General features: G+C 38.5%; 6 protein-coding genes and 1 long non-coding RNA gene across 7 annotated transcripts; 4 read left to right on the top strand and 3 right to left on the bottom strand.

Moving 5' to 3' along the window:
* Nucleotides 1–6,699: 6,699 nt before the first annotated feature.
* Nucleotides 6,700–12,338, top strand: gng7 (guanine nucleotide binding protein (G protein), gamma 7). Its single transcript, NM_001017133.2, is given in 3 exon segments — nucleotides 6,700–6,713; nucleotides 9,359–9,479; nucleotides 10,947–12,338. Coding segments are annotated over 2 exon segments (207 nt in total). The 5' UTR covers nucleotides 6,700–6,713; nucleotides 9,359–9,398; the 3' UTR covers nucleotides 11,073–12,338.
* Nucleotides 12,339–19,608: 7,270 nt separating this feature from the next.
* gadd45b (growth arrest and DNA damage inducible beta) lies at nucleotides 19,609–21,934 on the bottom strand. The gene is made up of 4 exons (XM_002941117.5): nucleotides 21,659–21,934; nucleotides 21,113–21,214; nucleotides 20,692–20,908; nucleotides 19,609–20,141 (listed from the first exon to the last, which is right to left on the bottom strand). Exons 1-4 carry the CDS (start codon nucleotides 21,817–21,819, stop codon nucleotides 20,028–20,030), a joined length of 594 nt encoding a protein of 197 aa, XP_002941163.2. The 5' UTR covers nucleotides 21,820–21,934; the 3' UTR covers nucleotides 19,609–20,027.
* Nucleotides 21,935–38,566: 16,632 nt separating this feature from the next.
* gak (cyclin G associated kinase) lies at nucleotides 38,567–78,275 on the bottom strand. The gene is given in 28 exon segments (NM_001016350.3): nucleotides 38,567–38,776; nucleotides 40,153–40,329; nucleotides 41,412–41,560; nucleotides 42,143–42,358; nucleotides 43,105–43,224; nucleotides 43,632–43,769; nucleotides 44,734–44,895; nucleotides 45,472–45,993; nucleotides 48,241–48,378; nucleotides 48,603–48,796; nucleotides 49,591–49,670; nucleotides 51,136–51,253; nucleotides 52,480–52,674; nucleotides 53,083–53,216; nucleotides 54,686–54,808; nucleotides 55,346–55,494; nucleotides 55,573–55,622; nucleotides 56,558–56,681; nucleotides 58,171–58,261; nucleotides 61,551–61,663; nucleotides 63,492–63,627; nucleotides 66,209–66,298; nucleotides 66,749–66,874; nucleotides 67,617–67,759; nucleotides 69,379–69,493; nucleotides 69,816–69,875; nucleotides 74,100–74,161; nucleotides 78,030–78,275. Coding segments are annotated over 28 exon segments (3,969 nt in total). The 5' UTR covers nucleotides 78,172–78,275; the 3' UTR covers nucleotides 38,567–38,674.
* On the top strand, nucleotides 63,235–64,499 carry LOC108648369. Its single transcript, XR_001925188.2, has 3 exons — nucleotides 63,235–63,372; nucleotides 64,166–64,229; nucleotides 64,406–64,499. It is a non-coding gene; the product is annotated as an uncharacterized LOC108648369 (long non-coding RNA).
* A 2,724-nt stretch (nucleotides 78,276–80,999) lies between the features above and the next one.
* On the bottom strand, nucleotides 81,000–93,983 carry cwf19l1 (CWF19 like cell cycle control factor 1). Its single transcript, XM_002941123.5, has 14 exons — nucleotides 93,793–93,983; nucleotides 92,191–92,275; nucleotides 91,907–91,991; nucleotides 90,817–90,918; nucleotides 89,964–90,178; nucleotides 89,376–89,494; nucleotides 87,669–87,753; nucleotides 86,540–86,683; nucleotides 86,298–86,409; nucleotides 85,142–85,221; nucleotides 82,732–82,941; nucleotides 82,081–82,200; nucleotides 81,854–81,951; nucleotides 81,000–81,761 (listed from the first exon to the last, which is right to left on the bottom strand). The coding sequence occupies exons 1-14, from the start codon at nucleotides 93,813–93,815 to the stop codon at nucleotides 81,617–81,619; spliced, it is 1,623 nt and encodes a 540-aa protein (XP_002941169.3). The 5' UTR covers nucleotides 93,816–93,983; the 3' UTR covers nucleotides 81,000–81,616.
* Nucleotides 93,984–94,030: 47 nt separating this feature from the next.
* On the top strand, nucleotides 94,031–99,801 carry atp5me (ATP synthase membrane subunit e). Its single transcript, NM_001016415.2, has 4 exons — nucleotides 94,031–94,172; nucleotides 96,048–96,102; nucleotides 96,525–96,623; nucleotides 99,667–99,801. Exons 1-4 carry the CDS (start codon nucleotides 94,137–94,139, stop codon nucleotides 99,690–99,692), a joined length of 216 nt encoding a protein of 71 aa, NP_001016415.1. The 5' UTR covers nucleotides 94,031–94,136; the 3' UTR covers nucleotides 99,693–99,801.
* Nucleotides 99,802–107,499: 7,698 nt separating this feature from the next.
* Nucleotides 107,500–136,410, top strand: pigg (phosphatidylinositol glycan anchor biosynthesis class G). The gene is made up of 13 exons (XM_002941118.5): nucleotides 107,500–107,765; nucleotides 109,969–110,174; nucleotides 111,013–111,222; nucleotides 112,313–112,501; nucleotides 113,848–113,989; nucleotides 115,529–115,741; nucleotides 120,228–120,445; nucleotides 121,161–121,442; nucleotides 121,711–122,159; nucleotides 122,770–122,961; nucleotides 125,860–126,169; nucleotides 133,315–133,478; nucleotides 134,846–136,410. The coding sequence occupies exons 1-13, from the start codon at nucleotides 107,612–107,614 to the stop codon at nucleotides 135,069–135,071; spliced, it is 2,955 nt and encodes a 984-aa protein (XP_002941164.2). The 5' UTR covers nucleotides 107,500–107,611; the 3' UTR covers nucleotides 135,072–136,410.
* Nucleotides 136,411–144,179: the final 7,769 nt, after the last annotated feature.

Genomic DNA, 144,179 nt, shown 5'->3' with positions numbered 1-144,179 from the left:
GATCACTTATCCGAAAAACCCCAGGTTCAGAGCATTCTGGATAACAGGTACTTGTATATTATAGTTATTTAGTAATTTATTTGGTTATACAATGGCTAGATAGAGATATGGGGGCTTAGGCAGTAGGAAACTATTTGCAGATTTTACTACCTCTTTATATGTACATCTCCTCTCGAAGGAATTTTAAGTTTCACCTAGACAAATGTTGGCTCTTGCATTAAAGTTTATTTGCTTGCAACCAAAGTATGCAGTGATCAGAATGGCCCATGAATGCATAACTAGCATGTCTTTACCTAAATGCATTACCTTGCAATATCAGCATTGAACATTATTTGCCAGTTAATTGCCCACTCCCCACAAATTAATTTAAATCATCCTGTGGAAATATTCTGCATGAAACATATTGTTGTTTAGTATCATCAGCAAACTCATACAGTACTTGGCTACAAAAGCAAGTACAAATATTATATTCCCGGCCAATATTTCTATTATTGTAACCTTCTGTGTGGTACTGTATCAAATGCTTTAGCATTATAATTAGATTCCAATCTAATTACAATCTAACTATATTAGAATCTAACTATAATTAGATTCCATCCACTGACATCTCAGAGGTTCCTATTCATCTCCTCAAAGAAGACACCTAAATCTCCTAGTAACCTGTCACACTACCTCTTGTGGAAAGGTTCTCACTTTACCTCATGGCGGGAGTGTCCCGTGTCAAATTATAGACCTATAATTATCAGGCTGGCTGGGAATGGAATTTTTTTTAAATTATGATAACATATTATAAATTTGCCAATCTCTTGGCACCATGCCAGATAGTGGGGACGTATATTTGTAGGTAGGGGGCATTTGCAGTGGCATAACTACCCATAATGTTCAACAAATCACTGGCCATCTGTGACACACAAAAAAACAATCAGACCTATTTATGAAACTTTTTTCATTTTTCATATTTATACTGGGAAACATGTGCCATATTCCAGTGATATCTTTGTTTTCCATCTTAAATCCAACTGAAATCTCACTAGATCTTAATAATAACAATTACATCATAAATCTTGCTACATTCAATTAACTCTCCCACTATGTCTGACAAGCTCCATGCATTTGCAAGAAAACAGTGGCAGTTACAACTTTTTGCTCCATTGTTTACATTGGAGAGTTACAAATATAGTTACTAGATTTAATTCTAAGAGTGGGATCTCCTAAGCAGCTAAGGTATCATGCCCCCCCATTCCTTTTTTCATCTCAGAGGGTGCCTGACTGCAGTACCCCCTGTATTGCCTCTGATGACAAACCTTAGTAGATATTATTATGGAGAATTGCTTTCTCTTGCAATTGCCATTTGTCTCAATGAAGGAGTATTTTTATCTGCTTTTGTCGCCAATCATCAAAAGCATTTACTTACATAAAAGTTGCTCTGACAAATATAGTTTTTTCTCTAAAACATTTTTTTTTATTCTGATTTCTTCTTTTAAGTAAAAATACATTGCATAAACTTTGCTGCCTACATCTGGGCCTGGTTTCCAGATATCAAGAATCATTCAGTAAGATTGTGCAGTTGTGCAGGCCATGCTGGTAACTTGGGCTGGGTCTTTCTGAATCGACTGGGTCATTGGTTAACTATGATTTATTTCCGTTTTGACAGAGGTTGAAAGACCAAAATGGAACCATCTGTAGTGATTACAAAAATATTCATATAATTACAATTAAGTATCTGGGTGTGGTGTCAGTGGCTCACTTTTCACATGGCTCGTCCTAGTCACATATTTTGTCCTATGCAGAGTGGATAAAGGTAAGGCCCCATAAGGTGGATTGTTAGCCTGTGTTGGCTAGTGCAGGCTGATAATCTACCAGTACCCCTGAAAAATCTTCTAATTGTGCCTGCAACCGGAAGCATTGGATCTGCCCAAGTGCAGGCACACTCAGCCGATATCCACCAACTAACATGAGACTTTGCGGTTGTTGGCAGATAACGACTGAGCCTGTGCTTATACTCAGGCTGACAATCCCTCTCGTGGGGCCTTACCCTAATTCTTATGTGCACCATCACAGTGTTTATCCTTATTAGCAGCTTGCCCCAAACCTCTTTTCTCAATTATTTATTATCATTATACATACCTTTAAATACAGATTTTTTTATTTTCAGTATGTATCCTATAACAGTTTGCCACAGGTATTATATATTTCATTCTGATTGTGCCATAGATATATATTATTCAATACATGGCAATGATTTCAATGATTTCAATGCACCATAATCATTTTACTTACAATAAAGGATTGGGCTGTGCTGATATTCTGATTTTGCTATGCTAATGGAAGATTGAATTACTAAATTACTCAGTAGGCTACAATATGTGTTATCACATAAACTTTAGAGCTAAATTAATTAGCATTATTTTCTGTGGAACGCTGTCACCTCATTGCCATTTTAAAGACCTTTAAATCACATTTTTTTTGTTAGGGCCTTATAAATAGTGCTTTGCAAATTTTAGTTTCAAGTCTCTAGTCATCGTCAAATTTGCCGAGTAGGGAACAACTTTACAATGCTTTCTCTATCTTCCCCCTTTTCTCTGACACAGTGGGGGGATTCTCTTCTTGTGCACAAACTCATGTGACAATGATGTCATAAAAACACCCTTTTCAGTACAGGAAATCACAGACGTTTGAATCTATTTTCTGCTTATGGCTATAACGTGAGCAACTGCTATCAGCAGACAAACACACTGTAATGCCTTGATCTCAGAAGGTCAGTCTTTTGTTTCAGTTTATTTCTAGATGACCTATATACTTTACTGGGGGCAACAGAACCTATTTTTATATGTCTTGTGGGTGCTAGTTTTAAGCAGTTCTAATTAAAAGGACTATTTTGTCTTGGCTGTTTGAATAATTGATTCATAGGAATTAGTTAGCATCCATGACATAAGTATGTTTTCTCTATGCTGAGCTGAGATATTTATGGAGGTGCCAGTTCTTAAGTTTTTTAACTGGTTTTTAATATTTTTTCATTTCAGTATAACAATTATAATGCAGGTAAGTGCGCTGTAAAGCAGTGATGTCTAACATCGTATGTAGTGGGCTAATTATTTCTTATATAGAATGTATGAGGGCCAGATTACATTAAAATGATGATTTCATACAGTGAAATCTATGGACCCTTCTATAAACTGGAGCAGACTGGAGCAATTAAAGGAGAAGGAAAGGCTAAGTCACTTTGGGGTGCCCAAATGTTAGGCACCCCCAAGTGACTTTAACCGCTTGCCTTTTACCCTGGGCTGGTGCCCCTGTTAGGAGAGAACCACACCAGCCCGGGGTAGCTGCGAGCGTTTCCTTCTTCCTTGTTCGCGCGCTTGAACATGAGCAGAAGAGTGAAAAGCCGAACGTTAACAACAAATTCGGGTTTTCACTCTACTGCGCATGCGCCGGCCTCTTGATTTTGCTGCCAGATGAAAGTGCTCACTGCAGGTACCCTGGGCTGGTGAGGTTTTCTCCTAACAGGGGCACCAGCCTGGGGTAAAAGGTAAGAGATTAAAGTCACATGGGGGTGCCTAACATTTTGGCCACATCCAGCCTGTATCCAGTTGGACAGCCCTGCCGTAAATGAGTGTAAAGGTATGGGGCCTGTTATCCAGAATGCTTGGGACCTAAGGTTTTCCAGATAAGGGATCTTCTCAGCTCTTCTAGTGTAGAGAGCACAATAGTGCTCTCTGCCCCCCTTTGGTAACCACTCCAACATGGGAAAGGAAAGCATGGAGGCGGCAGTGGCCCCAGAAATGCTGTTAGAAAAGGAAGTGGCCTATTTTGAACCTGACACACTGGGAAACTTCCTATACGCTTACATCATACGCAGGCTTTGCCCTTAATATTTTCTTATTGGACCAATCATTGGTTGCTTGTGCACTCTAACCAGTTGCATAAACTGACAGGTCATTGGTTAATTTCTTCCTTGCAACAGCATAGGCAAACAGACTCAGCATATCACTAATCTAACATACATACAGGCACAGGAAGCAGTGTCAGACTGACAGGAGACACAGCCAATAGGAGTTAAGTCTGCTGCCAGTACTATATGTGACATCATATAAGGAAGTAAAAAAGCAACTGTAGTGTTTATGGGGGTCACTGACACCCCCCCCCCCTCAGCAAAAGGTCTGTGCAGAAGTGAAGGATAAGCAGAGGGATGATTCTGAGGTTTCAGCTGCAGATTGTTGTTAACTATGTATATGGCAAAGATTGTCCTATTAATGTGAACTGTTAGATTTTTAAATGTTGTACAACAAAGTTAATAGGATTGTTTTGCCTCCAATACGTATTAATTTATCACAGAGAAAAAGGAAATCATTTTAATAATTGTTATTATTTGATTAAAATGGAGTCTACAAGAGATGGCCATCTTTTAATTCAGAGCTTTCTGGATAATGGGTTTCCAAATAACATATCCCATACCTGTATAAAGTCCAGATTCAAATATAAGTTAATTTAGAAAGCTGTGCACATTTTAACTAGGCCACTGTGTTACAAATGTGACCTTGTACATTAATTTATACAAGTGTGGATTACCTTTTAACCTAAATATTTCCATACAGTTTTAGAAATCTTGCTGGGAGCAAGTGGCAAACCTGCAATGAAGGCTAAAGGGATGATCTGTGACTCAGCCTCCTAATGTCATGGCATCTGGGTCAAATCCATTTGGGAATGTAAATAAAATTAGGAAAGCTAAGGAAACACCTTCCTTCTTTCACATGCACAGTTTATAAAGACTGAAGTCTCAGTAAAAACCAGTGCATCATACAGAAATCAGTACAGGTATGGGACCCGTTATCCAGAATGCTCAGGACCTGGGGTTTTCCAGATAATGGGTCTTTCTGTAATTCGGATCTCCTACCTTAAGTCTGCTAATAAAATTATTTAAACAGTAATTAAACCCAATAGGATTGTTTTTGCTCCAATAAGGATTCATTATATCTTAGTTGGGATCAAGTACAAGGTACTGTTTTATTATTAGAGAGAAAAAGGAAACCGTTTTTTAAAATGTGAATTGTTTGATTAAAATGGAGCCTATGGCAGATGGCCTTTCTGTAATTTGGAACTTTCTGGATAATGGGTTTCCAGATAAGGGATCCCATACCTGTATCTGTATTTATGCTGGGCCACTTCCAAGGACCCTTGCCTACTGTAGAGCTGCATCTTTAGCGATGTGGCCGTTTATGCAGGTCACCAGCCGGCTGCAAGAAGCTTTCTACAAAACCCATTATGGCAGCTGATAGGGAAGGATTTACCCCCCTTCTACTCCCAAATTGGTGCAGTTGCACAAACTACATTGCATGTGTACCAGTCATCAGGTGGTGTAATTGGACTTTACTGTTCCCGACAACAGATTTAATTTAGGGCCCCAAAATATTCTAAAGTTGACCTATTCTACCAGGATTTATTAAAACTGTTTATTCACTAGGACCTCACTGGGCCCTCTACACTCCTGCGCCCCTCTGCAAACACAGGGTCTGCTTCCTCTGTAGTTACATTTGAATGTCTCAGCCACTGTGCTTTCAAATTGGGTCAGACTGGGTTCGTGGGAAAAAAAAACCCGGGTGGGATCTGGGAGTGGGGGATCAGTTTGCAGCAGCTAAAAAAGTAGGTAGGTTGAGGGGTGGGGGCACACCTGAACTGGCAATCTGTGAATTCTGGCAATTGCAAGGGGGTTGCTGCATGATGCCATAGACAAGGGGTCCTCAAACTATGGCCCCCCCAAGGTCATTTACCAGGCCCTCGGCCCCAGTGCATCACATCGCCGTGCAGCGTCCTTAGCATCGGCTGGTATGACACAGTGATATGATGGGCTGGGGCCAAGGACTACAGTGAGGCAGGTAGCCAGTGAGGACGCAGCATGGGCGGGCCGTAGTTTGCCCCCCAATAGTCTGAGGGACCAAGAACTTGCCAACCCTGTTTAAAAAGTTTGAGGACCCCTGCTATAGACAGTCATTATTTTGTGGGCTGCTACTGGTTTGAACCTCTGTGTACCTGAAACGCCAGGGCCTATTTTGAATCCCAGCCCAGAGCTGGTTAGTGGTCTCCAATGCTGAGCCCCAAACACCCCAGTTTGACAATGCTGAAAGCATTCATTCTGCTTTCTAAGGATTATTTTACATATGTGTCGCACAGCATTTTTACCAGAATTATTACTATCCTTGGTTAGAAACAGAACCCTGCTAATGTGCATCCCTATTTTAAATAACCTTCCTTATACAAAACCGTAAACTCACGTTCTAAAGCAGATCTGTTCTGAATTTTTATCAATTACTCCCAAGTCCAAGCCCATAGGGCTGCACTGACTTATGTGACATTTTTTTTATTAAAATCACGTGGACCGGTGAATGTATGACCCTCTGCATGAAAGAGTTGGACAACACAAGTCTATTTGAAGAAAATCGCCCTCGGATAACTGAAAGTGTCCCGTATGCATAGAGCACATTCCTGACACGAAGGTCAGCACCTCAACCCGCCTCCCACTCAACCCACACCCTTTCGCTCGCAACCCTCCGCCATCTTTATAGGCTGGAGCTGACCTAATGACGTCGTCGTAGGGGGAGGGACCGGATTATGACGTTTACCAGAGGGTAGGGGCCCTGCCTGATTTCTGCCCAACTACCCACCCGAACGCCGACGTGTGGCCCGGTTTTTTCCACCGGAACTCGACCGGCCTGCAGGTAAACCTGGGTTCTGCAGGTTTCGGCCCGAGCAGTGCACCATTAGTGTATTTTAGCAAATGTTTCCTGATATACGTGTACACCGTGATTTAAAAAAGCCTGGCATAACCAGCTTATCGAACTGTATTCTTGGCTGAAATATTGATGCTTTGTTAAAACCTTGTATTGACACCCTTCGGTGGTGCCCCACCATTATAGCAAGGGAGGTTGGCTGTTCCTGCTGACTGAGACACCATTGCTGGGAATGGCATTGATTCCCTTTTAGGCATCGGTGTTGCTTTGAGCAGCAAATTGCACATAAACGCAGTATGTGCAGTGACACTTCGGTACCAATATGTCTCTTCTGCTGTGCATGTATATTTGCTTTGTAATAACTGAACGTGTGGCCCATTTGTATTAAAGTGGGAGTCTAAGCCTAGTGATATTAGCTCACCTTTATAATTACATCCCAAGCACATTATAGGCTTCACGTGTAATACAAGGCATTAGGCTGTTTATTTAGTAAGCGAGTTCCACCCAGATATTTGGGGAATGTGATGTTAGTGCATATTTAGCTTGCTACTTCCTGACATTATATGCAATAAAAGGTGAAAGAGAAAGGGCAAGAGGCTGGCACTAGAGACAACATTTTCATTCTACCTGGTGATTTACTCATTGGCCTTAATAACTCTGCACCCTGAGTAGGTTTTGGCAAGTCAATTCATTTTGTAATTCTGTGTTTACATTAACTCTCTGGGAAGGTGGAGCAGTGGCGGAAATCAAGCTGGTTTAGATTCCATAGGAAATATTTGTAACTTCCCAGCTCCCTGTGTTTTACAAAACAATACACCCCTGCCCACGCGCTGCTATAGGGAATGTTGTTTTTGTGTTGTCAGTATCTTTGAATTCTTATAGATTATGGATTTCAACCTATTAACTCTTTGCTTTTATTGACATAACGCCAAAGCTGTTCATCACCACCTAAGGACCATGGGGTGTTTGTGTGCACACTTAAGTGTCACAGATTTTCTAGTCCAGTTAGTGGTGTGCGGGTTGACCCAAAACCCACAGGCCTATGCCTAGGTTTGCCTGATATTTTACCAATCTGTTCAGTAAAAATGATGCAGTGTTACTAAAAGAGAACTGAAAATATAGGAAGGCTGGTATTGTTTTCAGAAAAGGTGGTAACCCTAGCTCAGACGGGCTTGGGTTAAAATTTGGGCACCCACTGCAGGTTTGGGTGTGGGTTAGACTGGGGAGGTACACTCCTCCTTGGCTTCAAGAGATTCTAGCAACATTCTCACTCTTGGATCCAGAGGCATGCACAGAAGTAGCAAGGAAATTGGGTATGGGTTGCTTGTGGGTCCTACAGTAGTTACCTGGATTGGATACAGGTAAAGGGTTGGGTAAAGGTTGAGTTTTTCCTCACTGGCACATCCCTGATTTCAGACTATTCACTGAGTTGAGGTGGCTATACCACCTATAAGACCAATAAATGCTGCTGCTTTCTGAAATTGGCCAGATATCAGGTAAGTTAGACACTACAGCATTGGCACATTGTTTCTGTCCTGTCCTGGAAAGCCTGTTGTGCTTGTTTGGGGGGACCTCACAAAATAAGGAAATTTTATTTAGTGCTAAATTTTCCTTTACTTTTTATGCTAAAGTTCTTCCTTGCAGATCCTGCAGAAAAATATAATAGGGATGCACCAAATCCAGGATTCGGTTCAGGATTTGGCCTTTTTGGCAGGATTCGGGCAAATCCATAGTCCTGGCCAAAAAAAATCCAAATCCTAAAAATCACGGTAGTTGTAACCCTTCTAAAACCTAATTAGCATATGCTAATAAGGATTCTGCTGAATACAAAAAAGTGGATTTGGTGCATCCCTATTTAATATGGCTTTTCTGTGTTAAATTACAAGAAAACACTGATGCACTGGGATATGCCAAAATGTCAAATCCAATCACTTGTCAAGTTTTCCTCAGGCCCAGGGAGAAAAAAAAAACAAACACCCATAGCCAGTTACCCTATTCCCAGGTGTCATTGGCTTGGGCACATGCAGTACAGTAACATTTTCTGATTTTACTGTTATGCACTTGCACAAGTGTAATTCCTTGCTGGGGACATCTGAGAAAGATAAGAAAAATGTGCTGTTTGGTTTTTTCTTCTCCTGGACTGATGCAGTCTTAGGGCTGTGACACACAGGGAGATTTGCCGAAGTCGGCGAAGTTTCCTCTCAAGGCGACTTCGGCAAATCATGGAGCCACGTATGCCATCCCACTGATTTACATTTTAGCTAGTGGGATGGCATTGCGGGGAGATTAGTCGCCCGCGACAAGGGAGATTTGTCGTGGCGCGACCAATCTCTCCGTGTGTTACAGCCCTTAAAAGGAGCACTGGTGTATAAACTTAGCAACTCTATTTACTGATGGGGTGAGGGTGATGTCTACCATTTTCGCAACCCCAGTGAATCCACTTTTCCATCTCCTTTAAGCTGAATAGGCCTTGCAATTTTTGAACTTCACCACTGTATGGTGGGTGCAGATCTATCCTGGACCAAAATAACCAGAGTTTAAAAAAAAAAAAAAAAATATTGCCGTGGAAGTAAAAACACGCAATTTAAATGTTTTATTTAACTATGTGTAATTTTAATTTTTTACTTTCACAGGCATTTCTCACATTTGTGGCTAAAGAACTGATGGCAAATCATGTCAACCTCTAATAACATAGCACAGGCTCGGAAGCTGGTGGAGCAGCTGAGACTTGAGGCTGGAATAGAGAGAATTAAGGTACTACATGTAGTCGGTTTTGGGGTAATGTAGTTACATTTTGTTGGCATGGGTTACTGGACAAGGGAGAGTTTACCAATGAGAAGTTTGTCTACACTGTTCTAAGTGTACAACACCAGAAAATGTTAGCAGTGGTTTGCTTAATGGGCATGTCAACCCCAAAAATAATTTTTTGCCTAATAAAAGAAAACATAATTCTAAGCAACTTTCCAATATCAATTTATTAAAAATTATTAGTGCTTTAGACGTTATTTGTAAATGTAATTGCTGTAGAAAGCAGCATTTGCGGAACTCCTGGTTGTTACTTTTTAAACAATGTTGCAAGTTCCAGTCTCCTCCAGCAAGACAGATCTATCAGTCTTTTGCCTTGGGTTACATTGTTTCAAGAGTCTGATCCACCAGGGCAGAGAAAGGACAGACAAACACTGCTTTTAGAGGGGAAGGAAAGGCTAAGTCACTTGGGGGTACACTCCTTTACGGCAGGGCTGTCCAACTGGATACAGGCTGGATGTGGCCAAAATGTTAGGCACCCCCAAGTGACTTAGATCGCTTACCTTGTACCCTGGGCTGGTGCCCCTGTTAGGAGAAAAAAGCACCAGCCCAGGGTACCTGTAGGAAGCGCTTCCTCCTTCCTTTCTCTTCTGCCGGCGAAATCCGTCGGCCGGCGCATGCGCAGTAGAGTGAAAAGCCGACTTTGTTGTTTAATTTCGGCTTTTCACTCTACTGCGCATGCGCGCGCAAGCGAAAAGGAAGGAGGAAGCGCTCGCTGCTACCCCGGGCTGGTGCTGTTCTCTCCTAACAGGGGCACCAGCCCGGGGTAAAAGGTAAGCGATCTAAGTCACTTGGGGTTGCCTAACATTTTGGCACCCCCAAGTGACTTAGCCTTTCCTTCTCCTTTAACAGCAGTTATATATACAAATAACTAAAAAAAAAAAAACATTGCAAATGTGTAATGAATGTATATTGCAAAGTTGCTTAGAATTAAGTTTTATTAGACAAAAAATTAATTTTGGGGTTGACCACATTGTTCCCTGATTACTTCTGTAAAAGTGTATGAGCTATAAGTAATGTCTATGGGGAAAAGACACATTATTTTATCATTTATGATCCATGTGTTTTACATCAAGTTCATAGTTACTTATGTAGGCTTACCACATTGTATGCAGTTCCAGCTGCCATAGTTTCTCCGGTGGGATGGTAGTTCGGGGAGATTAGTCGCCCGTGACAAGGGAGATTTGTCGCGGGCGACTAATCTCCCCGTGTGCCAGAGCCCTAAATGCCTCTGAAACTGAGAAGGGCTTTTTTTTGAGCATGACTTAAATAGCCCAATTTATATGATGGGATGTAAATGTTTAAATATGAGTAAATAAATCATAATTCATGGTTTCAACTATCAACGGTCATTTCAGGAAACATTTATTCTCACATATTAAATATTGATGTATTCCTTTGCTTTTGGTCCCTTAGGTCTCCAAAGCTGCTGCAGACCTTATGAACTACTGTGAGCAACATGCCAAAAATGACCCTCTGCTGGTTGGAGTGCCAACTTCAGAGAATCCATTTAAAGATAAAAAGCCATGCTCCATCTTATAAATGTCAGTTTCTGGACACCTCTGTGGTTCTCAGACCAGCTATAGATGTGTGATGCAAATATTTGGATCAAATCCAGTTTTATTAGTAACCTGCAGTTAACTCAGATTGCTTAATGTTTTTGCAAAGTGCAAAACAAAAGAAAGAAGAATTGCATATACAAGGACCAGACCCTTAAAAAGATTTCGAAAAGGGTTCCATTGTGTTGTGGTCATTAAGATGGCAAATGAAGTAACTGGTGTGTTAGCGTGTTAGTTTCTTTTCTGTTTTTTTTTTTGTTTTTTTTTTAATTTCTCTTGTATGTGTGACCAAGGAAAGCTGGCAGTAATGTGTTTTACAAGGGTTTACAGCCCATAAATAGGTCAATTATCTTTTGTACTAATTTAATTACAATAATAACAAAATTATGATCCTTGTATGAGCACTCTCAAATCATGTGCAGGCATTGTCATAATTATTTCATCTTCAAGCAAAAAAGTGAAGAAATGTTCAAAGGGGGCAACCTTAAATTCAATGTGTATTGCTGTATGAGAGTGTGATTTATATTCTTCTTAATGAAATCACCTTATGTATTTACATTTAAAGCATCACTGATTATAGCCTTTTTGTAGTTGTTGTAACACTTAGAATTTATTCATAGTGTGCCAAGAATTTGCTGTAGCTGCATACAGCAGAGTGTTTATGATTGTGTGACGGTCTGGAACTTAGTCTTCCCTGTACTGCTCTTTAAGTATCGGGTATATCGACAGTGCATTGGAAAATCTCCACATTGTACATAAATATGGTACTCTAGGGTGACTTGCCAGGTTCTAATGTGCGAAATGCATGGGAATATTTCCTTAGTTCGATGTTTAGATATACAAATGAGATAAATGGTACATGTTAATTCTGCTGTAGGTGCTAGTGGTATGTTTTTTGTTTTTTTTTTTGTGTAGAGGTGAGTGGGAGAGGCAAAATTTGTTTTGAATACCAAGAATATTTGTTGTTCTTTTTAGTTAAAAAGGGGGCTTAGGATTCCCCTAAATACTACTGCTGCCGTTGGGTGTTATGGGCCAAACTATGTTTATCTCTAGGGATTTTGCTGGAGCAAGAAGAAAGGAAGATATATGCCACAGTCAGTTGACCTGGTGGATTATTTTCTGTCTTGGTTTATAATGTTTTGTCCAAGCTGCTGTTAACTATACATAAATGGAAAAATCCCTGTTGTTTAATGGAGCTTTTCATCATATATACCAATGAAATTAATAAATCAAACAATCAGTGTTCCAACTTGAGTTCATGATGCCATCTTGCTACAATTCGCATGGTGTGGTAGCAATATTGCTTAGCTTGCTTAAGAGGCACTCACTGGAGTTTTCACTTTACTTCTTTTAAAACTTCATAGGAAGGTAGTGTACAAAGAGATGGTTGTTTTTTTCCAGACCCCATTTAAGCTGTAAATAGTGTTTATAAAACACAGACTTGATTGTATTTACCTTTACTCTAAATCTGCACATAGCAGGGTAAATTAGGGAAGTGTTTGGTTGGTGAGGAAGGACTCCACATGGCATATTCCTCTGTTACCTTGGTGCTATTGAGACTAGTAGGCATACCTACTAGTAAGGAATGTCATTCCTGCTTTTATACAACCCTCTGTTACATTTTGATGAAACAGCCTAATGCTTATAAAATTTACGTTCTGTAGAGCTGCATATGTTTAACACATGGATTGCCAGCTTCTGCAGATCTACCACTTCCAAATGCCTGCTAACAGTGGTGGCTGTTATTTAGCAGTCCTTGTGGAATCAGAATGACATATCTATGCTAGAATTTATGAGTTTCTGGGAAATGTGATTGGCAAAATGTAGTAAGATATTCCGTTTTCAATGTACAATTTTACATTCATATACATTTTATGCAAGTTTTTAAGAAAGACTTTTAATTGTTCATTGTAGTATTAAAAACGTTCATGCTGTATACAAAGAGGATTATAATACATAAAGCTTATTTGGTTGAGGCTTAGGAGATATTACGCACCTTCTTTAATCAAGCAGCGGGCTGTGCTCCAACCAGTTGTGGCACTAAGGGGTATGATTTTGTTACCCTAACCTTTTGTGCCCCTTAGTGCTCTAACACTTGTGGCAAGGGAATTTGTACAAGATCCCTATAAATTTAATAAAATTAACTTGCATAACATGGGGAGATTGGCAGCTGCTGCTGTCTAGAAATAGCTTTTTATTTTTACTACATGGGCATACATGCCTTTTTATAAGGGGATCATCACCCAAAAACTGTTTTTACGTAATTAAAGATAAAGTTTTTCTAGGCAACTTTACATCAAGTAGTTTTACAGTTGTATGTAATTGTAATTAATACTGAAAGCAGTATCTGACTGGCTGGTTATATTCTCTGCATTGATGGTTCCGACTTCTGAAACAATGTAGTAAAAACAAGTGATGATAACTGGCTATATTGTTTTGAGTCAGAACCAGAGAACAGAAAGGGATAAACAAATACTGTTTTAACTTACAATAACTATTACAAGTAACTGGGATTACCCAGAATTAAAAAGTGTTTCATTATGCAAAAACACAGTTTTAGATGGAGATCCATTTTACTTCTTTTTCAAGCCTGCTACAATTAGCAGCTGCTAAGCTCTTTGTGGGTTGAAGGTTTCTGTATATTGTAAACCTTATTTAATGACCCCCAACTTGATGCACATTTACACCGGGTGTGGTGGATTGCCGGCCAATCACATTTCTGCTTTCACTGTTCAGCCTGCAGCTGGTCAACCATAGCTAATCTTTGATATGTTGCTGCCCAGGTGCAAACTAAAAGTATGCTAAAAGATTTGATTGCTCTGCAATAAAGTAATTGTACTATAAATTGTTTTTAAATATTAACCCCCTGCCCCCATTCAAAGCAATAAACTTTAAGTTATATTCATTTTTGCAATTTTATATCTTACAGCCTCTTCTCAATAACACTGAGATTTGTACGGAAAACATAGTGGCTAGGCCCTAGTGCACCTGTAGCAGCAGTAGTGGTTCCCTTTATTTGTTGGTTGAAACTGTTTGGTAATGGTAACTTTGCAAGGTGTGTTCCATGTGGAAGCCTCGGCACAGCCAGTGCCTTGCTTGAACCCATTAGTGTATGAACATGAAAGTTTTATTCAGTTCTCAAAGACATATGGGGGCAGTATGTATTCTTGCCTCAGGGGTTGCATTGATCAGTAGTGTCATGTTAGGTTGATCAGTTATACCAAGGTTGCTCCCGGCATCCTACAATGGCCCGAGGTTTAGTAGCTCATCAAAAACTGGCAAGTTCTTTTTCTGAATTCATTTAGTGAGTTCCATTGCATATACTTGCCCAGCACAAAACTTTTTTTTTTTTAAACAGGGTTCTTTGCAAATCACTACAGTGCTTTTAAATAATTGGTTCACTTTAACAGGGATAAATGATAAAATGAGCTGTATTTAGTGTATTCACTAGATTTTATCTGCAAATAGGCTTGCTGAATAATAAATCCATCAATGCATTCTATTATGTTTTTGTTATACAAGCTGTGTATTTTTTTGTTTTTAAAGGAAAAGAAAAAATCATTTGAGCTGCTTTCCCCCTGAATAACTGATATTTTCCTGCCTAGATGTATTCTCCATGTCATGCTGAATTTATGTACAATACACTGTCAGATATTTGTATATTGTTTCTTACAGAGTTATCTGTGGGATTTTAATGTTAATTATTATTCTTTGCATTTCTCAGTGTGCCAAACACTTTTGCACAGTGATAAAATATTTTGTGGTATTGCTGTTACAATGTTGACTTAAGAATATAATAAACCTATCCACCATTTTACTTACCCAGTTGGTGAAATCTCCATGTACATTTAGTACTCATCTGTTACTCATTTGTTACTTTTCTTTAATCATAGGAAGATCTAGTTAGATGTAAGTTAAAGGGATTCTCTTGTGATTTTTATGGTGTACTTTTTATTTCTAAATTACATTGTTTACATAGTGAATAATTTACTATTCCATTTAAAATGTTATTCTTGAACCAACAAATGTATTTTTTTTAGTTGTAATCTTGGTGTGTAGGCAGCCATCTCAGTGCATTGTGCTTTAGTCTGAGCTTTCAGAGGGAGCCAGCACTACACATTAGAACTGCTTTCAGGTAACCTATTGTTTTTCCTACTCCCATGTAACTGGAAGAGTCGTGAGCTGGACTTGGATTTCTTCTGCTACTCTGATATCTACTGGGAGCTGCTATCTTGCTACCTTCCTATTGTTCTGCTGATCGGCTGCTGGGAGGGGGTGGTATCACTCATACATGCAGCTCAGCAATAAAGAACACAAGTCACATGGCTGTGGCACCCTGGGAAATGAAGAATATGGCTAGCCCCATGCAAAATATCAAATATTCTTTTCCTTTAGAGGTCTATTAATCACAGAATATGCATGACATTTTGGGAAGTCTTGGCTGGAGGGGTGGGTAGGGGAGCACAGTGGTGCTGTGGTTTGAGTAGTCAGGGTTGAAAGAGGAAAGAATATTAAGAATATTTAAGGAAGCATATTTAATATGTAGCTTTTTCTTCCTGTTTTGCAGAGGGGGAAGTTTTCATGGCCTCCTAGTAGAAGTCCATTATAAAGCAATCCAAAACATTTTTTTTCAGCCATTTGTGTGTATGTGTATCTGCTCCAATATACACTGAAGCAAGACCGAGTGATATCAGTGGTTTCTGGAAGTACAATCTACTGCCTATATTGTATATGTTCTTTATATAGTCTACTGTATGATGTACTAGCAAAGTTCTAACATACAGTTGACTTACTGTGTGTTGCAAAATACACTTTCTTCACACAACACTCAATTCACTGGCTAAATAGGTAGTACAGGTATAGGACCCATTATCCAGAATGCTCGGGACCAAGGGTATTCTGGATAAGGGGTCTTTCCGTAATTTGGAACTCCATACCTTAAGTCTACTAAAAAAAATCAATAAAACATTATTGGTTCTGCCCCCAATAAGGATTATTTATATCTTAGTTGGGATCAATTACAAGGTACTGTTCTATTTCTACAGAGAAAAAGGAAATCAGTTTTAAAATTCTGAATTATTTGTTTAAAATGGAGTCTATGGGAGATAGGCTTTCCGTAATTCAAAGCTTTCTGGATAACGGGTTTCTAGATAAGGGATCCCATACCTGTACAGATATGGAACCCGTTATCCAGAATACTTGGGCCCTGGGGTATTTTCCGGATAAGAGATCTTTCTGTAATTTAGATCTCCTACCTTAAGTCTGCTAATAATATTATTTAAACAGTAATTAAACCCAATAGGGTTTCCGCATAAGGGGTCCGATACCTGTAAATTGGGTGCTACATGCCTCCACAGTTCAGCAAAATGTGCTCCAGTTACTTACACAGCAACCAAGGCAAGCACTACAATTTACATTTAGGGGTGTTGCGCCTTATTTTTAATGAAGTTACAGATATGGGGCCAAATATCCAAAATACTTGGTACCTGTGATTTTCCGGGTAAGGGATCTTTCCATAATTTGGATTGCCGTACCTTAAAGGGTTGTTCACCTTCAAATTAATTTTTTTGTATTATGTATGAGTGCTATTTTTTTTATTTGTTTTTAATTTATTTCGCTTTTTGTGCAGCAGCTCTTCGGTTTGGAGTTTTACCAGCTATTTGGTTGCTAGGTAACAATGACAATAAAACGGTAGCCTTGCGGAGCAGTAGTTTTTGGCTGTGGGGGTCATTCACCCCCATTTGAAAGCTGTACAGTCAAAAAAGGAAGACAAATAATTCAAAAACTATGAAAAATAAAAAACGAAGACCAAAAATTGCTAAGAAAAGGCCATTCTACGATATACTAAACGTTAACCTGAAGGTGAATCGCCTTTTTATGATTTTTAAAAAATAATTTAAACCCAATAGGCTTGTTCTGCCTCCAATAAGGATTAATTATATTTTAGTAGAATGTACTGTTTTATTATTACAGAAAAAAGGAAATTGTTTTTAAAGTTAGAATTTGTGTATAATGGAATCTAAGGGGGATGGGCTTCCAGTAATTAAGAACTCTATGGATAACAGGTTTCTGGTTAACGGATCCAATACCTGTAGTAACATTTTACAAAATGTACATATAGTGCAGAAGTGCATGACATGTTAAGGGGGCTACTGCCTTCCTTTCTCAGGTGTAATGCAGACTGAACTGCTCATGTACACAGGGGAATGGGAGGAAATGATTGTATAGCAGAATTCAGTGATGACTATTAGTAACTTATGTAGGGCTGCAGGTAGTATTTACAAATACACATACTTTACCTTTCAAACCAATTTTCATATTTTAGTGAATAACAAAACTGGCTGAAATTTTTATGGGATTGTTAAACTCAAACAAAAAAAAAATTTAATCTGCTATCTGTACACAGGGCAGGATTGATTTGGCCCATTTGACCAGTCAGATTTGCTGTAGGTCTGCTACATTAAGCCCCAGGTCTTAGCGGGTTTTACACAAGTCAAGGCCAATTTATTTTCTCTGCTCAAGATCAAGCATGTGCCAACTCTAATTAACACTTCAACCTATTAGAATAGAAATGCCGGCAAATTCCATTCATAAATAACATCTCTGCCAAGACAAAAGGTGAATGTAACAAGTGCCTTGCTACACAATTACAGATTCTAAACATACATGTGCGGACACGTTTCTCACTACTGCCTGCACGAGACTCTGAACGGGAGTGGTTTTTGTTTGATGCAATTTCATTCCTTTGTGATTTATATTATGTTATTAAAAAAATTCCTTAATACACCTGCGCATCAATGAGATATGTATGGAATGTAGAGCTGGATGCTCAGTGTCTGCCAAGTACTTAATTATTATGTGCATCTATTTTACATACAGCTCTACTGAGCTGTAGAGAAATACACTTGCTATTGCTAGCTTTAGGTTTATTTCTAAGATGATTTTTTTTAGAGGAAACAAAACCTAATTACAGGGCTGTCTTGGTGAGCCAATCAGTGGCAGGCTGAGCTGGCTAGGTGCCCTAGGCTACCCTGCTGGCAACCTCGGGTGGAACCATGGGCCCACAATAGGTGTAGGCGAAAGAAGAGGTAGTGTCTAGTGCCCCCAACATAGTGCCCTAGGCATGTGCCTTTTCTGCCTACCCCTAGTTCCCGTGTAAAACAAGAGTACTCACTGGAGTACTGCTTAGGTTTTTTTGCACAGTAAAGCCAAGCAAATATTTATAATTTTAATATGTGCTACACTGTAAGCAGCTATCGTATTTGGTTCGGCAGAAACACTTTTGTGTTCACTTTTATGGGAAGTTACATGATCCATAAAAAGGAAGAGGCTTATTAACTAAATTAAGAGCAGGAAAAATATCGGTAGTTAGTACCACTAGTTATGGGCAGATTTATCAAAATGTGAATTTAGAGCTTAAAACTCACCCATGTTCTATTCATTCCTATGGGATTTTTAGAAGCGTTCACCCATTGATAAATACGCTTCTTAAAATCCCATAGGAATAAATTAAATGTGAGTTTTTATGTATTAAGGTCTAAACTCACATTTTGGTAAGTCTGCCCTTTAGTATGATGGGAGAAGGAAAGCCTGAGCACGTAGCATATTTATCATGTGTTTAGAAAAACAGTAGCAGTTTTATATCGGTTCCCTGGAAATTGCCTCTGTCATACAATGATCTGCTTGTTCCACCCACTCAGCTTCTGCCACACTGACGTTGACTGCTGCGCCACCCATTTACTCACTTTTATAAAACAAGCTAAAATGCATGTATTTTGGTCTCTGTTTATGCAAGTGTGTGTGTGTGTGAGAGAGAGAAAACCTATGACTTATCTCTAACTAACAAGCCTAAATACAATGAAATAATATTCCTGTGCAGAATTCCCTGTGTCAGTATGTTTTCCTAAACATTTATTTCTACATTTATAGCTGGTGTGTTGGTACCATACACCTTACACCAGCATTACTTGTTGCCTATTAGAGCACAATTGTCCTAGAGAATAATGTAACCTGGATATGAAAAATCTATATGCTGCCAACATTGATGTCTGCATTTAAAGGTTCAAGACATTTATAATTAGACTTGTTATTCTTAATGAAATATAATCTGCAAGTAAATCTTTTTTTCTATTCACTTCTGCATGGCTATACAGGGTAGGTTTAAATTTCTAGTCAGGAAAGATCTGCATTGGTCTGCTAATATTGTCATCACCCATTGGGTCTGCATAGGCCTGTTTTTTACTCGATCATAGGGTCAGCCTGACTTTGTGCCCCTACCTAGGTGGCCAAATTGTGTAAAAATCTGCTTGTTTGCCGACTTCACCAATTGAATGGAATGTTACATGTATGACCAGTTCAGTTCAGGTAAAAGATAACTGATTGTGCCATAAAAAACTTGGCAGAAATACTGTTTTCTTTTTACCAAGAAGGAAGCAGATACATGAGTAGGAAAACAGAAGTTCTCCATGCAAGCACAAGAAATAACTAGAACTTTTTCAAATTAAAAGACCAAAATACACTGCTACATAACACTATTTATTGTTTTGTAGCACAAATACAATCTATGGCACTATAACGACAGTATCTTTTTAATAGTACCATTCCTCAAAAGAGGGATCCATGCTCCCCTTCCCAAAGCTATTTAATCTCCAGTCCATATAAAATAAATGTAATTATTAAATGCACAGCAGATGAAATATAGTCCAGAACACAGTTCCATTGATATGTATAGATAAGTTGCAGAACCAGCTGCTCTTCCATTCTATGTCTTAAAAAAAAATAAAAACTTTACTTGTGTTAATGTACAAAAAAAGCCACGTTTTTATAATTGAGTTCATTAGGTAAAAAGTGATAATAATCCATGCAGCAGCCAATTTTCATTAAAACTGGACAGTGTTCATATGACGACATGGATCCAACTTCCTGGTCACCATTCCAGTCATCGTTCTGTCAAAGAAATGAAGGGCACCCACTGACTCCTGCTTCTATATTCTGCACAGTAGTTGGAGATTTGATGCCAGCTTGAGCATTTCCATGAATCTGTCATTGAATCCTAACAAAAAAAGAACAGAAAAGATTATGGATATTTTAAAAATATTTTGTCAACATTCCAGTAATCTTTAACAAAGATTGAGGAAAAAGAATCTGACAATGGTTCATGTAGTTTTCTGGTAACCGTATTTGGCAGGGATATGACCTTACCACCAGTGCAAGTGGCAGACAGATTGACAGCAATTACATTTCCAAATCATTTTTAAAAACACTGAATTTACTTTTCTATAAAAAAAGTTGGTACTTTGCTTAAAATGATTACTTCTTTTTTTTTGGGTGTACATTTCCTTTAAAGCTTGGGCCTGTTTTTCAGAACATTCAGTCCTATCCATTACAAATACAGAGTAAATTAGGTTGAAAGAATGGCCTCCATATCGCTCTCTTAACGGGAAGGCAAATATAAAAACCTCATGGCCCACCACAAAATGGCAATCAGATGGAGCAATTACCAATGAAAAAGAATAATTAAGCATCCATTAGCACTCGAGTTTATGTTTATATCAATAACAGTTCCCCTTTAAAAAAAAGTAAGAAAAGTAGAAGAACCTTACCAAAACTAGAATGCAGTGGAGGTCACTAGGCTCAGAATTTCCTTCTAAATGCCCATCAGTGATTTCTGAGAGACGCTGCAGACCAGACACTTGCACTATATTAATGTCATTATCACAGCAGAAGGCTTTTATCAAGGTGAAGTGGATTTTTAAAGCAATGCTGTCTTCATGTTCAGGGTCTGCTGCAAGCAGGCACAGTACCACCCTGTCTGGATCTCTGTTTAAAAATAAAATGTGTCACCTGTTAGAAAAAGTATGGGGGTTACTGATTCACTTCTTTAACCTGGTCCATCACTCCTATAATACAAAGATACCTTTCTTCACCCCACTAGATATGTTACACATGACTGCATTTTAGCTTCCCACTCACTGGCCCTCTAACCCTGCTGGCATATCAATAAATGAATATAATAAAACGTACACATTCATCAGCTTTGCAGATTCATAAACCCCGACTGTCAGTGAATCACGCTTCTGGGCAGCCACCAACACCTCCTCCAGAGCCCGGCTCACTGGCTGCATCCTGTAGGGAGAGGGAATGCAGACACATGACATCTTGCTACTCACATTATTATATGTATAAAGAACAAAATAACATGCTGCATGAAATGCCTGCCTGTGTGTAACAGAAATACTAACAGGTAGACTATTAGGATGGAGGCTGAACTATACAAACAGCCAACCACCAATATCATCAGTAAATATGTATATGTACAGAATAAAGGTGACAACCATACTGTATTTACAACACAAAAATAAAGTAAGTAAGAATATGCAAGCACAGTCTGTCAGTCAGTCAGTCTATCTATCTATCTATCTATCTATCATCTATCATCTATCTATCTATCATCTATCTATCATCTATCTATCTATCATCTATCTGTATGTATCAGAAAAGTGGAAATATGTGGCAGAAAGTAGTAAGTGTGCAGGACGGCAGTAAATCTCCCACTAAAACAACACTTACTTTCCCTTGTGGTTGTCACAGGATGTGATTTCCTCTAAAGTCATACTGTTGCAGCAAGTCTTGCACTGTGAGTGAAATAATCTTCCAGAATCGCAGTAATCCCGCATTTCCAAAGCTCCTGCTGGTCCCACAGCCCGGCCAGTTCTCACTGCCTCCCACATGCCTCTCCTTGTTCATATTTGTAAGGGGGCGGGACTAAACGTCTCAAGCGCCTTCTGTTGGCTAAGAGGCGTGGCTTTTGTGCGGAAGAATCCTGCACCAATGAGCAAGCTTTGCGTGACTGTGTTGGCATGAGCCGGTACAGTGTGCATTAGCTATTGTATACTGTAATATGTGCTTATGGTGGCCTGGGCATATCATATGCTCTGTCGGGAAGTTTCATTGTTGGGGGGTGGGGTTGTCAATTGATTACTTAATGTTGTGCGAGAGAAAAGAAGCTAGTAGTTTCAGATTATAGCTCTAATATTTGGATCCGTTTAGTCACACTTCCCGGCCAGCCCAGGTCCGCCTACACTGCGCGTCAGTGGGATTACACAGCAGCACCGCCCACGATGTCCATCGATAACTATAGATGGTATGAAAGGGGAATTGCCTAGTAAAGTGCTTTCATGTTCAGACTGCGAAAGCATAGTTCCCCATTGAATCTGGGTTTGTAATAGAATTACATAAGCATGGATTTAGCATTGTTTGGCTGACACAAATATTATTATGTATTACTTATATAGCCTCCACATATTTGGCAGTGCTTTACAAACACTGCACAACAGGCCTGGACTGGCAATCTGCCCGTTCAGGCAAATGCCCAATGGGACCTCAGGGGCCCACCAGAAAACCTTAGATTAGATTAGACCCACTCTCCTGACTATTTTTCCTCCTTTCCTCTCCCAACCTGTTTATTTTCCTAGTATCTTTTATTTACATGCTAGCATCTATTCTTCCAAATACTTCTCCTTTCTTGCCATTCAGAAATCAGAAGGGCCCACCGGAAGTTTTTCTGGTATCCTGGTGGGCCAGTCCAACACTGAACGCTTTGTTTTATGTTAAAGTGTGTAGGGTGTGAAAATCTGATTAGACACAGGCACAGCGCCGCACTTCCCTTACCTTTACCTGTGGGGCCACAGGGGCCATTCCCCTCTTGATAATTTCCTGCTTCTGTGAACTCCCCTAACTCTTTGCTACACTTTTCTGTAAATCGCAGGGCTGCCTCATCCCTCCTTCTCCATCCGAAATGAAGCTCTCTGAATAATTACGTCTCTTGCTCCGCTCTCAGAAATACCTCTCTCCCTTCTCAAAGTACCATCTGCCTCATCCTTCCCTAATGTAATCCATGGACCCCCCTTCCTTTTGCCCGGGCTAAAACAAGCTTTGGAGTAATAAATGCCCTAATTACCTTCATTTTAAATTTTTTTATTTTTTTTACAACATAGGACCTCACAATTTAAAGGAACAGTAACACCAAAAATTTCAAGTGTATAAAAGAAATTCCAATATAATGTACTGTTGCCCTGCACTGGTACAACTGGTGTGTTTGCCTCTGAAACACTACTATGGTTTATATAACGAATGCAGCTGTGTAGCCATGGGGGCAGCCATTCAAAGGAGAAAAGGCACAGGCACTTAGCAGATAACAGATAAAACACTATTGTATTCTACAGAGCTTACCCGTTATCTGCTATGTAACCTGTGCCTTTTCTCCTTTTTTCCAGCTTGAATGGCTGCCCCCGGGGCTACAGCAGCTTATTATATATAACCTATAGTAGAGTTACTGTAGCAAACACACAACTTTTACCAGTGCAGGGCAACAGTACATTATATTTCATTTACTTTAAAACTCTTTATTTTTTTGGTGTTACTGTTCCTTTAAATAGTTATGATGATCTCCTTGCCCCTGATCACTTACCTGGCCCAGAATATGATCTCTGTAGTAAATTCTCAGACAATGGCCCTCTCTTGTTATTATTCCTATTTGGCCAAATGAAAAATGTGGATTTTTCAAGGTGACCAGCACCCATCTCAGGAGCCATGATGTCAGATCTGAGAGTATGTGTTCAAAACCCTATCAGAAGTATCAAATTTATAAACAAGGACTACACTGCATGGAGGGACAGAAACGGCCAGTATTCTGTCAGTATTAACAGTTATGCCATTTCTATAATAAATGTGGAGGAGACCCCAAATGAAATTGCAAACTCACAGATTTTGAGACGGTGCGTTCTTGCCTCACTCCCCCAAAACACCTGGTATAAGATATTTTTTGTGACTGCCTAATTATTCAACCATTTCAGGATGGAGTACTCCAACATTGTTCCCATGTAGCCTGAGGCAGGGACCTCTCTGACTGCCTACATATTGTTCTTCTAAATGCCTAAGGAAGATAGGAATAATTTTAAAAACTTTAACCGCCCTCATCTCCTTAACCCTTTCCCTGCCACCCACGTAGGTACTACGTTGTTTTAAAAAAGGCAGTTTCCTGCCAACACCGTAGTACCTACGTTTTCCCTCCCTGTGCCATTCTCTCTGCATCGGCGGCAAAAGCCGCCGGTGCAGAGAGATAGAAGTGCCCCAAACCCCTTCGGCAATGAGCCGAGGGGGTTGGGGGGGATGGTCCTGCGATGCGATTGACGCAGGACCATCCTACAAGCAGCAGATGCGATCGCATCGCATCTGCTGCTTGTACTGCTTCCTGCTTCCCCCCTGAGCCGCCTCCTACCTACTTCCTTCAGACGGCTGCAGCATGGAGGAGCTGGGAAACGATCTGATCTTCAGGACAGGTAAGTGTGACTTTATTTTTGTTTATACACACTTTTACACACACTTACATACATTTATACACATTTATACACACATACAACACAATTTAGCACAGGTTTTTTTTTTTTTTAATTTTTTTTTTTCCCCCACTTTGCACACTTATGTACACTCATATACACTCATATACACTCATATACACACTGTCACACAACTTTTACATGTGCACATGTATACACAAACTCCCAAAAACTTTTTAAAAATGTTTTTATTTTTTTTTCATTTTACTTCTTTTTTTTTTTTTATTTCCCCCAAAAACTGTTTATTTTGACAGCGTGACTATTGGATCAGATATTCTGACCACTAATTATGCTGTTGTGTGACTTATTTTGTTGTTTCATTGATTTGCACATTTTTATCCCTATATTAGTATTCCTGATCTGTTTTTAGCATAGCTTTGCCATGTGTAACTTTGGTGTACAAAAATAACTTTACCTATTTTGAATTCATCAGAATGTGTACTTTCCAAAAATATATGGTTTTCTGGGGGTCCCTGTGTAGTTTGGGGGTCTTACTGCATATAATAGGCCGTCAGGGGGCTCTGTGTGCAAAAGCTGAGCTGGCAGGCGAGAAATCCTTATGCGCTATTTTCATTTTGGGGTCAGTACATACCGCAGACTTTGGTATATCTATGCATATTGGGCATCAATCTGTTCAGTAGGCCTCTGGTGTTCCTATTTGGGGTGAGTTGCCTTTGTACGCAAGAAATTGTGTGAGATAAATGCGGCAAACTGCAACATTTTCATGCGATTTTCTCAATAGTCATAAAAACCACTAACTTTAGGAAAGCTTTGCAGATGGGTACTTTGGTGTAGAAAGGACTCTTTACCCTTGTTGGATTTATCAGAATGTGTACTTTCCAAAAATATATGGTTTTCTGGGGGTCCCTGTGTAGTTTGGGGGTCTTACTGCATGTAATAGGCTGTCAGGGGGCTCTGTGTGCAAAAGCTGAGCTGGCAGGCGAGAAATCCTTATGCGCTATTTTCATTTTAGGGTCAGTACATACCGCAGACTTTGGTATATCTATGCATATTGGGCATCAATCTGTTCAGTAGGCCTCTGGTGTTCCTATTTGGGGTGAGCTGCCTTTGTACGCAAGAAATTGTGTGAGATAAATGCGGCAAACTGCAACATTTTTATGCGATTTTCTCAAATGTCATAAAAACCACTAACTTTTGGAAAGCTTTGCAGATGGGTACTTTGGTGTAGAAAGTACTCTTTACCCTTGTTGGATTTGTCAGAATGTGTACTTTCCAAAAATATATGGTTTTCTGGGGGTCCCTGTGTAGTTTGGGGGTCTTACTGCATATAATAGGCCGTCAGGGGGCTCTGTGTGCAAAAGCTGAGCTGGCAGGCGAGAAATCCTTATGCGCTATTTTCATTTTGGGGTCAGTACATACTGCAGACTTTGGTATATCTATGCATATTGGGCATCAATCTGTTCAGTAGGCCTCTGGTGTTCCTATTTGGGGTGAGCTGCCTTTGTACGCAAGAAATTGTGTGAGATAAATGCGGCAAACTGCAACATTTTTATGCGATTTTCTCAAATGTCATAAAAACTACTAACTTTAGGAAAGCTTTGCAGATTGGTACTTTGCTGTAGAAAGGACTCTTTACCCTTGTTGGATTTGTCAGAATGTGTACTTTCCAAAAATATATGGTTTTCTGGGGGTCCCTGTGTAGTTTGGGGGTCTTACTGCATATAATAGGCTGTCAGGGGGCTCTGTGTGCAAAAGCTGAGCTGGCAGGCGAGAAATCCTTATGCGCTATTTTCATTTTGGGGTCAGTACATACCGCAGACTTTGGTATATCTATGCATATTGGGCATCAAACTGTTCAGTAGGCCTCTGGTGTTCCTATTTGGGGTGATTTGCCATTGTATGCAAGAAATTGTGTGAGATAAATGCGGCAAACTGCAATATTTTTATGTGATTTTCTGAAATGTCATAAAAACCGCTAGATTTAGGAAAGCTTTGCAGATTGGTACTTTGCTGTAGAAAGGACTCTTTACCCTTGTTGGATTTGTCAGAATGTGTACTTTCCAAAAATATATGGTTTTCTGGGGGTCCCTTTGTAGTTTGGGGGTCTTACTGCATATAATAGGCTGTCAGGGGGCTCTGTGTGCAAAAGCTGAGCTGGCAGGCGAGAAATCCTTATGCGCTATTTTCATTTTGGGGTCAGTACATACCGCAGACTTTGGTATATCTATGCATATTGGGCATCAAACTGTTCAGTAGGCCTCTGGTGTTCCTATTTGGGGTGATTTGCCATTGTATGCAAGAAATTGTGTGAGATAAATGCGGCAAACTGCAATATTTTTATGTGATTTTCTGAAATGTCATAAAAACCGCTAGCTTTAGGAAAGCTTTGCAGATTGGTACTTTGCTGTAGAAAGGACTCTTTACCCTTGTTGGATTTGTCAGAATGTGTACTTTCCAAAAATATATGGTTTTCTGGGGGCCCCTGTGTAGTTTGGGGGTCTTACTGCATATAATAGGCTGTCAGGGGGCTCTGTGTGCAAAAGCTGAGCTGGCAGGCGAGAAATCCTTAGGCGCTATTTTCATTTTGGGGTCAGTACATACCGCAGACTTTGGTATATCTATGCATATTGGGCATCAAACTGTTCAGTAGGCCTCTGGTGTTCCTATTTGAGGTGATTTGCCATTGTATGCAAGAAATTGTGTGAGATAAATGCGGCAAACTGCAATATTTTTATGTGATTTTCTGAAATGTCATAAAAACCGCTAGCTTTAGAAAAGCTTTGCAGATTGGTACTTTGGTGTAGAAAGGACTCTTTACCCTTGTTGGAATTGTCAGAATGTGTACTTTCCAAAAATATAGGGATTTTAGGGGTCACCCTACATTTCTGCAGCTTCTACCCCTCATAAAACTGCCATGTGTTTATGAATTAGGTAAAGATAAGCCATGAAATTAGTGTGCACAAGGTATATTTGGGGGTCTCTAAGTGCCATGTGCTTTGATAAACCTATGTACAGTGGGCATCAAACTGTTCAGTAGACCTCTGGGGTTCATATTTAGGGTGTTTTATCTTGGTACCTAATGACCTGTAGAAAATAAGATGCTGTATAGTGGAAGTTTTGAGGTGATTTTTGGAGATTCCATAAAAATCATCAAACTTAGGAAAGCTTTATGGCTTGGTACTTTGGAGTAGAAAGACATGGGTACCCATTTTAGATTCGGGGGGATGTGTACTTTCCAGAAATATATGACTTTCTGGGGTGAATGTACTTTTTACTAGCATTATCCCACATATAATGATGTAAATGTGTTGATTTTGCAGGAGCTGAAATGACAGAAATGATAGATCATAGGGGGGTATGTTCTCATTGGGGCCCCTACATGCCACATACTTAGGTAAACCTATACATATTGGGCATCAAACTGTTCAGTGGGCCCCTGGCGTTCATATTTAGGGTGTTTTATCTTGGTACCTAATGCTATGTGGGAGATAAGATTCTGGAAACTGGAAGCTTTGTGTGGATTTTTGGAAATGTTATCAAAATTGCCAACTTTAGGAAAGCTTTGCGGCTTGGTACTTTGGAGTAGAAAGACATGGGTACCCATTTTAGATTCGGGGGAATGTGTACTTTCCAAAAATATATGGCTTTCTGGGGTGAATGTACTTTTTACTAGCTTTATCCCACATGTAATGATGTAAATGTTGATTTTGCAGAAGCTGAAATGACAGAAATGACAGTACATATGGGGGTATAATCACATTGGGGCCCCTACATGCCACATACTTAGGTAAACCTATACATATTGGGCATCAAACTGTTCAGTAGACCTCTGGTGTTCATATTTAGGGTGTTTTGTCTTGGTACCTAATGACCTGTAGAAAATAAGATGCTGCATAGTGGAAGCTTTGAGTGGATTTTTGGAAATGTTATCAAAATTGCCAACTTTAGGAAAGCTTTGCGGCTTGGTACTTTGGAGTAGAAAGACATGGGTACCCATTTTAGATTCGGGGGAATGTGTACTTTCCAAAAATATATGGCTTTCTGGGGTGAATGTACTTTTTACTAGCTTTATCCCACATGTAATGATGTAAATGTTGATTTTGCAGAAGCTGAAATGACAGAAATGACAGTACATATGGGTATATGTTCACATTGGGGCCCCTACATGCCACATACTTAGGTAAACCTATACATATTGGGCATCAAACTGTTCAGTAGACCTCTGGGGTTCATATTTAGGGTGTTTTGTCTTGGTACCTAATGACCTGTAGAAAATAAGATGCTGCATAGTGGAAGTTTTGAGGTGATTTTTGGAAATGCCATAAAAATCGTCAAACTTAGGAAAGCTTTATGGCTTGGTACTTTGGAGTAGAAAGACATGGGTACCCATTTTAGATTCGGGGGAATGAGTACTTTCCAAAAATATATGACTTTCTGGGGTGAATGTACTTTTTACTAGCTTTATCCCACATGTAATGATGTAAATGTTGATTTTGCAGAAGCTGAAATGACAGAAATGACAGTACATATGGGTATATGTTCACATTGGGGCCCCTACATGCCACATACTTAGGTAAACCTATACATATTGGGCATCAAACTGTTCAGTAGACCTCTGGGGTTCATATTTAGGGTGTTTTGTCTTGGTACCTAATGACCTGTAGAAAATAAGATGCTGCATAGTGGAAGTTTTGAGGTGATTTTTGGAAATGCCATAAAAATCGTCAAACTTAGGAAAGCTTTATGGCTTGGTACTGTGGAGTAGAAAGACATGGGTACCCATTTTAGATTCGGGGGAATGTGTACTTTCCAAAAATATATGACTTTCTGGGGTGAATGTACTTTTTACTAGCTTTATCCCACATGTAATGATGTAAATGTTGATTTTGCAGAAGCTGAAATGACAGAAATGACAGTACATATGGGTATATGTTCACATTGGGGCCCCTACATGCCACATACTTAGGTAAACCTATACATATTGGGCATCAAACTGTTCAGTAGACCTCTGGGGTTCATATTTAGGGTGTTTTGTCTTGGTACCTAATGACCTGTAGAAAATAAGATGCTGCATAGTGGAAGTTTTGAGGTGATTTTTGGAAATGCCATAAAAATCGTCAAACTTAGGAAAGCTTTATGGCTTGGTACTTTGGAGTAGAAAGACATGGGTACCCATTTTAGATTCGGGGGAATGTGTACTTTCCAAAAATATATGACTTTCTGGGGTGAATGTACTTTTTACTAGCTTTATCCCACATGTAATGATGTAAATGTTGATTTTGCAGAAGCTGAAATGACAGAAATGACAGTACATATGGGTATATGTTCACATTGGGGCCCCTATATGCCACATACTTAGGTAAACCTATACATATTGGGCATCAAACTGTTCAGTAGACCTCTGGGGTTCATATTTAGGGTGTTTTGTCTTGGTACCTAATGACCTGTAGAAAATAAGATGCTGCATAGTGGAAGCTTTGAGTGGATTTTTGGAAATGTTATCAAAATTGCCAACTTTAGGAAAGCTTTGCGGCTTGGTACTTTGGAGTAGAAAGACATGGGTACCCATTTTAGATTCGGGGGAATATGTACTTTCCAAAAATATATGACTTTCTGGGGTGAATGTACTTTTTACTAGCATTATCCCACATAAATGATGTAAATTTATTGATTTTGCAGAAGCTGAAATGATAGATCATATGGGGGTATGTTCTCATTTGGGCCCCTACATGCCACATACTTAGGTAAACCTATACATATTGGGCATCAAACTGTTAAGTGGGCCCCTGGCGTTCATATTTAGGGTGTTTTATCTTGGTACCTAATGCTATGTGGGAGATAAGATGCTGGAAACTGGAAGCTTTGAGTGGATTTTTGGAAATGTTATCAAAATTGCCAACTTTAGGAAAGCTTTGCGGCTTGGTACTGTGGAGTAGAAAGACATGGGTACCCATTTTAGATTCGGGGGAATGTGTACTTTCCAAAAATATATGGCTTTCTGGGGTGAATGTACTTTTTACTAGCATTATCCCACATGTAATGATGTAAATGTTGATTTTGCAGAAGCTGAAATGACAAAAATGACAGTACATATGGGGGTATGTTCACATTGGGGCCCCTACATGCCACATACTTAGCTAAACCTATACATATTGGGCATCAAACTGTTCAGTGGACCCCTGGCATTCATATTTAGGGTGTTTTATTTGGTTACTTTATGACCTTTAGGAGTTAAGATACTATAGACTGGAAGCTTTGAAGCGATTTTAAAAAAATTTCACAAATTTTGATAAAAACCAATAACTTTAGGAAAGCATTGCGACTTGATAGTTTGGAGTAGACAGACAGTTGTGCCTATTCTGGATTCCCCAGAATCTCTTCTTTCTAAAAATGTAAAATTTTCTGGGATAAACTTTCTGTTAGCGGAATTTTTGGCCTTAAAATCTAAAGTATGCAGCTTTCTGGAGCAGTGCTTTGGAAATTTGGTAGGTTACTGCTGGGAGTTTGTGACCTATACAAGTGAGAAATCTCCATAAAACTATATATATTTGGTATTGGCACGTTCAGGAGACATGGGACTTTCCAAATCAGGTGTATTTTCATGCATAAAATAATTTTTGTTTCTGGTATGTGTGTTTATATTATGGAAAATATAATTTTTTTTCATTTTTTAGACATTTAGAAGCCTATATCTTGTTACAAAATTGGAATTACACAAAAATTCTACCATATTTTAAAAGCTTAGGTTGTCCTGAAAAAAACAATATATTGTTTTCCTGGGTAAACTAAAAGTCCCCCCAAGGAAAGGCCCCTAAAGTGAAACAGTGCAAAATGTTCAAAAACTGTCTGGCAGTAGAAGTTCCGCTTTGTTCAAAATGGCTGGCAGTGAAAGGGTTAAAGCAGCCAAATTGTTGATACCTAAACACTAGAAATGACTGGCTGTACCGACTTATTAAAAATGGGTTAATAAAACAGAAGAATGAAGGTGTTTCTAAGAGCGTTCAGCTCATACAGATAAACAAATCAGGGATGATACATCACAAAGGTTGACCTGGATTTTAGTTAAGGAGGAAAATAAATATAAACAAGCTATGGCTTGAGATTTCGGCTATAGGCATTCCACCATAAGATATGTGCGCCCTTTCCCCTTCTTTACCCCCCTCCCCAAATTTGAGACAATGTTAAGATCTGTACAACTAGTGGAAATGTGGATTAATCTGTTTTCTGGTTATTATACAGTTGATGTCCATTCCTCTGTTCTTGTATGAATTCCTGGCCTACTCTGCCTCTATGTTTCTTTTTTTTTGTGTATTCTCTTGTTAAAAACCTAATAAAAACATTAAAAAGTATCGAAGTATCCATCTGCCTCCCTCTCCTAGCATAGCAATTTGGGTTTTCTGTGATGATATGTAACTATAACTATCACATTGCAGAGTCTATTTTAAGAATTTAGATGTGTAACCCTGCAGCCCATTCCTCCCTGAGGTCTCCCATGACAAATCCCTTACAATGAGTAAGAACCACTTGTTTAGTTTGTTCACTTCTCACAACGCTCAGACTGGAGAAAATAAGGCGAAGGATAATTCGTGAGGGTTTAGTCAACTAGGAGAGAAAAGGATAAATTGGTTAATACTTTGTGATCTACTAGTAGATTTCAAAGCAGTAATTCAAAGTTGTGGCCGACAGGTCTTCATGGTCTCACCATGTGATATGATAATTAGGACAATGGCCCAGCAATTACACTCACCAAAAGGATTATCAGGAACACCTGTTCAATTTCTCATTAATGCAATTATCAACCAATCACATGGCAGTTGCTTCAATGCATTTAGGGGTGCAGTCCTGGTCAAGACAATCTCCTGAACTCCAAACTGAATGTCAGAATGGGAAAGAAAGTCGATTTAAGCAATTTTGAGCGTGGCATGGTTGTTGGTGCCAGACGGGCCGGTCTGAGTATTTCACAATCTGCTCAGTTACTGGGATCTTCACGCACAACCATTTCTAGGGTTTACAAAGAATGGTGTGAAAAGGGAAAAACATCCAGTATGCGGCAGTCCTGTGGGCGAAAATGCCTTGTTGATGCTAGAGGTCAGAGAAAAATGGGCCAACTGATTCAAGCTGATAGAAGAGCAACTTTGACTGAAATAACCACTCGTTACAACCGAGGTATGCAGCAAAGCATTTGTGAAGCCACAACACGCACAACCTTGAGGCGGATGGGCTACAACAGCAGAAGACCCCACCGGGTACCACTCATCTCCACTACAAATAGGAAAAAGATGCTACAATTTGCACGAGCTCACAAAAATTGGACAGTTGAAGACTGGAAAAATGTTGCCTGGTCTGATGAGTCTCGATTTCTGTTGAGACATTCAAATGGCATGAGTCAGAATTTGGCGTAAACAGAATGAGAACATGGATCCATCATGCCTTGTTACCACTGTGCAGGCTGGTGGTGGTGGTGTAATGGTGTGGGGGATGTTTTCTTGGCACACTTTAGGCCCCTTAGTGCCAATTGGGCATCGTTTAAATGCCATGGCCTACCTGAGCATTGTTTCTGACCATGTCCATCCCTTTATGACCACCATGTACCCATCCTCTGATGGCTACTTCCAGCAGGATAATGCACCATGTCACAAAGCTCGAATCATTTCAAATTGGTTTCTTAACCATGACAATGAGTTCACTGTACTAAAATGGCCCCCACAGTCACCAGATCTCAACCCAATAGAGCATCTTTGGGATGTGGTGGAACGCGAGCTTTGTGCCCTGGATGTGCATCCCACAAATCTCCATCAACTGCAAGATGCTATCCTATCAATATGGGCCAACATTTCTAAAGAATGCTTTCAGCACCTTGTTGAATCAATGCCACATAGAATTAAGGCAGTTCTGAAGGCGAAAGGGGGTCAAACACCGTATTAGTATGGTGTTCCTAATAATCCTTTTGGTGTGTGTAGATTAACATTATTAGGCACTACTTAGGTGACCAAATTAAAGGAGAGCAAAAGGCCAATTCACTGGGGGTGCCAATTTGTCAAACAACCCCCATTGGTCTTGGTTACTTTGTATGGAAGCGGTGCTATATTTAGCTTATTTTTAATGGATTCCTTGTATCTTGGGTTGCACAGGTGCATGTGCCTGATACAGTAAAATTTCCAACTTTTCTGTCAACAACCTATTCCCTTGCATGCAGTACTGACTGCTTTTGGCAGGACAGAATATAGGAGGGGCTGAGGGTTGGCAGCAAATGGGCACCCCGTGAACACTCCTTCAAAATGAGCAAGTAGTATAGGACAAGGAATGCTAGATGTTTCTGTACTTAATGTCTGCTTAGGCATGTGTTAAGTACAGCACAGTTTGCACCTAGAGAATGACCATTATTTCACTTAGATTTTAATTTGTTGGTCAGGATCATAATTGGGTTCCTATGCTGTAGAGCAACGAAGCTAGCCATTAGTTGTACAAGAGCTGAATAATGTCATTTTGCATTCATTTTAATATTTTACAACTAGTCAGTTTCTTTAGTGCAGGAAAAAATATTGACCTTACATCAAACTATGGTCCTAACTATGGCCAATGGTTTTTTATAACTGAAGAATCAAAATATCTATGTAATGTATACGCACCTCTGAGATCCAGGTAAATACTAAAATTGCAGGTTTAATTTAGATGACTGCTTATTGTGGGCACAGACATCCTGGGTCAGATATATCTAATCTACAGCCTTCCAGATGTTGCTAAACTACAACCCACAGATCCTACTTACACTCAAACTGTAGTTCCCACTCAAAACAAGCCCTATCATTTCTACACATTTCAGGAACAAGAACACACAGCTGCCACAGACCAAAGAAAAAGTCATATATCTATAGCATCTTATGGCAGCCCTTATATAATATGAGGACTTGGCTGAAAGCTGATGCTTTGCAACATCTGTTCCTGCCTTGAGTAGCTTATGGTTTTCAGGGCGAAATAGTAAAGGGCAATACACCATCTAGAGGTAATTGTATATAATTACATGTGAGAGATTATATTACCATTACATAGTAATATATGCAATTGGGCGGAATAAAGTGCATCTGCACAATCATAAGCAATTATTACTTCCTCAATTTTTAATAAAATAATTTTTTTCCACTTTGCCTGGTGCCCACCATTTTAAATTTCTTTCCTGATGACACTAATAATAAACATTATTGCAGAATATAAATGAAAACTTCACCCATGATTTATGAATAAGTTGAGATTTCCTTAGTTGTATTACCTGTCTGTCTTCATAATGTACTCAATTATCTAGAAACCAGTATTCTCTCATTTGCTATTTAGAAACACTTTGCATGGCATTACAACTTTTATGGAGTCGAAATAAATCTAAAGTAAAACAGCAACTCTTATCCACCTACTCTACCCCTATTAAGAAATATTTTTCTCTTAAATATTTGATTTATACTTTCAACTAATTCTTAAGCAGCTTCCATATAGCCAGTGGTAGACTACAGGTCCGGACTGAGATTTTAAATAGGCCCTGGCATTTCAGGTACACAGAGGCCCAAACAGTCCCCCACTAGTCCACCATATAGTGACTGTGTCTATGGCATCTTACATCAGCCCCTCTGGCATTTGCCAAAATTCACAGATTACCTTGTAGACTCTTTAGCATGAAGTGAACTAATTTAGACTGGTGGCAAGGCAATCATTTACCCTTGTATTTGAATCCTAATTAAAACTATTACTGTCACAGCTTGATCCATATATGGATGCCTTTGCTCCATCAACTGCATTTTTCAATCCATTTTCACAATTAACAAGACAATGCCAACTTTAGTTGCAGAGTGATTATGTGTGTAGCAGACCAAATTCTTTAAAGCAGGGCTGTCCAACAGGTGGCCTTTGTGTAAGATTTAAATTGTATGAGTATATAGATTAACTGGCCCCTTGCATGGTTCACACCTCAGATTCAGACTGTAAACCCCTGTATTGTTTAAACATGTAATCCCCTGTACTGTTCACACCTCAGACTCAGACTGTAATCACCCACATCGTTCACCTGTTCACACCTGCAGCATTGAGCAGGCAGAATATGGCACACTGACAGGGTAGGGCAGGCAGAGTATGGCGCACACACAGGCAGCATAGGGCAGGCATAGTATAGCACACATAGGAAGGGGAGGACAGGGAGAGTATGGCACACACAGGCAGCATAGGGCAGGCCGAGTATAGCATACACACACAGGCAGGGTAGGGCAGGCAGAGTATGGCACACACAAGCAGTACTCTGCCTGCCCTATGCTGCCTGTGTGTGCCATAGTCTGCCTTCCCTATGCCCCCATGTAACTGGATGAGCCACGACTTGGATTTTATTGCTATTCTCATATCTACCACTTTTAGCAATACAGGTGTCAGAGAACTGCTATCTTGCTACCTTCCTACTGTTCTGCTGATCGGCTGCTGGGGGGGGGGGGGAAAGGGAGGGGGTGATATCACTCAAACTTGAAGCTCAGCAGTAAAGTGTGATTGAAGTTTACCAGAGCACAGGTCACATGGCTGTGGCACCTTGGGAAATGAAAAATATGGCCAGCCCCATGTGAAATTAAAAAAATATGTTTGTTTTTGAAAAATGGATTTCAATGCAGGATTCTGCTCTAGAATCGCTAATGCATCTTAAAAAACAAACAGTTTTCCCACATTCCTTTAAATTGACAAACCAGTTAATAGGCCTGTGTCATTCAGGGAGCAAGTATATGGCAAATACAGCTAATTTAGCAGTTTAGTCTGATTTTGGAGTGCTCCTCTCTGCACTCTACATAGTAAAGTCTTATTTAAAGGTCAGGTTCCCCCCATAGTATGTCCCCAAAGAATCTTAAAATCACATATATAGATGTATCTCACTGCTATACTAAGCTTGCTGCTTAGAAAATATACACAACAAAGATATAGAAGAAAAGTGTTTAATTATGTACATAATGCATAATGCAATGAAAAGGATTGTATACATAACTGAAAAATGTACATCTACAATCAATTATAGAAACAAAAGTATCAAGTAAATCAGTACTCAATGATATTTTACCAGTTCCAAACCAGCGCAACAAGATGTAAAACCCCAGTTTGCTGAAAGACAGAGAAAGTTCACCTGTAAAGTACTATTTAGTAATGTTTGGGGGCGGGAATCTAAGGAAGCTGGCATCAATTCTTCATTTATTATTATGGGATAGAACAATTAGTTTGGTGGCAGAAGCACAAAAGAAAGGAAACAACAATGCAGACATTTCAACCTCTGCTTGTTGCCATTGTAAATGCCAAGTTAGAAAGAGACAAAATAGTTAATGTACACAAACACAAAAACACAAGTACATATAGTGCAACATACTAATAGTCAATTTTTAGGTGAAACTCCTCTTCGACTACAGCCGCTGGTTATGACAGAACCTATTTTAATAGATATGCCCCGTTCACAGCTAACAATGCCCAAGTTGGTTTTCATACATCACTTCAAACATAATATTGCACGCAATGATGCATTTACTTTAAGTTAATGGAAGAAATGATCTCTGATTTCTATACTTTCTGGGGTGTGTACAATATAAAGAATATACAGCAATTCTTTTGTACGTCAGGAGTGCAAGCAAAAGTTGTCCCTAAGCCTTCAGGCAGAAAAACATCACATTTGTTTAAAATAGATTACAACATAATAATATAAGGAATCTTCTACATATAAATTTGTAAACAGATTTATTTTTTTTTAAAAAACCCTTTCAAATAAGAGCAAACTGACTTGAAACCATAGCCTTAAAATAAAACTTTGCATTATGGGCATTTTCTTTTAGTACAGGGATATTAGTGTTTAAGTTTCCAATTTTAATGGTATACCATGCTGACAGAATGGATTGCAGCCCTAGGTTGCTGTAAGATACATCTATTTGTAAGACATCTGTCTCACCGATCCATCTATCTGTCTCACCGATCCTCTTTCCTTTCAGTATCTGAGGGCATGTGTTAAGCGCAGCACAGAATAAGTGTGCTTTGTCTTGCCCATTTGGAAGATTTGCAAGCTACCATCTATGATGTGGGGTCAAAGGGTAATGTAACAATTAACATTAGCTCAATCAACTAAGCAGATATATAAACTTTCTATGTGATGTATGTGTTTTTTGTGACTTTTCAGTCTGACTAGAATGCAAATGTATAGGGAAAAGTGTGCTGATTACTTGGGAAAACTGATGGGCTGTAATGAATTATGGGACTATTGGTCCCAGCATCAGTCTAACAGCGAATGTCCCACCTATCTTCCCTTTAAATCTCTTACTGACAGCTCTAAATCTGCCATGACTTTATGCAAAGCAAACATCCAACACTACTTGCTTCCTGATTCTTTCGGTAGCTGGCTGGTAGAAGGCTTTGCCATAAGGTTGTAAATAGGCCAAAGGGGCAAAAAACAAAACAATTAAAAAAAAAAAAAATCAGCTTTAGCAGCTTTAAATCTTCCAGATTTTATTCAAAGTTGCTGGTCAGTTGAGAGATTCTGGAGGAAAGGCAAGGCAAATTCTGTTTGGCAAACATGCCTAGGCTGATTTGGAACTGCAAGTCCACAAATAAGTACGGTAAATAGGGCTTGGGGTGGCACTGAATGTTTTGGCCTGCTAGTGAGGAATACATTTCTCTCAGAGAAATTATTCATACAAAAGCAAAAAAAAAAAATAATAATAAAATAGGGTGTAAATTTATCATTAAGACAGAGTGCCTTTTATTTCCAAAGAACTGCATTACATTGCCATATATACATATTCCTGTTTACATCCCTCATAGTATTTTCTAGGGTGCACCACAGAGCTGCAAACATAGACTGTCTTAATATTTTTCTTTGCTTTACATGGCAGATCAGATTTCATAAGGACAGAATACCTATGTTTCAAAAGTTCTGTATCAGAACAAATAAGCAGCTATTTTGTGCTTGTAAGCATAGCTCCTGAGAAGTAACATGCACTACGCAGTTTGCTGGAAGGGAATTTAACATTCAGCTTGGTAGAGAATGCCTTAAACACATGGTCTGGAATGCAGTGATCAGTAAATCTATGTCAGTTGCTGTTGAAGAAAAAGAATTTCCAAAATAGTTTTGTTTTTTTTTGCTTTACGCAACAGGTTTAGGTTGGAGGTGTACTTATATGATGATAGACTAACAGTCAGTTACACCAAAGAAGACGCAAATCTTATATGTGCCATGTTTCTAAAAAAGGGATCTTGATCCTTGATTTTCAAATTCTGACCAGGCATCATTTAGTTCCATGAAGATCATTTTGGCATATTGTTCATAGGGCTGCCCAGTAGCCTAAAGGGGAAACAAAAAGTAACTGGTTTGGAATTTTTTTTTTGCATCAGCATTTTATTATACAGGTAATTCCATCAATCATAATGGCATACAGCCAGAAATATGCTTTATTATATTTTTTTTATTACAGTGCTAATATTCCCTATGGGAAACAAAAGCAAACACTATAAATATGTATATATTAACAATGACATAAAATTGGTTTAACAACTATAAAGTTGTATTGGTATGATAAAAAATTAAGACCAAGCATCAAACAAACTATGTGCTAAGTGATGTATGGCGCTCACTATAAAGAGCAATCAATGTAAAGATGTACCGATACTTGCACGGATTTGTAAATATTACTATCTTAACTAGGCAAGATACTGTCCTGTATGATAAGGGGAAGACTCTCATGGGGGAAGACTATCCCAGAAAACACAAGAGCACCTTCTCCCAGACTATCTTCATAGGAAGAACCCAGAAAGGTAAATTGCTTGTGGATAATGTTGATTCTCTGATCTACTGGTCACCAGCTATAGATGTACTAGTAGATTATAAATCTGCCTTATGAATGACACTAGATTGGCAGAACTTTCACACAATTTGAGCAGAGTTTGGTTGCCTTCTTTTAACACAAACCACAACGAATAAAGTTACTGGTATTAATACATGTAATACAGTAGCATGCAGGGATTCATATGATAGCTATGTTGGAGCCAGAAATTATTTTTTTTTTTTTCTTCAGATGTGTAAACATACTGGAAGTGAGTTTTCAACCACCTAAAAGACAGATTTGCCTTAAAACAAAAATCAGAGGTTTTAACCTAACCCTCACTCTATGGGCAACTATGGATCCAGAACCAATGGTTTATTAGCACACATCATTAAAAACTATAGAGCCATACATTCAAGGTATTAAAGGAACAGTAACACCAAAAAATGAAAGTGTATAAAAGTAACTAAAATATAATGTGCTGCTGCCCTGCACTGGTAAAAGTTGTGTGTTTACTTCAGAAAGTCTACTATAATTTATATAAATAAGCTGCTATGTAGCCATGGGGGCAGCCATTCAAAGGAGAAAAGTCACAGGCACATAGCAGATAACAGATAAAACACTATTGTATTCTACAGAACGTATCTGTTATCTGCTATGTAACCTGTGCCTTTTCTCCTTTTTTCCAGCTTGAATGGCTGCCCCTGTGGCTACACAGCAGCTTATTATATAAATTATAGTAGTGTTACTGTAGCAAACACACCAGTTTTACCAGTGCAGGGCAACAGTGCATTATATTTTTATTACTTTAAAGCTCTTTAATTTTTTAGTGTTACTGTTCCTTTAAACCTAAAATGTAAGCAACAATCTTTACAGCTCTTGTAAACATAACTCTTACCTTGTCTGGATGGACCACAAGCACTGCTTTCCGGTAATATTTCTTTACTTGATCAGGAGTGACTAATTCAGCCATGTTGACAGGTTTCCATTTAGATTCCCCTTCCCATAAAACAGTGTGAAGTGTGGATATCAGTGCCCTTATATTTCTTTCTTTGCCTTCAATCCAATCTAAAATCTATAGAAAAAAAATCTGTAAGTAACAGATAAAGGCAAGCTATAATACAATATTGAGATATATAGAATTAAAGGGGTCCATTAAGTATGTGGTAAAATGTACTGTACATTAACGTTTAATCACAAGAGAAAAGACAAAATTACTACTTTGTATTAGGAGCTGGTAGAAGCAAACTTAGCACCATTTGTATACTATAATCATCTCCTACATATGTGCTGCAAGGCAGCAAACAAGAAATGGATTGTGCCTTCTTACCACTCTCTCGACAGTTGTGCTGAACACCTTTTTGGATTTCCTCTTTGGAGGTATTGTAATGAAAAGCACAAAGGCTGCTACGGGTCTAGTAACATATAGCAACCTATCAGCAGATAGTAGTACTGGTCAGCTGTTTAAAAACAATTATCTGATTAAATGCTATGGGTCACTAGACATGGGCAAACATGGGTATTGTAATACCGTGTTCATGAGGTCTGAAATGCCAGCAAGAGGAAAAGATGAGCAAGTCTCTGCTTATGTCTTGATAACAAGCAGGCGTAACTTAGGTGGGTCAGTTTCCTACTAAGATGCATACAGACCTGTTACAAGTTACTATTAAACTTTTTATTATTATTAACATTTATTTATAAAGCAGCAACATATTCCAAAGCGCCAACATATTCAGCAGCGCTGTAATCACTATAATGCCTTCTTTATACAGCTGATTCTCCCTTTGTTAGTAGAACCCCCTGAAATTTTGTTCCTGTCAGTGGAATCCCTGGCTTAATAAATTCACCAGTGCAGCAAGGTTTCTGATACAGGTACTAAATACCTCTTATAAAATATTGATCCAGGGTCTGGTGCAATTATTCTTTTAAAATCATGAAAGCATGTTTACTCCTTCTGAGGAAAACTAAAAACAGTTTCATTTTTTTTTTTTTAACCTTCTTGTTATACAGCTACAACTTAGGTGGATTTACTTAGGTAACAATGTTTTTCAAATGTAACTACTTCGTAACTAAAAACTTAGAAATAACTGTACTGGCATGAGCAGGCAACATTTTAACTTATGGCATTATGTAGACAGTTATGTATCACATTCTTACCTTTAATTTCAGAGGATCTGTGTCCTTTGTCAGCTCGTGTCTTCTCATTTCTGCAATGGTTTTTGGCCCTCCCCTATCTGTTTTTGCTGAAAACCCATGATTGGATAACAAATCCCCAAAATCACTTTCAGAAACTTTTGGCTTTAGTCCTTAATTGAAACAAAAAAGAAAAAACAAATGAAAACTCCAAAATGCATGTTTTATGCCACACTTAAAGGTGTTTGCATAAAGGCACATATTTTTATTAGCATATAGCTTTTAATTGAAGATCAGCTAAAGCCACACAAATGATTAGACTTTAAGTGACTGCCCAGGGCTACAAAATTTCACCTGTTCACCTACTCAGAGTTCATCAAAATCTAATACAAATAATTTTAACAAAATAATTTCTAAAGAAAACAAAATTAGTTTCTTCTCAAGCACCAACTGGTCACATCAACTTTACCAGAAAACACAAAAAGCAATGCCAGCGGTGATGGACAGGGAGTGGGCAAGATCCATGGGTACCTCTCTTAACAGGACTAAAGAGGGTGTACTGTACAAGAGTCCATTCATTAACTGGCCATAAATGGGAAAAGGGCTAATAAACCTAGGCCCTTGCCAAACCAAGTACAGGCATGCGACCCCTTCTCTGGAAACTTCTTATCCAAAAAGCCGTAAAATTACAGAAAGGCCTTCTTCCAATCTGCACAAAAAAATAGAAAATAGAGATCGTAGCTAAGAATATTTACCAAAACCTGGAGCTCTGATACCTCTTTCTTCTCTCCCTCCGATCACACTAAAGTTTGCAGTGTAGTTAGGTTTTGACTGTGTAGCAGGCTTAGCCTGTGATTGCCATGGATTACCACCAGTCTGTGGTTTAGCTGGTTGTTTTACAGACTGCCATGAATTACTGACTTTCTGTGCAGATTTTTCAGTGGATTGAGAAGGGAATTGTGTTGAGGAGCCTAAAATTAATAAAAACATTGTGAATATATGCAGAGAAGCATATAAAATGTAAGCCAAGAAATGGAACTTCACTGTAAGTGGCATAGTGAAAAATGTAATTCTAATCAACTTTCCAATATGCATTAAATAATTTCAGTCATTTTACAATTATTTTTGAATGTAACCATTGCTAAAAGTAGTCTGTTCGACTGTTTGCACTCCTGGTTCTGACCACTGAAACAATACGGCAAGACATCTGATTAAAAGATCCTACATGAGACCCGACTCCTGCTACACTGTTTCAGGAGTCACAACGTTGACACACATTGCATTCAACTGCAATTACTTAAAAATATTTGAAATCAATGTGTATTGAACAGCTGCTTTGCTTAGAATTAGGGGATGCGCTGAATCCATTATTTTAGGATCTGGCCGAACCCCAAATCCTAAAATTTCTGTCCAAATACCAAACCGAATCCGAATGTGCATATAAAAATTAGGATAAGCAAGGGTTAAAGAAAACCACGTGCTTTTTGTGTGGTGAACATTTTCAACTGTTTTTAAGTGACAAAAAGTCACGTGATTTTAAGGATTCGGATTCAGTTTGGCCAGAGGCATGGATTCTCCCGAATCCTGCTGAAAAAGGCAGAATCTTGGCTAAATCCAGAACCAAATCCTAGATTCGGTGAACCCCTATTTAGAATTCCATTTTCTTTGCCAAATCATTTTTGTTGGTATAGGACCCCTTTAAAATTGTCATATTTACCTTGCAGGGATGAACTGAGATTATCAAGATCAGCAAAAGGGTCAAAACCTGAAGACTTTGTCTGGCTGAAAGATGAACTTGAAGATGTACTTAAGTGACTGGTAGAAGAATATGCAGGACCTAACAAATTAAAACAGATTTTTTTTTAACAAGCAAAACTTTATCTTATAGTTAGGGTTGTTTTATTTACTGGCTGCCACCATATGCTGATCTGCAAGTGTTATGGAAGCTGTAGATCAGTCTGATTTTTTTCTGTCCTGCTGCCCAGCTTTTCCTCCTTTTTATAGTGGGAAGCAGTAACAGGCTTTTTTTGAAACCTACGTAGCTTTGTTTTAGAGCTAGAAGAATTTTAACTTCAGGATGTTTCTAAACATTTAAAAAAAAAAAACATTTCCAGAATTTCCCAAGAAAAGGCTTATTGCACAACACCTACCTAGACAAAAGCTCAAAGAAAAGTTTGAACATAAACAGCAATTTAGTCTTCCATAATTAGAAAGTGTTCAAGATTAAGATAAACAAGAGCATACCTTCAAAAGCTGGTTTATTAAGTTTGGGAAGAAAAACATTGCTGCTCTTAGATGTTTCTTCCCAAGAAGACCAACCACCTAATAGATCTGGATTGCTTGCAGAAGAAACTATTTTTGATTGACGTGTTGGTAGATTATCTAAAATAAGGGTATGTACAGATTTAGCAATATTCTAAATACTACATACATAGAACAACATTTTTAACATTGAGAAACTCTAAAAATACTAAATGTCTAGTACCCAATCATTTTAATTTGTCATAAAGTAAGACAGCAGAGCAGGGACAGCAGCACAAACATGGAGTTCCTAAGGCAGACATTAGGAGATGTGTCATAGAGCCATTATCTTGTTACTTGCCCATTGCTCTGTTAATGCTGCTTGGGGGGGGTGAGATAAAGGAGGGCTGACATCACTAAAGAGAGACTGGAGTTTATCAGAGCAAATGTCATACAACTGAGAGCACTTGGGAAAGTAAGAAAATGTCCAGACTCATGTCAAATCGTAAAAAAAAAATAATCAGAAAAATGGATTTCAGTGCAGGATTCGAGAGGAGAGCTATTAACCAATGGATAAGAAGGCTAGTTAAAGGGGCAGTTTATCCTCTTGTTCAACATGGGTTCAGTGAATGGGGTTTCTGATTAACATACTTTACCAATGTTTTAACCACAAAAAAAAAAAAAACAGTTTTTGTTATTTCCTGAGCTAAACAGGACAAACAAGGATATTGAGGCTACTTTTTATTTAAAAAGATAATTTCTTATAAGTAGGCTTTAAAGCTACTGAGCGAAAACCAAGATATTGCATAGGCAAGACAAGTATTTTTCTAACAAACCATTTGGTTGGTGTATTATGTGCAAGGAATAATGCACCTACTATCAATGTTATGGTAGTAAAGAATGTTCCATGTAAAGAACGCACAACATCTTCATACTTTATTACCTGTGTATGTATGTACCACTAGTTTCAATATACAATTTCTTTAAAAAAAAAACAAAAACCCCCATTTATTTATTTACAGTTCTTTACAACAAAAAAATATTTTTGGAAAATAGCTACACTGCCACAAAAAGCATATTTAACATTTTATGAACTTAATCTTACCCAAGTTTAGGAAATCAATATTTGAGGTAGGAGGTGCTGCACTTTGTACTGAAGGATATACATTTGGAGTTGATGCAGAGTTTGGGCTGACAAGTCCTTCGAAAAGATCAGGGCCACTTGATTTATTTTCTGACGTAGACATTGCAAATGGGTCAAAAGGATCTAAAGAATTAAAAACAAAAACAAAAAAAAAAACAACTTACTTTCTCATATTTCAATGGAGGTGTACAGGAAAATACTGAATAGTTGATAGTCTAAATATATTCTCCATAATGTCCTAACTATTGAGCTCAGTCAAATTAAACCATATGTGCCTAAAATAAACATACCGTATACAAAAGGATGGCACAGCTTGCTTATGTATTTGACCACATTAAATAAAATAGATCAAGTAAAAGTAAGTTCATCTTTTACAATGCTAGTATTTATGTGTGTATTCCATTGCCTTTTTATAATAGTGACACATGCATAAACGTATCCTTCCTATTCCAGTTTGAAAAGAAACAGAATTGTCCAAAGGGGCTGTATGAAGAGCCATAAATGGAACTCTGTCTTGGTCTTACATTCTGGTCATTCTTCATGTAGATATATATTTTCTGTTACAAACAGGTAGATATATGGATAAAGTGAGGGAGGAAAAAAGCCCACGTAATATTGCAAGGAGTGGGAAGAGACAGGTATAAAAGTATTTAACAGTTTTCGGATTGTATTTATGTTAAAAAAAAACCCCATACATACCAGAAGAAGAAAATGGAATGTCAAATGAGTTGCTTGATGATTCTACAGAGGTTTGAGGAGGTCCAATGAAGTAGAAGTCACCTCTATTTCCTAGCAAGTCATGTCCTATAAAGTCTGTTTTTACATTGTCAGCAGTGCCAGACAAGCTATCTGAAAAAAGATCGTCTAATAATGCTATGTTACTGGAGGAATTCTTTATTTCGGAGGGCACGGTATTAGTGTCTACTTTATTTGTTGCTGGATTAAGTCCAAGTAAATCAACTTCCTCTTCAACAGGAGGTCCCTGTTCTGTAGACTGAGTATCCTTATTGGCCTCAAACAGTACCTCTCTGGCTACTGAATCATCTGTCCCGACAGCAGGCCCATTTTCTTCACATCTTATTCCCCTGTTTCCTTGAGGAAATGAGTAAAATTCTTCATCAGATGCCTCACTTTTCGAATCACTTAAGTATTCATTTTCATAATCCTCCTTAGCCACATTTTCTTGGTCACCAATCTGAGCATTTCTTACTCCCGATTGATCTGAAAATAACAATTAGAACAGTTTGCCTAAACCAATCCAGAATAGCTTACACAATACAGTTTCATGTGCTTATGTCACTACTGGTAATGCAAGGGACTTGCCCATTTTTGGCAGGGGCAGCCCACAGGTCCCTATGTAGTAAATAACATTTTTCCTAAAAATTAATTACCCCCGCCACTGCTGGATGCTTCCCAACTAAATCTGGCAATAGAGAAGGGGGGTGGTGAGGGGTAGGGGGTGCTTGGTTGGCCTACAGCAGACGAAAGCAATGTAATAGACATGCAAATTACATCAATTCCATGAATGCGCATTACGTAATTTTTCATACTGTGTATGTGCTGATTGGATGCACTAAGGTCTGGTGCCTGGAGCGGCACCAGACCAAAATACAGCAATAAATATATACATAGCCAACTTGCGGTATTTTTTCACACCTTCTGTCATAGGGAGGCCTCATGTATTTCTTCACAGTTGTGTAAAAAGTGCAACCAAACGTGCAACTAAAAGCCTACTGCTGTAAATTAAATGTAATAAAGCTTTGAAGAAGGGCTTCATTGAGGTAATAGAAAGATGAAAGCAGTGTGATATTGGAGAAATGAAGCGATGCATCAGTGATTCTCACTGTTACAGATGGATAGGGCTTTCGTGGAGATTAGATGACCACGGTAGCAGAGATTTATCGCGGGGAACTAATCTGCCACTGGGGCATTAGCCTTTGCTTGGCTTTCACTATACTGCGCATGTACCTGGCTGGACCAGAATGAGAAGACAGAAGAAGCTGAAAAAGATGGTGACAAACTTCTACAGGAATACCCTGGGCTGATGCCTGGGGTATTAGGTCAACAATTATAATAACTGGGGGTGCCAAACATTTGCCCCCCCCCTCCCCCAGTGATAAAAAATGTTGTTTCCTTTTAAAGCTTTGAAATATTTACAGCATTAGATTTAGTGAAAGTTATTTTTACTACCTGATGTTCTTCTTGCCCCAAAATAGGATAGGTGAAGTAATAAGGAGATATCAACCTGTAACAGTTGTAGTCTACATAATCTTGTCCAAGTCAAACCAGACTGACCAGAAATATTAAAACAGAATGGGGAGCAGAAAACAGTGGTCTTGATAGAGGGGTGTGAAAAGAGAGTCTATAGAAGGTGCCTGAACTAATCAATGTTGTAAGGATCAGATAAATTCTAATTTAACCTCCATCTTTCTCATGTACCCTAGAACCTAAGTGTCAGACAGAAGCAGTTTCTTATTAAGAACTTTTAGGAAATATATTAAACTTTATCAGTGAGATCCTTATTTGCTTCCCACATCTTTTGGGGCACATTGGCACAATGAGGTTGAAATCATATTCCAGAACTAGACGTTTTCAGACTTTGTTTCTAGATTACATTAGTATGTTAGATGCAAACGCTGCAGAATAAGTTGATGGTTTATAATGTACTTATTGATAATACTAATTATACATTTATCTGTCATAGCCCCAAGAATACCTAGAATAGCAAATATCACACCACAATTTCGTTTTAAGTTTCCTTAGGTGGGCTACCAGAGCCAAAGAGTGTGGCCCTAGATCAGGTCTACCTAATCTGCTGCATTATTTCAAAGCAATTCTTTTAATTCAGAGCTCTACTTTTCCTCTCTTAGAGTACTTCAAGTCCAACTTCTCTGGAGAGTGCCTATCCTGAGGTGCTTAAAAGGTATTAGTAGTGTAGTTGCCCACACACCATAAGGATTCCTTCTACAGCTTCATTACCAGTAACACCACAGTATTTTACTAATGAATACCCCCTAAACTGTTGTAAGAAGCAAGGCTTACTTTCCCTTAGCTTCACCTCTTGCAAAATGCTTTACAGCTGCCGAGTTATTGGGGCGACAGTCAAACTGAATTCATCCGTGCACAGAACTGGAAGTAGTAGTGTAATGGAGAACCATTACATATTCTACCCATTTATGTGAAGCTGTTAAAAAAAAAATCCATGGAGTAGTAAACTTATTACAGCGGTTTAGAGGTGGATTCATTATTAAAATATTAATTATTAAAATATTTTGGTGTTCTGGTTCTTTAAAGCCATCAACACTTTAAAAAAGTTCTCTTGTTTAATGTCCCAGTTTCCTCATTTAGTTTTCTTTTTTTGTCCTTCTCACTGTGCCTTCAGTTGAATTTTATTCTAAATAAAATAATGTATAAGCAATCTTGAGTTCACCTGTGTGGGTTATTTAAAAAATAAATAAATAAAAGCACCTTGCCAGTCGAGTGTTTGAAAAAAGTTATTTTTCTGGAGTGTTTCAGAGTCTGACAGGTCTGGGGAAGGTTTCTCTATGTTTATGTCTCCTTCATATTGTGCTGTTGATCCTGGTTGCCTGGGTAGTTCAGGTTTGCCTATATTACAAAAATATAAAATGCATTTAATTGATAATGTAGATATAGATGATAGATTGATGTAATGTAGATATATAGATTTTCTTAAGGTCGTGGTAATAAACTCTTCAAACGTGAAATTGTAGATTTTTACTGAAGAAAGAAATCAAAGCTGGATAGTTCTTCTGAGATCTATAAAATCAGAACCATGCCAATACCATATGTTACCAGAATGAAATGCCTACCAAATTTAGACAGCATTTCCTGTTGTTCCTCTCTGCTGGAAAAAAGGATCTTGGGATTTAAACGCTTTGTGTTTATATTCTCCCATGGAGGGCTGCTGGTTGCTTGTTTATCACGGGAAGAAACCTCAACCTCTAGGTTTACTTGGAAAAGATCAGGATATTTTTCTTGGATGTCACAAGCATCTAGATCATACCTAAATGTAATAAGGTATTAGTATAGACATTTTATTTTGATTTAAAAGACATTTTAATTTCTGTGCAAATTCTTCTGAGATACAAAAATGGATTCACTTTTTATCATCTATGGCAGAAGTGGAAAATTAACAATAAATATAAATAACTGGTTGATTAGCTTTAAGTAATTCTAATTATACTGACACACTCCTTTCAATAACAGATATTCTGGCAGTACCACTACAACTACCTCTTAGCTCTGCTTTACAACTTGGCCCAACTACCCAACACATTAAACTTGTGTTCCAGGAGTTCCTGGACCTGTCAGGCATACTACTATGGCCTGGTAATAGATAGCTTATCACGGAGGATGGAGTAAGGTTTACTGAAAGTAATGCAAGTCTTATGCACATATTTATTATGTGTGGTTTCTAAACTGTTCACTTTTTTGTTCCTCAGTTCTCCAGTTTGTAACAGGTATGGCATCTCTTATCTGGAAACCCAATATCCTGAAAGCTCAGAATTATGGGAAGGCAATCTCACCTTGGGCAAATTTTAAGAAAACAATTCAATATTTTTACAATTATTTTTTTTTTCTGATGTAATAAAACAGTAGCTTGTACTTGATGGTAAGCTGCATACTGGTGGCAAAAGAGTTCTATTTTTTTTCCCAAATATTTTTTAGTAGACCTAAAAGGTATGGAGATTTAAACTACAGAAAAAAAACTTTTTGAATAATGAATTCCATACTTGTATTTGAAAAAAAATTAAACTTTATAGAGCATCCAAGCAGTTAAATCACATAAGTACATACTTTGCAAACTTTACTGTTGTAGCATTTCGTGGCACAAACCCTGTATGGAACTGAATCTGGAACATTTTCATTGAGGTCATCTAAAAGCATAAAACAAAATTTATGATAAATCTGTATGTGGCTTTAGCGTGCAGGAACAAAACCCATACCAACCAAAAGCCAATCAGATCAGAAAGGTCAGCTCTGGAATAAAATGTAACAAGCTATTGTAAATCCCACTATCTTTGAAAACACTTGTGCATTAAAGGAGAAGGAAAGGTAAAAACTAAGTAATCTTTATCACAAAGGTCTATGTAAATACAGCCATAAGCACTCACAGAAACACTGCACTGAGTTCTCTGTCAAAAGATTTGTTGTCTTAGTTTTCCTATGCCAGAGACGTGCAGCTGTCTCCTCTCTGCTCTCTCCGGCTCCCCACTCCCTCAAGAATGCTAAGAACTCACTCCCCCCCTTAGGAATGTGTGATCTGAGCCAATCAGCAGGAAGCTTCCTCATAGTCTTACTTAGGCTAATGCCACACGAGGCGTAGGGCGGATATTTTCGGCAAGAGTTTTGCATTCTCTCTAGTGTATCTCATTCATTCCGGTGCAGGCACATGTAGGAGGCGTAGGGCGGAATTTTCAGCAAGCGCTTTTTATGCTTGCTGAAAATATCCGCTCTACGCCTCGTGTGGCATTAGCCTAACTGCGCATGTACACCGGTCTTGGTCCAGGAGCGAGATATTATGGGAATTTTCTTTACAGGTCTCAGCATTTTTTTTCCTGGGAAGACTTAAGGGCACTATTGAGAGAACTTAAGGTATGCCTGCATCACGAGATTAACTCTTTATTATCCTTTCCTTCTCCTTTAAATAAACCATATAGTAGCTGTAACTGAATTTTGTATATTATTTTATTCTATAGTCACTGAGTTGTATGTCTATTTAATTTCATTGTCATTATCATCACTGAGGTCAGTAATCATAATAAATCATAATATACACTTTAACTACAAATACTGCTCAGTTATTGCAATAAACTATGTTTACTATTTATGCCAAAAAGTAACGCCCTTGGAAAGTACTGTAATTGGCTGCCACTGATAACTTGGGAGGCAGCGACTTGGCTGCTATAAGGTCTTTATGAGACCCTTCCAGAGAGTTTTCCCACTCCCACAAGTTGGCAGTAGCAGAGTATGGCTGAGCAGGAGCAGAAGGGAGAGCAGGAAAAAAAGGTCAAAGTAGGAGAAGGCTATGATGCAACAACTTCTCTGCATTTTAAATGTATATGGTATTTATCACAGTTACAAAATTACAAAGTTCCCCACTAGAATAACGCATTACTATCCCCTACAGCAGGACCCGTCTGTAAACTTGGCACAGGGGGGTTCTGTAAGCTCTGGTGACAATTACTTTAATTTTCCCTTTTCCTGATCTTCTCTATGGCGTTTTTGTACATTTTTAATAGGGCACTGCCCTGCAGCAATCAGAAATCTTCATCTTTCAATTTCCCACTGTCCTGTCAACATACTTAGCACCTATTCAGATAAACAGCAATAACAAAATACCTTTGCTTGCAATCTGCCGCCAAGTGTAGACCGTGCATGATAGATAACAATCAGGACATCCCCTTGCACAGTAACATTTAAAGGAATTTCAGCTTTGCCATCTTCATTTCTAAAGTCTCTGAATACAACATTAAAAAGAGCATAGTAATTAGCATAAAAATCCCAAGTGAATTTAACCAACAGATCATTTCTATTATACTAAGGGGCATATTCATTAAAGTACGAATGAATCCGAATACAAAAAAAATTGTATTTTTTCCAAGTTTTCGTACTGTGCGTATTTTCGTGAATTTTCTTTTTGCTAAGTTGCGCCACTTTCATACTGTGCTTCAAAATTTACGCAACAAAATCGTACAAAAGTTTTGGATTCATTCAAGCTTCGTTATCATGACTTTCCTTGGGCCAGGTTGGAGCTGCAGAGTGCCATTGAGTCCTATGGAAGGCTTCCAAAAACATGCACAAAAGGATCAAAGTCAGAAAGGTTTTATTATTAAAGGTTATTATCGTAGCTAATACGAATTTTACCCATTTCGGGATTCGAACTCGTACTTTGATGAATCTGCCCATAAGTGTCCTATGTAAATGTAAGAATTATATTAAACTGGCATACATCAGAACATTTTAAGCCAGCATTTTATGATGCTCCATCACTGACAGGAAATAATACAAGTTTTAACTGTAACAGCAAGAAGTGTGGGAGTAAAAAGACACAGCTCTGTTTATTCATTGGCTGCTATAACTTAGCATGTGTGTGTGTGCCCATGCTTTGTGTGAAAGCACAGTGCCTCACCCAAGCCCGAGAGCACATACTATAAGAATATAATTTTCACAAAACAGCTTTATTTGTATGAAACACTGTGTGCCTGTTTAAACTGATATAGATTTATAGAGACCTGGGCCCCATAACTGTTTCAAAAGAAATATTTCTGGGTTAAGTAAATGGTATTAACCTTGATGTATACAAAACACACACAAACACAAAAAAACAGACTTCAATCAAACACTCAGTAAAATATTGGATTGTTCAAGGAAACTGGGGCAACCAGAGGAAACCGCAAATACATGGATGCACACCAACTCCATACAGGCAGTGCTGTCATTTTTTTTAAAGAACTTGAGACTCACCACTTCAGTAAACTCTCTGTCAGTAGTCAGTGTAAATGATCAGTAAAGTTTATGAAGAGAGTTTGTGAAAATATGTTCTTTTGTGTGCAGCCTAGGAAATATTGTAAAGCTGTCAGATCCAAAAGAGAAAACTGAATAACACTGCAGCACCCAATGTGGAGGTTTTGTAAAGTTAAAGTGGTATTAAGTATTTAACTAAAAGTTGTAGTTTCTACTTACCTCATTTTATCATACTCTTGAGATGTTGTTGCTACTCTCTCATCCCCCACATAAACTTCACAAAATGGTCTGCAACCATTGCGTTGTTTGCTGAACAGAGGTACTGGTGTCATGGTTATAGCCCTAATAAGGATAGGCTTGCTGTGGGGAATGATTGGCTCCTCTGCCATCATGTCACACATGTACTCTATATACCTGGAACAAGAAAAATGTATGTAATACAGACTGAAAAAACCATCCACATTTCCAGGTGAAAAAAAATTGATGCACCACCAAATATCCAAGTATGCCATAACTGCAAAGAACCATCCTGTGTCTGTAAGCAGCATCATAAATGAAATTCAAACGTCACTGCACACATGGGGCAGATTTATGCCTCAAAATGGAAAATCCATCCCAAATGAGCAGTGACAGGTAACACAATTAACTGATAAACAAATTATCAGAGATAACAATATTTTTTCTTTAGCAAGTTGCTTTCACTAAATTTTCTGTGACTTATGCATCAATATAAACCTGAACAGCACAATGCATCAATATCAACCTGAACATTACCAATGAAAAGAGGATATGCGCATCTTTAAATAAGAACAACTGCAATACCTTTTGTGAGAAGGCCATATACCTGGCGGGCACCGTTTCATGCTGAACATATAAACTGCAGCTTCAGCAGTGGTAAACAGACGGCAGAAACAAAGAAAGGAACACAACACAACTGCTGATGCGGCTCTTCCATCCTTTAAAAAAAATAAACATGCACTGCTTTAAAAGTGTGTGTTGGGTGATCAACTTGACTGATATCTTTATAAAAAAAAAAAAAAAAAAAAACAAGTAAAAGGTTTAATCACTGGGGGGTGCCAAAATGTTAGGCACCCCTAAGTTAGTATAATCACTTATCTGCTACCCCGGGGCTTGTGCTCCTATTTTCTAAAAACTACACTGGCCCAGGGTATTTTGCTAGAAGTTCATAGTGGCATCTTACATCTCTTCTTCGTCCGGTCAGGGCACTTGCATGCGCGGTAGAGTAAAAAGCTGAATTTAGATGGGAACGGTCAGCTTTTTCATTCAACTGTGCATGTGCTCATGTCCCAGGGCAGTGCAGTTTTAAAGCGGACCTGTCACCTTAAGAAATAATTTCAAATTGTTTTCTATTGTGTTTGGCAAGCAAAATAAACTTCACTTACACTATATAAATTATTTTAATCTTATTTTCTTCAGCCTTGGAATTCACAATTGCAACAAGCAGGCAGGGGCCATTTTGTGGACACTGTTATCAAAGCAGGCATTGTATCCTGCCAAAATCTTGTTTTAGTGCCAGTGTGGGGGGACCTGATACCCATATCCATGCACTGGTTCCACAATTACATGGTACGGAGGGAGGGGGAATGTGAGGAGGGCAGCAACATCTAAGAAGTTCTGAATTGAAAGTGAAAGTAACTGTCTGCCCCACCTCTATGCCTAAGGCATAGAGGCGGGGCAGGCGTTATATGATTGACAGCTGGGATTTTAAAATGCTTTTATAATGGGTATGGATGTGGTAATAAAAAAATTATTTTGGGTTTCATGTTTAATTTGAAAAGGGCTTTTATTATACAGCTTTTTATGTCTGGGTGACAGGTCCACTTTAAGGGAACTGAAGCACCGGCCTAGGGTATCCGGTAAGCATTTATAAATCAGTTGATTTGTTCCTTGGGCATATTGGAAAATTTTATCTGCTGATGGTGATGGTGTATGGGCAAGTGAGAAAGTAAAAAGCAGCCAAAGCTCCTCTTATCTTCCATCAGTTTGATTGCTCAGATTTCCGGCCTAAAAGATGGATATGGTCACTCTTACAGTATCTTTCTGTACAGCCCACAGGCTTATCATTTGGATACCAAACAGTAGTGGCTACTGCATGCCTACATCTATAATTTGTTGATGATACTTTCGGTAGCATCCCACTAGACTAGGTTAATTGATTATGGTATTTAGGATGTCTCGATATATTGTACAACTCCAGACACACCATAACTATGGAAATAGGATTATTTAGTAAAAAATGAGTTAAATCATTACGTGTTATTTTCTATACAGGACAAAAGAGGAAAAGTAAAATTAAACAAGTTAGGTAAGAGCCCCTTTAATAAATGACTAGTGACTTGCCTACTTGCCCATTTCTAGCAATGTCAATTACAGTGTAATGAAATGTGCTTGCTAGTTAACTTACTGTGCAGTGAACAATGCAGACGTTCTTCGGATCTTGTTTCAACCACAAATGCATATTTTTGCAAATGCTGTAAAGGTTCATAAGATTTGGAGCACGTCTTCCAGCCCAGCCACATTCTGAAACCTAGACATTTACATTATCAATATACAGAAATTAACAAAAAAAATCTCAAACTGTTGTAAAAAGTCTAATTTGAATGCTGATAAATCTGCCCCTTAGTTTTCAAAAAGAGAAACTTATCAACTAAAATATATATACATTTATATCCAACATATAGATAAAATGTGGAGGTATATGTGCCATATAAATAAATAAAGTTTATCAGAAGCACACAATGCACAGAATCCAGTATTTGGTTTGGGATTCAGCCTTTTTCAGCAGGATTCGCCCGAATCCAAGTGCCTGGATCCTGAATCCTTAAAATCATATGACTTATCATCACATGAACACGGAAGTTGTTGCATGGGCTGTTCTAGTTAACCCTTATGGATTTGGATCAGAATTCCACCAAATATTTCATGATGGATTCGGGTGAATCACAAAATAGTGGATTTGGTGCATTCCTAAACAATAATGCATTGATACGAAAGAAAACGAAACAAATCTAAAAGTAGGTTACATTTTTTAGTTAAAATCAGCTTTCAGAAAAAGTACACTGACCCTGTTATGAAACTTTGAAGGCCTATATTTTCTTAAACACAGGTTATAGACAGCATAATGTCCTGGATGTTTTGAGTCCAGAAACAGGCGAACATCCTCAATATTATTTTTAATGGCAGATTCCACACCTTCTGCTGGAAATGACATAACTGAAAAAAAAAAAGAAAAACAATCAGGAAAATTAACCCTCCAATATTTAAACTAAAAAGTATTAAAATTACACATACCAGCAATCCTTGATGTTATGTATGATAAATCCAAATCTCCTTTTGCATAACTGAAAAATAAAGAAGGGCAAGTAAATACTGACAGGAAGCAACAGAAAGCAGTGTTTTATTGACAAGAAGTTGCCACTAACAGTTTTAAATGTTCAATACAAAACCCAATTGGAGACAGCAAATGTTAATATTTGTATGTGTTTAAAAGGAATTAAACACTTGGACAAGTATTGTGAAAATTGTTATTCATTCAATAAATGAAATAAGGGTTTGCCTCTTGTAATCTCATGTTACAGTGAATGTGTTTCATTTGCTGTAACACACCATAATAAATTGTGAAGCTGTTAAAGTGGACCTGTCACCCAGGCATAAAAAGCTGTATAATAACAGTCCTTTTCAAATTAAACATGAAACCCAAACTTATTTTTTTATTAAAACATCCATACCCATTATAAAAGCATTTAAAAATCCCAGCTGTAAATCATATATTGCCTGCCCCGCCTCTATGCCTAAGGCATAGAGGTGGGGCAGACACTTACTTTCACTTTGAATTCAGAACTTCTTAGATGTTGCTGCACTCCTCACATTCCCTCTCCCTCCTTACCATCTAATTTTGTAACCAGTGCATAGGTATGGGCATCAGGTCCCCCCATACAGGCAAAGAAACAAGATTTTGGCAAGATACAAAGCTTTCCTTAATAACAGTGTCCACAAAATGGCGACTGTCACAATTGTGAATTCCAAGGCTAAAGAAAATAAGATTAAAATAATTTTTATAGTGTATGTAAATTTTATTTTACTTGAGAAACACAACAGAAAACAATTTGGGTTTATTTCTTATGGTGACAGGTCCTCTTTAAGGAGATAGGAGGTCATTATCAAAGATGATGACCTGTTTATATGATGATTGCAACCTCAGCTTTCATTCCAAGAGTTATCACATTGAAGGAAATGTAAGTTACAATGTTATGCATAATTGTACAATGTCTCATACTTGGTCACAGATTGGATAACTTTTGACGATGTATCTTTAATGTTACTTAAGATTCGTTCAGTTCCTCCTTTCAGGATGTCAAAGAATCCCCCAGATGTCTGATCATCATCAGTAAGTGTAAGGCCTAAATAAACAGAAGAAAAAGATCATATAAATAAAAAAATGTAACATACCTAGATACTATCAAAAGAAACACAGGATGCCTTGTCTTTTTTTGTGTACACATGTACTTCGGTATCAGACTTCCTTTCTCTGAAAAATCCTTCATTACCGGGGCCTGAGTTTGATCAGTCCTCTTCTCTTCACCTCTTCAGCTCCCTCTCCCATAAGAATTCATAAGAATTTGCTCTCTCCCATCAGAATGTGTGATCTAAGCTACCAACGGCTAGAACTGCAGCAGGAAGCTACAGAGACCAAGCTAAAATGGCAGCTGCAATCAAATGGAGGGAGCTTCTAGGGCTCTTTACTCAGGTATGGTAAAGCTTTCTGCAGAAAAAATATAGCATTCTAGGTTGCTCTAACGTGGCTAATCTATTGGCAGTAAAATGACTTTCTTTCTCCTTTAAGACTTGTGTTAAACATAATTTCATTTTATTGAAATTTAATAAAAAATACAACGATTTTAGCCGTTTTTTGACTTTAAAGGACATTTATAAAATTACAGGTGCACAGATATATTATTTGCATTATGGATTCCCGATAATCTGTAAGCCACAACAAAGTGGTGGGGGTTAGTTTATATAGAGCTATTATCTCTATTTTAAAAAAAAAACGAAAAAAAAAAACACATAATACTCCTGGGCGAGAATCCATCCTATGCTTCAAAAAGCTTATTGATGTGCCTGCGCCCGGAGCCACTGCATCAGGCACATGAAGTGGATTTCAGCTTGCAACTGCTCACATATGCAGTTATACACCCAATGTTTCCGCTAAGCTGTAGGCTTGTGCACACATATTTTGAGACCAGTGCACACAATAAATTTTGATGTGCACAAAGAATTGTGAGAGAAAACACAATTTTGTACTGCACATGCCAGTTTTTAAAGTATGCACACTGTTAAAGTGCACAGATATTTGCACACATAGCCAAGAAGAAATTAGAGGGAAAAATGCCTTGCCCTGAAGTATGCCATAAGGACACACCGGTACACTAAAGAAATCTGGTGTACCAGAACAAAAGAGAGCATGTACAATAAGAAGATTTTATCGCAAAGGCTGATATCCAATGTTTTAGGGAGGCAGAATGGTTTCTACCAATGAAGCATTGAGCTTCGCTTTCAATAAATGGGGTAAAATTCCCTAGTTTTGTACCTTTTATCTGTGTAAATAACCAATCCAGCAATACAGTCCAGTATGTCAGAAGAGCTTTCTATTTGTGTTGTAATCATGTGTAACAAGTAAGTCAACTACGGTTATATACCATTTGCAAATGTGATTCATTATTATGGCTACCCACACAGTTGGAAAAACACTGATTTAAATTTATCTTGAATTTACTTGAATTCTGCAAGTAAAGGTTTATGTGTCAGCATATTATTTTATTCTGCCGAGTTGGAGCTGCCAGTGTCACAATGTAAGTTTAAAGGTCATTAGCTAGACACTATAATACATACCAGGATGTGCTAGAGGCTTGGAGTTCTGTGGAGCACCAGAAGATGACCTTTGTATCACAGTATTCCCATAACCACCATTTTGCTCCAAGAGCTAAAGACAAAAACATTGAAATGATTCTACTACTACTACAGTATTCCCATAACCACCATTTTGCTCCAAGAGCTAAAAACAAAAACATTGAAATGATACTACTACTACTACTACTACTATACTTCTACTGGCATGGGATCTGTTATCCGGAAAGCTGTTATGTGGAAAGTTCAGAATTATGGACGCCATCTCCCTTAGTCTCCATTATAAGCAAATAATTCTAATTTTAAAAAAATGACTTTTTTTGTAATACAGGTATAGGACCCATTATTCAAAATGCTCGGGACCAAGGGTATTCCGGATAAGGGATCTTTCTGTAATTTGGATCTCCATACCTTAAGTCTACTAAAAAAATCAATAAAACATTAATTAAACCCCAAAGAGTTGTTTTGCATCCAATAAGGAGTAATTATATCTTAGTTGGGATCAATTACAAGGTACTGTTTTATTATTACAGTCAAAAAAGAAAATCAGTTTTAAAATTCCATATTATTTGATTAAAATTGAGTCTTTGGGAGATGGGCTTTCCGTAATTCGGAGCTTTCTGGATAATAGGTTTCCGGATAAGGGATCCCATACCTGTAATAAAACAGTACCTTGTACTTGTTCCCAAGTAAGATATAATTAATTGTTAACGAAGGTGAAACAATCCTATTGGGTTAAATTAATGTTTCGATTATTTTTTAGTAGAATAATCCCTTACCCAAAAAAACCCCCAGATCCTGGGCATTCCGGATAACAAGTGCCATACTTGTATTAATAAACTATTCACTATGTATAATTTGTTTTTGTAACAATATGGGCTAATAATCCCTTACCCAAAAAACCCCCCAGATCCTGGGCATTCCGGATAACAAGTGCCATACTTGTATTAATAAACTATTCACTATGTATAATTTGTTTTTGTAACTTTTACTATTGGTAAAAAAAATGCAACTTTTTAGTGAATCAGTGCACATTGCTCCACCAGAAACACAGTAGATGAAGAAATATTGTCACATTTATGGAGGTCATAACCCTTTTGAGTTGTAATACACCGTGACATGCTCTTGTGGAATTGACAAAGGGCCCTGTATAGGCTGGAAATTATGCCACTGCTTTGTGAGCTAATAAAACAATTTACATTGGCTTAACAGCATCAATAGTGCCATTGGTGTTCTGCTTTTTTTTAAGTCACTGGTTTCAGCCCTTGGCATTTTGGGACATTACACCTAGAGCCACCCGACACCCTGGTAGAGGCACTGCATTTTGGGACTTATGCTCTTGTGGAATAGGCAATTATCAGAGAGGTTAAAACACAGAAAGGTTGCAAGTGTTAATAACTACTGTGAGAGATGCAATGGAAAAGATCATTATTTGGTGTGTTTTCCGCCAGTGTTGAAGGTGGAATACAAGTAGCACCAGGTAAAATGCCTGGTTTTGCAGCAGGTGATGCTGTGTTTTATGTTACTGGCTTAGGAAAATTAATAGGAGTGAATGGAGCGAGAGCAGGAAAGACCCTCCATTCCGTACTCCACTTAGTATTTTCAGTTGGCCAGCTGTAGGGAGCTGCCTCATTAGGCTGCAGATGAGCAGCAAATAAAGGGGCTGTGTGATTACACAGGGGGTTGAGCAGGAGGTTGATTCTTGACTCAGAAGGTAACTCTCAAAGCAGGGCACAGGGCAGGAAGGCTGCCTGTCTGTGTCAGGAACTCCCAGAGGAGCTGGGGGTGCCTCCTGCCACTGCGAGGAGCAGAGGGAGTCGTTACCAGGCGGAGGAGTGCTGAGAGGAGTCAGCAAGGCTTAAGGAGAAGCCCGAGTGTTCACGAGTGTGAGTCACTGTGGACGTGTGAAAGTCACTGGGGACAGTGAGAAACCCTGTAAAGGTTCCAGAGTGTGTAAGTAACCCTGGAGGGTGAGAGCCCTGAAGAAGGGACAAAAAATAATCCTGAACCGTTTGTGAACGGACTTATGTTTATGTTGGGATGAATTGGCCCTAAATAAACCAGTGTTTTTGCCTGAAGAAGTTTTTTCCCTGTCTCTTATGCTCCAGATCATCTGCATGCCTGCCTACCATTGCTAATTCCCCCAAAAATTATGTGTACAGGCAGTCAGTATGTCACACTACCTATATCTCTAATTTTAATGCAAGTTCATTCTTATTTTACATTAAATGAATTTAGACACCTGCTACTTGTGGCAAGAATTCCATCTACATGCCATACAGATATAAAAATATTATTGATAAAAGAATTAAAGGCAGCATGGCATCACCACTACCACTTTTGACTGTGTAAGTAAAGCAGTTGCTATAAAGATTTCAGATATTCTACCAATAATAAAATGATTCTGAAATTCCTAGATTTACAATCAGTCTTGAATGCATACAGGTTTAACTAAAGTACAACAGAAGGAGTGGGTAATTTATACAAGAGCTTTGTTGCCAGTGCAGTAATGCTAAGCAACTAATTAGCAACTGGCTTTATTCAGTCAACTGCAGGAACAATTATGAAATGGTTGCTATAGCTTACTTATGACACATATTTGCCCAGACCGAAGAGTTTCGGAGAAAAAAATATAATCCTTCCACTGATTTTGACACAAGCTCATTCAGTTGGGCTTATGTAGAAAAAAAATTTGGTTGGACAGATTAAATGAAACCACAACAGTGTGTCTGTGTTCCCAAACCCCTTCAGGCTGACAATGTAATGCAACCCCCCTCGCTCACCTTGTTTTACTTATTTTTGGAATGGCAGATAGTATTTATGCAATTTTTTTTTTTTTTATAGAAGCCCAACTCAATGAGCTCATATTAAAAAGGGAAGTCATCAATCACTGGGGGTGCTAAAAGTTAGTTAGTTGATTTGAATTAAAGACTGGAATATGAATAGGTGACAGACTGAATAGGAAGATAAGTAATAAAAATAAAAAATAGCAATAACATTGTATCCTCACAGAGCAATCGTTGTTTGGCTGCCGGGGTGAGTGACCCCATTTGACAGCTAGAAAGAGGCAGAAAAAGATGCTAAATAATTAAAAATAAATAATGAAAATCATTTTCAAAGTTGCTAGGAAGAGGACATTCTAAACCATACTAAAAAGTTAACTAAACGTGAACCACCCCTTTAATGGTAAAAGGGGTGGCAACACTTGTTGTGTTACTGGGTACTAAAGTTTGGATACATTAAAGTATATAAAACAAAATAAAAAATAAAATGCGGAATGCATATTATAGCCTTCACGGTGTGTGTTGAGCTACAACACCACGACAAGGTAGATACATTTATAACAAAAAAATAGAGAGTTTTACCTCAGTAATAGGAGATTTAGGGTTAACATTCCTAGCTGCCGCAATTTCTTGAAGCTGGCTGACAACTTCTGTAATAGACAGCCTTTCCTCTGGATTGACCTTTATCATGGAATCTAAAGGCAAACAAAAGCAAAAAAAAAAAAAAAAAAAAAAAGGTTTTCATTTATTTTGTAACAGATACTTGATTTGTAATAGGGCTGCCACTTTATAAACAGGATGCTTGTCTTTGGCACTTTAAATACATTGAATAAATATTAGTGGCTACTGGTGATGGGCGAATCTGGTCAATTTAGCTTTGACAAAAAGTGTGTTAAATGGTGAAAATTTGCAAAATGCATTGAAATCAATGAAATTTTTTTTTTTATCATGCAACATTTTTTTTAGCCATGCGCTTTTTTGCGGCAAAATCTGGCAAAGAACTTCGCTCATCACTAGGCGCTACATAAGCAGTTTATCCACTGGAGACTGAATGAAACAAGGTTTCATCCTCAACATGAGTGTTTTTTCACAGCTCTTTTCAAAATAAATGTATTCCCCATTTACTCATGACTACCCATTTAAAGGTATAAATCCTTTACAAATTATTTTCCCAGAGCATGTAAACCCCCATCCCTATGTTCTATTTATCAAAGAACCATACAGAGAGAAACACACAACAAACAGGAAAGTCAGAGATATCCAGTATCTCTCTCCAGCATGAAAATATCTATTAAACAGTGATGGTGCAGCCTAGGCCAGCATTTAAAACAAATGATAGTAGTAACTGCATAGGAATAAATCTCAGCTGGAATAGGGTGTTTTCAGCAATTACTAGTATGACTGCAATTTCAGCAATTACAAGAATGACAGCATAATTTCAGAGTTAGCTATCATTACAGCCTTCAGTTTAGTTCTATGGCTAATTTGGACAGGCATAGTGTGTCTAACCTGAAAGTCCTGCTGGGGAAAATGTAAATAAAAAATCATGGCTCTCAGAAGACCAGTAGATCATATAACAGCAGAATTCCCGCTGCCTATAGCTTCATTACTTTTATTATATAGTCTGTCACAAAGAAGGTTTGCAAGTGGAACTGAAACATTCATTTAATAAACCACTTTGTATTTTTTCATTATTCATAATACCATAATGGCTGCATTCCACTCTATGTGGTTTGGAACACATTATTCAGAATGCTCGGGACCTGTGGTTTTCCAGATAAAGGATCTTTCCGTAATTTGGATCTCCACACCTTACGTCTACTAAAACTTTATTTAAACATTAAATAAGCCCAACAGGAGTGTTGGGCTTCCAATAAGGATTAATTGTATCTTAGTTGGGATCAAGTACAAGGTACTGTTTCATTATTACAGAGTAAAAGGAAATAATTTCTAAAAATTAGAATTATTTGCTTATAAATGTAGTCTATGGGAGATGGCCGTTCCGGATGGAACTTTTTGGATAATGGGTTTCCAGATAACAGATCCCATATCTGTACATGCAATGTAAGATTTCTGCATCTGCAAACCTTGTTGACACTCCAATAATGCAGAGTATTTTGGGATCAAGGTCCTCTTGTCATCAATTGCAGTCATTTGTGTGCTCATCATCAACAACCCTTAGGCACACCGGGTAATGCAACCCCACCCTTACATTATTCTCTGTGTATAGGTGCACCACCCACCATGTTAAGTAGAAGGACTTCAAATCCCAGAAAACCTAATTTCCCAATGGAACAAGAGACGGATGGGGTGCCTTTACTGTGTAACCTTAAGGGAGAATGGAGAGCTGGTGTCTGAGAACAGAGACAGGCTATCATGGGTTCCTTTCAAACAGTAGAATCAGGTATGTTTATGTAGAAAATGAATGTATTTCTGGAAGATACTACTTTTTTTTAACATAAGCACAACTGAATGAACTCATTTTAAAAGGTGGCGCAGACTGTAATTAACTCATTAACTTACTGATAAGGCCATGAAAGACAGTGTATTTGGTGTCATTTTGAGGAACTGAATATTTTCCATTCACTATGCGAAGTTTTGCTCCATCTTCAAAGGGATGCTGTTTAAAGCACAGTAAGTACAAGATACACCCAAGTGCCTACAAAATACAAAAGTCAAAAAAAAAAAAAAAGTCAAAATACAAAAGTCAAAATGTTTAATTTTTAGAGTACTTGCTTAAAGGAGAAGGAAAGGCTAATAAAGAGTTAATCTCAAGCTGCAGGCATACCTTCAGTTGTCTCAATAGTGCCCTTAAGTCTCCCCATATTTCACCTGTTCAGAAGATCTGAAGCCAAACAGGAATAAAAAAACGCAGAGCTGGATAAAGAGGATTCCCATAATGCATTGCTCCTGCATTGACTATGTGACCAGGACACTGTAGGTGGCGCATGCACATTGCTCGATTTTAGTAAGAGAGGCCGGCGCGCTCCCCTCCCCTGGCCTCTGTGACAAACAGAGCAGGCACACAGAGCAGGCAAGCGGGGTGTGAGTGGGTAGGGGGGGTGCGCGGGGTGTTTGCTAACTAAAATTTATTTCTTGCTTATTACTCACAGATTATGGCTGTTATAACATATGAATGTAGTATGCAGTGTATAAAATTGCTTTTATCTCAATGTATACTGTGTATTCTATTACAGGGATGGAACCTGCTGCTCAGTACTTCACATGATATAAGACTCAATTGATAGATGCCAAATATGGGTATATTGATTCTCCTTCTCTTGCGATTTTTTGCAATTATGTGCTTTCCTTGTGGTTTTCTTTGGGTTTTGGTTTTTTTCTTTTGTCTTTCTGTGATTGTTGAAGTACTTTTCTGAGATATAGATTATGCTTCTTATTACTGGTTTAAATTCTTATATAAATACTTTCTTTTTCAGGAAGTCTCTTTCTGCAGTCATGAATTAGACACATCTTCATTAAGATGTTGTTTTGTCGTGATGGAAGAAAAGTGCTTATGTATTGGATTATCAGTTTTTTCTGTATATGTTATTTGCAATCTCAATCATTTTTGTATTGGATGTTTATTATGTATAATTTCCCTATGGTGTTTTAATAATAATAATAATAATAAGTAGATTCTGCCTGGAGCAATCTTGTGGAACGCATTGTGTTACAATTAAAATCGCATAACACGCATGAAAAAAAACACGCATGTGTAGACGCGCACTTCAGCCTTAAGATGCGGTTCAGATGCATATGGACACAATGAATGGATGCGGAAGAATGCTAGGTGTTTTCTGCAGCACATGAAAATGGCGAAATCCTGGGTAAAGAGGCATGGGTATATATTCTGTTGTGAGTATGTTTTCCTTCTGCCCTTTTTTTAAATTTTTTTCCCCTGATGAAGACCCTTTATTTGGTTGAAACGTGTTGGCCTTTGTTTTCTTATGATATGATTTTGTAATCAATAAATTTTTTTCTTTTTGTATTTACTTTACTTTTTCTGAGTGTGCAGATACTTTTTGCTTTTGTGTTTTATCTCAATAACATCTGGGGATAAAGGGAGCACTGCTCCGGGCACCCACAGGGTATCCCTGGGACAAAAGAGAACATGGCAGCAAAATATTTAACAAAATAGTACCCAGGCTGGTGTATTTTTCAGTAAATAGAAGAGTTGGCCAGGTCTAAGTTTAGCAATTATAATCAAGGGGGGCCTCAACAAACTGCACTTCCCCCAATGATTAACCCTTTCTTTTACATACCCACGAGGAAAGTCAGACTGACAGAATAAGACTGATGGACACAAATGATCTATTACTATCTATTACCCATAGGAAAGAAAAAATACATTAACAAGTAGGAAGCATGTTTTTGAGCATAGACATAACACTGCATGTTTAAAGTGCTAGAACTGGAGGTGGTTAACCCCCCCCCCCCCCCCCATATGGAGGTGAAAAGGTTTTGTTTTATTATGCAAGATTAATAGATTGAATAGACAAACCACTGACCAAAATTATTGAGTTTTAAATGTTGTCTTTGATTTGATGATGATTTTACTTTTCTTTTTATGTAAAAGAATCTTTAGTGATCCTATGACCTGAAACATGCTGTTTACTGATTTTCAATAAACACAATGATTTCATATTGACTATTTGTTCCCCAAAGCAAAGTTTGTTCCTGATTTGCAGTGTTGTACCAGGCTTGAAAAACTCTAGTACAGGAGGGATATACAAGTAATTCTTTAATTTATCTGTTGTCTATTTTTAAAGGAAATGTAACACTACATTTTTTTAAGTAAAAAAACTATTCTACCCTGCACCAATAACTGCCCTATCCTGCAAACCACTTAGTATTTTAAATGCTTTAATAGAAAATACCTGCTAAAATTTGGCTTACTGTCAATTGCACTACGGCGATACGGCAAAGGAAGGAGCTGCATCCACTATGCGACGATCGATTAATCGAGCCTAGCCTGACTCCTTCCTATACAGAAGGAATGCTAGGCTTGATAGTGGATGCTGCTCCTTCCTTCGCCGCATCGCCGTATTTCAATTGACAGGAAGCCAAGTTTTAGCAGGTATTTTCTATTAAAGCATTTAAAATACTAAGTGGTTTGCAGGATAGGGCAGTTATTGGTGCAGGGTAGAATAGCTTTTTTTACTTTTTAATTTTAGTGTTACTTTTCCTTTAATAAACAACCCTGAATTGATAAAATACAAAAAAAATTACCCACTACTCACCCATATATCTTGTTTCTCTCCAATGGGAAAGTTGGAATATAAGTCTATTATTTCTGGAGTTCTATACATTGGCGTTGTATTTCTTGTAACCTATATACCACACAATGAAAAATAAAAATATTACAAAAAAAAAAAAATTATACATATATAATTAGTTAATGGCTAAGCCAAAGAAGAACAATATTTTGTTGTGACAATGAAAACAAATTATTGTAGCCTCTAAGGGCTCTGGTACACGGGGAGACTAATCTCCCTGAAATGCCATCCCACCGGCGAGAATGTAAATCATCGGTGGGATGGCAAACGCGGTGCCGCGATTTCCCTGAAATCGTGGAAGTTGCCTTGAGAGGAATGGCATTTCAGGGAGATTAGTCCCCGTGACAAGGGAGATTAGTCACGGGCGACTAGTCTCCCCGTGTGCCAGAGCCCTAACAATGGCCACTCATTGAATAGTAGAAAGTAAGCACACAATTAAGTTACATTCAAAATTAACACCTCCATGAAAAAAAAAAACAACAAGTAAAGCTAAGTAAAACTTACTTCATCTTCAACTGTTGCTCTCTGTTGGGCTGTCCAATTGTAATCAGGATAATGAGCAATAGTAGTTGAACTGCCAAAATCGCATAATTTAACAGTGCCTTGATTACTAACAAGTAAGTTTTCTACCTAAGAAAAAAAATGCATTGAGATTTATCAATGTAATAGTTAAAAAAAACAGTTCAATGACTGGCTGGCAAAACTGTCATGTACAATAAGCAATCAATAACTTATCCACTTGGAAACTTTATACTGCCATGCAGACAATGAAACCACTCTCTGAAAGGAAGAATATACAGTATAGATACGCAATATTTGTAATGCATAGACCTCACACTTGTACTTTAATTTGCGTATTTATCATCATATAGCCATGCTGCAATTTATAATCTGCCATTTTCCACTTCATCTTTATTATCCTATGTGTAAATGTTATTCAAAAAGGAAAGATAAAGCCTTGTCATCAAATGAAAAGGCTTTTGAAAAACAACTGTTTCAAACAAAACTACTGCAAAAATGTTTTACACATGTAAAGAAAACAACTGTTTCAACCAAAAGGTCTGTTGTGATATATGTAGCATGGAAACATAAAAAAGGCATCTGTGTGGATTAAAAAAAAGTATCCAAACAACATATGCATTTTAAAAGGATGAAGTTAATGCTGCCTGCAGGCTGGGTGAAGCTGGTTGCACTAGAAAATGAAGGTGTCATTTTAACTTTAAGGTTTTAGCAAACCACTGTCTCCCACAGACTGCAATTTGAACATTTTGGCAAGTTATGTGCTAAACTGAAAATCTGGTCTGTTGGTGGATCAAAGGATTAAACTTTGCACCTACAAAAAAAAAAAAATACAAATGTATTATTCTTTTACCTTGAGGTCCCTATGGATTATTGGTGGTTTTTGTTTATGCATATGCTGAACTGCCCGACATGTTTGGTAAAAAATCTTCAGAACTGTATCACAGGACAGTGGACCTTTACATTCAGCCTTATTTAAGAATTCCACAAGTTGTCCTACAGGAAAACAAATTGTACTTAGAAGTTAGATGTTACAAAATAAAAAATTTATCTTGCAGATAAAAAATATCTTAAAATGAACTTAAAATGAAACCATATAGATAATGTCTTGTGAGGGCAAACCAACCAAATTAAAGTTATAGTAATACATTTTAGATTTTAAGGGCAGTGGCAGATGGGGAGATTAGTTGTCCTGCAACAAATCTTCTTTGCCGCAGACGACTAATCTCCTCGCAATGCCATCCCACCTGTTAGAATGTAAATCACCGGTGGGATGGCATATTCGATGCTACGATTTCCCAAAGTCGCCCAAAGTTTCTGAGATCGTAGGGACGCATATGCCATCCCACTGGCAATTTACATTCAGCCCCAACTGGACTGTGTCAGTATAACTTAAAAAGTTTTTGTGCCCTCCAGTTATCATGTCAGCCCTTCTTGATCCATGGCTGCTGCAGCAATGTCCCAATAGAAATGGGCATTGTTATACCAGTACTCCAGCCTATTTTGGGTCTTTGCCATGTCCCAGAGTCTGACCTTTCTGCTAATACAACCTACTCTCTGACATAGCTAAATAACAAGTGGCAGGTAAGAGGCAAGATCATTTTAATATATTTGTGTTGAAAAGTGTTAAACGCACATATAGACACATTCAACAACATCATCTAGAGATTAAAGGGGTGCTTCACCTTTAAGTTAACTTTTAGTATGTTACAGAATGGTCAGTTCTAAGCAACTTTCCATGTCATTATTTATAGCTTTTTTAATTATTTGCTTTCTTCTTCTGACTCTTCCAGCTTTCAAATGGAGGTCACTGATCCCTGTAACAAAAAACCTATTGCTGTGATCTATTGATATTTCTATTAAGGCCCTATACTAATCATATTCCAGCCTTTCATTCAAACCACTCTCTGGTTGCTAAGGTAATTTGGACCCTAGCAACCAGAGAGTTGTTTGAATAAATGAAAAAAAAAAATGAAGACCAACTGCAATTTGTCTTTCTTTACATCATACTAAAAGTTAAATCAAAGATAATCAACCCCTTTAAGCAGACTGTGGCCAGTATTTACTGCATATCCATCAAACTGACAATGGTCCAGTGTACTGCTGCACCTGCTCTAAAACTACTCTACCAAGATTGTGGTAGAGAACTTTTATGCATACAATACATGATCTATTTTTCAAAATATATGAAAACATGGGTTTTTATAACAAATCCTCAAATACCTTCACCCCTATAGAGGTCTAACTTACACCCCTAAATTAACCATACTGAACCATACTGAGACCCAAAATGCTAAAATCCTGCTGACTTTCTTCCAATCCACTGATACTTATATGATTTACTTGTATGATTTTTCTATTACTCTCTGTAAATAGCAAACAGAGGCTGTTGCAGGACTGGCCAATACTTCAACCAAAGAGTAATCTCCCACTACTGTTTTCTATTATAACAACAAAAACATGTTTTAGGTTTTCTTTTCTGCAGGGCATTGGATAAGATTTTATCTGAACGAGTTTATTAAAAACAGTGCACATTAGTAATAAAGGCAGGCTTTTTGCTGCCAAAACATATAGGCTGGAAGAGCTGTGGAACATAGAGATATACAGGTTCTTACCTCTACACAGTTCTGTAAGGAGGAGAAATTCTCCTTGGCCAGTGTCGGATTCTTCTTTTCCAATGGATGCCGCTGAACAGAACTGAACTATGTTGGGATGGCCAGATAATTTTTTCTACACATAACGTATGAAGGAAATATTGTGCATAAATTTCAGCTTACATTGTTATTCTAGTCCACCCTCAAAATACACAAACAGTGCACATTTAGCAGGATATCCTCACAGTAGCCTAGGGGAATTTGTCAGTACAACAGTACAAGCCAGACTGGCATTAGCCTGACTCTATTGAAACTTGACACAATCTTTGGAAAAAAATAAACTATGAATGAACCAGAGCAAACAAGTATTTTAAATGTATCCAATAAAAAAAATTACATTATACATTATAATAATACTAAAGTTTTTTTTAAGTACACGTTTATTCTAGAAAGGATACCATGAAACAGATTTCTTGAATAATGGACTTGTTCTTCTCTTCTTCATTGGACAGCAATCTCTGTATTAAAAAACAAGAAAACAAGTTAAAGAGTAGCCCACATATTGTATAGGTCACAGGTGTCAAACACAAGGCCCGCGGGCCAAATCCGGCCCGCCAGGCCTTGCAATGTGGCCCGCACCGATCTCGCCGGCCGTACTTGCTATCTATTACGCATGCGCATAGAATCTATGCGCATGCGTATTAGATAGCAAGTACGGCCGGCTATGGCATAGTAGAATCATCTATGGCATAGCCGGCCGTACTTGCTATCTATTACGCATGCGCATAGAATCTATGCGCATGCGTATTAGATAGCAAGTACGGCCGGCCATAGTAGAATCATTCTTTGGCATAGCCGGCAGTACTTGCTATCTATTACGCATGCGCATAGATTCTATGCGCATGCGCAATAGATAGCAAGTACGGCCGGCGAGATCACAAGCCACAGTAGATTCAGGAGGCGAGTGCTAAAGAGCTTGGCAGCTAAAAAATACAAAGGAGAGCGTGTGCTAAAAAGTACACAGGAGAGGGTGTGCTAAAAAATACAAAGGAGAGGGTGTGCTAAAAAATACAAAGGAGAGCGTGTGCTAAAAAGTACACAGGAGAGGGTGTGCTAAAAAATACAAAGGAGAGCGTGTGCTAAAAAGTACACAGGAGAGGGTGTGCTAAAAAATACAAAGGAGAGGGTGTGCTAAAAAATACAAATGAGAGCGTGTGCTAAAAAGTACACAGGAGAGGGTGTGCTAAAAAATACAAAGGAGAGCGTGTGCTAAAAAGTACACAGGAGAGCGTGTGCTAAAAAATACACAGGAGAAGCTGCCAGTTCCTGGCATAAAGTGCAGGCATAAAAATCAGAATCTGCTATCTGTTGGTTGGTTGTTAACAGCACTGTTAAGGAAAAGATTGTTCCACTCATTTTAAATTCCCATTTCTGGTTAACGTTGTCAGTTTATGACTGTTCAGTAAACCATTCGGCCCGCGATTTAGGCTGGATTTTAGATTTTGGCCCCTTCTCTGATTGAGTTCGACACCCCTGGTATAGGTTTTTAAGTTTGCACTGTAACAGTGACCCTGGAAACCAATAATATGTTTGCTTTTAAACAGGTGACCAGCTGATTGGTTGCTGTGGGTTACTGCTCCTGGGCAAACACACACATTATATATATATTTATAGACTGCTGTAGAAGGAAGGGCACTCGCAATAATGTAAAGGATCAGTGGCCTGGGTGCAGTCCAAATCACAATCGCATAGATACTCGAACAGAAGGACCGCTTCACACAGGACTTATGAAGAAATGTAGTTTTATTCACGCATCACAAATGGAGACTGACGTTTCGGACGGACTCCCAGCCTTTCTCAAAGTAACATATTGTGTAAACTGCACACCTAAATATATTCAGTGGCGGGAAACAAGGTAAAGACGTAGGACGTGACGTGTATCCAAACGGACCAAAAGTGAAATATTCAAACACCAACACTTAAACTAATAAAATCAATAAACATAAACAAGTGTATAATATACAAAAATCTCGTGGGTAGTTCTAACGATTCTTTATACCTTGTTTGATACCTTGATACCTTGTTTCCCGCCACTGAATGTATATATATAGCCTCCTTCTATAAGCACTTACAATCACTTACAGCCATTGGATATTTACAAGGTTGCTAGACACAAAGAGAGGGTATAATACACAGAAAAAAAAAAAAAATGAACTATGGAGACCAAATTCAAAAGCGCTGATCTTTTGAACTTCTAGGTTTTTCTCTCAGGACTATGCATAAATGCAAGGGCACGGTGGTATTTTCAAACACAGCAGTTCTCTCAGGAAGAGTTATAGCAATCAAAACAGCCTTTTTTCACTGGCAAGTCAGCTGTTTCTATCACAAAATAAATGTAGATTCCCACCAGTATATGCAGAGAAATCTTATTAGTGCTGCAACTGCTATTTGGGACTCAAACAAAATTACCGCATATACTCGAGTATAAGCAGATTTTTTCAGCACTAAAAATGTGCTGAAAAAGTAACCCTTGGCGTATACTCGAGTATATGGATGCTCTTGATCTGAAGATGTAACACGCTATCACCCCCCCCCCCCACCCCGTGGACGGAGGTGAGTGCACGGACACATGTCCGTCCACGGGGGGAGAGGGGGGGTTGGGTGCACACATTACATCTTCAGATCAAGAGTCGGCAGGACGGACACAAGTGGAGGGAGGGAGGTATGCACGGACACAAGTGGAGGGAGGTATGTATGCACGGACACAAGTGGAGGGAGGGAGGTATGCACGGACACAAGTGGAGGGAGGGAGGTATGTATGCACGGACACAAGTGGAGGGAGGGAGGTATGTATGCAAAGACACAAGTGGAGGGAGGGAGGTATGTATGCACGGACACAAGTGGAGGGAGGTATGTATGCACGGACACAAGTGGAGGGAGGTATGTATGCACGGACACAAGTGGAGGGAGGTATGTATGCACAGACACAAGTGGAGGGAGGGAGGTATGTATGCACAGACACAAGTGGAGGGAGGGAGGTATGTATGCACAGACACAAGTGGAGGGAGGGAGGTATGCATGGACACAATTGGAGGGAGGGATTTATGCACGGACACAAGTGGAGGGAGGGAGGGTACGCGCAATGAGCGTGTTACATCTGCACATCCATCTGCACAACAAGCCAGAGTAAGTAATTGGTACAATAACTTGTTATTTAAAAAAAATTAGATTTGTACTAAGTCCAGCATCAATAATTATTTTGCCCTTGTAACTACTATTGTAGTACTGTGGTGGGACTTGTACACTGGGGTCCAAGTACTTGATAACTAGTATGGCAGCTTCCTTAGCGTTCCCAAACTTGCTTTTGTCTGCTGCTGAAGCATTTTTCTTTCCCTAAAGTTATCTATTTATCTGTTATTTATTTGATTATTGAAACTTGCATTTCCCACCCCAGGCTTATACTCGAGTCAATAAGTTTTTCCAGTTTTCTTAGGTAAAATTAGGTACCTCGGCTTATATTCGGATCGGCTTATACTCGAGAATATACGCACTGTTTTTACAGCATGGGCTGTTAAAATTATTTATTTTGAAAATAGGTAAAACAATGCGAGGTCCTTTGACACTACAGTTACTAAAAATCTACACACATTCACTATTTCCAAATAATAACTTTCTTGATAGGGCATTGTTTATTATGTTTTTTTCCCCCCAAAAGAAGCTAATAAAGCTGCCCATACACAGGATGACTTGCACAATATATGTCTATAACAGATGCATCATTTCCCCTGATTTGAATCATTACTAAGGATTGCTACAGAGAAACTGTTTCAATTTGACACATTAGTTGCAGGTACTTTCTTTGCAGATAGAAAAAAATTAAAGGCATAGTAACAAATTTTAAAGTGTCCAAATTCAACAAGAACATGTCACTAAGGTTTATATAGCCAGAGTAATTTTCGAAACAGTACCCACCTGTCTGCCCTCAGCTCAATAGGCTTGAGGACAAATGTAACCAACGACCTAGCCTATTGGGTCATTGCACCGCCCCAAGTGTAACATTACTGACAGAACTTCTCTACTTCAAGATGCGTCAGAGAGCAACACAGATTAGTAAACCATAAAACTGGTGGGGGCACCTCCACAAGAAACCATGACCATCACTAGGGTGTATATAGGCATAGTGACACATTCCCAGAGCCTGATTGGCAATCTGTAGATTCTGACAAATGCCAGAGGGGCTGCTGTAAGATGTCACAAACAGTCACCATTTACCAGGCTGTTAGCTGTTTGGGCCTTTCTGTACTTAAAATGCCAGAGCCTAGTTTGAATCTCAGTCCAGGCCTGCGCAATCTGTAACATGTCACTATCCCTTTAATAAACAACATGGCTTACTACTGGCAAACATGGGTGGAAAACAAAACTAATTCTGTAAGCGTAAGAACAATTAAAAACAAGTCATTTTGCAAAGTTGTCCCTTTTACAGTCTAAAAAGAAACAAACCAATACTGGATGCACTACAGCTTTATTTACTCCCATACTAAAGTAAGGCTTTAGAATGATAAAATCATTTCAGTATCTAGGGCTTTAAAGTAAAAATGGCCATATTTTAATCAATTTCTTAGAATCAATCATCTAAAAGTGGCAGCATCACTACCCTTTTTCTAGTTTGTATTCATGAAAATTAGAGCACTAGTACACAAAAGACCTGGATTTAAGTAGCTGAATGCATCAGATGAACTTACCTTTAATGCATAGTCTTTTCCACTTCCTACATCTTGGGCTTCGTACACAAATGCAAAACCACCTAGAAAGAATGTAAGCACTTTTATAACAAATACTATGCAGATGCACCAATGTCAACATTTTTTAAATGACATAATGCCACTCACTATTTTAACAAATAAACCTACTGAAATTGGTAACATATTTGTACAAAAAATACCTAATGGTTTGAAGACTAATTGCAAATTTTCTCATTATATTACCCCTTTAATGGGCATCAATCTAATATCAGGGTCAGATCATCACCTGGTTAATATCACTGCTAGAGTTAGAAGAAATCTACTGGTCATTTTTCAGCACAATGGCTCTGTATACAGCACTGCTGCCTTGCAGTGTGGGGGTTCAATTCCAGGCAGATCACTGTTTGCAAGGAGTTTGTATGTTCTCCCCATGTTTGTGTAGGTTTTCTCCAAGTATATTAGTATCTTTCACAATCAAAAAAGGCAGGTTAATTGGCTCCTGATAAATTGGCCCGACTGTATATGAATGGGATTGGGACAATGTTCCCTCTAATTCCTTCCAAGCTATGTGTGCAAAAAAAAAAAAATATATATATATATATTTTTTTTTTTTGTATTGTTGTTGTTGTTGTTTTTGCAACCATATTTTAAACTAGGTTTAGAATAGATACCAAATTTTGTTTTTTTCACACAAAATTCTTTGTGTAGGCCACACTTTGCTGTTTAGTTTGGTGTTTCCAGGTGATCAGTGTCCATGGTTATGACAGCATTCAGACAGGATGAGAAAACAGCATTTACAAGCAACTTTGCAAATCTGTCAAACAACTACACTAAAAGAATAGTGAGTTAATTTTAGGGATACACCAAATCCAGGATTCGGTTCAGTATTCATTGAAGATTCAGGCTCAGGATTCAGATTCAGCAAGATTCATATTCCGCTGCTTCCGTGTCTGTCTGGCCGAACCGAATAAAAAAATAACGTGACTTTTGGTTACATGAACATAAAAGCAAAACATATATAAAGCATGCTTCTATTTAGCCCTTCTGTAGCCTAAGTTACATATGTAAATTAGGGTTTGGTATTCAGCCAAATCTTTTACGAAGGATTCAGGGTTCGGCTGAACCCAAACAATGGATTTGGTGCATCCCTAGTTAATTTAGCTCATTGTCATCTGGCCAGATATAACTTCTCCTCTACAAATTAATAGGGGTAGTCTAAATTTAAATGATCTTTTACTATCATGTAGGGAGTGATAATTGAAGTATTGGGTAGTATGTGGTAATCTATTAAAAGCACAAAAATGTTTAATAGAGATATCAGAGCAAGAAAATTCAACAAAACTTAGCATTAAACTACATTGTGTTGCGGACAGAATATTTAGGCTAATGCCACATGGCCGTATTCTCTGCATGCCGAAAAACACTTGCCAAGAATACGCCCCGCTACTGTCAATGTGGCCTACCTTGTGCCTGCACCCGAATGTATGGAATACACTGAGGTGCCGGCACATGTAGCCGATATCCACCAAAAACATGAAATTGCATGTTTTTTGGCATATATCTGCTACATGTAAATGAGCATATTCCATTCAATCGGGTGCAGGCACAGGTAGGAACGCATGGCACATATTTTCTGCAAACGTTTCTCGGCTTGACGAAAATATATATACCATCGGCATACAGATGGTGTGGCATTAGCCTTAATCCAATATATGCTATCAGTAAAATAACAAATTAAAGCAAACTGAAAGAACAATGGAAAGAGCCGAAGTTGTTTTAAGAACATGAAAAGGACAACAAATTAGGCACTGCCCAGCAAATTCAATATCTAAGGTTTTCCCTAGGCTGGTGACCATTAAAAAAACAAAAAACACCAGTTTGTAGAGAAAAAAAAAAAAACATGGCAGATGTCTGCCCTGATGACAACAACCTTGGGCGGGTGTGTTTATTATGGAAGAGAAGCATCAGCCCAAGGTAAGCAATTAGAATTACTGAGAAAGGTACTACAAATTGGTAGCCCCCACCAGAAAGAAAATTACATTTACAACTTTTACACTGTAGTCAAAATAGTTTTGAAAATAGTTTTGAAAAAAATCCAGACTTGAGTTGGTGAAACCACAAATTAAGCAACAATGGAAGAAATGCACAGAATACATCTACAAGTAAGACAGATACTTTTATATGATTTTAGCTACCTGAAAGAACATATGGCGCTGGAAGATGAGGCCAAATTGACCTTGACATCTCTGCCAAAAAGGAAGGCCATAGTTACTAACATGATTGCACTGGATATATTCTAGGAATGCTCGTTCGCATATACCCAAGGAGCAACGGCCAGGGGTATCAGGTAAGCAATTACAATCACTGGGGGTTACCTTACACTTGGCACCCCCATTTATTTATCTTGTACTTATTCTTTAAGGGCTCTGGCACACGGGGAGATTAGTCGCCCGTGACAAATCTCCTGTGTCTCGGGCAACTAATCTCCCTGAAATGCCATCCCACCGGCGAAAATGTAAATCGCCGGTGGGATGGTAAACATGGCGGTGCGATTTCAGTGAAATCGTGCAAGTTGCCTCCTTTACATTTTTGCCGGTGGGATTAGTTGTCCGAGACACAGGAGATTTGTTCAGGGGCGACTAATCTCCCCGTGTGCCAGAGCCCTAAGGCAAAGTTTGTGACAACAGGAAACACAGATAACTTTAGAAATAATGGTGAAATCAGAGTGATAGATCATTTGATCATTTCATTAAATTAGTGAAGTTCTGTAGCACTAATGAGGTCTTGTTATTTTAGTATACATCTAAGATACATGTCAATTGTAGGAGATTAAAGGTTTTGTCAACCTAATTCTGTTAGTTTCCCCAGGACAGTTTTTGGCCATTTGGTTCACTCACTTGCTGGAGGGCATGTTGTGGTGTTGGGAGCCTAGAACAGAGATAGGTTCCAGTACGAGGAGTAAATGCCAATAAAGATTTGTAATAGTTCACTCTAGAAGTGAGGGGCTGGATCAGGGTAGTTAGTAAAGCAGCCAGAGGCTCCAACGAGGATGCTAGTAACGATTAGTACTCTCTGTTGTTCCCTGCCTGCAGACAGTATAGGGACTGAAACAGTTAGGCTTAGGGCTAGAGAAATCCTTGGAGTGCAAGACCACTGTGAGCTATAACTAGCACTGAAGATTGTTTCATTGTCTGAATGCTACCTCTGTGTGTTGTAAACATTACAGCTGTAATTCTGAGAGTAACAACTAAATGAGAAAGTTATTAAGGGTAATGGCCCACGGGGAGACTCGCTGAGCGAGGTTAATTCTCAGCTACTGTGGGCAACTAATCAACCCAAAACTCCTTCCCACTGGCAAGAAAGTGAATTGTTGGTAATAGGGTGGGGAAACTTTGCGCGACTTTGGAAAACAAATTATTTATCATCTGCCCAATAAAGAATTTTATTTGTTTTAAAAACCCACTGGTGCCCAAGTTGTACAGTGTGGTTAACCCTTGCTCTAACAATAAGGGAGGGCCCACCTGAAAAAAGCCACATGTAACTGGTGCTCTGCCAGGTGTTGCAGGGAATTGAACCTGACAGGTTTAATTATACTAACTGGGCTACAAGTGATTCTAGATACCCCTGTCCCATATACCCACAACAAACACCATAAGCTTAAATTTGCCACTAAAACTGCAAAACACAACTCAACAATAAGTTTGACAAGCAGGTCGTGGAGTGTTGGATTCATTTCTAAATCATCTGTGGGGACAAGTAGAGGGCACAACATGGAGGCATCTCCATCTTTCTTGTTTGCTATTTAACTATAAAAAAACACCTGTGCGGCAGCAGGTTGCGTCAGTTGTCCTGGAGCACACCATCGAATCGCTTCCAGGCAGGTGTACAGCTGAGCTGTGCGTTTTCGTTTCTTAATTTCTCCTAACTTACCCTCAGCAATAACTCGCTTGACCCGCATCTTCATATCTCCCATCTCCACCGTCTGTCCCACGAAGTCATGTTGGTCCCGGCCTGCACCTCCGAGGGACCCCGGACCAGCTAGAAAATCCAAAGCTGACTGAAGCAGCGACATATCCCGGGGAGAGAAAAGGGCCAGTACCCCTCCGGTGTATTTAAAGGCTGGATGTCACAGCTGCTGACAGGACCCGGCTCTCTCTCCTACGTTCTCCGTCGCGCTTCCGGCCTGGCTCCTTCTTCCGTGTACGTGACGTCATGTGCCGGTGACGTACCTTTGCATTCCTCTCGGATTTCATGTACCCAACAACCCCTGGACTCTTTAGAGCACACCTGCAGGCGAGCAAGTGCATTGCTGCTGAATGTACGGTGGTACAGGCGGGGATTGAATGGGAAGTTTTCCCTTACCATACGCTTCTACTACTGTTAGATGCCACAGTCGCAGCACAAGTTACCGCTGAAATGCATGCCCCTACTCTGCTGGAAACCATTTTTTAGTTCCATCTATGAGGGAGCTATTAAGGCACTGGGAAACCATGGTGATTTCTTTCTTCTGATGTTCTGCTAAAGTGTGGTGATGGCTGCTGTAGGTGTTGGTAACAGATAGTAACTCAGTACATGTGCCCATTGGTTTCTCCCTTTAAACCTAACTTTAAACACTTAGAATTGTGTATCTGTTTTCATTTATGTCTCTTTTAATACATTTAGTTACATTAAGGGGCGTATTTATTATGCTGTGTAAAACTAATTCACTGAAAAAACGGAGTAAAAAGCTGTGTAAAATAAATGGAAAAGATCGCCATCTGAACACTGGATATTACGCCATTATTTTCCATAAGTTCCGGTGGAAGAAAAAAATGCGTAAAACTATTACGCCGATTTTACGCCATTTTTACACGGTGACGCCTGGCGAATATTCTCGCTGTTTTTTACACAGCATAATAAATATGCCCCTAAGGGTATATTTATCATGCTCTGTAATAAGTGGAGCAAAGGATTACCACAGATTTCAACAGTTAGAAAACCAAAGCAAAGCATCTGATTGGCTGCTATAAGCAACATCAGCAGTAATGCTTTACTTCACTTTTTATACAGCATGATAAATATACAAATTAAGTAAAGTAAATGTATGTTTTAAGGAACAGTTATGGGAAAACATGTCTTTTTGAAAACGCATCAGTTAATTACAAATTTGTAATTGTTTCAAAGTAATTTTTAAAATGTCAGGGCTACCATCACAGGAGTAAATAGGGGCCCTGGGCTCGGCAGCCAGACCACATTTGGTCATTTTATGCCGAGGACATACTTGGGAAACCGGAATGAAAAGAAAGCGGTTTACATGAGGGCAAATGAGGCTACTGGCATGAAAGTGCGGCTTAAGTCAGAGTGCTGGGACAACACTAGCGCTGCATTCAGGGAATTTTGAAGGTTCTTTTGTAAGTTCTGAGACTCTTCTGTGGACAAAAGTTCAGTGCACACCTGCCTTACCTGCCTGTTTGGGACCCACTGATCACCAATTAATCAACATTTTTTTCTGATTTTCAATATAGATTTATTAACCTGGAGATTGTGGTCTAGCCTGATTGTGGGGTTCATCTTATTTATATGAACTATTTTTTAAGTGCTATCTTGTATATCATGTTCAAGAAGAAAAGAGTGTGGTAACTTAGGAACTCAGCAAGGGAGGTGAGGAGGGTCATTGCTTCACCTTTCCATTTATTATCAGTTTTTCAGAAAGCACTGATATTGTACTGAACACTTTATTAAATTATTACAGATTACATATTTATTCATATCAGTGCCTGCCCCATCAGCGCACAATCAGATTTTCCTACCCTGGTCTCAAGCACACTCATTTAGCTGTGTGAGGAAACCAAAACAAACTCCATGCTCCATGATCTTACCAAAATTGAACCTAGGTCCACAAAATTTGAATGTTAAAATAATCCTAAAAATCAGTTTTAGGTTGCAGACTATTTAAATTATCACAGTTTATTTCAGGTTTTGGGATTATTTGCTTCTCTTTTGTGCCTCTGCCAAATCACAAAGGTCAATTATTCTAGGTCAAAAGTTTCTAAAAATAAGGTGATTCTTATAGTTATAATTGCTTATATTCAAACACTAGTCTGCTCACCCCCTGGTTGCTACAGTGACCCTAGCAACAGAGTATGTAGGGTTTTGACGGCTCTCAAAACCCGAGTAGGGTTTTTGCCACCCACTGAAAAAAAACCCAATAAATGTGCAAGTAATGACATATGACAATCATATATGATTGGGCAAAACGTATGTACATGGTGAATGAGCCGAGTCACTTACTCATTATGCGCATGCGTTTGTGCCTCCTGCACAGGGAGTGGGGTGCAATTCTTTGAAAAATATTGAAGTATCTGGAGTTAGGGCTCTATTAGCCCTAAACTCCTGTGGGGAAAACAGATATGTGATAGGTGCCCTTTCAGTCTAAGTGCTAAGACAGATGCTTTGGTCAAGATCAGCATGCAAAATTATCATGCAAGTGCGTCACACCTAATTAGGCAAGGTGAAAAAAAAAATATTGCAGAGAACTGTATCACGTGTGCAATGGTGATCGCTTACAGGGAAGAAACAGGTAGTCAATTCCTTTATCTGAAATGGGAAGATTACAGAGAAACTAATGAGCGCAGAGCAGCACTGTAAGCATATGCTACTAATGTTGTGTAGGGTAACAGTTACAGATGTAGTTGTTGAATGACTCCTTTAAACCAAAACATAGGGCACAGAAATAGTCATGCGTTCCTGAAATATACAGTGCAAGAAAAGGTTTATTTTTTTCCCCAGAGCTTGCTCTCTATAAAAGCATTATATATTGTTTTCAGGTGTAAGAAATTACTTTTTATAACAACAAGACACAAGTAACTCCATATTAGTAATATCAAGAAACAAAACAAATATCATTAAAACACACATTACTATGGTTCTAAAATCTTTATTGAAAATGTTTTAAAAGTAGTTCCGGAAAAAGGAACCAGATAAAAATGGGACTGTAACTTTGTGTACAAAAAATACAATAGTTATAAAGAAAAAAAAATAGAATAATTTGTCACTAACAAAAGTTACAATACAGAAAATGCCCCTAAATAAAATGACTGTGGGTTTGGTAGGTTTTGTGCTAGGATTTACACTGTGGGGCTTATTTATAAACACTTTGCATTCATTGTTCTACCTGCAGCTGGGTGAAAAAAAGCTAATCACTGATTGATTGCCATAATGGTTATAAATGATCCTCATGGACAGATGTGCCGATGTGAAACTGCAAACCTAACAAACTCAACCAAAATAGACCTTTATCCTTTGAGAAAGGGGATAAAATACAGAGACTGTTTAACCTAAACACAAGCACTTTTATTTACACCTTTTCCGCTCCTTCAGCTACTAAACTATACATTTTCGCTTCTTTCTAGGTAAAAGACACTTAGAATATGGATGCCAGTTTGTTAAACCACCCATCTTTATATTAATAGTTTACTGAAAATTGACCACTGTGACAAAAATACAAAAGCCTATCCCTCACACTATAAATCCTTTGTTTAGTCCTCCAATGTTAAGTCAAATGGCTCAAAGGCATCTCTGAAAGTTTTGGTGAGGTCTTCCTCTTCTGCTCGGCTTGATTTGCAGTCCCTCCAGTCAGCTCGAGTGGGAATATTTAAAATTGCTTCGCTAGCCAATACTTCCCTGTAATTAGAAAATGGGCAGTCACCCACAAATTGAAATTAAATGTCCCACACAAAACTATGTTCCACCAAGAAACCTTAAGTAATTCATACCTTCCAAACTGCAAAGGAAAGTTTTTCTTAATTCTGTGAAAAAGTTTTTCACCGTTGTCCAATTCAACATAAAAGTAAGGAGTCCCTGGCTGTGCAATCTAATAAAAATACAAAAATTCCTATTTAAAAAGGGAAACACATGGAAGCTAAGCACTTCTGTATAATACAGTACAAAATGAGTTTAAATATAACACTATAGTACAATTTGGGTAAGACTGTTGTCATACTTGTTTTATGTCAGAGTGCACTGGGATTTCTAACAGTTCCATTCCCTGCTCCTGTGCTTGCACGATAAATGTTTCCTTTATGTCTTCTGTAGTGCAACAGCTAAGTGGAAGGGGTACAACCTGAAGGCAGAAAAAAAGTTCCAAGTTAAAAGAAAAGAAACAATATAAAAGGTTTTGAGTAATACAGAGAGCAAAATCTTACAATAACGTGCAATTAATTTCACTTAAACAAACAAAACAGTGCTATATTAGAGTTAACATGTCTGCAGGCCAACTATACTGAATTTATTTTATCCACCAGTGATAAGTTAAAATCCTTTAAATGGCCACTTTTGGCCTTTCAAATGCTTTCATGGACTACAACTGATTGTTAAAGTGGATGTAAGTATACTGAATATAGCTGGGTTTTTTATTTGTATATAAAAAAAAAAAATAAAAAAAAATTATGACCTAGGATTAAGTTAAAAAAAAAAAAAAAAAGGCTCAAAAGACAGTATCATTTTAACAGAAAAGTATTCTCTGGCCTATATGGAGCTCTGCAGTACAATCTAACACTGAAAAAAAAGGAATAACAGAACCTGCAATTTTTTTAATCATGCTCCATCAAGATCAGAATTATCAAGAACTTAGATTATGTATATTAAATCTTACTTGTAACTGTAAATGTTGACTTTTGTAATTTCTTTCAAACAGCACATATCTTTTTGCTTTTGTCTTGAAAAACTTCTTCAGTGCAGCCTTGTACAGTTCCACTTCCTTAACCACATCAGGTGAAAGATCAACAGTTGCCTTGTAATGGCCTATTGGTAAAATCAGAACATGATCCGACGTTAAGCCTCCTTTGGCAAGAGCAACATAACACTAAGGGAAAAAAGTACAAAAAAAAATTAGAAGAAAGATCCCTCTCACTGAACAAGCATAGATTTCTATGCAAAATGCATTGAAAACAAGTCATATAGGGGATAGGCAGGAAAGAATATAGAATATACAGTGCCCAAAATCAAAAAGGCTGTCGGGGCACTGGAAATAATACTTCAAAATTCCCATAATGACAAAATTACTATACTTTTAAAGTAATGATTCTCTAAGTTAAAAGTGCACATTAATGGACTATAATTCAGTGGTATAGAGAGATGCCCATGATTGTGTCAAACTGGGTGGGGGTATTGTCCAATTTAAAAATAATCAAAACTATTGATAAAATGCTTTACTTGGTTTTGGGAATAAGCCGAAGAACATTTTTTCTTGATTATATTTCTCATTAATTCTGCCGCAGAGAAAAGAGTTTCTGAATTTTACTTTTTCATATACTTGTGTATTTATGCACAAGTGTTAAGCCTTCCAAAAGTTTATGCTCTTAAGATATAATTCATAAACAAATAAATATCAGTGCCACAGTATTGACCTCATTTGCTGGTAATTTACATTTAAAATAAAATAATTGAATAAAGCATTGAGCAGCTGCTGCAGGACTCATCAACAGGGTCGGACTAGGGTGTGTGGGGCCCACCAGTAGACTGTCAGTCCATATAGGGAATACCAAAATAACCAATAATGACCCTTATTTTGCACCCAAGAAACTTTGTTTGGGTTGCTCTCCAACTCTTAACATTTGAGTGTAGGTCACAGGTAAAAAAAGGTTGGGGATCCCTGCTGTACAGGATGCCAGGGTTTGTTACTGCTAGTGCTGATCACGTGCATGTGGTTCTGCTGCAGTGGTTTCTCTGGTCCTCCATGTGTAAATAAAACAGTAGTAACATGGGGTTCTTGGCAGCAACTTTTGTCAGAATGTGTGTAAAATGCAGAACAGAGTTTGTTACTTTCTGCAACAACAAAAGGCTGCTTCCAAAATGGGCCAATCACGTGCCAGTAGGCCGTCGTAAGGAGCAATCAAACCCTGAAGCAGCTTAAATTTTTAAGCAAACAATAGTAAGGTGTTCGACTGCTGAAATAAAAAGGAGACACCATGACATAAGCACTAATACTGAAGGAACTCTTAGGGGCACATTTACTAATCCACGAAGGTCCGAAAAGCGTCCAAATGCGTTTTTTTTCGTAATGATCGGTACTTTGCGACTTTTTCGCGAATTGTCGCGACTTTTTCGAGCTCTCAATGCGAAAGTTGCGATAATTCGCGAAAGTCGTAATGGCTATGAAAAAGTCGCGACAATTCACGAAAGTTATAATGGCAATGAAAAAGTCGCTACAATTCTCCAAAGGCATAATGGCAATGGAAAAGTCGCTACAATTCACGAAATTTGTTATGGCTATGAAAAAGTCGCGAAAATTCGCTCAAGTCGTACCGGTTACGAAAAAGTCGCGACAATTTACGGGAAAGTCGTAACGGCAACGAAAAAAATCGCAAAAAATACGAAAAAGTCGCAAAATGTTCGTTTTCCAATCTGAATTTTTCTCATTCGGATTCGTGGATTAGTAAATCAGCCCCTTAGGGTGAGATTTTTTAAGACTCGAACGCTCTGGGCATATTTTCGCAGATTCGTTTGCGCTTTTTCATATGCTTGCGTGAAAAATTCGGAAAGGTTCTGCCGCTGTTTACAATCGTTTGCTACAAAAATTTTGGGACTTTCGGATCGCCAATACAATATTATCATTACTAATATGATTTTTTCGTAAGCATTTTTGTGATATTTGCGATCTTCAGAAATTATCATATCCAATCCGAATTTTTCCCATTCGGGATTCAAACTTGCGTTTTAATGAATCGGTCCCTTAGTGCTGTAAGCTGCATCACCAAATATTACTGAGTTGTTGCTAAACTGTTTTATGTCCAGTGCTGGCCACAGCTCAGTTTTTCTTTAGCAGCAAGCAAAAGCTAATGCTGTGATATAAAACCAGATATTAAAATTACTTAAGTTTAATTGATTTAGAAAAAAAACTTGAATTCACAAATTAAAAATTGATAAACAAGCCCATATATGTCTGTGTTTTTTAGGTCACAGAGAAAACTAAAAATCATTTCCTTACTTCAGATGCAAAAAAGATGCACTTATTTTTCACAATTAATATCTTAGCAATAATGTAAAACATTTCTTCTACTTACATGATCACCAATGCTGACCACAAGATGTTTTTCCACTTCAGGGCTAGCAAGACAAAACCAGCATGGGTCTGTTGGCTGAGCTTCACAAAAAGAAAATATTTGCAAAGATTATTTTGTGGATGTTAACTTCAATAAAAATGATTATATAATTAAGAAAAAAATAAAAATTAAAAGGGGCCTTTAAAGGAGAACTTAAGTTAAAATCACTGGGGAGTGCCAAATATTATACCCTGGACTGGTGCCCCTGCACCAGCCCAGAGTATTTCTGTAGAAGCTTGTCAGTGCGATCTTTCTTCCTCTTTTGTTTTTACTCTGGGCGCAGGCAGGCACATGATCAGTAGCACGGAAAAGATCTCTTTTTCCTGTCTAAGTTCTGCTTTCCCTCTACTGCACACACTGGAACTAAAACAAGATGGAAGATAGGCCAAGAAAATCTTAATCAGTACTTTGTGCTTGATCCTAAGTAAGCTGCATGAATCCAAATTGGTGGCAAAAAAGCCTTTTGGGTTTAATGCTAAAATGACACTTAGAAGAATTAAGGAATGGTAAACCAAATTACGGAAAGATCCCTTATCCAGAAAACACTAGGTCCTGAGCTTACAGGATAACAGATCCCATACCTGAATCTGAGCAACTGCTATTATTATTTTATAATATGGGACTTGATATATTTTAGAATACTTTGTCCTAAAAACAATAGTGCACTTTGTGTGCGTCTGATGCTGCCATTGCAACCATGAAGAAAGGGTGTGTTTTTGTAAAATAGGAGTGGCCTAATTTTTTTTCCACACTATGCACAGTATATTATGGTGTCCCTCTTACTGTTTTTCAAATGTTTGGAGGTGTGTTATTGCACATAAAATACTCCCTCCCCTTATGACAAAAATGAAATTACACACAAAAAAAATCAGACACTGAGTTGTCTTCATAAAAATAGAAATTTTGCATTTCTGTTTGTAGGCAGTTTGTAATAGGTCTTAAGTTTTAAAATTATTTATAATTCATTTACTTTTAAAAGTAAAAGATTTTACATTTATTCTAGGCCCAGTATTATGGTTGAACTACTTTAGGTAAACCCATAATACCCAAGATTCAGCATTAAAATGAATTGTTGTATTGGCTCCATACGCCCTTCATGAGAATCTCCTTAACTTACGGTGTTGCCTGGGTTGCTTTGCCTGTGACCACTGTCCTCCCTTCCCATCTGTGTGACGCTTTTTACCTTGTGGCTTATTTAAGTCAAAGAAGAATTGCTGTGTGGCCTCTTCCTGATACAGAGAAAGAAGAAATTGCTAAATGGTGTTTGCCACTGTGCCACTCACCTGCAGAGCTGTGGCATATGGTGACAGCATGAATACAACGTATAAGATGTAAGAAAAACAAAAACCTGTTTCCTACCTCCTCTGTGGATTTATTTCCTTTGCTCCACTGGGGTTCTTTATCAGACTTTCTGTAAGGGTTTTCAGTGACATCTAATGGCTGTTTAACAAGTTCTGCTATATCCATCAAACTCATTGGCACAATATTAAAGGCATAAATATACTGAAGCAAAGAAATAAAAGTAAAAATGTTAATCCATTAAAATATTCAGTAAGGAATTGTATAGCCCAAGCTGTTACAATTAAACATTTTTATTTATATCTTGTAAATACTCATTCATGGTGTGTAAACCCCCCCCACTAATGAAATTATAATACAAATCAACTGTTCAAGATATATCAATTACCAGTTAAGGGTTTCAATGTTACTTGCAATTGTAACATACTGCTACTCAGGGGCACATTTACGATTGAGTCCGAATACAATATATAGATTGTAAGCTCTACTGGGCAGGGACCTCCATCCTCTTGTGTCTTTGACTCTTAACTTATTGCAACTGCTACTGTATCTTGTATTTATTTGTATTTATTGTTATACTTTGTATTTATCTATTATCTTATTAACCCCCTGTTTGTATTAATGTATTCTACTGTACAGCGCTGCGTACATAAGTAGCGCTTTATAAATAAAAATATACATACAAAAAATTCATATTTTTTCTAATTTATAGAACTGTGTGTATTTTCTGCATTTTTTTCTTTAGTTTGCAACAAAATTTGCGCGTCAAAAGCATATTTGTCGCAACAAGCTCCAAAGTTTCGGATTCATTCAAGCTTCGGTATCATGACTTTCCTTGGGCCAGGTTGGAGCTGCAGAGTGCCATTGAGTCCTATGGGAGGCTTCCAAAATCATGCACAGAAGGATCAAAATCAGAAAGGTCTTCCCGCCGTTTACGATCATTCGGATATGAAAATTGTAACTTTCCAATACCATATTATCGTGACTATGGCGATTTTTTCGTAAGCATTTTTCATAACATTTACGATCATCAGAAATTACGGATCTAATCCGAATTTTACCTATTTCGGGATTTGAACTCGTACTTTGATGAATCTGCCTTTTTTTTTTTTTTAATAACATCCTAGAATAATAATCTGTTCCACAATATATACATTACATAAAAGAAATTAAAAAATGTACTAATTACCTTTTTCTTCTCTAAGTTGCCAGCACTTGCCAAGGATATAAAGCGACTTACATGCTGGGCATTTTCCTGCAGGACTAAATGATTTCTGTAAAACAAAAAAATAAGTAAAACAAGACTGAATAAAATGGTGCATGTAGCTACAGGTTTGATCCCAAGCTCTTAATGACCAGTAACATTAGACTTGAAAATATCTGTACATGCAGTTAATACAATGTTTCTTGGCACTATAAGGGGAAAAAAAAAACAGTTACAGGTATAACTTAAGAGACCACTTTCACATTAAGCAAAATGAGCAAAATCCAAATGTGAATGCTTTTTTTAAATTTGTTTTTAACTTTTATTTGAAAAAGCTGAAAACTCACCAACTTGAATGTGCGCTTATTTATTTAAAAAACTGGTCCAGGAAATACCCAGGCAAACAGTGGGGACAAATGTCCAACTTTTGTTGGTGGACCCACAATCATGGATAATGGTACCAGCTTCTAAATTACAGAGCAACTTATTAATGGTAGTGAGTTGCCATGCACAGGGGTGTGAGCCATAAAGAACAAGAAAAGTGAAAGGCAGGCTGGATAGACAAGTCTTAAGGGAAAAGAAGGGTCTATATCAAGCAATTACAGTGGCTTCCACTTTGCCTTCCATGCACAGCTTAAGAGCAGTCTGCGGACAAGCAAAAAAAGCAGTCCATACTCTAGCAGAGGTGGAATCTGGTCAGATCCTTTTCTCGACTTTGGATACATACAATAAAGTATAAGAAATAAACTTCTTATTATGAATGCTAGTTTACATCACTAGTTTATGAAGTTCATTTTTTCAAGTGAAATGTGATGTTTTAAAAAAAAAAAAAAAAAAAAAAAAACAATTTCCAATCAAAAATAACAGATACAAAGAGCCAGGTCAAGTGGTATTGTCTCCCAAGACCCCTTTCCACTGGTCTGTATGCAGTTTGGCATAACCTAAAAATACAACATCAGATGATGTTGAGTCAAGATCTGTTATAGTTATCCACCACCATAGTTATGTCTTACATCCAGTCCTCATACTGTGGATTACCACAAATGTCTGGAGTTTGAAACTGTCCTTTTTCCCTACTGTGCCCTAGGCATGCACCAACCCAGTCTACCCCTAGTTCTGGCTAAATTTTAATCTATATGTGTAAACTGCATACTTTATAGTTTATTCTTCCAATAATGTAAGTGCCCAAGAATGATTTGGAAATATCCTTAAAGGGGTTGTTCACCTCCGAATTAACTTTTAGTATGACGTACAGAGTAATATGCTGAGACAGAATGCAATTTGCATTTGGTCTTCATTTTTATTATTTGTAGTTATTTTACTTTTGGTCCAGCATCTCTGCAGTTTGGAATTCAGCAACTTTCTGGTTGCCTATGATCTAAATTACTTTACCAACCAGGGAGTAGTTTAAATGAGGGACTGGAATATGAAGAGGAGAGAACCTGAATAGAAAGATAAATTACAAAAAGTAACAATAAAACTGTAGCCTCAAAAAGCAATAGTATTTTTAGCTGCTGTAGTCAGTGATGCTCATCTGAAAGAGCTAGAAGATGAAGGTAAATAATTAAAAAATTATACAAAATAAATAATAAAGACCAATTGAAAAGTTGTTCAGAATTGACTATAACATGACAAAAGTTAACTTAAAGGTGAACCATCCCTAATGAACTGTAATAATCAAGCCTTACCTACCTGTACGGAAGTCTCTCATAATTTTCACCCTCTAGTGCTGCAAAATGATATCTGGGCCTTAAGGTAAATGCTAAATTGGAGATCAGTGCAGACCCGCATTTTTTTGAGGCTTCATTAGGCTGAAAGTAGGTAAGATTAAATATTATTTAAGAGGTAGCATTTACAGCTCTACTTTAAGAAGCATTAGTGGGTCTTTTTGTTTTAATTATATTAATTATATTTTCTTCTGAGTCAGCTTCAATTGGGAATGCTCCTGGCACATGAATGCTAGAAGAGATGGTCAGATGCTGCAAGATGACTCCTGTGAACCCTGCTGTGATACTGCTTACTCTGATAAGCTACAGGAAAATGGTGAATTACTTGGGAGCGCAGTGGTGCAGTTTGGAAAGGAGGCAGTTTAGTGTAGGATTGGGGGGGGGGGGTTGTTAGCCTTTGTTTTATGGTAAAAATACAGTTTCCTTCACTTTTAGCCTGTACCTTCAGTGGAGGAAAACAATGTTTTATGTAAATCACTAAAATCCTGAATATTAAAAGATAATAATAAACTTTTTAAACTTACCAAATAAAATAACCATTTTAAAAACTTACCAGAGCATTGCCATAATTCGACACCTCCTTGGGCCATGTGGATGTCAGTAATATATCCACACCTTTGAACTTTGAATTTGATGTCAGAGACATCTTTAGAGATGTAACATCCTTGGCAGTAAAGCAATATGCAGGGGCTGGCTCACTACTGGACTCAATGCCACTTAAATATGCAATTTGCAACCCTGATGCCCCTGTAAACAATCCCTTGCGACCTGTAAAAAACAAATTGATATGTTAATACAGTCAGTGTATAACAAAGACATGTAACAGAGAACCAATCTCAGTTTACCAGCACTGAGATTTTAAACTTTTTATACCATGTTAGAACACTTAATAAAATGACAAACTCTTGTGGCCAGTTCCAATTTATTCCTGGTTTAGGGTCGGGTGAAAAGATTTGGTGAAATGCTAAATTTAAAAGCACAAGCTCACAGCTTGGAGAGAACAAGGCAACAGTGAATTCCTCTGCTCTCTATTTATTTCTATAAGATTTTTAGAAGTGTATTTATCAAAGCTCAAATTTCACACTTTGATAAACCAGTATTTTACTGCTAAGGTGAACTCAGGTAGAATCAAAACCTATTTGTCTGGCTTCAGACAAAATTGACACCATATGTTTCTATCATAGGAAGAGCCCATTTATCTAAATGGGAAGGAGGTGCATGAGAAAAAAAGAGACATTTTGACTGCTGCAGTACTTCCTAAAAGCATCATGGCACCATGAACCTCCATTCACCATAAATTTCACTTGCTGGAAAACTGTCCTCAACTATATTTAAGCAAATATATATTCACATAATGTTACAAAATGCCACAAAATTATAATCTGCAGTCAAATGTTTTTACTTACCCAAATAGGTAATATTAGCAGCCAGTTCACAGCCATCCACATCCTTAAAATGTTTTACAGTTTCTTGATTATTGGCTCCTAGGACATAGGTCTGAATAGGTGCTTTGTAAAGAAAAATGCATCAGTAAAATGGTTACAGTAGCTGCACATTCAGAAAAAATAATTAGAGCTGAATTTAATCATAAAAAAAATCCATTGAACTCCTGCTCCTGTTATCTTTGGCCAGCAATCTCAACATTCCATACACTATATGGCCAAAACAATGTGGATACCTTTCTAATTCACACCAGTCGCCATATGGCAGTTAGTCATAAGGCCATCACTAAGTGCCCCTAGGGCATGAAACATATAAGGCTTATGAAGATGATGTTATAAAGATTTTTTTTTTTTTTTATACTTCCAACATGCTACATATGTCCAACTGGTGGTCCAAGGGCTGAATCCAGGGCAGATAATCACTAAGCTGGAACATATACCGACACCACATTTTTTTAATGCTACTTGTCTACTGGAAATATGCAACTGAATTATTAAGATGCTGAATGCTTATGCAACAAACAAGGGAGACAGAGAGGGACTAGGATGGTGGGATATTTAAAGAGGATGGAGAATGTGAAGAAAGGACAAAAAAATATTGGAATTAAAGGGAGGAAAGACAAAGAAGAGGCATGAAGGGATGAGGAAAAGAGTTAGAGAAGGCTTCAAGGAGAGAATGATAGGAGAATAAGAAGAAAACAGGAAAATAAATCAATAAAGAATGAAATAAAGGTAGAAGAGTAGGGGGACAAAAATAGATGACAAGGTAATAAATAGGCTTGGGATCCCAACAGTGCCTGTTAAAATTTTAAAGCTAATAATTTAATAATGCACAAGGGGTTCTTGTTATGGCCATAGTTTGAAAGGAGATGTGACTTGAAAAGGCACAAGAGGTCCTCCAAAACCCGCCAAGTGCAACAACATAAAACCCTCCATATCTAATCAGCTGAACAATATCCATATACTTTTGGCATACAGTGTATAAGACAAGTACACTAACTGTAAATAATGTATGGAAACTTGCATTTATTGATAAGGAGAAAATATTTAATACCTTTCTTTGCTCCAGACTTGTATTCTTCCCAGAGTGTTTGGCTCTCTGGACTCGTACCAAAAAAACTCCCAACACAAAGTAACATCTACAAATTAGGAAAATGTGATATATAAGTAAGTAGTATTCTAAAAAAAAAAAATAAAAAAATCTTTATTTACACACAGAAAAAAAAAACCTGTCATTATACTTTCTGGGCATAAGTCAGTTACTGCCACCTAACTTCCTTCACTTGAAAATACAAATACATGGTTTCCCACAGTAATGAATTTTAAAATATTTCTTACATCAAACTGGCCACTCTTCTTTTGAATAACTCGGACCCGATTGAACAACACATCAAATCTGCCATACACGTCACCACAGGTCAATCTAAAAACAAAAAAATTAGTTCTATTAGTGACATAAGTGGAATCCATACCAAAAACAATTATGCAATGAAACATGTATAAAGCCGTGAGTTTCAGCTATTCATGGTTTATAGGAAGCACTACTTACCCAAAGAACACCCCAAAACAACTCAAAGGGGCTGATTTACTAATCCACGAATCCGAATGGGAAAAATTCGGATGGAAAACGAACATTTTGCGACTTATTCGTATTTTTGCAATTTTTTCGTCGCAGTTACGACTTTTTCGTAAATTGTCGCAACTTTTTCGTAGCCGTTACGACTTGCGCAAATTGTCGCGACTTTTTCGTAGCCATTACGATTTGCTTGTATATTGTCGCAACTTTTTCTTATTGAGCGCTCGTAAACTTTCAGACTTTGCATGATTTTGGAAGCCTCCCATAGGACTCAATGGCACTCTGCAGCTCCAACCTGGCCAAAGGAAAGTCATGATACTGAAGCTTGACTGAATCCGAAACCTTCGTACTCGGCGCGATGGCTACGAAAAAGTCGTAACGGCTACGAAAAAGTCGCGACAATTTACGAAAAAATCGCAAAATACCGATCATTATGAAAAAAACGCATTCGGACGCTTTTCGGAAGTTCGTGGATTAGTAAATGTGCCCCAAAGTGCAGCCAAGGCTGCATGTCTGATACACATCAATACAAAGAGTAAACTCTGTAGTTTCTGCACATTAAGTCAATTCATTGTTATAAAAATTGCAATATAGTGCAATCTATCAAGTCCCAGCAGCGATAATAAGTTCAGCACTTTTGTTAACGGACATTAAAACCAATGGCAAATGAGTTAAAGCTTGGCATCAGGTATAGCTTTGTCTATGTGATGTAAATACAGCAGGACTAGCATCTAAAGTGCCAACACACACTAATAGTTATTAGGCAAACAAAGATAAATATATAGATCTGTGACTGTGTTTTGTTGAATAAAGACAGTTTGACAATTTAAATAAAATATGTAAATAATTTTATATAAGCTGATGACACACTGTGTTTAGTAACCCAAACCACCCCTGGTGCCTGCCAATGACTTTACTTAGAAGCACCTGACAAATTCTGATTTTGATCTAACACATACAGTTGCAATTTTGCACTTTGTCACTTTTCATGAACTGTGTGTTGAAGCAATGACAGCATTGCATTGAGTTCAGGGATGCTGCTCTATTACTCCAGAGCCCTCAGGGACTACAGAAGGTACCCTATGCAGGTTTCTGACTGGTGCATGGACTGATTCACCAGCTATAAAAGGGAATATTTATATTTAAGCTTAGAGCTCAGCATGTAGGCAAATAATTTGTTAAAATATCTATTGTTAAGATCTAGATGCAAAAATGTTAGGATAAAAATTATCTCCATCCAAATAAATCACCTATAAACATTTCTAGCGTCAGACTTCGCTGCAGATAACCATGTCACACAATAGCTGAAGAAGCATTTACCATGGCGAATGTCAAACAGAACATACATATTCCAAAATACTCACACCCGCAGCGCCGTTTCCCCCATGCTTTACCAGCAGAACTCTCCGCACGCTACCAGAGCAACAAAACTGACTGGCCAGTATTCAATAGCATTTCGCTCTAGCAGCAGCTTCCGGTCTCCTGTTTCGGCGTGCGCACGTCATACGCCGGTGACGTACCTTGACATCAGCGTGAGTGTTCCCAACAAGCTCTGTTTCTTTAGTTAGTAGTTTTAGCAGTTCCAGTCAGAAAAGGGGAGGGACGAAGTGCAGTGACACGCCCACTTTCTCGGCGTACGCACATGCTTTAGTGCACGCCTTTTCCGCCGGCGGCCTGCTTAGTGCCAGTGTCACTTGGAGGAGACAAGATGGTTCCACCGGTCCAGGTATCGCCGCTTATAAAGGTAAGACTATTGCTTTGGCAACTACTACGCGCTGCCTTCATCCTGTGTATATACCCTGCTTCGCTGCTACGACTGGGCCTGAGCAGTTTGTATGCCTTTTGGAGCTTGAAGGTGACACCAAGGCTGAGGCCTGACGCTGGCGCTTCACCTCTCTGCTCAGCAGTGGGGGTTAAATCTGTCTTACACAGAGACCAAGTTGCTGAATATATTTGCTTCGTTGTCATCTAGGATTCTCCCATCACTACGTAAATGGCAACTTAGCGGATTTTGAGTGACCCTTTCATTGGTATCAACGCTGATGTATATATGGCTTTAATACTTATTTCCCTGTTATCAGAGGGTCTAAGTATATTTATATTGCTTCCATACAGCAATAGGCACGTGTGGCTAATGTACTAACTCGTCATTTACCTGTTGACACCAAGGTCACTGCAAAGAGACTTTGCCAAAAACCAAAGGAGAGAAATGTAATGCAAAGTTTCCTACAGCACTAATCACCTATAGTAAGCTATCACCAGGAAGCTTTTAATGTTATTAAAAGCAAACAAGGTATTGGTTGTTATGGGTTACTGCACCTAGCAAACTTTATGCTTTTTACACATAAGGGGGATAGAAGCTATACCTTGTATTTAGTTTTCATCCTGAAGTTCGGTAGAGAGCCGTGAATAGCATTTGACCCCGATTTACTAGGTGTGTTAAAATGGACATATACTCGTACCGGTAAAATAGTTTATGGTGGCCTGGGGATCCTAATCAATATTCTTATTACCAGGCATTTTTTATAAGGATTCTGCTACTGCACCATATGTGCTAGTGTATGGTGAATAGGCATATGAAAAATTCTGCAATTCTGTATGTTTTTTCTGTGCTTGTCTGGGTTTCCTCCCACCTGTTCACTGAAAACTCCACCGGTCTGGGGTACTTCTGCAGGAGCATCACCTTGAAATCTTCTGCTTGGATTTTCTCTGCAGCTCCAGGCTGGATGTACATGTGCAGTGAAGTACAAAGCTAGGTTTTTCCTTTTAAGTTTGGCTTTTTACTATAATGCACACACATACTTGGACTGGACCGTGGAGAGGTTTCAGGATGAAAATCGTTGCATGTTACTACAGAAATACCTAGGCCTGTACTGTTTTCAGCAAACACCAGCCCAGGGTCTCGGATAAGTGATTATAAACAGAGGTGACCATACTCTTAGTTTCCCAGGTGCCCTCAGCCATGTGACTTGTGCTCTGATTAACTTCAGCCACTCTTTACTACTGCTCTGTAGGTTGCAGTGATATCACCCCCTCCCTTACCCCACAGCAGCTGATCAGCAGAACAGTAAGAAAGTAATATGATAACGGCTCCCTGACACCTGTATTCCTAAAAATGCTCCCATGCCCCACCTAATGGTAGATATGTTAATAGCACCCAGTAGTAAAAATCCAAGTCTGGCTCAAACAATTCATGACTCCTCCATTTACATGGAGTAGGGAAAACAATAAGTTATCTGAAAGTAGTTCTTTTGGTTAGTGCTGGCTCTTTCTAAAAGCTCAGGATCAGGCACAATGACTGAGATGGCCACCTACACACCAATATTACAGCTAAAAAAATCTTTTTTTTGCTTCAAGAATAACATTTTAAATGGTAGAATTAATTATTTGTAATGTACACAATCTATTTTAGTAATAAACACTACACCATAAAAATTACATAATCCCTTTAAAGGGCCCCTATCACTCCTATATTGTTTTGGACTTTCTTTGCTGTGATCTCCAGACATTATATTCTGCATGGAATTGCCCATTATGAGCAAATGCCTTAAAAGCACTGCATATTTTATTCATCCTGGCTTTTTTAACTTTTGATTTTCTCTTTTTCCGCCAAATACAGTTCACCAGATATTCTGCATTGCTGGTTGGGATGATTTATGGCATGAAAAGATATGGTAAAGTTATTTCCGAATATCCATTATGTAGAACAATATTAGCAGGTGTTAACAAATGTAAAATGGGCATCTCTACTTTCTTGGAATATTTAGTGTTTATGACAACAACATCCTTTCCGCTTCCCTCTACAATATTTAAAATGCTTAACCGTGTGCACTGTGACTTAAAAACCGTGCAAGGCCACATCTTTATTATTACTTTTTATTGCTTATCCTTGTGTAAAGGCCTTCCCTGAATTTATTTTTTTTAGATGATGTAGCTGAGAGAACTTTGTACTCAAAATTGTATTGGCTCAACATTTGTTGCAATTGCAAGGCTATACGTGCTTGTTTCATAATGGGGCTTGTAGCATGTTGGTGGAAGATCATGTTCTCTTTCATACCTTCTTGTATAAATATATTTGTTGTTTTATGTGTTTCAGACTATTTAAAACCAATTGCTGAAGAAGAAAGGAAGGTAGAAGCTGAAGAGAAAAGACAGCGAGAGGAAGCTGAGCGAATTGCTAAGGAAATAGCAGCTGGTGGGTAATTTGCCTAAAATGTTATAAATGAAATAGAATTAATGAATATAATAGCTGTTTACAAGTACATTACCAAATGAATTCAGGTCTGTTACAAAATTAGTTTCATTATTTATCACACAGAACACAATCAGATCTCACTTATAGTTTTCTGTATGCAGATTGTATTCCTCCCTCTTTCCATTTAAAGTGAATCTGTCACTCTGAAATTGTTTCCTCCGCTAGAGGCGGGGGCTAATAGAGCATTCACTCTGGTTGGCAGAAACAATAGCCCCTTTAGCTTAGCTTTCAGTATCAGTCTTTGCCCTGTTTAGTTCAAGATATATCTATGGTTTTTGTTATATCTTATTGTGGATTTAGCATTCAGCTGAATCCTAAAATTGTTGATTTGGTGCATCTCTAATAAATATGGCTGGTGCTGAATATATATTTTTTCTATTTTTTTTTAAATCAAAGTGGTTCTAAACCCTAAAAGTGAATTTACTCTGTGTTCTTATGAGAACTTGGACAATTTACATTACTGGTTTCTGAGGTATTAAATGAGAATAGGGCAGAAATGTTGCATGTTTTGGGGTTCTTTACCAGGCCAAGACACAGCCCTTTATCAGTGAAAATCTGCACCTCCACAGATGCCCCCAGTAGATCCCCATCTTCTCCTCTGTTGATTCACTGCACATGCTCAGTGGTGCTGTCGGCTACAAATATACTGTATATACATAATAGAAGTGTCATAATATGAGGCTGATTAGCAATTAATACAGATAATTACTACATGGCACCTTAGAAACCAGCACAGTTATGATCAGAATTTAATAATCAGCCCTATAGCATCAGTTATATGACAGGCAAATATAATATTCTGCTTGATAATTTGCAACAACCCCTAAGCTTAGCTTCTCAGAGCACACTGAAAATGTTAGTGTTGCAGACACTTTCCAAGATTGGGAGCTCCTGTAACAGGATTCTGGGAACAAATTCCTTTAGGCTCTTAGAAAAGTCCCATTTACATGGGCTTGTCCCATTTACATGGGCTTGTCCCATAGACTAATGCTGACCCACTGGGTTTTCAATACAAAAGCCAGGATAATAGCTGATCAGATTCCCAACTACAGACCGGTTTTGCCTTTCTTTGGGCTCATCAGTGTAGTGCAGGGTTTTGTAAATGGGACTTTTCTAAGAGCCTAAAGGAATTTGTTCCCAGAATCCTGTTATAACTTATTTGCATACGTATGAGGCGGTCTCCTCAACCCTCTTAGCTTGTTCGTGAATCCCCACTCCTGGCTCTACCTAAGCTGATCAGAAAACCCTGCACTACACTGATGAGCCCCAAGAAGGGCGAAACCGGTCTGTAGTTGGGAATCTGGTCAGCTATTATCCTGGCTTTTGCATTGAAAACCCAGTGGGTCCGCATTAGTCTATAGGATAAACCCATGTAAATGGGACTTTTCTAAGAGCCTAAAGGAATTTGTTCCCAGAATCCTGTTATGACTTATTTGCATACGTATGAGGCGGTCTCCTCAACCCTTTTAGCTTGTTCGTGAGCTCCTCTAACAAATTTAAAGTCCTGGATCATTGCTGCTATTGAGATTCTGAAACTTTATGCTGGTGCAGTAACTACAGTATTTACAATATGGCATTTTAAGACACATTCATTTTAGGGTTTACTTCTCTTTAAAGGGATTTACACAAATATGATTTCTTGCTTTTTTATGCATTTAACCCTTAGGTTTGCTGACTAACTTTAAGACATTAGTTTTAAATTAATATCACAATAACTGCTATAAATAAAAAAAAAATGTAAAGTGTATATGTTCCCAGAAAAGCATGTAGATAAGTGATAATTTTAAAATAAAGAATCTTAAACATTGGTACTTTAGAGCGCAGAAGCACTGTAGCTTCTACTGTGCGTGCCACTTTTTTCTCTTCCTGTCCTGGAACTAAAAATGTATCTGATTTAACTGTTTCAATTTTTACTTATTTTCTGTCTTACTGTACTCCTATTTCTATTTTTATCAATTTGTTCCATGTTTACTGGAATTTTGAAGCACTAGATAGAAGTTTACATTTCAAGCCTGGCAGCTGCAGAATAAAAACTTAATTCAAAAGCCATCAAATATTAAAAAAAAATATATATATATATTTATAATGGATTGCCTTAGTATAATTTAGATGTTCAGTGTGCCATAGTTCTTATATTGAAGTCCCATGCAAATCCAAGTGTGATCCAAAACATCTAAGGGTTGATTCACTAAAGTGCGATAACGCTTATCGCATGCTTTTTTGCGTTAAAATTGATGCGGAAAAAGTATTATCGCATACGTTGAGTCGCATATCGCGTGCGTTAAATAGCGCACAAGCGTTCATTTTACAGCATTGCGTTAATTCTCGTGCAGAAATAATACGAACGCATGATTCACAAACACTTAGACGCTCTAAATATCGCATTAGTCTGTGCAAAAATTAACACCTACTTGGGTCAGGCGGTAATTATAGAAAAGTACAGTTCATGAGCTTTTGGCAACACAATAAGGACTTTGCAGTGTGATTTATTCAAGTATGTGTTGGCCCTAGAGTGATGTAGCCTCCAGTTTGCAGGGAAATGGCCATTTTCAAAAAAAGTCGTTTTATGAACGTAATGGTGTGTATGGCTAATATGGCGTGCACACGATAAGTAGCGCATGTGCGTTAATTAGCGCGCGCGACAATTAGCGTTGCGTCAAATACAACACGAAAATAGTCTTCGCGCCTTAGATAACGCAAACAGCATCGCGTCTAAATTAACGCAAATATCCTTTCAGTGAATCGTGCGTTAACGCATGCTATAAATAGCGCTAGTTTTAACGCACCTTAGTGAATCAGCCCTCTAGTTGCATGCTTCTGAAATGGTATGAAAATCTTCACTTAGAGTTTCAAGCTTGCAATCAAACAAAAACTTAAAAAGAAATACTATTGTACAAGACTATTGTGAGACATAAACCTTGAAATATCATTTTAACTTTCCTTCTATGCATACTATAATGGTTTCTGCCTTTTTGTTTTCTAGCTAATGAAGATACCATTCTGAAATGAATTTCCATCCATTAAAGGACAGTGTACCACCATATTGTGTTTCTTTGTTTATTGCTCCTGGGTTGCTTATGTAAAAGAAATGTACCATAATATAAACAGCCAAGAAAAATTATTGCTTATTCTTGTGTTATGTATGTTTTCTTTTTGAAATATGAGGTTTTTTTTTATCATACATACTTAAGTCTTCTAAATCTTAGAATGATATATTAATGTATTTCTCTTGAAATGTGAATGTCGCTGAATAGGTTAACCCACTAGTTTTCAGCATTTTGGGCTAACTCCCTAGAAGGAATTCAGCACCGTCGATAAGAAACCTAGGGGCTGATTTACTAATCCACGAATTCGAATCCGAAAAATTCGGATTGGAAACGAACATTTTGTGATTTTTTGCAATTTTTTTCGTCGCCGTTACGACTTTATCGTAAATTGTTGTGACTTTTTCATAGCCGTTACGACTTGCGCGAAAAGTCGTGACTTTTTCGTAGGAGTTACGATTTGCTCGTATATTGTCGCAACTTTTTCGTATTGAGCGCTCGTAAATGGCGGGCAAAACTTTCAGACTTTGCATGATTTTGGAAGCCTCCCATAGGACTCAATGGCACTCTGCAGCTCCAACCTGGCTTAAGAAAAGTCACGATACTGAAGCTTGAAAAAATCCGAAACTTTTGTACTCGGCGTGAAGGCTACGAAAAAGTTGCGACAATTTGCGCAAGTCGTAACGCTACGAAAAAGTCACGACAATTTGCGAAAAAAATCGCAAAATACTGATCATTATGAAAAAACCGCATTCGGACGCCTTCGGACCATTCGTGGATTAGTAAATCAGCCCCTTAGTCTAAAGTCAAGAAAAGTGGGACAACAGAATTGAATGCTAATTAGCTATCTTGGCTAGCAATGCATTTTTGCAGTTCTAATAAAAACGGTGGCAAATTTGTAATGGATAACCCTTATAATGTGCAAGCTGAAAAAGTACAGTGCCAGCATATACACAGTAGTTCCTTCCAAAGGAACTACTTGCAGAAAGGTGAATAGAAAAAGCTGTCACGCGGGCCCTACATGGCAACTAATCTCCCTGTGTGTCCCACATTTACATTCTAGCTTTACATTCTAGCTTTACATTTACATTTCTAGATTTACATTCTAGCTGGTGGGATGGCATTGCAGGGAGATTAGTCGGCAGCAACAAGGAAGATTTGTTGGGTGGCGACTAATCTCCCCGTGTCACAGCCCTAAAAGAGTTTGTGATGCTATGGATGTGACAATGGCATAGATCGTCACCAATTGGTTTTTATGATTTTATTAAACTGTATAACACCAAATGTAAAATGTAAATCCAAGCTGGGAGAATCCACAGGTTGGCAGCCTGTAACTTTTGCATAACTGGTGTAATGTTTCATATTCAAAAAATAGCCACAACATAACCAGCAACACAAGGGTAAACATGCCCATAACTGTAAAACCCAGTGATCCTTGCGCTAGTGAAGCAAGTAATCTTAATCCAATATAGCCCAGGTAACAGCTCACATAGTGCAGTCAATAACCCAACAGGGACCCCCTCAGTCACAGACTAGCAGTTCATCCAGGAAAAGAGATGCAAGCAGTTTAATCACATTTTAGTTTGCACTGGGGTAACAAAGAAAATCTCTGACCAACTCCTACTTATAGGCACCCACATAGATAGCAGCTCCCTAATTCCAGCACTGATCTACTCTGCAGAGAAACTATATCCTCAGTTGTTTTGCTTGTGTGAGTAGCCAGTAATCCATTCAAATGTAGCACCACAGCCACTATGCCCAACACTCTGCAGCCAGTTTGAAAGTCCCAGTGCTTGAAATCCCACCCACTTGTTTCTAATTCCATTGGCTGGATGTGCTCTTCAATCTTCCATTGTTCAAGCAGGCTTGTGTATGTGACCTGCAGCATATGCTACAGATGTAACTATCAGCATGCCCTGCCATTAACACTCAGTAATAGACAGTTATAGACTGCTGATTGCTCGAGAGCTTTACTTAAATGACAAGGAAACGCAAAGTCACTTTGGGGTGCCCCTGTTAGGAGAAAACAGCACCAGCCCGGGGTACCTGTAGCGGAGTGCTTCCTCCTTCCGCCTTCGTTTTACAACGACTAAACGACAGACGCATGCGCAGTAGAGTGAAAAGCCGACTACTCTGTTAAAGTTCGGCTTTTCACTCTACTGCGCGCGCTATCAAAGCAGGAAGCGCTGCAGGTACCCCGGTCTGGTGTTCTCTCCAAGCAGGGGCACAAGCCCGGGGTAAAAGGTAGGCGATTAAAGTCAATTGGGGTGCCTAACATTTTAGCACCCCCAAGTGACTTTGCCTTTCCTTCTCCTTTAAGTCTCCACAGAGTTCTTCTTACCTACTTAAGGCATCAACTACCTGAAGTGTAAAAGATGTGAATAAAGACAACAAATAGTAAAGACTAAGGAAAATCAAATAATAAACTAGAAAGGGAAGTTTGAGAACAAACTTTGTGTTGGGTTGAACAACGCGAAGTCACTGAATGAAATCTGATCTGTTGTTGGCTCCGCTCACTTTTTCTAACCTTGGACCACAATTATATAGTAAAAACCACTGTGCAAAGTTTGGGGCCCCTGGTTTTAATAGTGTCTGAATGGCAGCAATTTAAATTTCCCCACTGAAAGTCAACGAGTGACATCTGATTTGTGGCTCCACCCACTTTTTCTAACCTGGAACTGCAGTTACCCAGTGACTAACTCTACGAAGTTTATGGACCCTAGGATTAATAGTTAAATAATGGCAGCAGTTTAAATTTAAACCAATAAAAGTCAATAGGTAAATTGTGGTTGGTGGGTGTGCCCACTTTTTCTAACCTTGAGTCGAAGTCACCCAGTGACAAACAGTGGGCACCCTGGCATAAATAGTGTGAGAATGGCAGCATTTTAAATTTAAACCGATAAAATTCAATGGATGAAAGCTGATTGGCTGTTAGTGGCCCAACCCACTTTTCCTATTTTTGAACTGCAGTCCCCCAGTGACCAACTGTGCAAAGTTTGGGGACTCAGGCATAAAAATTGTGAGACTGACAGCATTTTACACTTCACCATTGAAAGTAAATAGGTGAAATGTGATTAACTGTTGGTGGCTCCACCCACTTTTTTCTAACTTTCAACGGCAAATACCCAGTGACTAACTCTGAAAAGTTTAACAACCCTGGAATTCATACTTAAAAAATGGCATCAATTTAAATATAAACCAATGAAATGTAATGGGTGGAAATGGATTGGTTGTTGGTGGCTCCGCCTACTTGTTCTAACCCAGTCATCCAGTGACTGACTGTGCAAAGATTGGGAACCCTGACATAAATAGTGTGAGAAAGGCAGCTTTTTAAATTTAAACAAAAAAGAAATCTATAGGTGAAGTCTGATTGGCTGTTGGTGGCCCCACCCACTTTTAAAAACCTAAAAATGCAGTCCCCTAGTGACCCTGGTATTAATACTGTGAGAATGGCAGCAGGCTGAATTTCCCCATTGAAAATCAATAGTTAAAATCTGATTGGCTGTTGGTGGCTCCACCCACTTTTTCTAACTCTGAACTGCAGTTACCTGGTGACTAGCTCTGCAAAGTTTGGGGACCTTAGTACTAATATTTAAAGAATGGCAGCATTTTAAATTTAAACATACAGTATGAAGTTGGCTGTTGTTGGCCCCGCCCACTTTTCCAAACTTGGAACATAGTCACCCAGTGACAAATTGTGCAAAGTTTGGGGACCCTGACATTAAACATGTGAGAATGGCAACAGTTAAAATTTCCCCACTGAAAACAACGAAAGAAATGTGATTGGCTTATGTAGGCCCCACCTACTTTTTCTAACCTTGAGTGTGTAGTCACCCACTGACTCACTGTGCAAAGTTTGGGAACCCTGGCATCAAACCAATATAATTTAATAAGTGAAATCTTATTGGCTGTTGGTGGCTCTGCCCAACTAACACTACAGCCCCCTAGTGACCAACTGTGAAAAGTTTGGGGACCCTGGTGTTAGTACTGTGAGAATGGCAGCAGGTTAAATTTCCCCATTAAAAGTCAATAGGTAAAATCTGATTGGCTGTTGGTTGCTCCACCCACTGTAAAAAAAAAAAAAAAACTTGAATACGTAATCACCCAGTGACTGACTGTGCAAAGTTTGGGAACCCTGGCATCAAACCAATAAAATTCAATAGGTACAATTTGATTGGCTGTTGGTGACTGCCCACTTTTCAAAACTAAAACTGCAGTCCCCTAGAGACCAACTGTGAAAAGTTTGGGGACCCTGGTGTTAATACTGTGAAAATGGCAACAGGTTGGATTTCCCCATTGAAAGTCAATAAGTAAAGTCTGATTGGCTGTTGGTGACTCCGCCCACTTTTCTTTAAAAAAAAACTTGAATGCGTAGTCACCCAGTGACAAACTGTGCAAAGTTTTAGGACCCTGACATTAAACATTTGAGAATGGCAGCAGTTAAAATTTCCCCACTGAAAACAATGAAAGAAATGGGATTGGCTTTTGGCAGCCCCGCCCACTTTTTCTAACCTTGAGTACGAAGTCACGCAGTGACTGACTGTGCAAAGTTTGGGAACCGTGGCACCTAACCAATAAAATTCAATAGGTGAAATCTGATTGGCTGTTAGTGGCCCCGCCCACTTTTTCAAAACTAAAACTGCAGTCCTCTAGTGAACAACTGTGAAAAGCTTGGGGACCCTGGTGTTAATACAGTGAGAATGGCAGCAGGTTAATTTCCCCATTTAAAGTCAATAGGTAAAATCTGATTGGCTGTTGGTGGCTTCACCCACTTACAAAAATACACAAAACCTTAAATGCGTAGTCACCCAGTGACTGACTATGCAAAGTTTGGGAACCCTGGCAACAAACCAATAAAAATCAATAGGTGAAATCTGATTGGCTGTTGGTGGCTCTGCCCACTTTTTCTTACCCCTGGTGTTATTACTGTGAGAATAGCAGCAGGTTGAACCCATGACTGTTTGATTCAAGATTGGGGAGTGTAGCCTCAAAGCTGTAAGATTGGCATCAGTTTCAATTTCCCCATAAAAGTCAATGGGTAAAATTTGATTGGCTATTGTTGGCCCCTCCCACTTTGTGGTTTTTTAACGTAGTCACCCAGTGACTGACTGTGCAAAGTTTGGGAACCCTGGCATCAAACCAATAAAAATCAATAGGTGGGATTTGATTGGCTGTTGGTGGCTCCGCCCACTTTTCAAATTTAAAACTGCAGTCCCCTAGTGACCAAGTGTAAAAAGTTTGGGGACCCTGGGGTTAATACTGTGAGAATGGCAGCAGGTTAAATTTCCACCAAATCAATAGGTAAAATCTGATTGGCTGTTCACAGCTCCGCCCACTTTTGGGCATCCAGCAATCATATTTTCATTCAGGCTGACCCCATGACTATGTGATTCAAGTTTGGGGAGTGTAGCCTCAAAGCTGTAAGATTGGCAGCAGTTTCAATTTCCCCATTAAAGTCAATGGGTGCAATTTGATTGGCTGTTGTTGGCCCCTCCCACTTTGGGGTCATCCAACAAATGTCGCTGTTTCATTCGGAGTGACCCCATGATTATGTAATTCAAGTTTGGGGGGTGTAGCTTCAAAGCTGTAAGTGTGGCAGCAGTTTGAAAATCTTCCGTCAAAGTCAATGGAAAAATTGGGGTGTTCAGAGCGGCGCCACAAAAAGACGGGGGGGCGGATCGCTTAGAAAAGCACAAGCAACCTGCTCCGCTATAGGGCGAAGATGTGTGGCAAGTTTGGGTGTTGTACCCCTGAACCTGTAGGAGGAGTAGCGTTTAGAAAATGGGGGGCGCTAAGAAGAAGAAGAAGCGGAAGAATAAGCCAAAATGGAAGAACAGTATGTTGGGGTTTTCAACCCAACACAAAAATAAAGAATCATAACGATGTGAATAATAAAACATGACAACACCTGTCCTTAGTGGCATATCTGGGGTAATATGCTCAATAACCATTTTCTGCAGGGATCATGGAGGCACGTCTGGGTAATAATGGCTTAGGAGTTGGAAAGGCCCTAAACATTTTTGGGCCTTTGCACAGCCCCCTCTCATTAGAGATTTCAATTTAAAAGGATACACATATAAGTCAATATATGTGAGATTTAGGGATGTAGTATAGAATATGCAGAGCGGTGAGGATGAGGCTTGCAGAGGAGACAGCCCTGCTCCTCCATGTACATAGTTGGGGACAGAAGGAATGAAAAACTGTGAGGGATTGTGGCTGTATGTTCACTTATGTGTTTGGTGGGCTCCTGGGTGTGTTTTTGTGGTGGGCCCCAGGTATCGAAGTCTGACACTGCTGTTGGCAAGGGTGCAATAGTGGGAGCACTGGACATGTACCTTTTCTGTCTGCCTCCCCCTGATTTTGACTGTGATCTGTAGGCCCTGGATTTGGTGTGTCAGTGGTGCAGGTCACAATGAGAGGGTGTGATGGTGCCAGGCAGTGGGAGGACATGGGCAAAGGGAAAAAAAACATTTATTTTAGTGAATGAAGCATTTTATTGCTACATGGTAGCTTCAACTCTACACTTTTTTTTAACAATATCTATGATAGCCAGCCTGCAGTACTGCAGGAACATATGGGCTCAGTTGCAGTGATTTACATCTGAGCATTCTCTGTGATCTTCTATGTGTAAAGACTAATAACTTTGGAATTCCTGTCTTAAATGCAGTATGGGGTTTGATTCTTTCTGTAAACCAAAAATTGCAGCTTCCAAAATGGGTCAGTCAAATGACATTCCATTCTGGGCCAATGGGGTGCACTTTGTTAAGCATGCCCAGTTTAGTCAGTCTGTATGTAGGGTCCAGACAGTGCACAGCTCTTACATGGGCCTTTGGGCTAACTATGCATACTGTAAAGACAGGCTTTAAATGCCCCTAAAGTAGGTGTAAATTATGAAAATGTAATTTAGCAAAAGGTTAAATGGGATTTAACCTTTTGTTACATATGCCCTAAAAATCACTTATGTGTTATGCACTATGTAAATAAAATTATACATGGATATAGTAGGGAGCAGTAGAATTTCAGCACCACTAGGATACAAAATAGAAAACAACACACATATACTACTTTATATTTTATATTTTACTACTTTAATTTAACACTGTTAAACAATTGTAATTAATGTTTAATGAAAAATTGATTAGCATAACATTATTTTATTTAGCTAAACCATATATGTCAAACACAAGGCCCGGGGGCCAAATCCGGCCCACCTGGCTGTTTTATGTGGCCCTTGGTGAGTGTGTCTGACCATCCAGCCTGATCAATTTCCATTTTCAGGGGTATATTTATCATGATGTGTAAAAAGTGGAGTGAAGCATTACCAGTAATGTTGCCCAAGGCATCCAATCGGTAATCAGATTTCAACAGTAGCAAAGCATCTATTGGCTGCTATGAGCAACATCACCGGTAATGTCTTACTACACTTTTTACACATTGTGATAAATATACCCCTTAGTATCTTAATAAGTATATTAATTACAAATTTGGCCCGCGCCTGTGTTTTAGATTTCGGCCCCCTTATGTGATTGAGTTTGACACCCCTGAGCTAAACTGAATTTTGGCTTTACATTTTAGGAAACATGCATACATTATGGCATGGTGCAGGTGCTTAGGAGGAATAGCTTCTTTATGCCTTATATAATGCCAATAAGGCAGTCAGCATCTCTCCTCCATACATCCTCCACATCAGCCAGAATTATCTACTTAGAACCCAACTCAACATCTTGAGAACAGCAGATAATTAGCAAGTCTAGAAAGAGTGCTCGCAAAACCAGGATGTTTGCATTCACTGAGCTTCCGTACGGCTCTGTTACCCGGAAGTGTCATTGATACTGTAATTCTGCTCTATATCTAAGACGCCAAGCTGCTACTGAGACAGTAAAAATGAAGGTCAGTTCTTCAGTGCTGGCATCTTGCTGCCTGTTAATCCAGGTCTTTGGAGCGATGCTTTTTATCCGTGGCTTCTTTCCTTTACCGGTGCGGTCTCAATCACGCAAGAGCACCAGCGCAGAGACCCCACCAGAGCCAGCGACAGCAGGTGAGTTCAGAACATCGGCGCCCCCGTCAGGTAGAGGTTTGCCAGAATAGATGGGGAGTGGGGTTGGCGGCTTGTTCCAGAATGGAACTTGGTTGTGTGCTGTATTTTATATGCATGTACAGGTACTACCATTATATTTCCCCTTGCCTATTACAATTATGCGATTGGGTTTGCAGCAGATCATTCTTATCTGGAAAGTGATGTCTTAGTACTAGAGCATCAGTGATGCCCTAGTGGACAAAAAGCCAACCTTTACCCAGGTCTGACCAACCCTCTTACAACCCAACCAAGCAAGCCTTCATTATTTATATACCTGCACATGAGCTGCCCATTTCTGACATCTCCAAAGGGTATGTGGCAGGCAGGCGAGTATAGAAAATAAAGATGGCAATACATGTTCAGAACATCTTCTTCCGATTTGTTATTTTTAGGACTTTAATCCTACAGTTTCATCTGAATGTTAGTTTTAGATTGTTGCATTTAAATGTATGATTGATATCTAAACATTTGTAGGAAGAAGACTAAAATCTGAACATGTATGGCCACCTTAAAGGACATGTAAAGCCTACATTTGCCTACAATGTATATCGGTTGGGCACGTCTCCCCCACCCAAATGGCATCATTTGTACTGCATATATCCCCTCTGCTTGCCAGCACCATCACATTTTCCTAAAGCAAAGAGAAGCTTTCACCTGGTGGCCATTTTTCCTCTGATACATAATCAGATACATTTAAATCTGCAAACAGCACACACACACACACACACACACACACACACACAGACCCTTATTCAGCATACATTTCATCAAGAATACAGGCTCACACAGGCACAACTGTCTTTGATAAAAGTTTGCTTTGTTTCAGCTGAGCTCAGGAGAGTTGGTTGGGAGAAAAAAATTTAAGCAGACAGCTAGAGCTGAGTTTCTATGGGAACCAGCAATGCCATTTCTTCACTGGCTGCTAGACTGAGGGGCGTGTCTAGGAATCTGAGCTTAGAACAACTGAGCATGCCCACAAGCCAACAGCCAAAGCAAATTCCTGAGGGAGGGGGCCAAGTGGGTTACAGGAGGAGAAGCAAATCTAAGTGATGAAGGGGATGTTGCAGCCTTACTCTGGACAACCAGTGTGGCAGGTATTGAAAGATTTCAAAGAGGCTGTTCACTGATTAAATTTTTGTGTGTGGGGTTTACATGTCGTTTAAACTGCTGCAGGTCCATATACCCCAGCGCCCATATACCATCTGTTTTTAATTTGATCATTTGGCCCTAGGGCCAAACAAACTAATTACCCCAAGATTGCCCATCATAGGTAGGTGGGCAGGGGGCATATCGGGAAATGGACAGTCCACTTTAATGAGCAAATGAGCAGATTGGACTGTACTGTGTATGGCCACGTTAAGCCTTTTTATACTAAAATCCCTACAACAGGTCTTAACAGACCACAAAATGACATACCTTGCTCCCTACATTGAGTTTGATGTTTCTTCTTAGTTAGAAGCTGAACCATGCTGCAGAAATCAATTTCTTTCTTATCTAGTAAGACATTACTTTGAATAGAAGTCGGTCAAACAACTGTCATTCTTGCTACCTCCTGCTCCAATGAAAATCAGTCAGACATGTGCAGTAGACAGCATGGTTCAGCTTATATTTTAGAAAGGACATTAGACTCAGCGTAGGGAGAAAGTTATGTCATTTTAGGTGCTGTTTTGAGTATTTTAGGGATTTAAAAATAAAAGGTTTACTTATTTAACAAAAGAGGCCGATTTAAAAAAAATGCTTGTCTTGGAAAAAAAAAAATTCTAATATACGTTTATTACATTTTTTTAATTCTCAGGTTATTTGTAAATGTAATTGCAGCTAAAAGCAGTATTTGTTTGTCCCTTTTTGCACTGATGGTTCTGAATTTTAAAACGATATAGCTGGTAAGCTTTCCTTGAGCCAGGACTCCATTTTCATTTACCAGGCATTCTGAACAGGTCTTTAGATTTGTATATAACTCTGATATATTGTTTCAGTAGTTAAGCCTGCTAGGTAAAACAATATGCATTCAAAATCCCTACATTAATGGAATGTTTTTCAGTCAAATATCTTAATATTTCAAGTGGTTTTATACAATATTTCCTGCTTTCTGGTGCAATTAAGACTGTACTAAATGTTTAAATTAATATAGAATAAGTATATGTGACATTTTTTTTATTCGTAGGCTTACTCTCGAACTGGACAAAACTTCCTTCACCTCTTTTCAAAAAAGTTGTCGTCCTTCTAATCGATGCTTTGAGACAGGACTTTGTGTATGGTCCAAAGGGGAAGAAACATATGCCTTACCTTACCCAACTTGTAGAAAAAGGAACAACACACAGCTTCATAGCAAAAGCAGCAGCTCCAACTGTCACCATGCCTCGTATCAAGGTAACAGAGAATCCAATCAAATCTTGTTTATACATTTACTAATGGTTTCTATCTGTGGAGCTGCCTCCACAGGGGCACCCAAAGCTGTGGAGGAAGGAAGGGTAGCCCTAAGGTTGATTAGGGTTCAAGCTTATTTGTCACATTAGATACACTTGTAACAACAGAACAGTGACTCTCAAACATATTTTTCTTATTATCTGTATCTTATATCTTTATGAACAATATGGTTGACCACGAAGGGGGCCTGACCCAAAAATTCTGAATGTCTCTGTATTTGATTTGGATTTGGTTCTTAGCTCTGCTATTCACAGATCATGCATGGCATATTTATTATATGGTTTTGCTACTGCCTTCTCTTGAAGAGGCAAAATTATGTTGTGTTTTTGTAACTGTGGCCACCACATGTTGACATAGCTTGCGACAAACTTCAAATATTCAAAAATCCTTAGTCATCAGGGATTCACTTATTAAAGGATAAAATAACTGAATACATCCCAAAGGCATACGTTTTTCTACATAATAATAAGTCATCTGTCACTTAGGTGCCAGAGCCACTGATCTGTTTAAATCCATATGTATCCACAAATACTTTAAGATTTCAAAAGGATGACAACACCAGTTAGTACACAACTAATTTATACAGGAAAACAATAGAATATTCCATGCTAATGACAACATTCCGCACAACTTTAGTGTTCTTAAAGTGCTCAATATTTATGTAGTATAGATAAAAACAACATCTTGGTTGTTCATTAGTCATCATCCTTGTGTTGTGTTATCTTATTATTGCACATGCAACAATTTGACAAATTGTCAACATTTTCTCATTTTGTTTCAGGCCCTGATGACAGGTAGCATCCCTGGATTTATTGATGTTGTAATGAATCTAAATTCACACGAATTACTGGATGACAATGTGATATGGCAAGGAAAGCAAGCTGGAAAAAGGATAGTATTTTATGGAGATGATACTTGGATAAAACTTTTCCCCAAACATTTTGCTGAATATGATGGAACAACATCATTTTTTGTTTCTGATTATACAGAGGTATGGAGTTAAGGTTTTTTTTTCTGTTATTTGGATCTTCATACCTTTTAAGTCTATTAAAAAATAATTTAAACATTTAACAATAAAACATTGTGTTGGCTTTAATAAGGATTCATTATATCTTAATTAGGAGTACAATGTTCTGTTTTGTTATTACAGAGAAAAAAAGTAAATCATTTTTAAAAATTAGAATTCTTTGCTTAAAAATCTGAGAGATGTCCTTCCTGTAATTCAGAGCTTTTGGGAAGATGTATGATGGGCAACCATCAGGGGTACTTCAGTCTGGGGCCCTGTGGCTGACTGGATGCTTGGGTAGCATTAATGTGGTTTTGGCCTAATGGGACACATCAGCCTGTTAGTGACTTGAATTTTTGGGGTATGGACCCTGCCAGAGGATAGAATGTAAATCTTTTTGAATATACGCCCCATTATGCCAAGCACCCCGCCACATGGCCCCTGACTGGAATACCCCTAATGGTTGGCCTGGGGGGGGAATATCTTCCCGACAGCTTGTTTCTAATACAACATTTGAGGATCCAGGGTGGAGTCCTGCTCTGCTGCCCACCCCCTCATTCATTTGCAGCAGGCAGTGGAGTTTAAGCCACAGACACGGCTGGGGAGGGGGATTATAGCCTTCTATACAGCATGCTCTGTGGTCTGTGACCCACTCTGGTTGCAGAGACTGCTGTGTTGGTTATGTCACCACTGGTTTTCATACATGGCAGCTCAGTAATAGCTTGCACTGCTTGTTTGGCTTTAGGCCATCTTTGCTAGGCTGCAGATCTAGTTCTCGTGTTTTGTGATCCTTTCCTGGCTTTCTTCTCTTTTATGTATTAAAGCAACAATAATGATGCATGCTTTATTTTATGTTGAAATAAAGAGCTTTCATGTTAAGTTTTGTTTTACAGGAGGCATATTATACAAATGTGGTTAATTCATATGCAGATTTTTTTTGAATTTTTTACAGTAGAGATTATAGTAAACAAAACTTGCAGCAGCCATCCAGCAGTACAATGCCCTTTAATGGCAAACTGTAGTTCAACAGTCATAGGTTAAAGTTTTTTTAATATTCTGCTTTTATGTTTTTAAGGTTGATAATAATGTTACAAGGCACTTGGATGATATATTAAAGAGAAATGACTGGGATATGCTTATCCTTCACTATCTTGGATTAGATCACATAGGACATTTAACAGGACCACATAGTCATTTAGTCGGTCCAAAACTTCTTGAAATGGACACTGTCCTAAAAAAAATCTCTGTTGCATTAATGTCACAGGTAAGAAAATATTTTAACTATTAACAGGCAATTCAAATACATCTTTCATTACTTTAACAGTAACATTGTAAATGAGGTTGAAAAAAAGATACATGTCTATCAAGTTCAGTAAAACCTGCTTAACTGCTATTCGATCCAGTGGTAGGACAAAATCTCTCCAATTTGCCTCAAGGGGGAAAAGGGGGACTCAGACCTGTCCCTGAATCAACTTTGTACTGTGAACTAATGTCACTAACTTTGTATTTTCTCAAAAAATGTTCAAAAGCATTTAAAGACCTGTTTCATAGCAATGGACACAACCTGTGTGTGCGCTTAGAGTTGGTATTATTCAACATACAGTGTGTGTGTGTAAATGTATACATGTCTATTGTCTTGACTGTATTTTCAATTGTAAGTGCAAGCTATTCTTATTTTGCACTGTGTGTGTGTGTGTACAGGTATGGAACCTATTATCCAGAATGCTCGGGACCTGGGGTTTTCTGGATAAGGTATCTTCCCTTAATTTGGATCTCCATAACTTAAGTCTGCTAAACCCAATAGGCTTGTTTTGCCTCCAGTAAGGATTAATGATACCTTAGCTGGGATCAAGTACAAGGTACTGTTTTATTATTACAGGGAAAAAGGAAATCATTTTTAAAAATTAGAATTATTTACTTATAATAGATTCTATGAGACATGGCCTTTCTGTAATTTGGAACTTTCTGGATATTGGGTTTCCGGATAAGGGATCCCATACCGGTGTGTGTGTATCTGTGTATCTGTGTATGTGTATATATATATATATATATATATATATATATATATATAATATACAGGTATTATCCAAAAAGCTCCTAATTAAGATTATTATAATCAAATAATTCACACTTTTTACATAGATTTTTCTTTTCCCTGTAAAAACAACAGTACCGTGTACTTGATCCCAACTAAGATATAATTAATCCTTATTGGAAGCAGAACAATCCTATTGGATTTGTTTAATATTTGAATGATTTTTTTAGTAGACTGGTGATCCAAATTATGGAAAGACCCCTTATCCGGAAATCCCCAGGTTCTGAGCATTCTGCATAACATGTCCCATACCTGTATGTATGTATATATGTCTGTATATATGTGTACACATATAGTTTGCTCCGCTATTAGTAATGTTCCATTTTACATACGGTTTTTCATTCACTTCTTAATCTTTATGTCATGAAATGTACATAGTGTGCTACCTCATCTACATCAGTGAACTAAACCTTTATTTTCCCAGATCCAGCAGTGATTTGTCTACCCGTAATTTAGATGTATTTAAAAATCTGATTTCTAAATCAAATATATTCTGTGTCTTACTTTGACCAAAGGAAGAAGATATATCTGTTCCTAGTTTAATTGTTTTATGTGGTGACCATGGAATGTCAGAAACAGGCAGCCATGGAGGCTCATCTGAAGAGGAGGTGCAGACACCACTTGTTTTAATTAGCTCAGCATTTGAAGAGAAAGGCGGTAAGAACACTTAGAGACCCATTTATCAACATTCTCATTTTCATGGGTCTAAATGTTTTTGAAACCATGACTAAACTTATTTACACTAAAACCAAGATCATAATTAAAAAAGCATGACGAAAAAAATGCGAAAACCACAACATTTTCATATTGTTGCACAAATCCAACCATCTTCAAATCACGAAGCAAAGAAAGATCGTCCATTTGCAAAAAGGACACCTGCCATTGACTTCTACATGATCACAACAGCTTTTAGATCGCATATTTTTGCTTTCGGATTTGTCCCATAAATCACGAAAAAATTGTGTTGTTTTTTTTTTTTTTTAACAAAATACTATTGGCGCAAAATTTCAAAGATGTATTTATAAAGTGTTTGCTTCTGCTGTGCTAATTTTTGTTATGTAATAGAACACATTTAGTATTTAGCCAAAAAAATGATGTTCATTGTTTGGGTTTTTTTTTAACCAAATTTTTTTGCCAGGGCCCATTCTATCCTATGGGCCAAATCGTTTATAGGTTTGAAAACAATTATTTCAGTGATGATGTGTCAAACACAAGAAAGAAACATTATTTGAGTATTTTTTGTGTAGAAGAAACATTTTCATAGTCAGCAATATATGTCCTTTTTAAACTGTACAAAAACTCCTTATGGTGAATCCACTTGTGGAGTACTGCATACTAGGATTTTATATGAGCTTGAACTACAGGTATGGGATCTGTTATCCGGAAACCCGTTATCCAGAAAGTTGTGAATTACAGAAAGGCCATCTCCCATAGACTCCATTATAAGCAAATAATTCTAACTTTTGAAAATGATTTATAATTACAGAGAAAATGGAAAACAGTACCTTGTACTTGATCCCAGCTAAGATATAATTCATCCTTATTGGAAGCAAAACAATCCTACTGGGTTTATTCAATATTTAAATGATTTTTTAGCAGACTTAAGATATGGAGATCCAAATTATGGAAAGATCCCTTATCTGGAAAACCCCAGGTCCCGAGCATTCTGGATAATAGGTCCCATACCTCTATTGGCCACCAGTTTTAGTAAAATGTGCTTTAATTTTACTGCTTTTCTTGGACTCGTGTGAAATCTAAGGAAACCTGGGCTATCTCTACAGACCTTTAAATATGGGCAGAGTCGGACTGGGGGGGTGCAGGGCTCCCGCCCCTGGGGCCCTGCAGGTGCCCCAGCCAGCCGTGTCCCCTAACCTCCCCCCCCCTGCAGGGGCCCCCCTAACCCTCCCGCAGGGCCCCCACCTGGCATCCTCCCCGAGCGCGTATAATTTGAAAGTGTCAGGGGGGGAACAGTCAGAAGGGGGAGCGCCGGCAAAGGTCGGACTGGGCCGCCGGGGCCCACCGGGATTTTTCCCTGTGTCCCGGCGGCCCAGTCCGACCCTGAATATGTGATATAAGAAAGCGAAGAAACCTTTAAATATATATTTATTCACAGCCTAGTATGGCATTGACTTTCACATTTACAGTTTAACGTCTGGGGATGCTAAATATTTTTGTCTTTTGTTTTTGTGTTATTAGGAATCTCTAAATTGCCTGAAATCATACAGCAGACAGACATAGCACCGACTTTAGCAATAAGCCTTGGGCTTCCAATTCCCCAAAACAGTCTGGGAATACTTGTGCCTCAAACTGTTGAACACAAGTCAATGAGGGAGCAGCTGCGTTTCCTTCATTTAAATGGACATCAGCTCTGCATGCTGTTAAGGCAAAACCTGGAAGCATATGAAAAAGGTAAGTGCACATGTGCCAAATAAAAAAGTAATGCAATTTTTATTTGGCTAAAGTTCTACAAATGGCTAGGAAAAGTGCAAGGGCAACCTACTTCTTTATATATTTGCATTGTGGTAAAAATGCATATGAAATATATGCCATGATTGCACTATAACAGAAAAAAAATATCTAAAAAAAAAAAAAAAAATATCTTCCTTTAAGAAGAATCTAATTTCAGGTAAATCTTATACAGTAAAACTGTTAGGGATCCTGCAGTAGCCACAGCTGAAATTACCAGATAGAGAATTAATTAAAAGGGATAATGACTTATTCCAGATAAATGTGGAAAAGTGTCAGTCTCTTTGGAAATATCTACACTGTGACTGAACCTTCACTATTTGCACCCAAATTATCCACACATCCCCATGTCCTATAATGTGTATGTGATTTACTGAAGTAGTGGTGAACAGCGTAAACAGAAAGTACAGTAGTATTTATTATGACTTAAAAGATAAGTGTATCCAAATTAAACTGCAAAATCAGCTCCATGCAAAAATGTATTTGGAACCAGTTACTTTTATTATTGTAGGAAAATTTTTTGTGTTATAAAAAGGATTATAATGACCCCTTTTGAAAAGAATGGGCGCACAATTTAGTTTGAAACCCCTAGGTTAAGAATACCTTAATTACGCAGACTTCCTCTTTAACCCTTTTACTGCCAGCCATTTTGGTCAAAGCGGAACTTGTATTGCCAGACAGTTTTTGAACATTTTGCACTGTTTCACTTTAGGGGCCTTTCCTCGGGGGGACTTTTAGTTTACCAAGGAAAACAATATATCGTTTTTTTCAGAACAACCTAAGCTTTCAAAATATGGTAGAATTTTTGTGTAATTCCAATTCTGTAACAAGATATAGGCTTCTAAATGTCTAAAAATGCAAAAAAAATCAAATTTTCCATAATATAATCACACATACTAGAAACAAAAATTATTTTATGCACGAATATACAACTGATTTGGAAAGTCCCATGTCTCCTGAACGTGCCAATACCAAATATATATAGTTTTATGGAGATTTCTCACTTGTATAGGTCAAAAACTCCCAGCAGTACACTACCAAATTCCCAAAGCACTGCTCCAAAAAAACTGCATACTTTGGATTTCAAGGCCAAAATTCCACTAACAGAAGGTTTATCCCAGAAAATTGTACATTTTTGGAAAGAACAGATTCTGGGGAATACAGAATAGGCACAACTGTCTGTCTACTCCAAACTATCAAGTCGCAATGCTTTCCTAAAGTTATTGGTTTTTATCAAAATTTGTGATTTTTTTTAAAAATCGCTTCAAAGCTTCTAGTCTATAGTATCTTATCTCCTACAGGTCATAAAGTAACCAAATAAAACACCCTAAATATGAATGCCTGGGGTCCACTGAACAGTTTGATGCCCAATATGTATAGGTTTACCTAAGTATGTGGCATGTAGGGGCCCCAATGTGAACATACCCCATATGAACTGTCATTTCTGTCATTTCAGCTTCTGCAAAATCAACACATTTACATTATTATATGTGGGATAAAGCTACAAAAAAGTACGCTCACCCCAGAAAGTCATATATTTTTGGAAAGTACACATTCCCCCGAATCTAAAATGGGTACCCATGTCTTTCTACTCCAAAGTACCAAGCCGCACAGCTTTTCTAAAGTTAGCAATTTTGATGACATTTCCAAAAATCCCCTCAAAGCTTCCAATTTGAAGCATCTTATCTCCCACATAGCATTAGGTACCAAGATAAAACACCCTGAATTTGAACACCAGGGGTCCACTGCACAGTTTGATGCCCAATATGTATAGGTTTACCCAAGTATGTGGCATGTAGGGGCCCGAATGTGAACATACCCCCATATATACTGTCATTTCTGTCATTTCAGCTCCTGCAAAATCAACACATTTACATCATTATATGTGAGATAAAGCTACAAAAAAGTACGCTCACCCCAGAAAGCCATATATTTTTGGAAAGTACACATTCCCCCGAATCTAAAATGGGTACCCATGTCTTTCTACTCCAAAGTACCAAGCCGCACAGCTTTTCTAAAGTTAGCAATTTTGATGACATTTCCAAAAATCCCCTCAAAGCTTCCATTTTGAAGCATCTTATCTCCCACATAGCATTAGGTACCAAGATAAAACACCCTGAATTTGAACGCCAGGGGTCCACTGAACAGTTTGATGCCCAATATGTATAGGTTTACCTAAGTATGTGGCATGTAGGGGCCCCAATGTGAACATACCCCCATATATACTGTCATTTCTGTCATTTCAGCTCCTGCAAAATCAACACATTTACATCATTATATGTGAGATAAAGCTACAAAAAAGTACGCTCACCCCAGAAAGCCATATATTTTTGGAAAGTACACATTCCCCCGAATCTAAAATGGGTACCCATGTCTTTCTACTCCAAAGTACCAAGCCGCACAGCTTTTCTAAAGTTAGCAATTTTGATGACATTTCCAAAAATCCCCTCAAAGCTTCCACTTTGCAGCATCTTATCTCCCACATAGTGTTAGGTACCAAGATAAAACACCCTAAATTTGAACGCCAGGGGTCCACTGAACAGTTTGATGCCCAATATGTATAGGTTTACCTAAGTATGTGGCATGTAGGGGCCCCAATGGGAACATACCCCCATATGATCTATCATTTCAGCTCCTGCAAAATCAACACATTTACATCCTTTATGTGGGATAATGCTACAAAAAAAGTACATTCACCCCAGAAAGCCATATATTTTTGGAAAATACACATCCCCCCGAATCTATAATGGGTAAATATTTCTTATTGCTACAAAGTACCAATCTGTAAAGCTTTCCTAAGTTTGCAGATTTATATGACATTTTCGAAAATCGCATAAAAATGTTGCAATTTGCCGCATTTATCTCTCACAATTTCTTGATAAAGATCAGATAAAGACAAATCACCCCAAAAAGGAACACCAGAGGTCTACTGAACAGTTTGATGCCCAATATGCATAGATATACCAAAGTCTGCGGTATGTACTGAACCCTAAATGAAAATAGCGCATAAGGATTTCTCGCCTGCCAGCTCAGCTTTTGCACACAGAGCCCCCTGTCAGTGTATTATGTGCCAAAACTTCCCCTAACTATACAGATCCCCCACAAAACCATATATTTTTGGAAAGTACACATTCTGACAAATCCAACAAGGGTAAAGAGTCCTTTCTACACCAAAGTACCAATCTGCAGAGCTTTCCTAAAGTTATTGGTTTTTATGACATTTCAGAAAATTGCCTAAAAATGTTGCAATTTGTCACATTTATCTCACACAATTTCTTGCGTACAAAGGCAAATCACCCCCAATAGGAACACCAGAGGCCTACTGAACAGTTTGATGCCCAATATGCATAGATATACCAAAGTCTGCGGTATGTACTGAACCCTAAATGAAAATAGCGCATAAGGATTTCTTGCCTGCCAGCTCAGCTTTTGCACACAGAGCCCCCTGTCAGTGTATTATGTGCAGTAACCCCCCCCTAACTATACAGTGACCCCCAGAAAACCATATATTTTTGGAAAGTACACATTCTGATGAATTCAAAATAGGTAAAGTTATTTTTGTACACCAAAGTTACACCTGGCAAAGCTACGCTAAAAACAGATCAGGAACACTTATACAGGGATAAAATGTGATAAAACCACAAAAATTGTGCAAATCAGTGAAACAACAAAATAAGTTACATGACAGTGTAATTAGTGGCCAGAATATCTGATCCAATAGTTACGCTGTCAAAATAAACAGTTTTTAGGTAAAAGAAAATAAAAACAAAGTGGTAAAATGAAAAAAAAAAAAAAAAAAGCAAAACAAAAAAAAACCAAAGTGTTTGTGTATACATGTGTGTACATGTGTAAAAGTTGTGTGATAGTGTGTAAGTGTGTATATGAGTGTAAATAAGTGTATAAAAGTGTGAAAAATGAAAAAAAAAAAAAAAAAGAAATAAAAAAATGCTAAAATGTGTGCTGTAAGTGTGTGTAAATGTATGTAAGTGTGTATAAATGTATGTAAATGTGTGTATAAGTGTGTAAAAGTGTGTAAATGCAATAAAAAAAAAAGTCCTTACCTGTTCCTGAAGACCGATCGCCTCCTTCCTCATTTGGGCCGGCGCTGGGGGAGAGGGAGGAAGCAGGAAGCAGCAGATGCGATGCGATCGCATCTGCTGCTTCCTGGAGGGTCCTGCGAGCGATCGGCTCGCAGGACCCTGATGACAGCCCCCCTGGCACATTGCCCAGGGGGGCTGTCATTGTTAGAAGCCCTCTGCAGCGGCGGCACATGCCGCCGCTGCAGAGGGCAGCGCTTAAACGCCAACGACGTATGAGACACGTCGTTGGCGTTTAAGCCCTTTTACTGCCAGCACGTATGCCATACGTGCTTGGCAGTAAAAGAGTTAAGCTATATTGATCTGTTTATATTTTATTCCATTTTGCTAAGATGCTGGAGTGGAGCAATTTAAGAAGGCTGAAAAGTCTCATGGAAACTGGATAAAGCTTTATTTGGAAGGAAATGCATCTGAGACCCTTACTAACCTTGGCAAGAAAGTTCTAAAACAGTATTTGGAAGCACTTAAGAATCTGAGCTCTTCCTTAGGAAAACAAATTGCAGAATATGACATCTACTCAATGAGTATAGGAGCAGTAATATCACTGGAGGTAAGAATGTTATTTTTGGATCTCTTTCACTTGACCAGATTTTCTCGGGTGTTCACAGGCTCTTAGCTCTTTAATTTTAATTGCTTCAGATGGAATGAATGCATTATGCCATGTCTGAGCTGGCTAATTCATTGGTGAATGAATGTATGTGTATATAATATATATAAATATTTACAAAAATCTGTGGCACTCCTGGGACTTTATGAATAAACTTGAATTTATTAATTTGCATTAAAATACCTAATTATCTTGCAAATTGTGTTGGTAATCATGTACTGGAGCCATATAATTTGGATTTTCCTACTTTAGTCTACTAAAAAAATCATCAAAACCTTAAATAACCCTGATAGGATTGTCTTGTCTCCAATAAGATCTCATTGTCTGCAATGAGATCAAGTACAAGGTACTGTTTTATTATAACAGAGAAAGTGTAAATAATTTTTTAACATTTGGATTATTTGATTAAAATGAAGTCTATGGCAGATGGTCTTGCCTTAATTCAGAGATTTCTGGATAGTAGATTTCCAGATAACGCATACTATACCTGTACTACAACTGTGTCTAACTAACTGAGACTGCTTCATGGTACAGTTGACCTAAGAAAGAACTATAAAGAATTTACAAACATTTAAGTGAACCAATACTAACATTACTGTAAGAATTTTGCTGTAATTAAAATGTTTCTAAACTAATACCTTTTTTTCTTTTGTTTCAGATTTTGTTCTTGCTCCTGCTCAGTATTCCCAATGCTTTAAGCAGCCGGGCAGAGTTTGACATTCCCCTGTCCTCCCCACTGTTCTCCCTGTTATTTTATATGATGTGCTTAGTACTCTCAGCCATCCATGTTATTGTGTGCACATCATCTGAGAAAGTGTGCTTTTTCTGTAGCATCTCTTGGGTATTGGCACTTGGGATCATGATGTTCATCTCTGCTCTTTCCTGTATAGTTTTATCTACTTTGAGCAAAATGTTGGCAAAATCTCAATATCCCAACAAGGTGAGTTAGTACCAGAATAAATGACCTTAACAGGATGTTTTTGGGAGCAATGACATCATGTAATGCTAGCTTCCAGTGTGCCATAGTCCTCATATGTATGATGATATATGTATGATATATGTTGTAGTTTTATGTAGAATTCTTCCTATGGTTTTAGTTTAATTATTACAGTTAAGAATACATATATATTTACATTTCACTTCTACTGTTAATATTTATTTATGCATATTTTGAAGAGTGTATGATGTAATACATTTTTATTTTTCAGAAACAGGATTCCATTTTTTCAGGCTGGTCAGAATTAGATCTTCTGTTGTTAATAGGAACACTAGGTCATGTGATAAGCATGGGAGCAAGTAGCTTCATAGAAGAGGAACATCAAACTTGGTATTTTCTAACCAATACACTTTGTCTGGCTTTGGCCCAAGAAATGTGCAGAAAATACTTTCTTGTGAAAAAATCAAATTTTCTGGACTCTGCAGAAGGTGAAGATTCCAAGAATGAAAGTTTGTACATGGATAAGATTTATGATACACACAAGAAAGAGCTCAAAGAGCAGACCTTACCACTTCTGTCTCAGTTTGCAAAACAACATGAAAAATGGATTGCGTTATCAAGTCCCTGGGCTATACTAATAATTTGCCGACTGTTACGTACACTTAACCAGACTGGAATCCAGTGGATCCATCGTCCAGATTTTGGACACTGGTTGACAAGGTAATCAGTGTTTTTTGAAAGATTTTTTTTATTGATTTTATGCAAACAAAAAAATTAGGTAAGAAGTGAAAGAAAATAGAAAAGAGAGGAAAGATGATAGTAGGCTGTGGTGGGCATTCCTATTTCACAGGTAAATGCAAGCTTAGCATTACATGGCTATATAACTAAGGTTTCTTAGGCATTCCCATGAACTTCTGTAGAAAGCTTTGTCTGGTGACTTTTCATGTTTTTTTCTTTAATAAATTCCCACTATTTGAGGTTTCACAAAATACTTGCTCATATTTTTCCCCATTGAGATGAACGTCCAACTCAGTTTTTGATAAATAACCCCCATAATGTCATGCACATTAAAGGGATGCATAATTGTTGAAAGATATTTCTGCCGAGGCTGTGTTTACATTTATATGATGGGTCTGGTCCTTATTAGAAAGGAAATAAAAGAAAGTAGAAAAGTCCATATCATTTGTCACTACTATCCAACTCTTTGTAATGGGAGTCCATGAACTGTCTTGTTAGCCAAACAGGGCTGCATGAGATGATTACCAGTTTAATATATAACAGTATAATATAAAGACTACTATTTAACTATTCTGTTATTGTGTTTTCACAGTTCAGAACACAAGCCAGAACTCTCATTTTTGGTAGCTGTCTGCCTCGTAATGATATTCATTCTAATTCAGGGTAGATGCTCATTTGTATCAAAAGTGGCCTTGGCGTTTGGACTCTTAGGAATCTACTGCTACAGAGCTGCCATCGGACATGTTTTGTATCCATGGCAGAACAACAGTAACGGTTTATCAAAGTAAGTAGATTCATGCATTGTATCATAAGTTATCACATGGTTAGTTAGTTAAATAAATGACTGTGTAAAGCAGGGGCAATTCAGAAGTATGTCTTAGGGCAGTGCTTTCCAACTTCTGTGGTACCGAGGGCCGGAATTTTTCCGGCCTCCGTGGTGGAGGGCCGATAATGGAAGCTAGTTTTGACCACTCCCCTTTTTAAAACCACACCCATGTTATCGCATGACCATAGCCATATTAATGGTGGTAGTACAGCAAAAACCTGCCATACTCTGCCTTCCCTACCCTGCCTGTGTGTGCCATACTCTGCCTGCCCTACCCTGCCTGCCATACTCTGCCTTGCCTTCCCTACCCTGCCTGTGTGTGCCATACTCTGCCTGCCCTACCCTGCCTGTGTGTGCCATACTCTGCCTGCCCTACCCTGCCTGCATGTGCCATACTCTGCCTTCCCTACCCTGCCTGAGTGTGCCATACTCTGCCTTCCCTACCATGCCTGAGTGTGCCATACTCTGCCTGCCCTATGCTGCCTGTGTGTGCCATACTCTCCTTGCCCTACCTGTGTGCCATACTCTCCCTGCCCTACCCTGCCTGTGTGTGCCATACTCTGCCTTCCCTACCCTGCCTGTGTGTGCCATACCTTGCCTGCGTGTGCCATACTCTGCCTTCCCTACCCTGCCTGTGTGTGCCATACTCTGCCTTCCCTACCCTGTCTGTGTGTGCCATACTCTGCCTTCCCTACCCTGTCTGTGTGTGCCATACTCTGCCTTCCCTACCCTGCCTGTGTGTACTCTACCTGTCCTATGCTGCCTGTGTGTATGGCACATACAGGCAGCATAGGGCAGGCAGAGTATGGCACACACAGGCAGCCTACAGTGACGCAATGCTGGCACTGCTCCTACAGTCTGCACAATAACTATGTATTGCAGTACCACCACAGTATATGTGCATTTTATAGTGTGCAGGTTTTATTTGTGGGTTTCTACTGCTCCTACAGTCTGAGGTGTGAACAGGTGAACAATGTGGGTGATTACAGCCTGAGGTGTGAACACTGCAGGGGGTAAACAATGCAGAGATTAAAAGGTGTGAACACCACACGGGATTATATTTTTAAACAATACAGGGGTTTACAGCCTGAATCTGAGGTGTTAACCATGCAGGGGGCCAGTACTGATATTATTTAAAGCTTACACAAAGGTAAGCCATCAAAGCAGCCAGACAGGTGGGCCGCCAGTTGGACAGCACTGTCTTAGGGCATTGACACCCTAAGTGATTAAGCAACCACAATAGATCCTCTCTACCACAAACGACACTAGCAATTCTTATTATAAGTGACAGGCAAAATAATTTGGCAGTCATAGATTTGCGGTGAGTTTCCGCGTTTCGCCATTGGCGGATTATTTTGTGAAACGGCGAATAATCCAAATTTGCCGCGTAAAATTGTCACGTGTAATAAAAAATTAAGCGAAAAAATTGTTGTGGGCGTGATTTTTTGAGCGTGTCAACAAAATTGTCATGCACTTCAAAAAAATGACGTGCTTCACAATTTTTTTTTCCAAGGAGCTCTATTTTCACCCTTTTGCAAATCTTTTCGAAGATTCACAAATTTTTCGGCGAAGCAAAACGGGACAGATACGCTCATCACTACTTATTATTGCTAGTTGGGGAAACATATGCAGGAGATTAGTTGCCCATGGTAGAGGAGATCTATCACAGGCAACTAATCGCCTAATGTCATTGCCCTTAATTATAATATGCTGTGAAAAAAATGTTCAAATAATAAATGGGGCTTGTTTTTGGACAAATCCTGCTTTGCCCCTTTATCTTTTAGCTTTCTTGGTTTCGGATGGAAAAATGTACCTATTGTAAAATACCAGTATATTTGATGTGGTACATTTTTTTTTTTTTAATAATACTGAAGTTTCAGTTGGTCAGCTGGCACAAAATGGCATAATTGAGCATTAATTATAATTGGTGACATCACAAAAAAGTAAAAAAAAAAAAAACTAAAATAAAATTATTAAATAATTAGAAAATATTTGCCCTACTAAGTGCCATTCCCACTAAATTCCCATGGTGCCATAATTTTACTTCAGAGAGGCCCATGAGTTTGTAATAAAATGATTTATATGCTTTATACAGAAAAGAATTACAAATAAAATTATTATAAAATACTTCTAAGTTTCCAACAACTTTTAAAGGAGAAGGAAATGTAAAAACTAAGTAAGCTTTATCAGAAAGGTCTATGTAAATACAGCCATAAGCACTCACAGAAACGCTGCACTGAGTCCTTTGTCAAAAGATTTGTTAAGAACTCACTCCCCCCTTAGGAATGTGGATCTGAGCCAATCAGCAGGAAACTTCCGCATAGTCTTACAAACTATACTAACAAAGTATGGTCTGGGTCTCGGTGCAGGAGCGAGGCATCATGGGAACTTTCTTTACTCAGCTCAGTGTTTTTTCTTCCTGTTTGGCTTCTGATCATCTGAACAGGTGAAATATGGGGAGACTTAAGGGCACTATTGAGAGAACTGAAGGTATGCCTGCAGCTTGAGGTTAACTCTTTATTAGCCATTCCTTCTCCATTAAGACATATTTTTATAATGTTAAATGGGTCCTCCACCAAAAAAACCCATTGCTGGTGTACCTGTAACATTGTTTTAGGAGTCAGGACTAATTCTAAGAACTTTCCAGTATATATGCATTAAATTTCGATTTCAAAGTTATTTGTAAATGTAACTGCTATTAAAAGCAGTATATTTCTGCCTGTTTATATTCTCTACACTATTGTGTACTATATACTGACTACTGAAAAAATATAGTAAGTATAATTGTGCCTTGTATTTGAAGTGGAATAAGCATGTGTACATATATATTGAATAAATTCTGTCTTTTGCTTACAGGGGAATTACTGAAGCCCGGTTTGTTTATATATTTGTGCTTGGTATTCTTTTCACGGGAACTAAAGACCTGTTAAAGTCACAGGTTATTTATACAGATCCCCAAACCAAGAGTCTGGGTTTGTGGGAAGTATATAGTGGATTCATACTTCTGGCAGCACTTTTATATCGTCCACACAACCTCGTAGTGTTGGTGTTCTGCCTCCTAATGCAGACAACCTTGAGTATGTTCATCTGGAATTTACTGAAGCATGATGCGGCTCAAATCACCATCATGCACTACTGGTTCGGACAAGCATTTTTCTTTTTTCAGGTATGTGTTTTTTTTTGTTGCTGAAATTGTACAGAAGAACCAGAGGTGTTAGGCTGAGGCGATAAAATAAAGCCTGCCACTGTACATTAATTACGTTAAAAGACTTTTTAAAACTTACGGTACTCAAGTGCTTTGTGCTACACACACAGCTTTGTCTTAAAACCAATAATGACCGTTTTTAACACTCATTTCAGGAATCATGAACAGGGACATGCAAATTACTACATTATGTTCCTGTTTCCAACTACAGTTAAAGCCTTAAAATCCAGACACAAAATTTAGGTTTATGGTTCTAAATTGTAAGGCAACTGGGCCTGGACTGGCAATTTGTGTTCTGGCAAATGCCAGAGGGGCTGCTGTAAGAAGCCATAGACTGTTTACTGGGCTGGGGGATTGTTTGGGCCTCTGTGTATTTGATTAATGCCAGGGCTTATTTTAAATCTTAGTCTGGGCCTGAAGGCAACACTATTTGTGTAGCACAAGGCATGTACATTTGATACAGTTATTGATACCTTTCTTATCTTTGATCCCACTGAGCATAATTTCTGAGTTTCATTAAAGTCAGTTGTTATAACTGATGTAATTATTTTTTTGATAATACCCGTGAGTGCATATTTCTTTAAGTATATGGGCACTTAAGTATGCCCATCAGGGCACCCACTAGGGCAGGGATCCCCAACCTTTTATACCTGTGAGCCACGTCTAAATGGAAAAAGTGTTGGGGAGCTTTAATTGGCTACTTAATAGCCCCTATGTGGACTGGCAGCCATACAGAAGGCTCTGTTTGGCATTATACTTGGTTTTTATGCAACCAAAACTTGCCTCCTAACCAGAAATTCAAAAATAAGCACCTGGTTTGGGGGCACTGAGAGCAACATCCAAGGGGTTGGGGAGCAACATGTTGCCCCTGAGCCACTGGTTGGGGAACACTGCACTAGGGAGTCCAGAGTCTTGGAAAGCTTGTGTATGGTGCAGATGTTATATATTCTTAGTGATTTGGTTGTATTTTAATTCTACATTGGCGGTAAAAGGTTTTCCACTATGATGCTGAAGGGATTGTGTCGTGGTCATAATGCAAATTGTAATAGGCTTTAGAATAAGTTAATTTGTCACTCTTTGGTTTAACTTGGTTAGAATTTTATTTTAATTCATACACCATTACATGCTTTTATTTCCACTTTCTTAAAGTAGAAAATATAGCTTAGTGCATGTTGTGAATCAATGCAGAAAAATCTCAATACACTCTAGTCTAGAGACTTGAGTGTCCTTAGGCTACACCAGTTGTGCATGTAATATGAATATCAGACAGGTGCATAGGTGAATCTCTCGGAACAACCCATCTACACAGTAATCCGTCTGTGGTGCTGGAAGGCTGAGGGGCCAAACATGCACTGTAGGTAAGCTCTGTTGTGCATTATTAGCTTCCAGTTAAATAATTATAGCTTAGACTTTAAGAAAAAGGTGGACACAGATTCTGTTAATTATGTTGGGTTAAAAAACCCAACCTACTGTTCTTCGACTTTGGTTATTCTTCCGCTACTTCTTCTTCTTCTTAGCACCGCCCATTTTCTAAACACTACTCCTCCTACAGTTTTAGGGGTACAACACTCAAACTCTCCAAACTTCTTCGCCCAATAGTGGAGCAGGTTGCTTGTGCTTTTCTAAGTGATCCCGCCCCCCCGTCTTTTTGTGGCGCCGCTCCAAACCCCCCAATTTTCCCATAGACTTTGACAGGGAAGATTTTCAAACTGCTGCCACACTTACAGCTTTGAAGCTACACCCCCCAAACTTGAATAACATAATAATGGGGTCACCCTGAATGAAACAGCAACTTTTTGACCCCAAAGTGGGAGGGGCCAACAACAGCCAATCAAATTTCACCCATTGACTTTAATTGGGAAATTGAAACTGCAGCCAATCTTACAGCTTTGAGGCGACACTCCCCAAACTTGAATCACATACTCATGGGCTCAGCCTGAATGAAAATATGATGATTGTTGGATCCCCGAAAGTGGGCGGAGCTGTGAACAGCCAATCAGATTTTACCTATTGACTTGGCAGAAATCCAACCTGCTGCCATTCTCACAGTAATAACACCAGGTAACTGCGGTTTAAGGTTAGAAAAAGTGGGTGGAGCCACCCACAGCCAATAAGATTTTACCTATTGACTTTCAACGGGGAAATTCAACCTGCTGCCAGTCTCACAGTATTAACACCAGGGTCCCCAAACTTTTCACAGTTGGTCACTAGGGGACTGCAGTTTTAGTTTTGAAAAGTGGGTGGAGCTTCCAACAGCCAATCAGATTTCACTTATTGACTTTTATGGGGAAATTGAAACTGCTACCAGTCTTACAGCTTTGAGGCTACACTCACCAAACTTGAATCTCGTAGTCATGGGGTCAGCCTGAATGAAAATATGATGATTGTTGGATGCCCAAAAGTGGGCGGAGCTGTGAACAGCCAATCAGATTTTACCTATTGACTTGGAGGAAATCCAACCTGCTGCCATTCTCACAGTAATAACACCGGGGTCCCAAAACTTTGCAGGGTTAGGCACCAGGTAACTGCGGTTCAAGGCTAGAAAAAGTGTGCAGAGCCACCAACAGCCAATCAGATTGTACCTATGAACTTTTATTGGTTTGATGCCAGAGTTCCCAAACTATGCACAGTCAGTCACTGGGTGATTACGTATTCAAGTTGTTTTTTTTTTAAGTGGGCAGAGCCGCAAACAGCCAATCAGATTTTACCTATTGACTTTCAACCTGCTGCCATTGTCACAGTATTAACCCCAGGGTCCCCATCTTTTCATAGTTGGTCAATAGGGGACTGCAGGTTTAATTTTGAAAAAGTGGGTGGAGCCACCAACAGCCAATCAGATTTCACCTATTGAATTTTATTGGTTTGATTCCAGGGTTCCCAAACTTTGCACAGTCAGTCACTGGGTGACTTCGTAGTCAAGGTTAGAAAATGTGGGCGGGCCACCAAAAGTCAATCCCATTTCTTTCATTGTTTTTAGTGGGGAAATTTTAACTGCTGCCATTCTCACATGTTTAATGTCAGGGTCCCCAAACTTTGCACAAGTTTAGAAAAGTGGGTGGGGCCAACAACAGCCAATTAGATTTCACCTATTCATATGTTTAAATTTAAACTGCTGCCATTCTTTAAATATTAACACTAAGGTCCCCAAACTTTGCAGAGCTAGTCATCAGGTAACTGTGGTTCAGAGTTAGAAAAAGTGGGTGGAGCCACCAACAGCCAATCAGATTTTAACTATTGATTTTCAATGGGGAAATTCAACCTGCTGCCATTTTCACAGTATTAATACCAGGGCAACTAGGGGACTAGATTTTTAGGTTTTAAAAAAAGTGGGTGGAGCCACCAACAGCCAATCAAACCACCTATTGAATTTTTTTTTGTTAAATTTAAAATGCTGCCTTTCTCACACTATTCATGCCAGGGTTCCCGCTGTTTGTCACTGGGTGACTTCGACTCAAGGTTAGAAAGAGTGGGCACACTCACCAACCACCAATCACAATTTACCTATTGACTTTTATTGGTTTAAATTTAAACTGCTGCCGTTCTTTAACTATTAATCCTAGGGTCCCTAAACTTTGCAGAGTTAGTCACTGGGTAACTGCAGTTCCAGGTTAGAAAAAGTGGGCGGAGCAACCAACCGCCAATCAGATGTCACTCGTTGACTTTCAGTGGGGAAATTTAAATTGCTGCCATTCAGACACTATTAAAACCAGGGTCCCCAAACTTTGCACAGTGGTTTTTACTATATAACTGTGGGTCCAGGGTTAGAAAAAGTGGGCGGAGCCAATAACAGATCAGATTTCATGCAGTGACTTCACGTTTTTCAACCCAACATGAAGTTTGTTCTCAAACTTCCCTTTTTCTGTTCCTATTCGTCGTCTTAGCACCCCCTATTTTCTAAATGCTACTCCTCCTACAGTTTTAGGGGTACAACACCCCAACTCTCCACACTTCTTCGCCCTATAGCAGAGCAGGTTGCTTGTGCTTTTCTAAGTGATCTGCCCCCCGTCTTTTTGTGGCGTCGCTCCGAACACCCAAATTTTCCCATTGACTTTGACAGGGAAGATTTTCAAACTGCTGCCACTCTTACAGCTTTGAAGCTGCACCCCAAACTTCAATAACATAATAATGGGGTCACCCCGAATACAACAGCGACATTTATTGGATGACCCCAAAGCGAGAGGGGCAAAGAACAGCCAATCAGATGTCACTCATTGACTTTCAGTGGGGAAATTGAAACTGCTGCCAATCTTACAGCTTTGAGGCTACACTCCCCAAACTTGAATCACATAGTCATGGGGTCAGCCTGAATGAAAATATGATGATTGTTGGATGCAATTCAGACACTATTAAAAACCAGGTCCCCAAACTTTGCACAGTGGTTTTTAGTATATAAAAAAATGGTTCGGTTGAACCTCCCCTCCAACAAAATGGTATGGTCTGACCCACCCATCCAAAAAAAATGGCACGGTCCCACCCTCCCCTCCAATAAAATGGTACATTCCGACCCCCCCACAAAAAAATGGTACGGTCCAACCCCCCCCGTACAAAAAATTGGTATGGTCCGACCCCCCCCTCCAAAAAAATGGTATGGTCCGACCCCCCCCCCCTCCAATAAAATGGTACGGTCCGACCCCCCCGTACAAAAAATTGGTATGGTCCGACTCCCCCCTCCATAAAAAATGGTACGGTCCGACCCCCCCCCTCCAATGAAATGGTACAGTCCAACCCCCCCATCCACCAAAATAGTACGGTCCGACCCCCCCTCCCCTCTAATAAAATGGTATAGTCCAACCCCCCGTCCACCAAAATGGTACGGTCTGATGTTTAGTTATAGGGGCTGTCATGAAACTGTATCATTATGTTGTGTTGAAAAAGCCAACCTACTGTTCTTCAGCTTATTCTTCCGCTTTTTCTTCTTTGTCGTCTTAGCGCCCCCCATTTTCTAAACGCTACTCCTCCTACAGTTTTAGGGGTACAACACCAAAACTCTCCACACTTGTTCGCCCTATAGCAGAGCAGGTTGCTTGTGCTTTTCTAAGTGATCCTGCCCCCCACCCTCGTCTTTTTGTGGCGCCGCTCTGAACACCCCAATTTTCCCATTGACTTTGACAGGGAAGATTTTCAAACTGCTGCCACACTTACAGCTTTGAAGCTGCATCCCCCAAACTTGAATAACATAATCATGGGGTCACCCCGAATGAAACAGCAACATTTGTTGGATGACCCCAAAGTGGGAGGGGCCAACAACAGCCAATCAAATTTCACCTATTGACTTTTATGAGGAAATTGAAACTGCTGCCAATCTTACAGCTTTGAGGCTACACTCCCCAAACTTGAATCACATAGTCATGGGGTCAGCCTGACTGAAAATATGATGATTGTTGGATGCCCAAAAGTGGGCGGAGCTGTGAACAGCCAATCAGATTTTACCTATTGACTTGGCAGAAATCCAACCTGCTGCCAGTCTCACAGTAATAACACCGGGGTCCCCAAACTTTGCAGAGTTAGGCACCAGGTAACTGTGGTTCAAGGTTAGAAAAAGTGGGTGGAGCCACCAACAGCCAATCAGATTTTACCTATTGACTTTCAATGGAGAAAAGTCAACCTGCTGTGATTCTCACAGAATTAACACCAGGATCCCCAAACTTTTCACAGTTGGTCACTAGGGGGCTGCAGTTTTAGTTTTGAAAAAGTGGGTGGAGCCAACAACAGCCAATCATATTTCACCTATTGAATTTTATTGGTTTGATGTCAGGGTCCCCAAACTTTGTTTGTCACTGGGTGACTATGTTTAAGTTTAGAAAAGTGGGCAGGGCCAACAACAGCCAATCAGATTTCACCTATAGACTTTATATGTTTAAATTTAAACTGCTGCCATTCTTAATACTAAGTTCCCCAAACTTTGCAAAGCAGAGCCACCAACAGCCAATCCATTTCCACCCAATAAATTTCATCTAATCAGATTTCATACATTGAATTTTATTGGTTTAAATGTAAAATGCTGTCATTCTCACACTATTTATGCCAGGGTGCCCTCTGTTTGTCATTGGGTGACTTCGACTCAAGGTTAGAGAAAGTGGGCGGAGCCACCAACCACCAATCACAATTTACCTATTGACTTTTATTGGTTTAAATTTAAACTGCTGCCGTTCTTTAACTAGTAATCCTAGTGTCCCTAAACTTTGCAGAGTTAGTCACTGGGTAACTGCAGTTCCAGGTTAGAAAAAAGTGGGCGGAGCCACCAGATGTCACTCGTTGACTTTCAGTGGGGAAATTTAAATTGCTGCCATTCAGACACTATTAAAACCAGGGTCCCCAAACTTTGCACAGTGGTTTTTACTATATAACTGTGGGTTCAAGGTTAGAAAAAGTGGACAGAGCCAACAACAGATCAGATATCATTCAGTGAAAACCGTCAGTGACAACGTTTTTCAACCCAACATGAAGTTTGTTCTCAAAATTCCCTTTCTAGTTTTAATTGCTATCTTTAGGGCTCTGGCACACGGGGGAGATTAGTCGCCCGCGATAAAACTCCCTGTTCGCGGGCGACTAATCTCCCCGAGTTGCCTACCCCTGCCATCCCACCGGCGAACATGTAAGTCGCCGGCGGGATGGCAGACGCGGCGGGGCGATTTCCGGAAATCGCCGAAAAAGACTCGCGATTTGCGTGAAATCGCGCCGCCGCGTCTGCCATCCCGCCGGCGACTTACATGTTCGCCGGTGGGATGGCAGGGGTAGGCAACTCGGGGAGATTAGTCGCCCGCGAACAGGGAGTTAATCGCGGGCGACTAATCTCCCCCGTGTGCCAGAGCCCTTAGAGTATGATGTGTTTTATATTTTTCAATTAAATGCATAGCTTAGTCTGTTAATAGTTGATAAACATTGAGTAAACCGTATAACCACTCAGTTTTTCGATTGTGTCTTCAGTATGCTAATTCTGTTACAGTTAATAATGTGCTATAAATGGCACAAGTGCAGTAATTTGACTTAATATAATGAAAGCAAATGTTCTGCATGTTTTATGAATTAATATTTATGAAGGCCTGTTTTATCATCCTTGTTAATATACATTGCCTTCAATACATTTCTTTTTGAATATTTTCCAGGGCAATTCCAATACTATTTCTACTGTGGATATTTCAGCTGGCTTTGTTGGCATGGAAAACTATGTGGAGTTACCAGCCATCTTTCTTACAATGTTTATAACATACAGCGGGCCTTTACTTTGGGCTATACACTTGTTATGGTATCTGAGTTCAGAAACACACAGGTAATATAAATGAAATGTATACACTGCTTTGCAAAATTATTCAGGGGCTTAACTTATTTGACTGGATATCAAATGAATACAATACATTTTTAATATGATCTTTGAAAAAGATAATCTTCAATATTTTTTTGTACAGTTCTTTAGGGTAATGGTCCAGCCTTGCATACTGTTTGGGATTGATTTAGCCCATTCTTTTAGTCAGATTGGCTGAGCACCCCAATTTTCCAGTATTCCACAAAAATTGGGCTGCATAGTTTGCTCTATATTTTCCTTACTCTGTTTTTCCTTGTATTTAAAAAAAAATGCCCAGTCCATGATTAAAAGCAACCATACAGCATGGTGCTGCTACCACCATACTTTACTGTCCACTATACTTCACTACCACCATACTTCACTGTTGATGAAGTCAGCCATTTAAACTACTCTGCATAACAGTGGCCTATAAATAGGAGGATGTCATTTAGGCCTAGATTGACAATCTGTAGATTAAGAACGACTCAGTTGCAAATTGTAAGTTTTCTATTACCAAGGTAGAGTATTGTATGAAAAATTGTATGTGGGTGGTTCAAATATAACACTGTTCAGATGTGCAATCCCTTCTGATGTGTAGCAGCCCCAACAGTAAGATGCTAATGCTTTTATCAGAAGTTGGACCTGACTATAAAAGGAAAGTAATTTCCATTTTACTATTTTGAAATGTCTACTGTCAGCAATAATAAAAACTATAGATATATTTTAAATTAAAATAATAGTACTGCCCGGAATAGCTAAGAAAGCAGGTAAATGTGCTTCTCATATAGAGATATAAGACAAGCAAAAGTATGTAGAAGAGAAGCTAAAGCGTAAATGGCATAGTGACACGTTCCAGATTTTAACAGGAATGTGTCACTGTGCCTACATAAACCCTAGCGCTGCTATTCTCAGCCAGTCCCTTTCTAATCAGGCGTCAGGCTGTGGCACAGATTCAAGTTGAATAGTTTTGTAAGTGATGGGGATGAGAAAAAGTTCTGATAGGTTAGAGGACAAATGTAAACATTGTCCCAGCCTATGAGAATATAATATTCTCCTGGCTCCATAGCGTGACGTAAACCAGGAAGCTGCCTAACCTCAAGCCTTGCCAGAGACCAACACAGGCTAGTAAGGGGGAGGCAGGGAGACACATACATTACAGAAGAATAGCAACGCTAACATTCCTGTTAAAATTGGAATGTGTCACTAATCACTAGGGTGTTTGGAAAGAATGGGGGGATTGAAATAAGTCAGTGGAAGAATGAAGGATGTAAGACTGGGGAGTAAGGTAGGAATCATTGGAAAAATATTCCTAACTACCAATGACCATTTTCCCTTTTTTTTTTTTTTTTTTGCAGGGTCTCAACGACTGTAGCTCATGGTTGTTATTGCTATGCTGCCATTCGATCCATACCAGTCACAGTGTACATACTTGTAGTCACTGCTTTTCGTTACCACTTGTTTATATGGAGTGTATTTTCCCCAAAGCTGCTTTATGAAGCAATTCACCTACTTATTTCAGCAGGTGTATGTGTTATGTTTACTGCTGTGGATAAAAATCAAATATCAAAATCTGAGAACTAACTTATTTTACAGTGACCTACAAGACCTTACAAGTTAAACATATCTTTCAAAGGATGGAACTTTTTTTCTTTTTCTTTAAAGAACTTTTAATAGTGATGTGTAAATAAGTTAGGATATTCTATTTTTTTAAGAAAAATAATGACCTAAATAGTTGTTATACAATGTAGCTCTCTTTGGGTGGCTGCATATGATGTGCAAGAAAGCTAAGAGTTTGGCATCTACATGAAGTTTTTCTTTTTGGGTTGCACCAGGGCCTTACCAAAAATGTCATCTCACCATGAAGGTACAGTGGTGGTTTTGTTTGACACTGATTGTTGCACTTTAATATTTCCAGAGGCTTCATTATTCAGATGATTATTTCATTGATTGTTTGGAATGTTTCTGTGATTTTCAAAAATGCACAGTAGTAGTTATTTATAATAATTGCCTGAGTGTATCTATATGGCTAAACTGTGGACCTGTGGATCCCCAGACCTTGCCTCCTGTAGAATGCAGCACGGTTACAGTAATTGCTGTAGGATTAAAACAATGAGCAATATTTTTTAAGGTATAGTAATGGAAGCATACTGACACAAACTGTAAGGATATCCAAATTAACAAAAGTATTTTGTATGTGACATATAATTGGTCCATGTATTGCCAGTCTACCTAGCAGCTTCTAAAGATTGATATGATTGTGTCAATTCTTATAGGATATTTTTACATATATGTTTATATCCGGTTAACACTAATATATCCCATTTACTAACATGAACTTAGTAGGGCTAACTTAAGTCCGCAAGTGCAGTGAGCAACTTTGAACACTTTTTCTTACAGTCAGTCACTTGCTAGAACAACTTTCATTAAAGCCACTCACGTCAAAATGTGCTCTTCGCACTTCTGTATAGATGCTCTTAGTGCTGCTCAGTCCCTCCTGCCTTCCATCCTAAATCAGTCACCGCTGCGCCTATTGTATTGCAATGTACCACACACACAGTTGTGTTCAGTTTGGTGAATGAGACACAACTGCAGTAGAAGCAGTGCAATTTTGCAGAGAATTGCCAGTTTGCTACCACAATGATGCCATAATTTTGGGAAAAAACCATTGTGGGGAAAAAAGCATGCCGATTGGGCTCGAAATTGCACTTTTTCTAGTGAATGCACTATTTATTTATATTTCATAAATAATTAATTTTCTAACATGTGCATAACTATTACTAAGCTAACTCCTTGTCAACTGGTATAATTTATACGTTAGCTGCTGACATTGCCCTGATATTGCTTAGAAATATATCAACTAACCCATAAACAAGTCTGCACTTGCAACTGAATAAAGCGTTAAAGGTATATTACTCCTGAACTTTGCTTTGTTAGTGATTCTGTATATAAAATGAATGGATGACAAAATTTTACGCTTCAACAGGCTTGTCAAAGACATCTAACAACCTGCACAAAATTTAGCATAGTGATAGAGCTGCATTAGTTCTTAGCATTTTTACTAATGATGCCGGTTTTTGGGCAGCTACTTCAGCTGCTTGTTATTTGAAATGGCTTTCATGCAGAAAAGTGTACACATTTATTTGTATGGAACTTGGGACAGTTTCTCTTTTAAGAACAAGGTTGCTGCCATGGAGAAAAGAAACCTACTGATTTTGTTTACCAAAGAGGAGCACTGTCTGGTTTAGAGAGGCTAGCATGTTAGGGATCACCAGGGGTGCCCTACAAAATGGTACTCCCCAACAATATAGCTTATTCTTCTTTTTTAATAAATCAGGACAGCCAGAGGCAAAGCTGAAAGGGCACCAGATTTCACTGGCGCTAATAATCTAAAATCTTATGACTGCTAAGGTGCCTGTAGTCTGTGCCTTGTTACAGGTAAGAAAAACAAAAGAATCAAAGAATCCACCATGTCAATACTTTTGGGCTGGTGACATAGATTTTATGGCGAGTGGTGTGTAAACTAGAGGTTGTCATCCAACACTCCTTGCATACTAGTATTCATTTTATTGAAAACAAGTGCAGTATAGTTTTTGGTTTGAAAAAATATTATTTCCAGTCTGCCAGTCCAGAGATATAATTGAGTATGCTTTTTTTAAAATTTTGGCCTATCTAACTTTCTTTTCTTGTATTTAATGCCCATTGATGGAAATCTACATATTGTGGTCATTTATTATAAGTCATCTTTGTAAATAATTTTACAGTTGATTTATAAAGGAATGAGTTGCATTTGGGAAAACTGAATATTTAGTTAAATCTCTGATTTGTGCATTTATTATACAGTGTACATCGGATTTCAACAGAATGCGAACTAACATAAAAAAGAAATGTTATTTTAAAATGCGTAACCATAGATTTTTGTATCTCTTTTTTTGTGTTTAACATATATATTTAGGTTAAATATTCAGTACAGGTATGGTGATCCCTTATCTAGAAACCCCCGAATTATGGAAAGCCGGTCTCCCATAGACTCCATTTTAATCAGATAATTCAGAATTTTAAAATTGATTTTCCTTTTCTCTGTAGTAATAAAACAGAACCTTGTAACTGATCCCAATTAAGATATAAATAATCCTTACTGGATGCAAAACAATCCTATTGGGCTTAGTTAAGTTTTATTGATTTTTTTTAGTAGACTTAAGGTATGGAGATCCAAATTACAGAAAGATCCCTTATCTGGAATACCCTTGGTCCCGAGCATTCTGGATAATGGGTCCTATACCTGTATTTGTTTTGTGTGAAAACAACAAGCCTGGTTTAGTAAATTAAGTTAATTTAGGAATGGTGAAATTTACTTTAATGTTGCTATCACTTTTTTATGTTTAGTCTGGGTTCTCTATTTTTTTTTTTAACTTTATACTAGTTAGAATTTTTGTTTTTATTCATTATGTACTGTATAACAACCCTTTACTTATTAATGTTAATAATGAATGCTGACACTGTGAAAATTAACAGGAAAAAAACTTCTTTGCTAAAGTGCTTGTGGATTGGCATTGCTTCAATGGCTCCAGACATCTTTTAAAACAGAATTTTTGTTAATCAGCTCATTCATATGTGAAAGAAGTTTATTATGTCATATTAAGACATGTCCTTTAAATCCATATGCCTTCTCCTCCTCTGTGTATAATACAGCAACCCCCGGCACATAGGGACCCTATAACAACTATTTTCAAATGCTAACAAACTCCCAGAATAATCCCCCACCAGGTTCACCCCCTCAAAGTCAGCATAGGGCAGGCAAAGTATTGGCACACACAAGGAGCATAGAGCAGGCAGGGTATGGCATACACATGCAGGGTAAAGCAGGGTAGGCAGAGTATTGCACACACAGTATGGAAGGGCAGGTAGAATAAGGATAGAGATAGGGATGGAGATAGGGAAACCCATCATGACGATGCAAGTAACTGATCAGGACCACTCCAGCATGAACAGTTTGTACTGTACTGGGTACAGTGTCACAATGCTTGGGGCTGTTTGTGCAGTCTGTCTGAGATGTAACCACTTGGAAAATGCAGGGCCTTACAGGTTTGAACAATGCAAGACTTTATATGTGTGAACAATGCAGGGCTTTATAGATGTCAACAATGCGGGACCTTATAGCCTGAAACTGAGGTGTGAACAATGCCAGTTAATATTAGTACTGATACCATTTAAAGCTTACACAAAAGTAAGCAGTCACAGCAGCCAAACAGATGGAGGGGGGCTGGGGCTGCCAGTTGTACAGCACTGCTTTAGATAAATGGTAGTGCCCTGGTACAGATTCCCTCTCTAGCCGCTTTAAAGAGGCAGCATACGCCTATATACACATTTGTTCATATTACCATCTACATATAGATGGGTGTCAAAGATTTCATGAAACTTTGCAGTTCTCAGGTGACAACTTCGAAAGACCTAATAAGTTAATTAGGGTCAGTGAGTTTAGCATAATATGAGGCATTTCTATTGATAAGTTTCCTTAGTTGCGAAGTAACCAGTTAAATAATGGTTGATAAGAATTAGAACAAATTATTACCTGGTCAGTATCAGACTGGCCTGTTGTGGTACCAGGATGTTTCCAGGTGAGCCCTTTCACCCCTTTGGAGCACAAAGCATTAAAAGAGATTTGCTGAGTTTCTGCCAATGTATAATGTATGGTTGTAGGCACATAATCTTAAGGATATAATGCCAGGGTCGGACTGGGGGTGCAAAGCCCACCGGGGCTCCCGCCCCAGGGCCTTGCAGGTGCCCCCGCTGGCTGCATCCCCTACAGTGTATTTGACAACATTACCCTTTTTTGAAAGGCTCAATATAGAACAGCCCTACAATGTAAAGCATAATGGTTATACAGTATATTCTTGGCAGAAATGAAACTGTGATCCACTGCCCAAAAAAGGTGTTTTAGTTTAGGGAGTGCTAACTTAAAATAATTTGTTCTAATTCTTATCAACCATTATTTAACTGGTTACTTCGCAACTGGTTACTTCGCACCCAGGCCACCTTATACTGCATTAGACGTGAGTGCCTGTTGCCTTGGACTTATATATATATATATATATATATATATATATATATAAGAAACTCACCTTGATAGTCTTAAATAATTAACAGCCTCCCTGGATTTTCCTTTGTGTCTGCAGCAATAAATTTAGCAGTATTGGGGAGCTCAACCCTCTGTTAACTTACCCAAACGGGTATCAGGTGCAAATACTGGAAGAACCTCACCTTGCAAGGGGGTCAATATCCAACAGCAAAAAAATCCAGTAGCACACTGAAGATGCAAGCCGTGAAAAAAAGTGTTTATTTGCCCTTGAGAAAGGGTCCGGAGGGGCCCGAAACGTTGCTCTTGGTTTTTATATGTACTTGGGCAAATAAAACACTTTTTTCACAGCTTGCATCTTCAGTGTGCTACTGGATTTTTTGCTGCGGCAATAAATTTGGCTTCTGTCTTTTCACTTGCTGCATCAGGGGTGAATCACCCCTTTAATGCTTTGTGCTCCAAAGGGGTGAAAGGGCTCACCTGGAAACATCCTGGTACCACAACAGACCAGTCTGATACTGACCAGGTATATGTAGTTATCAAATATAGATAAATACAATCAATATAAAATTGTGTTTGTGCAGTAAACAGACCTATCTTAACTGCAAATATGTATATAGGTGTGTTTACTGCATGAACACTTTTATATACTGATTGTGTTTTATCTGCATTCCATAACTACATATATCTGGTGCACTGACACATTCATTTTTTTATGCTGAATAGGTTAGGAGCATATAGGCAAGAGCATGTGTACAGCATGGAATATGCTGCATCATCGGCTATAATACATAGTTACACAGTGGAGCTTGCCAAAAGTTTGAAACCTTTATTTAATAAGTGATATAACAGTAGATTGAAAACTGTTAATTAGGCCATAGAGTATCATCAGCAGTTAATATTTGTCTTTTATAGGTACTCTTGTATGTTATTAAGGCATCCACCCCTGCAAATGTCTATTATGAAGACCATTACTGATTCGGGTTAATCCTCACTGTGTGTTATTCTGTGGTAAATTACATGTTCTGTTTGTTCAGATTAATGCAAAATATTTACTTATAGTTTTATAACAGCATCCTGAGTTGTTATCTTCATAAAATGCACCGAACCAATATGAATATTGTATTTCTCCTGTATCTGGAGTGGAGATCAGAAAAACACATGCTTTCTCATTTTTTAGGCTAACCTTCACTGGTCTTTGTAACTGCATTCATATAATTTACCCACTACAGATGTCAGACTAACAGATTTGTATTTGCTAGGTTGAGGCTGTTATCCCTTTTTAAAAACTGGAATTACTTTAGCTTTAGCCTTTCTGGTACCATAAAAAAGTGTTTGAGAAAATTAGACAAATCAGTCATCTGGCTAAAACTAATCTAGATTTTGACTGATTGAACCATGGGCCAATCAGAAGTACATAATGCATTGTGACCATTAAAAGAGTTACCAAATACCATTGACAGTATCTGAGAATGACCTATAGCTGCCCAGAAGGTGCATCAGCAGTAGACCTGTCCAAACTGAAAATAAAATCTAGTAGGACAGCAGGATGGTCTGTAGAAACTGCTCCCAGGAGGGCTATACATGTACAGGTTGGTGTGTTTACTGCTGAATGCATTTGTATACTGATTGTGGTTTATTTGTTGAATTTCTGATTTAAAAAAAAGAATTTTGCCTTTTAAAGTTGCCTGGGGCGCTTTTTGCTACGGAAGGTAGTTTGGAGAAGTGGCTCTGCCTGTAACTGTAACCTTCTAGTATATACTGAAGAAAAATAATATTTAAACGTTTGCATTTTTCAGAGTCCTTGTTTTCTATAATTCCTTCTTGATTGCTGCTTTACAGTGTTGTAGTACTACTATGTTGTAGTATTTATAGGTCCTAAAAGAAGAATTTGTCCACTGAAAAAGTGCATGGTAACCTGTAAGGTTAATTTTTTCTTGAGAGCTTGCTTTATTACATTTCTTTTTTTTTTCCACTAACTTATCTTCCCATTTATGTTATGCTGTTTCTACCACTCATCACTTTGCTGCTCTCCCCACCACTTCTATTAGGCTTTTTTTTCTTCTTTCTCCACACCCATCCTAACTTTTCATTCTTTCACCTACCATTGATGTTGTTCTTTAAAGGGGTTTTATACATGGGATTTCCCAGTGCAGAAGGCCATATTTAGAAGTACAAATGTGTATAATGAGCACTTCTAGCGGTGTGCTCGTTATGCTCATGAATGTGATTTTACACATGATTTTTATATGCATATGCAGGGAAAGTCGTGGCATAATTCTGTGTCACTACGTGGCCGCCCGCACCAAGAGCTCCCTCCCAGTGTGGATGGCCTACCTCTGGGTAGAGTGCGGGCTCTATTAGCCGCACCTCTGGTGGGGGAAACCGTTATAGGGTAACAGGTGCCCTTTTAACTTCAATGTTAAATAAATTTTAAATAATAGAGTAAAAAGCAATTATTTTTGGTGTACTATTAGAAAACAATGAAAATGGAAAAATGTTTGGACAGTGAACTTTAATCTTCTCTTTCTGTTACTGATGTGCTTCTATTCTCAGCTTTATAACCACCCCCACTCTGTTCTCATGCTGTTTGCCAAGATGAGACTGAAAGTGGGTTGCTTTAATATGCTAGAGCATGGATCCCCAACCTTTTTACCCTGGAGCCGCATTAAATGTGAAAAAAAAGTTGGGGAGCAACACAAGAATATAAAAAGTTCCTGGGGTGCCAACTAAGGGCTGCTATTGGCTATTTGGTAGCTGCTAGTTCCATACAATTTTCGGACCCTGTGTGGGCTTCAAGTTATTGTCCTGATAATTTTCGTACCATGGCAGTTGGTTGTTTAGTCGATCGGACAGGTTAAAAAATTTGGGTTGGATAACGATAAAATCTGTGCGTGTATTGTATATCTGATGATATCCTTGGGGGACCTACAATGGAAGTCACTTTCATACGATTGGTGCCTGCCAACTATTTCATGTTCAGAACGTCCTCAGATTTGTTATTTTTAGGGCTTTGTCCTACAATTTCAGTCTGAATGTTAGTTTTAGATTGTTGCATTTAAACGTGTGATCTATAGCCGAACGTTCGTGGAAGAAGACTAAAATCTGAACTTGTATGGCCACCTTAAGCCGTACACTTAAGCTACAGTTAACATACTCCCCTTTAAAAGAGCTATAATGTAATTGTAGTTCCTGCTGATAAGGAAAATGGATTTGAGCCACTTCAGTAATATGCACACATCACGTACAAGGCTTTTGAATACGTTGTAAAACTGTAAACACTACAGAAAAACGATGTCTGAGAACACTGAAAATGTTATTATTTCTAAAAAACTTCTAAAGTATTCATCTATGCCACTGTATGTACAAATCTTTCATTCCAAGCTTTAATAAAGTAAACTTTGCTTTCTTTAAGGAATCGGTAACGGTGATATATTCTGGTGTCTAAAGGAAAGTGTGTATTTACAAGACATTATTTCATGGATGGCTTCATGTAGGGAGATAACACAACTTTCAAACACCATCTGTTACTCTTAACATTTAAACTGTCTTGATGACAAGAGATTTTTTTTTTTTTTTTTAAATTAGGAAGATCCATGGCCAGAGTGACGGGTCGTCTATCCCCAGTTAAATTAAATGTGTACCATATGTCATACGACCCTGCTGACAATATTATCAGAAGTTCCAGCTCTGAGATTCAAACAGATCATAGTCCTGCAACAGCTAAGTTAAGAAGGCAGTCTAGCGTGAATTAACAAAGTAACTATGTACCATAATTAATTGACAGTACAATCTGTTACAGTCAGGCCCTAAGTCTGCACCTGCAATTTATCTAAATAACATACAAAGACTTGATTCTTACCATTTTTTTTCCTATAATAGTTGAATATCTTGCATTATCTTGCCATCTATTTTAATATGTAGCTATTATATGTGACATTATATTTTTGAATGGAATGTTGTACCACTAATTAATTAGTGCTACTATTACTACTAGCTATTAGTGCTAGTATTTAGGTATCCTTTCAACTAGTTACTCAGGCCAGAACTTCTCCTAATCAGGCTCCCATTGGTTAATTTAAATGGCAACGGGCAAGAAATATTAATCTCTGCATAGATTCTCCAGGGCAACCGACCACATTTTTGTTTCTGGTAATACAGCCTTATTTATTTTTTCCTGGCAAAACATACCACACAGAAATTCTAGCACAGAATTACAATAAAGTTTGCAGTTGATGACACCATTAATTTTGCTGTAAACTGTAACAGGTGAAGGAGTTCACTAATCCTTATTCTTAGCCTCTACTTTTATAGCACTTACTGATTTAGCAGCAGTGCTGTATACCAATAGGTATTTGCTAAGAAAAGAAACATATCTCTTGACAATAGAATATCGGAAATTGAATCCTTCATCATGGAATGGGGTTTAAAAAGTAACTTTTGTATATCAGTGCAATATTAAAGCAAGTGGAATTTGTGCATCCTACATTTTTATAGCACCTTTGTGTCATAGATACAAGTTCTCCTTCCTCTCTGGATCGTGATTGACATTAGCGTGTACTTGTCACAATGCAAGAACCAAATGCAAAAAAGTTATAGCATACTTAAATTTAGTG

The sequence above is a fragment of the Xenopus tropicalis genome, chromosome 1, assembly GCF_000004195.4.
Source record: "Xenopus tropicalis strain Nigerian chromosome 1, UCB_Xtro_10.0, whole genome shotgun sequence".
In the NCBI taxonomy this organism is placed as follows: domain Eukaryota; kingdom Metazoa; phylum Chordata; class Amphibia; order Anura; family Pipidae; genus Xenopus; species Xenopus tropicalis.
This window is presented reverse-complemented; position numbering and strand designations above follow the sequence as displayed.

Coding starts and splice junctions, on each gene's coding strand:
- pigg (XM_002941118.5), top strand. CDS start 107,612: ATGAAGGTCAGTTCTTCAGTGCTGGCATCTTGCTGCCTGTTAATCCAG. Junction 120,446..121,160: donor GAGCAGTAATATCACTGGAG/GTAAGAATGTTA, acceptor CTTTTGTTTCAG/ATTTTGTTCTTGCTCCTGCT. Junction 121,443..121,710: donor AATCTCAATATCCCAACAAG/GTGAGTTAGTAC, acceptor TTTATTTTTCAG/AAACAGGATTCCATTTTTTC.
- cwf19l1 (XM_002941123.5), bottom strand. CDS start 93,815: ATGGGGGAAACGGCGCTGCGGGT. Junction 92,276..93,792: donor GGGGAAACGGCGCTGCGGGT/GTGAGTATTTTG, acceptor TTTTGTTTTTAG/ATTGACCTGTGGTGACGTGT. Junction 81,762..81,853: donor TTTCCTTTGCAGTTTGGAAG/GTATGAATTACT, acceptor TTCTAATTACAG/GGAAGTATTGGCTAGCGAAG.
- gadd45b (XM_002941117.5), bottom strand. CDS start 21,819: ATGTGGGAGGCAGTGAGAACTGGCCGGGCTGTGGGACCAGCAGGAGCT. Junction 20,909..21,112: donor TCTGCAAAGCTGATGAATGT/GTACGTTTTATT, acceptor ATTTTTAAACAG/AGATCCAGACAGGGTGGTAC. Junction 20,142..20,691: donor TCCACTGCATTCTAGTTTTG/GTAAGGTTCTTC, acceptor TTTTTTTGTTAG/GATTCAATGACAGATTCATG.
- atp5me (NM_001016415.2), top strand. CDS start 94,137: ATGGTTCCACCGGTCCAGGTATCGCCGCTTATAAAG. Junction 96,103..96,524: donor TTATGGCATGAAAAGATATG/GTAAAGTTATTT, acceptor TATGTGTTTCAG/ACTATTTAAAACCAATTGCT. Junction 96,624..99,666: donor TGCTAAGGAAATAGCAGCTG/GTGGGTAATTTG, acceptor TTTGTTTTCTAG/CTAATGAAGATACCATTCTG.